General features: G+C 49.0%; 5 protein-coding genes and 1 long non-coding RNA gene across 19 annotated transcripts in view; 5 read left to right on the plus strand and 1 right to left on the minus strand.

Moving 5' to 3' along the window:
* Positions 1-11,254, plus strand: part of LOC144274588 (uncharacterized) — an 11,984-nt gene extending 730 nt beyond the window's left edge. Inside the window, exons 2-5 of one of the 4 annotated variants that reach the window (XM_077833504.1) lie at positions 2,187-2,275; positions 2,953-3,079; positions 8,766-8,867; positions 9,229-11,254. In XM_077833504.1, coding sequence (XP_077689630.1) covers positions 2,204-2,275; positions 2,953-3,079; positions 8,766-8,867; positions 9,229-10,799 — 1,872 coding nt within the window. In that variant the 5' untranslated portion in view covers positions 2,187-2,203 and the 3' untranslated portion in view covers positions 10,800-11,254. The remainder of the gene's footprint in view (positions 1-2,186; positions 2,276-2,952; positions 3,080-8,765; positions 8,868-9,228) is intronic. The other 3 variants (XM_077833506.1, XM_077833505.1, XM_077833507.1) reach the window with 3 other exon arrangements.
* A 7,632-nt stretch (positions 11,255-18,886) lies between these two features.
* On the plus strand, positions 18,887-56,312 carry LOC144274625 (uncharacterized). Its single transcript, XM_077833612.1, is given in 7 exon segments — positions 18,887-19,054; positions 23,604-23,692; positions 24,371-24,497; positions 27,994-28,092; positions 28,454-30,152; positions 30,956-31,141; positions 54,097-56,312. Coding segments are annotated over 6 exon segments (3,978 nt in total). The 5' UTR covers positions 18,887-19,054; positions 23,604-23,614; the 3' UTR covers positions 55,886-56,312.
* LOC144274623 (zinc finger protein 764-like) lies at positions 38,592-53,418 on the plus strand. 4 transcript variants are annotated; one of them, XM_077833610.1, is made up of 5 exons: positions 38,592-38,727; positions 41,238-41,326; positions 42,006-42,132; positions 43,713-43,807; positions 53,351-53,418. In XM_077833610.1, exons 2-4 carry the CDS (start codon positions 41,249-41,251, stop codon positions 43,769-43,771), a joined length of 264 nt encoding a protein of 87 aa, XP_077689736.1. In that variant the 5' UTR covers positions 38,592-38,727; positions 41,238-41,248; the 3' UTR covers positions 43,772-43,807; positions 53,351-53,418. The 4 variants fall into 4 exon arrangements, with proteins under 4 accessions (XP_077689736.1, XP_077689734.1, XP_077689735.1 ...); XM_077833608.1 differs by lacking the exon at positions 53,351-53,418 and adding an exon at positions 49,044-49,121; XM_077833609.1 differs by lacking the exon at positions 53,351-53,418 and adding an exon at positions 44,562-45,716.
* Positions 56,313-61,900: 5,588 nt separating the features above from the next.
* Positions 61,901-93,691, plus strand: LOC144274627 (uncharacterized). Its single transcript, XM_077833614.1, is given in 12 exon segments — positions 61,901-62,069; positions 63,668-63,981; positions 65,075-65,131; positions 65,255-65,351; positions 68,753-68,841; positions 69,507-69,633; positions 72,402-72,500; positions 72,862-74,056; positions 74,944-75,047; positions 88,548-88,557; positions 91,272-92,826; positions 92,828-93,691. Coding segments are annotated over 8 exon segments (3,300 nt in total). The 5' UTR covers positions 61,901-62,069; positions 63,668-63,981; positions 65,075-65,131; positions 65,255-65,351; positions 68,753-68,769; the 3' UTR covers positions 92,966-93,691.
* Positions 93,692-97,641: 3,950 nt separating this feature from the next.
* On the minus strand, positions 97,642-131,600 carry LOC144274583 (uncharacterized). 8 transcript variants are annotated; one of them, XM_077833490.1, is made up of 8 exons: positions 131,475-131,600; positions 128,665-128,753; positions 127,859-127,985; positions 123,829-123,927; positions 122,163-123,467; positions 121,224-121,327; positions 112,637-112,647; positions 97,642-101,792 (listed from the first exon to the last, which is right to left on the minus strand). In XM_077833490.1, the coding sequence occupies exons 2-8, from the start codon at positions 128,704-128,706 to the stop codon at positions 100,235-100,237; spliced, it is 3,246 nt and encodes a 1,081-aa protein (XP_077689616.1). In that variant the 5' UTR covers positions 128,707-128,753; positions 131,475-131,600; the 3' UTR covers positions 97,642-100,234. The 8 variants fall into 8 exon arrangements, with proteins under 8 accessions (XP_077689616.1, XP_077689611.1, XP_077689609.1 ...); XM_077833485.1 differs by lacking the exons at positions 112,637-112,647; positions 121,224-121,327; positions 122,163-123,467; ... (2 more) ...; positions 128,665-128,753; positions 131,475-131,600 and adding exons at positions 102,419-102,520; positions 106,282-106,408; positions 107,074-107,154; positions 110,857-110,893 and having other exon boundaries at positions 97,642-102,057; XM_077833483.1 differs by lacking the exons at positions 112,637-112,647; positions 121,224-121,327; positions 122,163-123,467; ... (2 more) ...; positions 128,665-128,753; positions 131,475-131,600 and adding exons at positions 102,419-102,520; positions 106,282-106,408; positions 107,074-107,175; positions 110,857-110,887 and having other exon boundaries at positions 97,642-102,057.
* Positions 111,094-125,964, plus strand: LOC144274633 (uncharacterized). The gene is made up of 2 exons (XR_013347906.1): positions 111,094-111,298; positions 123,211-125,964. It is a non-coding gene; the product is annotated as an uncharacterized LOC144274633 (long non-coding RNA).
* Positions 131,601-141,046: the final 9,446 nt, after the last annotated feature.

The raw sequence follows: 141,046 nt of genomic DNA on the forward strand, positions 1-141,046 counted from the left end.
ATCTCACACGTGGCTATAAAATCCGGGGTGATTCCCCCCCCCGCCCCACTTTCCCCTCAAATGATCAGCTCTCTCCCGATTTCCCCCTGTTCTCGCCATAATTCTCAAATGTCAATTTCAAATCTCTGGTGTGGGGGATTTTCTCACCCATTTTACCTGCAGCGCTTTGTCCTTGTTTAGGTAAGACATTCTTCCCTGAGTCGGTGCCCAAAACATGGCTGCCCCTGGAATGGGGATGGGATGAGACGCCTCTTCTCCGCCAGGGTTGGGGAAGCAAGGAGCAAGTGTCCCCCGTGGAGACTGCCCAGACCCGGGTTTCCCAATCCCACTTGCTGGCCCCAAACTGCCAACACAGTTCTCCCCAGCTGTCCATTGACCCTCACCCAGGAAGCCTTCCAGCTCCTCCTCCTCCTTTGCCCTCTTAAATCGCCTCCTCAAAGGGCTCCTTGCTGCCCGTGTGAATGGAGGCAGACGGGGAACCATCACTTTCTGTTTATGTATTGCACAGTATATAAAATCCAGTCAAACAGGTCCCCTTTTCCAACTAGTTATTTCATAGCAATATAAAATTCCCTCTGATCTTGGTGTTTTTCTCTCATGTTATCAATTACTTAGTTTGTGACATGTATTCTTTGCAAATCTCAAAGATTGTTATGAAATAACCTAAACATTTGCCCCGCTTTTTCTCTAGTTGTCTATTTCTAATTGAATATGCCCTGAGATTTTCCCTGTCTCTCTAATTATAAAATACTAAGAAAATCTCAGATTTACACTTTTTCCTCAGATTCTTCAACGTGGAAATAAAATGTTTGGAAATGTTCCCCATTTCCTCTGTATTCATTTTTCAAATATTGATGTGAAATACACTCAGATTTTACCTCCTATCAACAACTGACATAAAATCCCTCTGCTTTTCCACTTTCCTCTCTCTAATTTGCAAAATGGCAAAATGGGAGGAGGGGAGTCCTAGGCAAAGGGCATGGCAGAGGCTCTGGAGGCTGCTATTAAATTTGTGCCCCGAGTCCTTCTCCTAGATGTGGGGGTGAGGGAGGTGGGAAGGGGGTTAGCACTGCTACACAATGACCTCTTCTACATCACTCTGGACTCATCCTTTCTGAAATCTGGTTTCATTGAGACCATTGTTAATCCAGAGTCACTGTATGGAAAGACAAGGAGTGACTCCAGATGAACAGTGGGGCAAATGAGATTAGCAATTCTCCCTGTGAGAAGGTGCTCTCATTAGCTGCTCTCCCCAGAGAGCTGAAGGAGGGAAGGCTGCTCAAAGGCTCTGTTCCTCTTGCCTAAGGATATTGGGGTTCAGCTTCCTGGGTCAGATGCTGCAGCCTCCATGGTGATCCGGGAGATCAGCTTGCTGCTACCCTTGCGGGGCTTCTGTGCTGGGAAGTGACCTTAATTAAAGCTTTTTCTCTGCCAGGCCCAGGTGCTGACTTTCTCTAGCTGGTACTAGCCCCTTGGGGCAGATCTGGGCTCTGTTAATACAAATTCTGAGCCACAAACTTCAGGTAACTGAAAGACCTCAGGGAAAGTGCTGGGGACTGGCAAGAAAGTGACTCTGAACAAACAGCCCCTCCTCATTTCTCCTCCCATTAGCAATTGTCAGGAGAAAATCCAGTGGTGGGATTGCAAAGAACCCAGGAATGGGACTTTCCCAGCCAGAGAGGCAGGGAGAGAGGACAGGGGAAGGAGAGACTGAAAGGGGCAGTGGTAGAAATGAGTGGGAAGAGAGATTTCCAGCTCTAGTTCACCCGGACACATGTGTTGCAGCATCCCTGGGCAGAATCACTTTTCAGTGAACAAGAAAAGGATCAGACAGAGGAAAAGTCAGTTCCTGACTCCATATTCCCCCTGCTCGGTTGTGGCTGCCGTGGGGTCCATGTCCGAGGAATCCCCTGGAGTGACTCCTTTGGTTCTGCTCTTTTCTAGCATTGTGTTGAGGGACTTTGTTACGGGGTGGAGGGAGGGAGAAGGGAGGTTAAAAATGTCTCTGTGGGCTTAGCCTGGCAGGAGGGGCCAGGTCTACACTGAAATAAAGAGATCAAGCATTTTTCCAGCACAGCAGAATCTAGGATATCTGTCTGCAGGGAAAGGCCCCTGGGGGAATTCTGATGTGAAATTAACTAAAGCCTGTTCTGAAACCCCCACAATTACGCTTCTCGCCCTCCCAGGCTACAGAACGAAGTCCATGTTTCACTCCAGCTCCTCCCATCCTCCCATGGGACCGGGAAGAGAAATGGCTGCAGTGGAGCCAGCTCAGGTAGGGATTATTGGGGAGTTTTGGGTGTGTTCCTTCTGGAGGGAGGGGGACAGCAAATACACCAGAGACGGGAAGGTTTGCGCAGTCTGGTTTGGAGGTTGGTCCGGGGCAGGAAATCCACAAGGTGGAGAAAGGGAGGAGGACGGGGGGTGGCAAACCTGCTGGGAGTTATTGAATAAGTGGCCTAGATTCTGGGAACAGACCCATGAGGTTGGGAGGTGGAAATGCTCTAATTTGTTGATCAGAAAATAACCCACCTACATGGGGCTAGGAAAACTAACCACTCATAGTGCGGGAGCCTGACTTGACTAAGCAGTGGGTGCCATGAGATATGAGTAGGGCACCCACCAGTCAGGCTTAGGGGAGATTCCCCTCCCTTCATATCCAGCTCCTCGCACTGAGGAGCGTGATGGACTTCCTACCAGGGAGCTCTCCCTGGAGCCTGCTGGGGGCTCCATCTCCTGTATCAGTCTGTGGCTAGTAGGTGTGTGATGGATCTGGTGGGAGAGAGGTGGGGCTCTGTCTTCGTCCCCTCACCCTGGTGGTTCCAGGATGCTCTGAGCGAGGTGGGGGTGGGAGTCTGACCGTGATCCACCCAGAGCTTCCATTTGATTGGCTCCTCTCCCACACAAAGAGAGGGGCAGCAGCTACTGAGTGTTGGACTTTTGCTCTCTCAGGGGCCGGTGACCTTCGCGGAGGTGGCTGTGTATTTCACCAGGGAAGAGTGGGCTCTGCTGCACCCTGCTCAGAGAGCTCTCTACAGAGATGTCATGCAGGAGAACTATAAGAATGTGACCTTGCAGGGTAAGGATTCCCGTCCCCTCAGTTCTTGGAAGGGGAAATGAAGAGATACGGTTGACGCCACCCCCCAATGGCATCTCTGCTCTGTCCTGTTTCAGCATCACCCCAATATGCCAGTAACACACACGACCAGAGACCTTCCCCTGCTGAAGAACATTTTGGGAACAGAGCACAGGAGCAGTATCGCACAGTGTCAGATATCTCTTTTTGCTCAAGTAAAACTGGGGCTTAGGTCCAGCATAACCAACAGAAGCTTCCTACCCCCGGGCTTCTTGGAAACCCTGAGCCTACTCCACACGGACCAGAATGTGCTTGGGGTGTAACAAGCAGGCTGCTGGAGTCAGAGCTGCTGGTCCAGGGCTACTTATCACACAGACACTCAGTGCGTCCTTGAATGCTGGCTGGGGGTATCCAGACAGGGGAGCTCCAACAGCAGAACATTGAATCTCACCCAGGATTACAGATGACACAAGTCTTCATTGGTCTGGATTGCACTGCAGCGTGTGTAAATGGCTTATATTGGTAGTGAAACTTCCTAAGACATGGAGAGTCTTGCTTCTCCATCCGCACGTGTAATAGCCACCACCTCTCTTCTCTGCAGGCTCCTTGGATTTTTGATTACCTCATTGTCACATGACCCCGATTCTTATTTTTCACATTCTGCTTTTCTAGACTAATTAGCATCTGTTGCTCCTGAATTATAGCTTCTAATTTCCCAGTGTTCTCCACACCCAGGGATTTTCCTATTCCCTCCTGTTACACTGTGCTCACTAGATTCCCTAGTACATAAGAGCGGCCACGCTGGGTCAGACCAAAGGTCCATGTAGCCCAGTGTCCTGTCCTTCGAGAGTGGCCATGATTTTATAGACCTCTCTCATATCCCCCTTTCGTCTCTTTTCTAAACTGAAAAGGCCCAGTCTTTTTCATCTCTCCTGTCATAAATATAAAGGGAAGGGTAAACCCCTTTGAAATCCTTCCTGGCCAGGGGAAAGCTCCTCTCACCTGTAAAGGGTTAAGAAGCTAAAGGTAACCTCGCTGGCACCTGACCAAAATGACCAATGAGGAGACAAGATACTTTCAAAAGCTGGGAGGAGGGAGAGAAACAAAGGGTCTGTGCGTCTGTCTATATGCTGGTCTTTACCGGGGATAGACCAGGAATGGAGTCTTAGAACTTTTAGTAAGTAATCTAGCTAGGTATGTGTTAGATTATGATTTCTTTAAATGGCTGAGAAAAGAATTGTGCTGAATAGAATAACTATTTCTGTCTGTGTATCTTTTTTGTAACTTAAGGTTTTGCCTAGAGGGGTTCTCTATGTTTTTGAATCTAAATTACAAGCTGGTAAATATAAGCTTAGGAGGTTTTTCATGGGTACAGATGTGGGGACCTGCATGAAAAACCTCCTAAGCTTATCTTTACCAGCTTAGGTCAAAACTTCCCCAAGGTACAAAATATTCCACCCGTTGTCCTTGGACTGGCCGCTACCACCACCAAACTAATACTGGTTACTGGGGAAGAGCTGTTTGGACGCGTCCTTCCCCCCAAAATACTTCCCAAAACCTTGCACCCCACTTCCTGGACAAGGTTTGGTAAAAAGCCTCACCAATTTGCCTAGGTGACTACAGACCCAGACCCTTGGATCTTAAGAACAATGAACAATCCTCCCAACACTTGCACCCCCGCTTTCCTGGGAAATGTTGGATAAAAAGCCTCACCAATTTGCATAGGTGACCACAGACCCAAATCCTTGGATCTGAGAACAATGAAAAAGCATTCAGTTTTCTTACAAGAAGACTTTTAATAAAAATAGAAGTAAATAGAAATAAAGAAATCCCCCCTGTAAAATCAGGATGGTTGATATCTTGCAGGGTAATTTAGATTCAAAAACATAGAGAACCCCTCTAGGCAAAACCTTAAGTTACAAAAAAGATACACAGACAGAAATAGTTATTCTATTCAGCACAATTCTTTTCTCAGCCATTTAAAGAAATCATAATCTTATACATACCTAGCTAGATTACTTACTAAAAGTTCTAAGACTCCATTCCTGGTCTATCCCCGGTAAAGACCAGCATACAGACAGACACACAGACCCTTTGTTTCTCTCCCTCCTCCCAGCTTTTGAAAGTATCTTGTCTCCTCATTGGTCATTTTGGTCAGGTGCCAGCGAGGTTACCTTTAGCTTCTTAACCCTTTACAGGTGAGAGGAGCTTTCCCCTGGCCAGGAAGGATTTCAAAGGGGTTTACCCTTCCCTTTATATTTATGACATCTCCTCATATGGAAGCTGTTCCATACCCCTAATCATATTTTTTTCCCTTTTCTGAACCTCTTCCAGTTCCAGTATATCTTTTTTGAGATGTGGCAGCCACATCTGCATGCGGTATTCAAGATGTGGGCGTACCATGGATTTATAGAGAAGCAATATGATATTTTCTGTCGTCTTCCCTATCCCTTTCTGTTTGCTTTTTGACTGCCTTTGCACCTTGAGTGAATGTTTTCAGAGAACTCTCCACAAGGACTCCAAGATCCCGCTCTTGAGTGGAAACAGCTAATTTACACCCTATCATTTTATATGTATAGTTGGGATTATGTTTTCCAATGGGCTTCAATACGTGCTATCCTGACATCTAGTACTGCTGAGCTCCTGCATTCAGTAATATCCCTGCCCTTCCTGTTTCCTTTCTCCACTGAACCCCACCAGCCCATGCTTACTGTTCCTGGCTTCCCCAGGACTGACTCATTGTCTCTGGACTTCTCTGTCAGCAAGAAGCAATGCCAGGGAGACTTGCCCTCTGTCTGGAATCTTCGATTTTTGGGACAAGGATTTACTTTCTCTGTGTTTTTAGGAGACTCTTTGAAACTGAGCGTCTGTGACATTAACCACAGTACAATCTGAACTATTGAACAGCTGTTTCCGCTCATTTCCCCAAGCTGCAGTGCCTTTTACATGGCTTTACTGTGAGAAGAGCCACTCCTGGGCGGTTAACACACAGTCTCCAGCATGTAACTCGCTCCCAGCTTCACAGTATTGACTGCTGTTAGTCAGTGATTCTCAAATTCCAGTACACCACAGGAGAACCTCAGAAAATTCTCTGGTCCCAGACTTTCCCCCAGAAATGTGCATCTTGCATTGTCCAGCACACTACTGAACAATGTAAACTGATACGAAGTCTGTCATTTCATCAGTGGAAAATGACATACACCAGCCTCGTTATTCCAAATGGAGTTTCCAACACACTTTAATCCAAACACGCTGGTTACATAAAACAATAAAACAAAATTAACTACCTAAAAAAAAGGTTTCAGAGTAACAGCCATGTTAGTCTGTATTCGCAAAAAGAAAAGGAGTACTTGTGGCACCTTAGAGACTAACCAATTTATTTGAGCATGAGCTTTCGTGAGCTACAGCTCACTTCATCATGCACATTGTGTAAAGAGTTGTCACTTTGGATGGGCTATCACCAGCAGGAGAGTGAATTTGTGTGGGGGGGTGGAGGGTGAGAAAACCTGGATTTGTGCTGGAAATGGCCTAACCTGATGATTACTTTAGATAAGCTATTACCAGCAGGACAGTGGGGTGGGAGGAGGTATTGTTTCATATTCTCTGTGTATATATAAAGTCTGCTGCAGTTTCCACGGTATGCATCTGATGAAGTGAGCTGTAGCTCACGAAAGCTCATGCTCAAATAAATTGGTTAGTCTCTAAGGTGCCACAAGTACTCCTTTTCTTTTTACCTAAAAAAAAGGATTTTAAGTGACTACAGGTAATGAGGCCTAAAAGTCAGAATTGTTTACAAAAAAAATACAAGATAAAACAGAAACTAACATCTAACTTAACAAGCTAAAACGGATTCAAAGCAAATGTTTCTCTCTCCATATGCCAAAACAGGCTGGTGGCTGTCCTTTCAGCCAGGACTCCCCTAACCCGCCCCTGCGCCCTAGTTGAGTTCTTCAGGAGTTGTCATGAACAGAGGAAAACCGGGGAGAGAGAGAGAGTCTCAAGCATTTTCCTCACCTCTTTTTATAGTTCAGTCCTTTGTACTAGAAAGAAATTACGTTCTCAGCTGAGTGATGGTGATAGGCTGTCTGTTGTCGATAGTGAGTTTCAAGTGGTCCCTTTGAAGGAATGTAAATATCTCCTTTACACCTTCCCACTTCCGGAGAATGGCTATTTGACCAGCTGTTTGCCTTGCAGCCTCTGAGGGAACTGGTCTGTGGGTGTTCCCCAAAATTATAACTTTTCAGTAATATCATACAGTAAAATCTCATAACTTTACTTACAGTGTTGCTCCACATTTTAACAGGAGGATAATATCCAGTAGATTATGTGATTTCAAATGATATCTCACAAGCCATACTATGTCCCAAATTGATCATAATTTTCTGGAAGAGTGAACATAGGGGTACAGAATGACACAATGTCTCTCTGTGTGTGTTCCCAGCAGATATGTGAGTATTTGGCATCTTAAAGGACCGGGGGAGCTGGTCCTGGGGAATTCACTGGTTTACTAAGTGTGACACTATGTGGAATTGTGAGACTCTTTATATTATTATTTTATTATTAATACCAATATGATAAAATTGCAATGAATCATGCTAGATGTGCCATGTAAGCCGTCAGTGAAAATATTATGATTTTCCAAGTATGATCGTTTTCTTTCTGTTTGTATCACCTTTCTTTTGTGAGATATAGAGATGTAGGGTATATTTGTAGTTCCAGACTTGTGTAGTGTTTCTGGGTGACACCCCCAGACATATTGGCGTCAGCACTGCCTAGCCTGTTCGATGGCCCATCCAGGGTCATCAGCTGTACAATGAGCCCATGGAAAGGACCAAGGGGATACACCTATTGAGTCAGCGAGACATGCAGGGGTGCGCCTGTGTACTGAGAACTCCAAGGCTTTTCCATGCCATGTGCTGTGAAATTTGTGTTTGGGACACACGAAGTACGAACCACATGGCAAAAGGAATATACAGAGGGTAGCTGCATCGTCTGCATTTTGTCTTCAATCCCTCTTCCTACCTCTGGAGCAACTTCTCTACAAACTGAAGCCTTGAACAAAGGACTGAATGACCCATCCAAGCTGTGGATGTGTTCCAGATGGATTTTCAAACCACTAACTCACCAGTACTGCTAAGAACCTGATGTACAGATTTCGGAATGTACCTGACTGCTTTCCCATTTCACTTCTTTCTGTCTTTCTTTTGTTTAAACCTTTAGTTTAGATACTAAAGGATTGGCTGGCAGCATGGTATTTTGGGTAAGATCCAAACCTATCGTAATCTGTACTGATCCTAACGCCTTAGGATCAGAAGAACATTTTGTTTTTGAGCAAAGTTTTTAAATCACCTCTCACTGTAGTGGACCTAGGTGCTGACTGGGACTCAGAGAACTGGAATGCAATAAAGGGGGCTGTGTGATTTCTTTTTTCAGCTTCTCGGTAACCGGTGTGGGTGATGAGAAGCAGTTTGTGACTGGTCGGTGAGTTTAACTTCAGTGTTAACCACCAGTTTGGGGAGGATATGCTATCCCTTTTTCAGCCTGCCCTGACCTTGGCCTTTTCAGTGAGGGACTGCTCCAGGTACACCAGCTCACACTAAGCACTGAAGTTAAATTAATAGAATGTTTGTTTTTTTCATGACAGAGTCTTATGAAATCAACTAAAGTCCTTTGTTTTGTTTCATCTGAGCAGGGTTTCCAGTTTCCAAACCTGATGTGATCTCCCAGCTGGAACAAGGGGAAGAGCCATGGGTCCCAGAGGAAAGAGAGATCCTGAGAGCTCCCTGTATAGGTGAGGAAACATTAAACCAACTCAGAATCTATAAGGGCCTGAAAGAAACATCTGGGATGCCCTACAAAGTGTTGGGAGGTCTCTCAGTTCATTATTGTCTCCAGCAGGGGACGTATCCTCAGGGTAAATATAGCTCATGCCTTCCTATAGATCCTAGCAGACACCAGGCAGAAGTTTCCTCCCTTCCCCCTGTGAATTTGGATGGGATGTGAAGGCTGAATTGATCCCCCTCCTCTCTCCTATTTGGTGGAAGAGTCTGGGGATGTTCAGTACCTGATTTTTATTTGACCCCTCTCCAGCACTTGTTTTCGTTTGGTTTTGCCCTTTCCATCCCTGTTTGTAGTTTCTATCTCTATCACAGCAGGTGATGCAACGCTCTGTGAGAAGGAGGAGCAGAATTCTCAGCAGGAAAATGTTGAGCAAGTGGATAAACACAGAGAATTATCGCAAAGATGGAAAAGGAATGTGTCCAGGAGTCATGAGCAGGGAAAATCCTTTGCGATTCATCACAGACCAGAAAGAGAACAGGGAAACCACCCATTGGAGAAAATGGGTAAATATATTTCCTGTTGGGGAACTCAGCAGGGCCTCAAGGGAACCAGAACCCAACAGGAAATCCTCAGGAGAAAGATGAAAAATACATGCAGTGAGTGTGGGAAAAGCTTCAGTCAAAGATCAGGCCTTTCTGCTCATGAGAGAATCCACACAGGGGAAAGGCCCTACAAATGCAGTGAGTGTGGGAAAAGCTTCATTGAAAGATCAGCCCTTTTTCAGCATCAGAGAATCCACACAGGGGAGAGGCCCTATGAATGCAGTGAGTGTGGGAAAAGCTTCATTGAAAAATCAGGCCTTTTTCGGCATTATAGAATCCACAGAGGGGAGAGGCCCTACGAATGCAGTGAGTGTGGGAAAAGCTTCATTCAAAGATCAGCCCTCTTTCAGCATCAGAGAATCCACACAGGGGAGAGGCCCTATCAATGCAGTGAGTGTGGGAAAACCTTCATTGAAAAATCATCCCTTTTTCAGCATCAGAGAATCCACACAGGGGAGAGGCCCTATGAATGCAGTGAGTGTGGGAAAAGCTTCATTCAAAGATCACACCTTTTTGACCATCAGAGAATCCACACCGGGGAGCGGCCCTATCAATGCAGTGAGTGTGGGAAAAGATTTATTCGAAGATCAAGACTTTTTAAGCATCAGAAAATCCACACAAGGGAGAGGCCCTACAAATGGATTGAGTCTGGGAAAAGCTTCACGAACAGCTCAGCCCTTTCTGCTCATCAGAGAATCCACAAAGGGGAGAGGCCCTACAAATGCAGTGAGTGTGGGAAAAGCTTCAATAGCAGCTCAGCGCTTTCTAATCATCAGAGAATCCACACAGGGGAGAGGCCCTATGAATGCAGTGAGTGTGGGAAAAGCTTCTTTCAAAGATCACACCTTTTTCACCATAAGAGAATCCACACAGGGGAGACGCCGTATGAAAGCAGTGAGTCTGGGAAAAGCTTCACTAGCAGCTCAGCCCTTTCTAATCATCAGAGAATCCACACAGGGGAGAGGCCCTACGAATGCAGTGAGTGTGGGAAAAGCTTCACTAGCAGCTCAGCCCTTTCTACTCATCAGAGAATCCACACAGGGGAGAAGCCCTACGAATGCTGTGTGTGTGGAAAATGCTTCACTAGGAGCTCAGACCGTTCTAAACATCAGAGAATCCACACAGGGGAGAGGCCGTATGAATGCAGTGAGTGTGGGAAAAGCTTCACTCAAAGATCAGACCTTTTTTATCATCAGAGAAGCCACACAGGTGAGAGGCCCTACGAATGCAGTGAGTGTGGGAAAACCTTCACTAGGAGCTCATCCCTTTATAAACATCAGAGAATCAACACAGGGGAGAGGCTCTGTCATAAATATAAAGGGAAGGGTAAACACCTTTAAAATCCCTCCTGGCCAGAGGAAAAACCCTTTCACCTGTAAAGGGTTAAGAAGCTAGGATAACCTTGCTGGCACGTGATCAAAATGACCAGTGAGGAAACTGTCTATGTGATGCTTTTGCCGGGAAGAGAAAAGGAATGAAGTTTTAGAACTTAGTAAGTAATCTAGCTAGATATGCGTTAGATTCTGTTTTGTTGAAATGGCTGATAAAAGAAGTTGTGCTGAATGGAATGTAGATTCCTGTTTTTGTGTCTTTTTGTAACTTAAGGTTTTGCCTACAGGGATTCTCTGTGTTTTGAATCTGATTACCCTGTAAGGTATTTACCATCCTGATTTTACAGATGTGATTCTTCTACTTTTTTTCTTCAATTAAAATTCTTCTTTTAAGAACCTGCTTGCTTTTTCATTGTTCTTAAGTTCCAAGGGTTTGGGTCTGTGTTCACCTATGCAAATTGGTGAGGATTTTTATCAAGCCTGCCCCAGGAAAGGGGGTGTAGGGTTTGGGGAGGATTTTTTGGGGAAAGACGTTTCCAAGCGGGCTCCTTCCCTGTTATATATTTGTTAGATGCTTGGTGGTGGCAGCAATAAAGTCCAAGGGCAAAAGGTAAACTAGTTTGTACCTTGGGGAAGTTTTAACCTAAGCTGGTAAAAACATCTGTACCCTAAAGCTCAAAGTGGGGAAGGAACCTTGACAGGCCCTATGAATGCTGTGAGTGTGGGAAAAGCTTGACTCAAAGATCAGAACTTTCTAATCATCAGAGAATCCACACAGGGGAAAGGCCCTACAAATGCAGTGAGTGTGGGAAAACCTTTTCTAGCAGCTCAGTCCTTTCTAGTCATCAGAAAATCCACACAAAGGAGAGGCCCTACGAATGCAGTGAGTGTGGGAATACCTTCTCTTGGCACTCAGCCCATGTTAGCTATCAGAGAATCTGCAAGGGAGATCAACACCATAAAAACCTCTAGGGCTATCAGTACTTCTTTTCTTTAATACTTTTCCTGATTCCTACATAGTAACTTGGAATGCTGTTTGAACTGTTTGCTGCATTGTTATCCCTCAGCTTATCCAGATGAGTGCCCCATTTTTGCCTTTTGCAGTTTGCCCTCTTGAGGTGGACCTATTTGTCCTTTTTATTGTCCCATGAGTAATTTGAGTGTGCGCTTCCTATCAGGAACCAGGGAGCATCACATTTATACCATTCCTCCTATTGCAAAGTTATTGTTAGTCACCAATGATACAGATTGTATCATTGCCAGTTGTTCTCATGTTGCTCTGGGTTTTGCTGAAGAGCAGTTATATTGGGAACTTTTCAAATTATATGTAAATGAAGAGAAACGGGGGCCAGAAAAAAAAAGTATAATTTCAGCCTCTGTGACACTGGAAGGAGATGGGGTGACTCAGAGATTTCCTCCTTCCCCATCATTGCAGAACTGTTAGCTTTTGCCTGAGCCATGTCGAGTTTACCTCTAAAAAGAAAAGGAGTACTTGTGGCACCTTAGAGACTAACCAATTTATTTGAGCATGAGCTTTTGTGAGCTACAGCTCACTTCATCGAATGCATACTGTGGAAACTGCAGCAGACATTATATACACACAGAGATCATGAAACAATACCTCCTCCCACCCCACTGTCCTGCTGGTAATAGCTTATCTAAAGTGATCATCAAGTTGGGCCATTTCCAGCACAAATCCATGTTTTCTCACCCTCCACCCCCCCCACACACAAACTCACTCTCCTGCTGGTAATAGCCCATCCAAAGTGACAACTCTCTTCACAATGTGCATGATAATCAAGGTGGGCCATTTCCTGCACAAATCCAGGTTCTCTCACCCCCCTCCAAAAACCACACACGCAAACTCACTCTCCTGCTAGTAATAGCTTATCCAAAGTGACCGCTCTCCCTACAATGTGCATGATAATCAAGGTGGGCCATTTCCAGCACCAATCCAGGTTTTCTCACCCCCCGACCCCCATACACACACAAACTCACTCTCCTGCTGGTAATAGCTCATCCAAGGTGTGGGCCTTTTCTCTCTGGGCCAGGAAGGAAAGGAGTGTGTAAATGAATTTACCTCTCCCCCCTGCATCCCAGCCAAGGAGCATTCTAGCGTGTCTTTGCTTTACACTGGGTGTCTGTGAAGCTCCTCGAAGTATTTAGGGCTGAATTCTGCGCTCCCCCCAGTTTACAGATTCCCTTGGCTTCTATGGAGTCACTCCTGACTCTCACCAATGCAAGAGGAGATTCATACCGGTAGCATAGAGCAGGGGTTCTCAAACTTTTCTTTCCGCGGATCACTTGAAAATTGCTGAGGGTCTCAGCCGACCACTTAATGATCTTTCCAAAAGTCATTTGTACCATTAGCTAACTATTGTAAAGCTAACCATCTTGCATACATATTATCTGCACACATCGTGCAGTCTTAAGATGCTAAACAGATTTGTGAGTCAACGAGAAATAGTCCTGCTCTCCTTGTAAATATTAATACTGTCCTTTCCAGTATCTGCAAAGATTGTAAGAGGCATTCACTCAGGCTTATACAATTTCTCTGCCATGTCCACTCTAAATTTGATTTATATTTTACACACATAGAAGAGTAACAATAAGTAATAAAGCGACACAATCAGCAAAACAAACCCAAAAACAAGTGACAACACTGAGAATACGAAGGGAAGCGAAACATCCAGTGGTTGGTTTTGGGGATTTTAAATGAGTGTTGAGGACCCACGTAGTGGAAGTGCAAGAGAGCCCTGGAGAAACAGGCAAAGTTCGAGGTCTCCTGGTTTCACATTGTGCGCGTGTGTCACCAACTCAAAAACCATTTTTACAAGCCCTGGGGCACATTAACACATGGCTTGGAGTTTGCAGACAGATCCCTGCTTCAAAGAGCTTGCAAATAAGGTCTTTATCCTACAAAACACCTGGCAGGACCCCATCCAAATCGAGTGCTGATGGCTACTCAAGAGTCAGTGGAACTACTTTGAGGCTTAAAGCAGGGGTGGGCAAACTTTTTGGGCCAAGGGCCACATCTGGGTGGGGAAATCGTATGCATGGCTGGGGCAGGGGGTTGGGGTGCGGGAGGAAGTGTGGGGTGTGGGAGAGGATTAGGGATGCAGGAACAGACTCGGGGCAAGAGACTGGGGCAGAGGAGGTGTGTGGGGTGTATGAGGGTGCTCAGGGAAGGGGGTTGGGGTGCAGGAGGGATGTGGGTACAGAAGGGGGCTCATAGCAGGGGACTGAGGTGCAGGAGAGAGCTGCAGAATTGCAGGTTGCGGAATGCAGGAGGAGGTTCAGGGCAGGGGTGCAGGAGGTGTGCGGACTGCGGGAGGCAACTCAGGGTAGGGAGTTGGGGTGCAGGAGGGGTGCAGCAGGGGGCTCATGGCAGGGAGTTGGGGTGCAGGGTGCAGGAGGGGTTTGGGCTTCAGCACGGCGCCACTTACATAAAGCGGCTCCGGGGTGGCAGCGGCGCGCACCGGGGCCAGGGCAGGCTCCCTGGCCCCACGCCGCTCTGGGAAGCGGCCGGAACCGCGTCGCTGAGTGGCCCCTTCTGGGGGGTTGGAGGGGAGGGCACAGGGCTCCACATGCTGCCCTTGCCATAACCCCAGATACCTCACCTGAAGCTCCCATTGGCCACGGTTCCCCGTTCCCGACCAATGGGAGCTGTGGGGGGGCGGTGCCTGGAGGCAAGAGCAACCCAAGGAGCTCCCTCCCCCCCCGCCCCGCCTATCAGCTATTCCCCTGCAGCTGCTGAAGCTCCCAGCAGGCTCCCACCTCGCACTGCAGGCAGGTGTGAGGCCTTTTAATTTTCAGGGGAGAGGAAGCTGGGCCAGGGGGGACACGCAGCCTGGTCAAATCAGCTTCTGGGCTGGCTGCGGAGGGGTGGGGCAGATGGGGTGGGCTGCGTTTCGGCAGGGAACTGGGGGGAGATGGGCATGCAGCTTCTGGGCTGGCCCCAGGGGGCTGCTGGGGGGAGTATGGGCCGGGGAGTTTCTCAAGGACCGAGCCAGCCATCCTCAGCCCACCCTGGTGTCTCCCCCAGGACCTGTGCTCCCCCTCCAGCCAGGAGAAACCAGCTGCAGACCCCTTTAGTGCTGGGCAGAGGGACAAACAAAAGGACGTGGCTCCTTTAAGAAAAGTTTGCCCTTGTGTCTGATGAGTGAACTTAGGCTGGGGCCAGCAGCTCGCCCCCTTCCCGGGCTCTGTCCAGCCAGTCGGGTGCGCCAGGTGTAGCGCAGTAAATTGCTCTGCATAGAAATGTGCTACTTTCCGGGTACTGAGCCGTACATCTGCTGAAGCCGCTGCCCTTCACCCTGCCCTTCTTAGCCGTAAGATTCTGCGGACGGCTTTTGACAGGGGTTAAAAAGTTGCCAAGGGGGTGAATCGGAACAGGGGGGTGGCCAGGGTCTGAGCAGGGGGCGGAAATAGACTGGTCAGGGGGGTCAAGCAGCTGGAGGCAGCATTAGGAGAGGGGCTAAAGGGAAAATCAGGGATGGTGGGAGGAGCCCGAGTTAAGCCCAGGAGCGAGGCGCTGGCAGAGGGTGTCAGAGGGCAAAACCCGGCACAGGCAGGGGCACAGGGGGCAGCAGTTACCCCAGTGGGACTGAGACACCAGGGCTTGCAAAATAGTTTCTTGGGGGGGCGAGAGGCTTTTTTATTTCCCCTCTCCCAGGCAGAACCTCTCAGCATTGGCTTCCCCGGACTGGGTTCTCAAAGGCACAGGCATCCCCATGCCTAGTCAATATATCTCCTCTTTGTCTGATCTAACCTACTGAGGCTCTGTCTACACTGCAAATTTCAAAGCCCTGTCACAGGTGCCAGTGCTCCTGGAATCCACCTCGACGAGGGGATTAGGTCCGAGCACTGGGAGCCGAGCCTGTCCACACTAGCGCTTTAAAGCACTCAAACATGCTGCGCTCGGCAAGGGGGAGGGGGTGATTTTTCACGCCCCTGAGCCAGCAACTTAGAGCTCTTTAACTTGCCAGTGTAGATAATCCCTGAGACTGAATTCAGGGAAACATGGTACAGATATCCCCTCAGAAACAAAGAATCCCTTATCACTGTGTCTGAATGCATCGAGTCTCATAGCAGTGTCCCAAGTTGTCTTATCTGCTGCTGGGATTCCCTGAATTTTTCATTCTAATTTTTTCTTCTCATTTTTAGAGCAGATGTTTATTCTGTTCAATCATCTGACTTCCACTCTGACTGAATTTCTGGCCTAGTGTGAAAACTTTGTTTTGAGTCAATCCACCAGTGCTGTAAATATTGGTGGTCAGACGAATAGTCCACCTAATCTAGTATCTTGCCTTGTGACAGTGGCCAATGCCAGGTGCTTCTAAGGGAATGCTCACATCAGTCAAGAACTCATTGAGCCATCCCATTGTCCACTCCCAGCATCTGGCAGTCAAAGGACGGTTTAGGGACATGCAGAGAACGGGCCTGCATCCCTGATTATCTTGGCTAATAGCCAATCGACTTATCCTGAGGGACTGATCGAACTCTTTGTTCAACCCATTCATAGCTTTTCCTTTCAAAATACAATGAACACACATCTACAACCCAAACATACCTTTACAATCATAAGAATTCTAAAATCATGAGTTAGTCACCCTCGCGTCAAGAAATTTTAAGGAATAAATGATCTTTTTTTGTGCCTCTTTGTTCCTGAGCCTATAGGGTGCAGTAAGGGAGTTCCAATGCCTTGAGCCTGAACACCTGAATGAATCTTAGTCTACCCTCATGCTGCCAAACATTTCATACACCTAAGGCCATATCTACAGTTTCAGTGTGGGTTAACTCAAGTTATGTCACCATAGAGTCACTACGGTTACTATGTCACTTGTGTGCCGGCCTCCTGGACTCCCTGCCTCAGCAGTCAGGGTACTCACCAGAAGCACTTGTGTAGCTTCAGAGTGAGGTGCACCATGAATAGATATCCCACTGTCCACCCATTGTATTTTGGGAAGCTTTGGTTTGGCAGCGTATGCTGGGTACCAAAGAGGTCAGACAGGGGTGGTTGTGGCCATGGGTTCAAACTTCTTATAATGCATTGTTAACCATCCACTAATTTTATATTTATCCCATACATAAATGTATACATAATGTTTACACCTTTTTTTCTAAACCCACTAACCTGCCTGGCCCTCCTCACTGTCTGCCATCTCACACAGAATCATGGAACTTGCATGGCTCTGCACTATCGTCATGAGCGTTTTCACCCAAAGGTGTGTGCTCCTTTAGTATTTGCAGATCAGCCAACATACATGTGGGGTATGACATTATACTCTACATTCTTCATGAAAATAAGCTTATGATATTGATATAACAGAGCTAATATATACCTTATGCAAGATTGATGTGGGGTATTATCGCAAAACTTAAGACCTATTGACTGTGTTTAGCCAACCTGTATGCATGTAATGTATCTGAGGCTAGAAATATTGAGCATGTCTCTGTATTTAAAATGTACTCTGTTGGATGAGGCCAGACAACGTTAGCAACTTATTGAAGGAATGCACAAACACATAAAGATTATCCCAGGAACTGTGCCTCTGAACAATGGGGAGTACTTGACCAAGATCAGATACCTCCATACAGTGGGTGCTGTTTGATCCAGGTCACAGTAAAAGAGCCTTCCAGAAAGTGGGGGGAAGAAAGAAAAGGTGGACAATGAGAGCCTACAAGAAGAACCGGAAACACCTCAGGTACAAAGACTGAACAGTGAGAAATGATTGACCCAGCAATCTGGATGATGGGAAGACAGACACCTCAGCTCAGCTCAGCATACTGAGAATGGAAGGATCTGACATTATCAACCAATGAAGAATAATCCAGGTGTGTCTAATATATCTTGTATCCCCATTATGCAGACATAGGCCTTTTTCTCACTGCTAATAAAACTAATCAAAACAACACAAGTCCTGAAAATATAGGAAATATAGGAATGTTGGCTTGGTTCTTTCTACTCCAAAAAATGTGTTCGGTATCAAGTGTTTGTCTCATGGGTATTTTGAGAATGGCGACTAAGCATCTTGTCATGCAGAGAAAGTGTCAATTCAGATTTTGTGGGTAATAAACGTGTAAATAAGGCTGCAATACTGGCCATAAACCATAGTGGATTTGATTTCAGTCAAATTGATTTAAATCACTAGTCATGAACACTCGATGTAATCATGGTTTTCTGGATAAAAGTGCATTCCTGTTGGTTGTTGTAGCCTTCGTACATATTCTTCACAACTCAGAGTTCGATCCAGTGGTGTGCTATAATTTGTTCTGCTTGTGCCGATACTCTTTCTATTTCAGATCCCTGATGTAAACTAGCCAAACTGCCTGTCTGAACCTGGGCCTGGGTGATTTCAGTCAGTTGGCGAATTGGGGTATTTTTCTTCATGAGTTTGTACAGATGTGTCCGACTGACCCATAAAGAAAAGTGAAAGTTTAGAATATTACCGGTATCCAGTGTGTTAGTTCTTTTACCCTCACGGCCTGGGAAGCAATAGGGAAAGGTGGGGGGGTTCACATAGTTATATTACACATACATTGCTCTCCTGCTGCTTCTGGCCACAAAATCTCCTCCAAGCCAGTGGCCCTGGAGCGAGGGGGAGACTCACCGGCGCAGCGGCTCCCAGGGAAGGAGCCCGCCAGGGCACAGAGCACCTCCTCCTGGCCAGACCGGGCTCCCCGCCGGCAGCGGCCGCCCCGGGGAGCGATCTCACAGAGCCCGCCCGGCTCGACACCTGCCCCCGGGGCACGTTCCGACGCGGGGCAGAATCCGCCCCTCGGCCTGCGGCGCCCCCGGGAGCCCCAGCAACGGGCCGCGGGGGGGCGGGGGCGGGTGTGAGAGGCGCCGGCTGGGGGAGGGGCCGGAGGGAATCAGGCTGATCCCGGCACCTGCCTGGACCGAAGCTGGAGAAGACGGAAGCGCCCCCGGGGCACGCTGGGAGATGTAGTTCCTGACTCACACACTAGCGGAAGTGACGTTCGATCGGGGAGGACGAGCCGGGCTCGCGCGGCTCGGTTGGCGCTTCTCCTAAGGTGGGGAAGCGGTTTGTGCCCCTCGAGTTCTGGGCATGCGCAGAAGCAGGTGGGCGGAAGTCGCGCGTGCGCAGAGGCAGAGCTCACCGGCTGCTGCGGGAGCGGGCTGAGCGGCAGGGTCTGTGCCGGGGCGACCTTCATTAACCCCCCCGTGCCCGGCCCGCGCCCTGCTCCCGCTGGGGCCGCCCCGGGCCCTGCCCGCCCCGCTGCCGAGCTGCCGCCTCCAGGTACCGGAGCGAGCCCCGGGGGCGGGGCGGTGACGCTGCCTCAGTGTCCGCGGGGACCCGGCATCGGGCGGCGCCGGGACCTGCTCCCGGGGGGGGCCGCGCCCGGGGGGGCTCGGAGCTGCTGTCCCAGCTGGAGCCCAGCGCCCCCCGGCGGGGTCTGGACGGGCAGCGGGTGAAGGGGCGAGGCTGGGAGACCCCGACCCCGCGGGGCCGGGCTGGGGGGCCGCTCTCTGCCGGCAGCAGGGCCCGGGCAGGCCCGGGAGGGGACGGGGGCAGCGAGCGGCCCCCCCCGGAGGCGGCCCGGCCCCAGGCTCGGCCAGGAGCTCGTTCCTCCGCGGGGCCGCGTCCTGCCGCACCTGGGAGACGCCTCGGGGCTGCCCAGCCCCAGGGGAGCCGCAGCCAGGCCCTGCCCCGCGCCGCCGGGACCCGGGGGGGCTCCTGTGGGGGGGGGAACCGGGGGGGGCTTGAACGGTCCCTGTGCAGCCTCAGGAAACCCCCGGGGGAGAAGGGGGGGGCGGGAGGTGAGTGAATTGGATCCTTTCCCTGCTCGTGTCGCTCACACCCTGATACAAATTCTCTCCAGTTCTTCCCCGTTTCTCAAATGTCAATTTAACATCTCTGGTGTGGGGGATTTTCCCACCCATTTTATCTGCCGCGATTTGTCCGTGTTTAGGTGACAAATTGTTCCCTGAGTCGGTGCCTAAAACATGTCTGCCCCTGGAGTGGGGATGGGATGAGACGCCTCTTCTCTGCCAGGGTGGGGGAAGCGAGGAGCAAGTGTCCCCCGTGGAGACTGCCCAGACCCCGGTTTCCCAATCCCACTTGCTGGCCCCAAACTGCCAACACAGTTGCCCCCAGCTGTCCATTGACCCTCACCTGCCCATCCCCCACTGCTGCCCCCTTCCCTCACCCAGGAAGCCTTCCAGCTCCTCCACCTCCTTTGCCCTCTTAAATCGCCTCCTCAAAGGTCTCCCTGCTGCCCCTGTAAATGAAGGCAGACGGGGAACCATCATTTTCTGTTTATGTATTACACAGTCATATAAAATCCAGTCAAATAGTCCCCGTTTTCCAACGAGTTATTTCATAGCAATATAAAATTCCGTGTGATCTTGGTGGGTTTTTTTTCATGTTATCAATTACTTAGTTTGTGACACATATTCTCTGCATATCTCAAAGATTGTTATGAAATACCCTAAAGATTTGCCCCACTTTTTATTTAGTTGTCCATTTCTAATTGAATATGCCCTGAGATTTTCCCTGTCTCCCTTAATTATAAAATACTAAGAAAATCTCAGATTTACACCTTTTCTCAGATTCTTCAACATGGAAATAAAATGTTTGAAACTGTTGCCCATTTCCTCTCTCTTCATTTTTCAAATATTGATGTGAAATACACTCAGATTTTACCTCTTATCAACAACTGATATAAAATCCCTCTGATTTTTCACTTTCCTCTCTCTAATTTGCAAAATGGGAGGAGGGGGGTCCCAGGCAAAGGGCATGGCAGAGGCTCTGGGGACTGCTACTAAATTTGTGCCCCGAGTCCTTCTCCTAGATCTGGGGGGTGAGGGAGGTGGGAAGGGGGTTAGCACTGCTACACAGTGACCTCTTCCACAGCATTCTGGACTCATCCAGAGTCACTGTATGGAAAGACAAGGAGTGACTCCAGATGAACAGTGGGGCAAATGAGATTAGCAAGTCTCCCTATGAGGAGGTGCTCTCATTAGTTGCTCTCCCCAGAGAGCTAAAGGAGGGAAGACTGCTCAAAGGCTCTGTCCCTCTCTCCTAAGGATATTGGGGTTCAGCTTCCTGGGTCAGACACTGCAGCCTCCATTGTGATCCGGGAGACCAGGTGTCATAAATATAAAGGGAAGGGTAAACCCCTTTGAAATCCCTCCTGGCCAGGGGAAAGCTCCTCTCACCTGTAAAGGGTTAAGAAGCTAATGGTAACCTCGCTGGCACCTGACAAAAATGACCAATGAAGAGACAAGATACTTTCAAAAGCTGGGAGGAGGGAGAGAAACAAAGGGTCTGTGTCTGTCTGTATGCTGGTCTTTGCCAGGGATAGACCAGGAATGGAGTCTTAGAACTTTTAGTAAGTAATCTAGCGAGGTATGTGTTAGATTATGATTTCTTTAAATGGCTGAGAAAAGAATTGTGCTGAATAGAATAACTATTTCTGTCTGTGTATCTTTTTTGTAACTTAAGGTTTTGCCTAGAGGGGTTCTCTATGTTTTTTAATCTAATTACCCTGTAAGATATCTCCCATCCTGATTTTACAGGGGGGATTTCTTTATTTCTATTTACTTCTATTTTTATTAAAAGTCTTCTTGTAAGAAAACTGAATGCTTTTTCATTGTTCTCAGATCCAAGGGTTTGGGTCTGTGATCACCTATGCAAATTGGTGAGGCTTTTTATCCAACATTTCCCAGGAAAGGGGGGGTGCAAGGGTTGGGAGGATTATTCATTGTTCTTAAGATCCAAGGGTCTGGGTCTGTAGTCACCTAGGCAAATTGGTGAGGCTGTTTACCAAACCTTGTCCAGGAAGTGGGGTGCAAGGTTTTGGGAAGTATTTTGGGGGGAAGGACGCGTCCAAACAGCTCTTCCCCAGTAACCAGTAGTAGTTTGGTGGTGGTAGCGGCCAGTCCAAGGACAACGGGTGGAATATTTTGTACCTTGGGGAAGTTTTGACCTAAGCTGGTAAAGATAAGTTTAGGAGGTTTTTCATGCAGGTCCCCACATCTGTACCCTAGAGTTCAGAGTGGGGGAGGAACCTTGACATGGTGGTAGCGGTGGGATCCATGTCAAGGTTCCTCCCCCACTCTGAACTCTAGGGTACAGATGTGGGGACCTGCATGAAAAACCTCCTAAACTTATCTTTATCAGCTTAGGTCAAAACTTCCCCAAGGTACAAAATATTCCACCCGTTGTCCTTGGACTGGCCGCTACCACCACCAAACTACTACTGGTTACTGGGGAAGAGCTGTTTGGACGCGTCCTTCCCCCCAAAATACTTCCCAAAACCTTGCACCCCACTTCCTGGACAAGGTTTGGTAAACAGCCTCACCAATTTGCCTAGGTGACTACAGACCCAGACCCTTGGATCTTAAGAACAATGAATAATCCTCCCAACCCTTGCACCCCCCCTTTCCTGGGAAATGTTGGATAAAAAGCCTCACCAATTTGCATAGGTGATCACAGACCCAAACCCTTGGATCTGAGAACAATGAAAAAGCATTCAGTTTTCTTACAAGAAGACTTTTAATAAAAATAGAAGTAAATAAAAATAAAGAAATCCCCCCTGTAAAATCAGGATGGGAGATATCTTACAGGGTAATTAGATTAAAAAACATAGAGAACCCCTCTAGGCAAAACCTTAAGTTACAAAAAAGATACACAGACAGAAATAGTTATTCTATTCAGCACAATTCTTTTCTCAGCTATTTAAAGAAATCATAATCTAACCCATACCTAGCTAGATTACTTACTAAAAGTTCTAAGACTCCATTCCTGGTCTATCCCTGGCAAAGACCAGTATACAGACAGACACAGACCCTTTGTTTCTCTCCCTCCTCCCAGCTTTTGAAAGTATCTTGTCTCCTCATTGGTCATTTTGGTCAGGTGCCAGCGAGGTTACCTTTAGCTTCTTAACCCTTTACAGGTGAGAGGAGCTTTCCCCTGGCCAGGAGGGATTTCAAAGGGGTTTACCCTTCCCTTTATATTTATGACACCAGGTTTAGCAGCTGCTCCTACCCTAGCGGGGCTTCTGTGCTGGGAAGTGACCTTAATTAAAGCTTCTTCTCTGCCCGGCCCAGGTGCTGACTTTCTCCAGCTGGTACTAGCCCCTTGGGGCAGACCTGGGCTCTGTTAATACAAATTCTGAGCCACAAACTTCAGGTAACTGAAAGATCTCAGGGAAAGTGCTGGGGACTGGCAAGAAAGTGACTCTGCACAAACAGCCCCTCCTCATTTCTCCTCCCATTAGCACTTGCCAGGAGAAAATGCATCCGTGGGATTGAGAAGAATCCAGGAATGGGACTTTCCTAGCCAGAGAGGACAGGGGAGGGAGAGACTGAAAGAGGCAGTGGTAGAAATGAGTGGGAAGAGAGATTTCCAGCTCTACTCCACCCAGACACATGTGTTGCAGCATCCCTGGGCAGAATCACTTTCCAGTGAACAAGAAAAGGATCAGACAGAGGAAAAGCCAGTTCCTGACTCCATATTCCCCCTGCTCGGTTGTGGCTGCCGTGAGGTCCATGTCCGAGGGAATCCCCCAGAGTGACTCCTTTGGTCTTGCTCTTTTTTAGCATTGTGTTGAGAGACTTTGTTACGGGGTGGGGGGAGGGAGAAGGGAGGTTAAAAATGTCTCTGTGGGCTTAGCCTGGCAGGAGGGGCCAGGTCTACACTGAAATAAAGAGATCAAACATTTTTCCAGAACGGCAGAATCTAGGATATCTGTCTGCAGGGAAAGGCCCCTGGGGGAATTCTGATGTGAAATTAACTAAAGCCTGTTCTGAAACCCCCACAATTACGCTTCTCGCCCTCCCAGGCTGCAGAACGATGTCCATCCTCCACCTCAGCTCCTCCCATCCTCCCATGGGACAGGGAAGAGTAATGGCTGCAGTGGACTCAGCTCAGGTAGGGATTATTGGGGAGTTTTGGGTGGGTTCCTTCTGGAGGGAGGGGGACAGCAAATACACCAGAGATGGGAAGATTTGCGTAGTCTGGTTTGGAGGTTGGACCGGGGCAGGAAATTCACAAAGTGGAGAAAGGGAGGAGGACAGGGGGTGGCAAACCTGCTGGGAGTTATTTAATAAGTGGCCTCGATTCTGGGACCAGACCCATGAGGTTGGGAGGTGGAAATGCTCTAATTTGTTGAACAGAAAATAACCCACCTACATGGTGCTAGGAAACCTAACCAGACTCATAGTGCGGGAGCCTGACCCGACTAAGCAGCGGGTGCCATGAGATATGAGTAGGGCACCCACCAGTCAGGCTTAGGGGAGATTCCCTTCCCTTCATATCCAGCTCCTCGCACTGAGGAGCATGTTGGACTTCCTACCAGAGAGCTCTCCCTGGAGCCTGCTGGGGGCTCCATCTCCTGTATCAGTCTGTGGCTAGTACGTGTGTGATGGATCTGGTGGGAGAGAGGTGGGGCTCTGTCTTCGTCCCCTCACCCTGGTGGTTCCTGGATGCTCTGAGCGACGTGGGTGTAGGACTCTGACCGTGATCCACCCAGAGCTTCCATTTGATTGGTCCTCTCCCACACAAATAGTGGGGCAGCAGCTACTGAGTGTTGGACTTTTGCTCTCTCAGGGGCTGGTGACCTTCGCGGAGGTGGCTGTGTATTTCACCAGGGAAGAGTGGGCTCTGCTGCACCCTGCTCAGAGAGCTCTCTACAGAGATGTCATGCAGGAGAACTATAAGAATGTGACCTCACTGGGTAAGGATTCCCGTCCCCTCAGTTCTTGGAAGGGGAAATGAAGAGATACGGTTCACGCCACCCCCCAATGGCATCTCTGCTCTGTCCTGTTTCAGCATCACCCCAATATGCCAGTAACACACACGACCAGAGACCTTCCCCTGCTGAAGAACACTTTGGGAACAGAGCACAGGAGTAGTATCGCACAGTTTCAGATATCTCTTTTTGCTCAAGTAAAACTGGGGCTTAGGTCCAGCATAACCAACAGAAGCTTCCTACCCCCGGCCTTCTCGGAAACCCTGAGCCTACTCCACCCAGACCAGAATGTGCTTGGGGTGTAACAAGCAGGCTGCTGGAGTCAGAGCTGCTGGTCCAGGGCTACTTATCACACACACACTCAGTGTGTCCTTGAATGCTGGCTGGGGGTATCCAGACAGGGGAGCTCCATCAGCAGAACATTGAATCTCACCCAGGATTACAGATGACACAAGTCCTCACTCGTCTGGATTGCACTGCAGCGTGTGTAAATGGCTTATGTTGGTAGTGAAACTTCCTGAGACATGGAGAGTCTTGCTTCTCCATCCGCACGTGTGATATCCACCACCTCTCTTTTCTGCAGGCTCCTTGGATTTTTGATTACCTCATTGTCACATGACCCCGATTCTTATTTTTCACATTCTGCTTTTCTAGACTAATTAGCATCTTTTGCTCCTGAATTATAGCTTCTAATTTCCCAGTGTTCTCCACACCCAGGGATTTTCCTACTCCCTCCTGTTACACTGGGCTCACTAGATTCCCTAGTATATAAGAGCGACCACGCTGGGTCAAACCAAAGGTCCATGTAGCCCAGTGTCCTGTCTTTTGAGAGTGGCCATGATTTTATAGACCTCTCTCATATCCCCCTTTCGTCTCTTTTCTAAACTGAAAAGGCCTAGTCTTTTTCATCTCTCCTCATACGAAATCTCTTCCATACCCCTAATCATATTTTTGCCCTTTTCTGAACCTCTTCGAATTCCAGTCTATCTTTTTTGAGATGTGGCAACCACAGTTGCATGCTGTATTCAAGATGTGGGCGTACCATGGATTTATAGAGAAGCAATATAATATTTTCTGTCTTCTTATCGATCCCTTTCTTAATGATTCCCAACATTCTATTTGCTTTTTGACTGCCTCCTTACCTAGAGGGAACGTTTTCAGAGAACTCTCCACAGGGACTCCAAGATCCCGCTCTTGAGTGGAAACAGCTAATTTAGACCCTATCATTTTCTATGTATTGTTGGGATTGTGTTTTCCAATGGGCTGCAATAGGTGCTATCCTGACATCTAGTACTGCTGAGCTCCTGCATTCAGTAATATCCCTGCCCTTTCCCCCAGAAATGTATATCTTGCATTGTCCAGCACACTGCTGAACAATGCAAACTCATACGAAGTCTGTCATTTCATCAGTGGAAAATGACATGCACCAGCCTTGTTATTCCAAATGGAGTTTCCAACATACTTTAATCCAAACACACTGGTTAGATAAAACAATAAAACCAACTTCTTAACTACCGAAAAAAAAAGATTTTAAGTGACTACAGGTAATGAGGCCTAAAAGTCAGAAATGTTTACAAAAGAAATGCAAGATAAAACACAAACTAACATCTAACTTAAAAAGCTAAAACGGATTCAAAGCAAATGTTTCTCTCACCATATGTTGAGACATGCTGGTGGCTGTCCTTTCAGCCAGGACTCCCCTAACCTGCCCCTGCCGCCCAGCTTCACTTCTTCAGGAGTTGTCATGAACAGAGGGAAAGGGGGGAAAGAGAGAGAGAGTCTCAAGTATTTTGCTCACCTCTTTTTATAGTTCAGTCCTTTGTACTAGAAACAACTTCAGTTCTCAGCTGAGTGTTGCTGACATGCTGTCTGTTGTCGATATGAGCTTCAAGTAGTCTCTTTGAAGGAATGTAAATGTCTTCTTCACACCTTCCCACTGCCAGAGAATGGCTATTTGACCAGCTGTTTGCCTTGCGGCCTCTGAGGGAACAGGTCTGTGGGTGTTCCCCAAAATTATAACTTTTCAGTAATATCATACAGTAAAATCTCATAACTTTACTTACAGTGTTGCTCCACATTTTAACAGGAGGATAATATCAAGTAGATTATGTGATTTCAAATGATATCTCACAAGCCATACTATGTCCCAAATTGATCATAATTTTCCAGAAGAGTGAACATAGGGGTACAGACTGACACAGTGTCTGTCTGTGTTTGTTCCCAGCCGATATGTGGGTATTTGGCATCTTAAAGGACCTGGGGAGCTGGTGCTGGGAATTCACTGGTTTACTCAGTGTGACACTATGTGGAATTGTGAGACTCTTTTTTTTATTATTAATTATTATTATTATATTATTAATACCAATATGATAAAATTGCAATGAATCCTGCTAGATGTGCCATGTAAGCTGTCAGTGAAAATATTATGATTTTCCAGGTATGATCATTTTGTTTCTCTTTGTATCACCTTTGTATTGTGAGATATAGAGATGTAGGGTATATTTGTATTTCCAGACTTGTGTAGTGTTTCTGGGTGACACCCCCAGACATATTGGCGTCAGCACTGCCAAGTCTGTTCGATGGCCCATCCAGGGTCATCAGCTGTACAATGAGCCCATGGAAAGGACCAAGGGGATACACCTATTGAGTCAGCAAGACATGCAGGGGTGCGCCTGTGTACTGAGAACTCCAAGACTTTTCCATGCCATGTGCTGTGAAACTCTTGTTTGGGGCACAGGAAGTACAAGCCACAAGGCAAAAGGCATATAAAGGGTAGCTGCATCATCTCCCTTTTGTCTTCAATCCCTCTTCCTACCTCTGGAGCAACTTCTCTACAAACTGAAGCCTTGAACAAAGGACTGAATGACCCATCCAAGCTGTGGATGTGTTCCAGATGGACTTTCAAGCCACTAACTCACCAGTACTGCTAAGAACCTGATATACAGATTTCAGAATGAACTTGACTGCTTTCCCATTTCACTTCTTTCTGTCTTTCTTTTATTTAAACCTTTAGTTTAGATGCTAAAGGATTGGCTGGCAGCATGGTATTTTGGGTAAGGTCCAAACCTATCGTGACCTGGTACTGGTGCTAACCCTTTGGGATCAGAAGAACATTTTGTTTGTGAGCAGAGTTTTTAAATAACCTCTCACTGCAGTGGACCTAGGTGCTGAGTAGGACTCAGAGAACTGGAATGCAATAAAGGGGGCTGTGTGATTTCTTTTTTCAGCGTCTCGGTAACTACTGTGGGTGATGAGAAGCAGTTTGTGACTGGTCGGTGAGTTTAACTTCAGTGTTAACCACAAGTTTGGGAAGCATATGTTATCCCTTTTTCAGCCTGCCCTGACCTTGGCCTTTTCAGTGAGGGACTGCCCCAGGCACACCAGGTCACACTAAGCACTGAAGTTAAATTAATAGAATATTTATTTATGACAAAGTCTTGTGACATCAACTGAAGTCCTTTGTTTTCTTTCATCTGAGCAGGGTTTCCAGTTTCCAAACCTGATGTGATCTCCCAGCTGGAACAAGGGGAAGAGCTATGGGTCCCAGAGGAAAGAGAGATCCTGAGAGCTCCCTGCACAGGTGAGGAAACATTAAACCAACTCAGAATCTATAAGGGCCTGAAAGAAACATCTGGGATGCCCTACAAAGTCTTGGGAGGTCTCTCAGTTCATTATTGTCTCTAGCAGGGCTCGTATCCTCAGGGTAAATATAGCTCATGGCTTCCTATAGATCCTAGCAGACACCAGGCAGAAGTTTCCTCCCTTCCCCCTGTGAATTTGGATGGGATGTGAAGGCTGAATTGATCCCCCTCCTCTCTCCTATTTGGTGGAAGAGTTTGGGGGAGTTCAGGACCTGATTTTTATTTGACCCCTCTCCAGCACTTGTTTTCGTTTGGTCTTCCCCTTTCCATCCCTATTTGAGGTTTCTCTCTCTATCACAGCAGGTGATGCAATTCTTTGTGAGAAGGAGGAGCAGAATTCTCAGCAGGAAAATGTTGAACAAGTGGATAAACAAAGAGAATTATCGCAAAGATGGAAAAGGAATGTGTCCAGGAGTCATGAGCAGGGAAAATCCTTTGCGATTCATCACAGACCAGAAAGAGAGCAGGGAAACCAGCCATTGGAGAAAATGGGTAAATTTATTTCGTGTCGGGGAACTCAGCAGGGCCTGAAGGAAACCACAACCCAGCAGGAAATCCTCAGGAGAAGGAGGAAAAATACATGCAGTGAGTGTGGGAAAAGCTTCACTCAAAGATCAAGCCTTTCTGACCATCAGAGAATCCACACAGGGGAGAGGCCCTATGAATGCAGTGAGTGTGGGAAAAGCTTCACTCAAAGATCAGGCCTTTCAGAGCATCAGAGAATCCACAAAGGGGAGAGGCGCTATGAATGCAGTGAGTGTGGGAAAAGCTTCATTCAAAGATCAGCACTTTTTCAGCATCAGAGAATCCACACGGGGGAGAAACCCTATGAATGCAGTGAGTGTGGGAAAAGCTTCACTCAAAGATCAGGCCTTTCTGAGCATCAGAGAATCCACAAAGGGGAGAGGCCCTATGAATGCAGTGAGTGTGGGAAAAGCTTCATTCAAAGATCAGCACTTTTTCAGCATCAGAGAATCCACAAAGGGGAGAGACCCTTTGAATGCAGTGAGTGTGGGAAAAGCTTCATTCAAAGATCACACCTTTTTGAGCATCAGAGAATCCACACAGGGGAGAGGCCCTATGAATGTAGTGAGTGTGGGAAAAGCTTCATTCAAAGATCACACCTTTTTGACCATCAGAGTATCCACACAGGGGAGAGGCCCTATGAATGCAGTGAGTGTGGGAAAAGCTTCACTAGCAGCTTGGCCCTTTCTAAGCATCAGAGAATCCACACAGGGGAAACGCCCTACAAATGCAGTGAGTGTGGGAAAATCTTTAGTAAAAGATCAGTATTTTTTCAGCATCAGAGAATCCACACAGGGGAGAGACCCTATGAATGCAGTGAGTGTGGGAAAAGCTTCATTCAAAGATCACACCTTTTTTGCCATCAGAGAATCCACACAGGGGAGAGGCCCTATGAATGTAGTGAGTGTGGGAAAAGCTTCATTCAAAGATCACACCTTTTTGAGCATCAGAGAATCCACACAGGGGAGAGGCCCTATGAATGCAGTGAGTGTGGGAAAAGCTTCACTAGCAGCTTAGCCCTTTCTAAGCATCAGAGAATCCACACAGGGGAAAGGCCCTATAAATGCAGTGAGTGTGGGAAAAGCTTCATTCAAAGATCAGACCTTTCTAGCCATCAGAGAATCCACACAGGGAAGAGACCCTATGAATGCAGTGGGTGTGGGAAAACCTTCACTAGCAGTTCAGGCCTTTCTAATCATCAGAGAATCCATACAGGGGAGAGGCCTTATGAATGCCGTGAGTGTGGGAAAACCTTCATTTGGAGCTCATCCTTTTCTAGGCATCAGAGAATCCACACAGGGGAGAGGCCCTATGAATGCAGTGAGTGTGGGAAAAGCTTCACTAGCAGCTTAGCCCTTTCTAAGCATCAGAGAATCCACAGAGGGGACAGGCCCTAGAAATGCAGTGAGTGTGAGAAAACTTTCAGTAAAAGCTCAGGCCTTTCTAACCATCAGAGAATCCACACAGGGGAGAGGCTCTGTCATAAATATAAAGGGAAGGGTAAACACCTTTAAAATGTCTCCCTGCCAGAGGAAAAACCCTTTCACCTGTAAAGGGTTAAGAAGCTAGGATAACCTCGCTGGCACCTGACCAGAATGACCAATGAGGAGACAAGATACTTTCAAAGCTGCAGGGGGGGACAAACAAAGGCTCTGTCTGTGTCATGCTTTTGCCGGGAACAGAAAGGAATGGAGTCTTAGAACTTAGTAAGTAAGCTAACTAGATATACCGTAGATTCTGTTTTGTTGAAATGGCTGATAAAATAAGCTGTGCTGAATGGAATGTAGATTCCTGTTTTTGTGTCTTTTTGTAACTTAAGGTTTTGCCTAGAGGGATTCTCTATGTTTTGAATCTGATTACCCTGTAAGGTATTTACCATCCTGATTTTACAGAGGTGATTCTTTTACTTTTTTCATTCAATTAAAATTCTTCTTCTAAGAACCTGCTTGCTTTTTCATTGTTCTTAAGTTCCAAGGGTTTGGGTCTGTGTTCACCTTTTCAAATTGGTTAGGATTTTTATCAAGCCTTCCCCAGGGAAGGGGGTGTAGGGTTTGGGGAGGACTTTTGGGGGAAAGACGTTTCCAAGCGGGCTCTTTCCCTGTGACATATTTGTTAAATACTTGGTGGTGGCAGCAATAAAGTCCTAGGGCAAAAGGTAAACTAATTGGTACCTTGGGGAAGTTTTAACGTAAGCTGGTAAAAATAAGCTTCGGGGGTTTTCATGCAGGTCCCCACATCTGTACCCTAAAGCTCAGAGTGGGGAAGGAACCTTGACAGGCCCTAGGAATGCCGTGAGTGTGGGAAAAGCTTGACTCAAACATCAGAACTTTCTAATCATCAGAGAATCCACACAGGGGAAAGGCCCTACAAATGCAGTGAGTGTGGGAAAACCTTTTCTAGCAGCTCAGCCCTTTCTAATCATCGGAAAATCCACACAAAGGAGAGGCCCTACGAATGCAGTGAGTGTGGGAATACCTTCTCTTGGCACTCAGCCCATGTTAGCCATCAATCTGCAAGGGAGATCAACACCATAAAAACCTCTAGGGCTATGTAGCCAGACAGCCAGCCCCCCCCCCATCTCAGACCAGCATTGCTGGAAACACAGGAGGAAGCCGGAACAGGGCACTTAACATATATTCCAGCACAGCCTTTGAAGCTGTGAGAAGCACAGGTGTGCTGCTACAATGTGCCTCTGGGAACAGATACAACGATTAAGCTCACAGCAGGCAGAGGCCCTGTGACAGACATGGCTCTTAGCCCCTACTAAATAGCGTGATGAACACACACCAACATCCTAGGTGGGAAAATATTTACCCTGATAAAAGAAATGTCCAGTAGTCGAAACTTATTGTTTCTCTCCCTTGCAAGTGTAAACTACTCTTGCGAAAGCTGGCATCACCCCGACAGACCAGCCTCAATTTGGCATAAGAAAGGAGAAAGAGAATAAAGGAGTACAGAGGTATAAGTAGGGGACCTACAGCACCATGATTTTTGAGTGCTTTTCACTATCTATCTGCTGGTCAGATAAGTGACAGCCTCCCAAGGCTTCTGCAGCTAAGAGGGTCCCTACGCCTTGTCCCTTATTCGTCTTTCCGCGGAATTGAGTGACCGATCCTGGCTTGGCACCGCTGGAATCGAGAGATGCAAGGAGGGTAAGAAGCACCCACACCTGATCTCCTATCTTTAGTGTACACATATTTTGAAATAGAGCTCTATACTTTGTTTTCTTCCTTTGGGATTGTGGCTTCAGTTTTGTAACTTGTTTGTGTGTGTAACATCTCTACATTTAAATAAGTAGGCACTAGCAATTTTGTAACCACATGATTAGAATCTAGCTTAATAAATTTTGGTAACCATTTATGCATAAGCCTGACTTGTTTTCTCTGGTTTACTGTAAAGCAGCCGACACAATTAAAGAACCTCAGCCGTTTTGGCTCTAAAGCCTGGCCATTAGGTGAGAGTACTAAGAGCCTAGCGTTGAGTTGTGCCGCCTCCACGGGGCAAACTCTTGGGGCACCTGTCAGTCAATCCTGGCTGCCCGCTGCAAAGGAGCTCTGAGCTCTAGCAGTTAAAGTCACGGGTGTGGAGAGGCTCTTAGTGCTGCCATTGGGGCACCTGTCAGTCAGTATTGACTGCCCGCTGCGAAGGAGCTCTGAGCTCTAGCAGTTAAAGTCACGGGTGGTTAGGACCTTGGGGCATCCGTCAGCCTAGACCGTAGATTGTATCATTGCCAGTTGTTCTCATGTTGCTCTGGGTTTTGCTGAAGAGCAGTTGTATTGGGAACTTTTCAAATGATAGGTAAATGAAGAGAAGCAGGGGCCGGAACAAAAAGTGTCATTTCGCGCGCCCCCCCCCCCCTTATTTAGATCCTAGTGTACTGAAAATGTTGAAAATAACATAACTGACTCTTGAGACAGCGCTGAGTGAAGTGTGTTTGAATGGATGAGAGGAGAATGTGCTGGGAGAATCTCTTGTCCTGATTCTGAATAATCAGATGTCACCTGCTCTGGAATTTCACTTGACAGGCTGGCCCAGAGGGGCGGGGAATGGATATGGGGTCTTTCCATAGAGAGCGTGCCAGCTCTGATCCGACCCCAGGGAAGGGGCCTGGCTGGCTGGCTCAGGGGTTCAGGAATGGGATAAGGGGCTTTACCCTACTGGGGCACTGGCTCCAATCTAGGACCAGGGTTGTGGGCTAGCTGGCTCATGAAGGTGGGGAACAAGGTATGGGGCCTTTTCTCCCTGGGCCAGGAAGGAAAGGAGAGTGTGAATGAATTTACCTCTTCCCCCTCCATCCCAGCCAAGGAGCATCCTAGTGTGTCTTTGCTTTACACTGGGTGTCTGTGAAGCTCCTCCAAGTATTTAGGGCTGAATTCCGCTCTCCCCCCAGTTTACAGATTCCCTTGACTTCTATGGAGTCACTCCTGACTCTCACCCAGTGCAAGAGGAGATTCATACCTTTAGCGTAGAGCAGGGGTTCTCAAACTTTTCTTTCCGCGGACCACTTGAAAACTGCTGAGGGACTCAGTCGACCGCTTAATGATCTTTCCAAAAGTCATTTGTACCATTAGCTAACTATTGTAAAGCTAACCCTCTTGCATACATATTATCTGCACACATCGCGCAGTCTTAAGATGCTAAACAGATCTGTGAGTCAACTAGAAATAGTCCTGCTCTCCTTGTAAATATTAATACTGTCCTTTCCGGTATCTGAAAAGATTGTAAGAGGCATTCACTCAGGCTTATAAAATTTCTCTGTAAGAAAGCGACACAAACGGCAAAACAAACCCACAAACAAACAAGTGACCACAGTGAGAATACGAAGGGAAGCGAAACATCCAGTGGTTGGTTTGGCGGATTTTAAATGTGTGTTTAGGACCCACGCAGTGCAAGTACAACAGAGCCCTGGAGAAACAGGCAAAGTTCAAGTTCTCCTGGATTCACATTGTGCGCGTGTCACCAACTCAAAAACCATTTTTACAAGCCCTGGGGCACATAAACACATGGCTTGGAGTTTGCAGACAGATCCCTGCTTCAAAGAGCTTGCAAATAAGGTCTTTATCCTACAAAACACCTGGCAGGACCCCAACCAAATCGAGTGCTGATGGGGACTCAAGAGTCAATGGAAGTACTCTGAGGCTCAAAGCAGGGGTGGGCAAACTTTTTGGGCTGAGGGCCATATCTGGGTGGGGAAATTCTGTGCGGGGCAGGGGGCTGGGGTGCGGGAGGAAGTGTGGTGTGTGGGAGAGGATTAGGGATGCAGGAACAGACTCGGGGCAAGGGATTGAGGCAGAGGAGGTGTGTGGGGTGTATGAGGGTGCTCAGGGAAGGGGCTTGGGGTGCAGGAGGGGGGCGGCAGCGGGCTTAGGGGAGGGAGTTGGGGTGCAGGGTGCAGGAGGGGTTTGGGCTTTGGCCCGGCACCACTTACCTAAAGCGGCTCCGGGGTGGCAGCGGCGCGCACCGGGGCCAGGGCAGGTACGGTTCACGCCACCCCCCAATGGCATCTCTGCTCTGTCCTGTTTCAGCATCACCCCAATATGCCAGTAACACACACGACCAGAGACCTTCCCCAGATGAAGAACACTTTGGGAACAGAGCACAGGAGCAGTATCGCACAGTGTCAGATATCTCTTTTTGCTCAAGTAAAACTGGGGCTTAGGTCCAGCATATCCAACAGAAGCTTCCAACCCTCGCACCGCGCCGCTCCGGGCGAGGAGGGGTGGGGAGATGGGGTGGGCAGCCTCTCGGCAGAGGGCTGGGGGGAGATGGGCAGGCAGCTTCTGGGCTGGCCCCAGGGAGCTGCTGGGGGGAGTACGGGCCGGGGGGTTTCTCAAGGACCGAGCCAGCCATCCTCAGCCCACCCTGGTGTCTCCCCCAGGAGCTGTGCTCCCCCTCCAGCCAGGAGAAACCAGCTCCAGACCCCTTTAGTGCTGGGCAGGGGGACAAACAAAAGGATGTGGCTCCTTTAAGAAAAGTTTGCCCTTGTGTCTGATGAGTGAACTTGGGCTGGGGCCAGCAGCTCGCCCCCTCCCCGGGCTCTGTCCAGCCAGTCGGGTGCGCCAGGTGTAGTGTAGTAAATTGCTCTGCATAGAAATGTGCTACTTACCGGGTACTGAGCCGTACCTCTGCTGAAGCCACTGCCCTTCACCCTGCCCTTCTTAGCCGTAAGATTCGGCGGACGGCTTTTGACAGGGGATAAAAAGTTGCTAAGGGGACGAATCAGAGCAGGAGGGTGGCCAGGGTCTGAGCAGGGGGCAGAAATTGACAGGTCAGGGGGGTCAAGCAGCTGGAGGCAGCATGAGGAGAGGGGCTAAAGGGAAAATCAGGGATGGGGGGGAGGAGGCAGAGATAAGCCCAGGAGCGAGGCGCTGGCAGAGGGTATCAGAGGGAAAAACCCGGCACAGGCAGGGGCACAGGGGGCAGCAGTTACCCCAGTGGGACTGAGACACCAGGGCTTGCAAAATAGTTTCTTGGGGGGGCGAGAGGCTTTTTTATTTCTCCTCTCCCAGGCAGAACCTCTCAGCATTGGCTTCCCAGGACTGGGTTCTCAAAGGCACAGGCATCCCCATGCCTAGTCAATACATCTCCTCTTTGTATGATCTAACCTAGTGAGGCTCTGTCTACACTGCAAATTTCAAAGGGCTGTCGCAGGTGCCAGTGCTCCTGGAATCCACCTCGACGAGGGGATTAGGTCTGAGCACTGGGAGCCGAGCCTGTCCACACTAGCGCTTTAAAGCACTCAAACGTGTGGTGCTCCGCGAGGGGGAGGGGGTGATTTTTCACGCCCCTGAGCCAGCAACTTAGAGCTCTTTAACTTGCCAGTGTAGATAATCCCTGAGACTGAATTCAGTGAAACATGGTACAGATATCCCCTCAGAAACAAAGAATCCCTTATCACTGTATCTGAATGCATCAAATCACATAACAGTGTCCCAAGTTGTCTTATCTACTGCTGGGATTCGATGAATTTTTCATTCTAATTTTTTCTTCTCATTTTTAGAGCAGATGTTTATTCTGTTCAATCATCTGACTTCCACTCTGACTGAATTTCTGGCCTAGTGTCAAAACTTTGTTTTGAGTCAATCCACCAGTGCTGTAAATATTGGTGGTCAGACCAATAGTCCACCTAATCTAGTATCCTGTCTTGTGACAGTGGCCAATGCCAGGTGCTTCTAAGGGAATGCTCAGACCAGTCAAGCACTCATTGAACCATCCCATTGTCCACTCCCAGCATCTGGCAGTCAAAGGACGGTTTAGGGACATGCAGAGAACGGGCCTGCATCCCTGATTATCTTGGCTAATAGCCAATCGACTTATCCTGAGGGACTGATCGAACTCTTTGTTCAACCCATTCATAGCTTTTCCTTTCAAAATATAATAAACACACATCTACAACCCCAACATACCTTTACAACAACAAGAATTCTAAAATCATGAGTTAGTCACCCTCGCGTCAAGAAATTTTAAGGAATAAATGATCTTTTTTTGTGCCTCTTTGTTCCTGAGCCTGTAGGGTGCAGTAAGGCAGTTCCAATGCCTTGAGCCTGAACACCTGAATCTTAGTCTACCCTCATACTGCCAAACATTTCATACACCTAAGGCCATATCTACAGTTTCAGTGTGGGTTAACTCAAGTTATTTCACCATAGAGTCACTACGGTTACTATGTTACTTGTGTGCCGGCCTCCTGGACTCCCTGCGTCAGCAGTCAGGGTACTCACCAGAAGCACTTGTGTAGCTTCAGAGTGAGGTGCACCATGAATAGATATCCCACTGTCCACCCACTGTAATTTGGGAAGCTTTGGTTTGGCAGCGTATGGTGGGTACCAAACAGGTCAGACAGGGGTGGTTGTGGCCATGGGTTCAAACTTCTTATAATGCATTGTTAACCATCCACTAATTTTATATGTATCCCATACATAAACATATACATAATGTTTACACCTTTTTTCCTAAACCCACTAACCTGCCTGGCCCTCCTCACTGTCTGCCATCTCACACAGAATCATGGAACTTGCATGGCCCTGCACTATCGTCATGAGCGTTTTCACCCAAAGGTGTGTGCTCCTTTAGTATTTGCAGATCAGCCAACATACATGTGGGGTATGACATTATACTCTACATTCTTTATGAAAATATGCTTATGATATGGATATAACAGAGCTAATATATACCTTATGCAAGATTGATGTGGGGTATTATCGCAAAACTTAAGACCTATTGACTGTGTTTAGCCAACCTGTATGCATGTAATGTTTGTATCTGAGGCTAGAAATATTGAGCATGTCTCTGAATTTAAATTGTGCTCTGTTGGATGAGGCCAGACAATGTTAGCGCCTTACTGAAGGAATGCACAAACACATAAAGATTATCCCAGGAACTGTGCCTCTGAACAATGGGGACTACTTGACCAAGATCTCTATACAGTGGGTGCCGTTTGATCCAGGTCACAGCAAAAGAGCCTTCCAGAAAGTGGGGGGAAGAAAGAAAAGGTGGACAATGAGAGCCTACAAGAAGAACCAGAAACACCTCAGGTACAAAGACTGAACAGTGAGAAATGATTGACCCAGCAATCTGGATGATGGGAAGACAGACACCTCAGCTCAGCTCAGCATACTGAGAATGGAAGGATCTGACATTATCAACCAATGAAGAATAATCCAGGTGTGTCTAATATATCTTGTATCCCCATTATGCAGACATAGGCCTTTTTCTCACTGCTAATAAAACTAATGAAAACAACACAAGTCCTGAAAATATAGGAAATATAGGAATGTTGGCTTGGTTCTCTCTACTCCAAAAAATGCGTTCGGTATCAAGTGTTTGTCTCATGGGTATTTTGAGAATGGCGACTAAGCATCTTATCATGCAGAGAAAGTGTCAATTCAGATTTTGTGGGTAATAAACATGTAAATAAGGCTGCAATACTGGCCATAAACCATAGTGGATTTGATTTCAGTCAAATTCATTTAAATCACTAGTCATGAAGACTCGATGTAATCATGGTTTTCTGGATAAAAGTGCATTCCTGTTGGTTGTTGTAGCCTTCGTACATATTCTTCACAACTCAGAGTTCGATCCAGTGGTGTGCTATAATTTGTTCTGCTTGTGCAGATACTCTTTCTATTTCAGATCCCTGATGTAAACTAGCCAAACTGCCTGTCTGAACCTGGGCCTGGGTGATTTCAGTCAGTTGGCGAATTGGGGTATTTTTCTTCATGAGTTTGTACAGATGTGTCCGACTGACCCATAAAGAAAAGTAAAAGTTTAGAATATTACCGGTATCCAGTGTGTTAGTTCTTTTACCCTCACGGCCTGGGAAGCAATAGGGAAAGGTGGGGGGGTTCACATAGTTATATTACACATACATTGCTCTCCTGCTGCTTCTGGCCACAAAATCTCCTCCAAGCCAGTGGCCCTGGAGCGAGGGGGAGACTCACCGGCGCAGCGGCTCCCAGGGAAGGAGCCCGCCAGGGCACAGAGCACCTCCTCCTGGCCAGACCGGGCTCCCCGCCGGCAGCGGCCGCCCCGGGGAGCGATCTCACAGAGCCCGCCCGGCTCGACACCTGCCCCCGGGGCACGTTCCGACGCGGGGCAGAATCCGCCCCTCGGCCTGCGGCGCCCCCGGGAGCCCCAGCAACGGGCCGCGGGGGGGCGGGGGCGGGTGTGAGAGGCGCCGGGTGGGGGAGGGGCCGGAGGGAATCAGGCTGATCCCGGCACCTGCCTGGACCGAAGCTGGAGAAGGCGGAAGCGCCCCCGGGGCACGCTGGGAGATGGAGTTCCTGACTCTCTCGCGAGAGGAAGTGACGCCATATCGGGGAGAACGAGCCGGGCCCGCGCGGGGCCGTTGGCACCTCCCCTAGGGCGGGGAAGCGTTTTCTGGCGCTCGAGCTCTGGGCGTGCGCAGAGGCAGAGCTCACCGGCTGCTGCGGGACCGGGCTGAGCGGGAGGGTCTGTGCCGGGGCGACCTTCATTAACCCCCCCGTGCCCTGCTCCCGCTGGGGCCGCCCCGGGCCCCGCCCGCCCCGCTGCCGAGCTGCCGCCTCCAGGTACCGGAGCGAGCCCCGGGGGCGGTGACGCTGCCCCAGTGTCCGCGGGGACCCGGCGTTAATGGGCGAGGCTGGGAGACCCCGACATCGCGGGGCCGGGCTGGGGGGCCGCTCTATGGCGGCAACGGGGCCCGGGAGGGGACGGGGGCAGCGAGCGCCCCCCCCGGAGGCGGCCCGGCCCCAGAGGAGCCGCAGCCAGGCCCTGCCCCGCGCCGCCGGGACCCGGGGGGGCTCCTGTGGGGGGGCCCCGGGGGGGGCTTGAACGGTCCCTGTGCAGCCTCAGGAAACCCCCGGGGGAGAAGGGGGGGGCGGGAGGTGAGTGAATTGGATCCTTTCCCTGCTCGTGTCGCTCACACCCTGATACAAATTCTCTCCAGTTCTTCCCCTTTTCTCAAATATCAATTTAACATCTCCGGTGTGGGGCATTTTCCCACCCATTTTATCTGCAGCGATTTGTCCCTGTCTAGGTGAGAAATTGTTCCCTGAGTCGGTGCCCAAAACATGTCTGCCCCTGGAGTGGGGATGGGATGAGACGCCTCTTCTCTGCCAGGGTGGGGGAAGCGAGGAGCAAGTGTCCCCCGTGGAGACTGCCCAGACCCCGGTTTCCCAATCCCACTTGCTGGCCCCAAACTGCCAACACAGTTGCCCCCAGCTATCCGTTGACCCTCACCTGCCCATCCCCCACTGCTGCCCCCTTCCCTCACCCAGGAAGCTTTCCAGCTCCTCCTCTGCCCTCTTAAATCGCCTCCTCAAAGGCCTCCCTGCTGCCCCTGTGAATGGTGCCAGACGGGGAACCATCACTTTCTGTTTATGTATTACACAGTCATATAAAATCCAGTCACAGTCCCCCTTTTCCAACTAGTTATTTCATAGCAATATAAAATTCCCTCTGATCTTGGTGTTTTTTTCCCATGTTATCAATTACTTACTTTGTAACACGTATTCTTTGCAGATCTCAAAGATGGTTATGAAATTCCCTAAACATTTGCCCCGCTTTTTCTCTAGTTGTCCATTTCTAATTGAATATGCCCTGAGATTTTCCCTGTCTCCCTTAATTATAAAATACTTAGAAAATCTCAGATTTGCAACTTTTCTCAGATTCTTCAACATGGAAAGAAAATGTTTGCAACTGTTGCCCATTTCCTCTCAATTCATTTTTCAAATATTGATGTGAAATACACTCAGATTTTACCTCCTATCAACAACTGATATAAAATCCCTCTGATTTTCCACTTTCCTCTCTCTAATTTGCAAAATGGCAAAATGGGAGGAGGGGGGTCCCAGGCAAAGGGCATGGCAGAGGCTCTGGGGACTGCTACTAAATTTGTGCCCCGAGTCCTTCTCCTAAATCTGGGGGGTGAGGGAGGTGGGAAGAGGGTTAGCACTGCTACACAGTGACCTCTTCCACAGCACTCTGGACTCATCCTTTCTGAAATCTGGTTTAATTGAGACCATTGTTAATCCAGAGTCACTGTATGGAAAGACAAGGAGTGACTCCAGATGAACAGTGGGGCAAATGAGATTAGCAAGTCTCCCTGTGAGGAGGTGCTCTCATTAGCTGCTTTCTCTAGAGAGCTAAAGGAGGGAAGGCTGCTCAAAGGCTCTGTCCCTCTCTCCTAAGGATATTGGGGTTCAGCTTCCTGGGTCAGACGCTGCAGCCTCCATTGTGATCCGGGAGACCAGGTTTAGCAGCTGCTCCTACCCTAGCGGGGCTTCTGTGCTGGGAGGTGACCTTAATTAAAGCTTCTTCTCTACCCGGCCCAGGTGCTGACTTTCTCCAGCTGGTACTAGCCCCTTGGGGCAGACCTGGGCTCTGTTAATACAAATTCTGAGCCACAAACTTCAGGTAACTGAAAGATCTCAGGGAAAGTGCTGGGGACTGGCAAGAAAGTGACTCTGCACAAACAGACCCTCCTCATTTCTCCTCCCATTAGCAATTACCAGGAGAAAATGCAGCCGTGGGATTGCGAGGAATCCAGGAATGGGACTTTCCTAGCCAGAGAGGCAGGGAGAGAGGACAGGGGAAGGAGAGACTGAAAGGGGCAGTGGTAGAAATGAGTGGAAAGAGAGATTTCCAGCTCTACTCCACCCAGACACATGTGTTGCAGCATCCCTGGGCAGAATCACTTTCCAGTGAACAAGAAAAGGATCAGACAGAGGAAAAGCCAGTTCCTGACTCCGTATTCCCCCTGCTCGGTTGTGGCTGCCGTGAGGTCCATGTCCGAGGGAATCCCCGAGAGTGACTCCTTTGGTTTTGCTCTTTTCTAGCATTGTGTTGAGAGACTTTGTTACGGGGTGGGGGGAGGGAGAAGGGAGGTTAAAAATGTCTCTGTGGGCTTAGCCTGGCAGGAGGGGCCAGGTCTACACTGTAATAAAGAGATCAAGCATTTTGCCAGCACGGCAGAATCTAGGCTATCTGTCTGCAAGGAAAGGGCCCTGGGGGAATTCTGATGTGAAATTAACTAAAGCCTGTTCTGAAACCCCCACAATTACGCTTCTCACCCTCCCAGGCTGCAGAACGATGTCCATGTTTCACTCCAGCTCCTCCCCTCCTCCCATGGGACGGGGAAGAGAAATGGCTGCAGTGGAGCCAGCTCAGGTAGGGATTATTGGGGAGTTTTGGGTGGGTTCCTTCTGGAGGGAGGGGGACAGCAAATACACCAGAGACGGGAAGGTTTGCGCAGTCTGGTTTGGAGGTTGGTCCGGGGCAGGAAATCCACAAGGTGGAGAAAGGGAGGAGGACAAGGGGTGGTAAACCTGCTGGGAGTTATTTAATAAGTGGCCTCGATTCTGGGACCAGACCCATGAGGTTGGGAGGTGAAAATGCTCTAATTTGTTGAACAGAAAATAACCCACCTACATGAGACTAGGAAACCTAACCAGACTCATAGTGCGGGAGCCTGACCCGACTAAGCAGCGGGTGCCGTGAGATATGAAGGGGGCACCCACCAGTCAGGCTTAGGGGAGATTCCCCTCCCTTCATATCCAGCTCCTCGCACTGAGGAGCGTGTTGGACTTCCTACCAGAGAGCTCTCCCTGGAGCCTGCTGGGGACTCCATTTCCTGTATCAGTCTGTGGCTAGTACGTGTGTGATGGATCTGGTGGGAGAGAGGAGGGGCTCTCTCTTCGTTCCCTCACCCTGGTGGTTCCAGGATGCTCTGAGCAAGGTGGGGGTGGGACTCTGACCGTGATCCACCCAGAGCTTCCATTTGATTGGCTCCTCTCCCACACAAATAGTGGGGCATCTGCTACTGAGTGTTGGACTTTTGCTCTCTCAGGGGCTGGTGACCTTCGCGGAGGTGGCTGTGTATTTCACCAGGGAAGAGTGGGCTCTGCTGCACCCTGCTCAGAGAGCTCTCTACAGAGATGTCATGCAGGAGAACTATAAGAATATGACCTCACTGGGTAAGGATTCCCTTCCCCTCAGTTCTTGGAAGGGGAAATGAAGAGGTACGGTTCACGCCACCCCCCAATGGCATCTCTGCTCTGTCCTGTTTCAGCATCACCCCAATATGCCAGTAACACACACACACACACGACCAGAGACCTTCCCCTGCTGAAGAACACTTTGGGAACAGAGCACAGGAGCAGTATCACACAGTGTCAGATATCTCTTTTTGCTCAAGTAAAACTGGGGCTTAGGTCCAGCATATCCAACAGAAGCTTCCTACCCTCGCACTGCGCCGCTCCGGGCGAGGAGGGGTGGGGAGATGGGGTGGGCAGCCTCTCGGCAGGGGGCTGGGGGGAGATGGGCAGGCAGCTTCTGGGCTGGCCCCAGGGGGCTGCTGGGGTGAGTATGGTCCGGGGGGTTTCTCAAGGACCGAGCCAGCCATCCTCAGCCCACCCTGGTGTCTCCCCCAGGACCTGTGCTCCCCCTCCAGCCAGGAGAAACCAGCTGCAGACCCCTTTAGTGCTGGGCAGGGGGACAAACAAAAGGATGTGGCTCCTTTAAGAAAAGTTTGCCCCTGTGTCTGATGAGTGAACTTCAGCTGGGGCCAGCAGCTCGCCCCCTCCCCGGGCTCTGTCCAGCCAGTCGGGTGCGCCAGGTGTAGTGTAGTAAATTGCTCTGCATAGAAATGTGCTACTTACCGGGTACTGAGCCGTACCTCTGCTGAAGCCACTGCCCTTCACCCTGCCCTTCTTAGCCGTAAGATTCGGCGGACGGCTTTTGACAGGGGTTAAAAAGTTGCTAAGGGGACGAATCTGAGCAGGGGGGTGGCCAGGGTCTGAGCAGGGGGCAGAAATTGACTGGTCAGGGGGGTCAAGCAGCTGGAGGCAGCATGAGGAGAGGGGCTAAAGGGAAAATCAGGGATGGGGGGGAGGAGGCAGAGATAAGCCCAGGAGCGAGGCGCTGGCAGAGGGTGTCAGAGGGAAAAACCCGGCACAGGCAGGGGCACAGGGGGCAGCAGTTACCCCAGTGGGACTGAGACACCAGGGCTTGCAAAATAGTTTCTTGGGGGGGCGAGAGGCTTTTTTATTTCCCCTCTCCCAGGCAGAACCTCTCAGCATTGGCTTCCCAGGACTGGGCTCTCAAAGGCACAGGCATCCCCCCATACCTAGTCAATACATCTCCTCTTTGTCTGATGTAACCTACTGAGGCTCTGTCTACATTGCAAATTTCAAAGGGCTGTCGCAGGTGCCAGTGCTCCTGGAATCCACCTCGACGAGGGGATTAGGTCCGAGCACTGGGAGCCGAGCCTGTCCACATTAGCGCTTTAAAGCACTCAAACATGCTGTGCTCCGTGAGGGGGAGGGAGTGATTTTTCACGCCCCTGAGTCAGCAACTTAGAGCTCTTTAACTTGCCAGTGTAGATAATCCCTGAGACTGAATTCAGGGAAACATGGTACAGATATCCCCTCAGAAACAAAGAATCCCTTATCACTGTATCTGAATGCATCGAATCACATAACAGTGTCCCAAGTTGTCTTATCTACTGCTGGGATTCGATGAATTTTTCATTCTAATTTTTTCTTCTCATTTTTAGAGCAGATGTTTATTCTGTTCAATCATCTGACTTCCACTCTGACTGAATTTCTGGCCTAGTGTCAAAACTTTGTTTTGAGTCAATCCACCAGTGCTGTAAGTATTGGCGGTCAGACCAATAGTCCACCTAATTTAGTATCCTGTCTTGTGACAGTGGCCAATGCCAGGTGCTTCTAAGGGAATGCTCAGACCAGTCAAGCACTCATTGAACCATCCCATTGTCCACTCCCAGCATCTGGCAGTCAAAGGACGGTTTAGGGACATGCAGAGAATGGGCCTGCATCCCTGATTATCTTGGATAATAGCCTATCTACTTATCCTGAGAGACTAATTAAATTCTTTGTTAATATATACCTTATGCCGGATGGTTGATGTGTGGTATCATTGCAAAACTTAAGATGACTTAAGACCTATTGACTGTGTTTAGCCAACCTGTATGACTATCGTCATGAGCATTTTCACCGAAAGGTGTGTGCTCCTTTAGTATTTGCAGATCAGCAAACATACATGTGGGGTATGACATTATACTCTACATTCTTTATGAAAATATCGATATGACAAAGCTAATATATACCTTATGCAAGATGGTTGATGTGGGGTATCATTGCAAAACTTAAGACCTACTGACTGTGTTTAGCCAACCTGTATGCGTGTAACGTTTGTATCTGAGGCTAGAAATATTGAGCATGTCTCTGTATTTAAAATGTGCTCTGTTGGATGAGGCCAGACAATGTTAGCGCCTTACTGAAGGAATGCACAAACACGTAAAGATTATCCCAGGCACTGTGCCTCTGAAAGATAGTGCTATACAATGGGGACTACTTGACCAAGATCAGATATCTCTGTACAGTGGGTGCTGTTTGACCCAGGTCACAGCAAAAGAGCCTTCCAGAAAGTGGGGGGAAGAAAGAAAAGGTGGACAATGAGAGCCTACTAGAACAACCAGAAACACCTGAGGTACAAAGACTGAACAGTGAGAAATGATTGACCCAGCAATCTGGGTGATGGGAAGACAGACACCTCAGTTCAGCATACTGCGAATGAGAAGGATCTGACATTATCAAGCAATGAAGAATAATCCAGGTGTGTCTAAAATATGTTGTGTCCCCATTATGCAGACATAAGCCTTTTTCTCACTGCTAATAAAACTAATGAAAACAACACAATACAAGTTAAGTTTTAACAGTGTGACAAAGGCTGAAGAAAATGTCTCAAAAATTAAGTGAGAGAGCAATGAGGTGACAGGTGAGTACCACAGTTCTGAGTGTAATTTTGGTGGTGATAACTCTTAGCTCCTTGTGCGTGTATAACAGTGACAAGAGTGGAAGTCTCTATAAAGCACAATGGTAATAACAGCTAATAACTGTTGTTCAGAACACCACAAGGCCAACAGCTAGGGCCCTTCGCAGCTCTCAGGAACTGCTCAGGGTAAGAATTCGCTGCCCGCCGCAGCAAGAGGTCCAACCTTGCTTCTAAGAAGGCCGTCGGATGAGGCTGATTCCTACAGCTCGCAGTCTCACAAACCCACGGTGCAGCAGCGACAGGCCCAACGCTGCTAAAAACGGTATTTCCAGCAGCCTCCTCACATGTCAAACCGACCTGATCGCTTTCTGGAACAGCGGAGCAAGCCCACAAGCGGCGGATGGGGTCTGTCTTGCCCCGCGTACGGCTTTGGACTCAGTCTCCCTCGACCTTCTCACAAACAAGCGAGGGAAAGGACAGCTCGGCGGGCAGGGCGAGCAGTGAGACGGGCCCAGCGAGCGGGGCTCCCCGGGGCCGGCGGGAGAGAGGGCTCTACTCGGAATCGCAGCGGCTGTGAGCGCGGCCCGGAGGCCAGGGGCAGAGGGGGAGCCCGGAAGGCCCGGACAGCAGGAGCGACGGGGGCAGAGGGGCAGAGGGCAACAGCGCCCGAGCAGCGACGAATCCGGCAGCATCGTGGGACAAAAGCGGCTCCGGACACTCTCCCTGGTCCGTTGCGCCGGGCGCGAGCCCGTTTCTGCGCCGAGCCCTGCCGCAGGCGCCGCGGGCCGAGACCGGGCTCCCCGCCGGCAGCGGCCATCCCGGGGAGCGATCTCACAGAGTCCGCCCGGCTTGACACCTACCCCTGGGGGCACGTTCCGACGTGGGGCAGAATCCGCCCCTCGGCCTGCGGCACCCCCGGGAGCCCCAGCAACGAGCCGCGGGGCGGGGGGCGGGTGTGAGAGGCGCTGGCTCGGGGAGGGCCCAAGGGAATCAGGCTGATCCCGGCACCTGCCCTGACCGAAGCTGGAGAAGGCGGAAGCGCCCCCGGGGCCGGCTGGGAAATGTAGTTCCTGACTCTCCCGCGAGCGGAAGTGACGTTTTATCGGGGAGGGCGCATCTCCCAAGGCGGGGAAGCGCTTTGTGCCGTTCGAGCTCTGGGCATGCGTAGATGGAGGGGGGCCAGAGTTGCGCGTGCGCAGAGGCAGAGCTCACCGACTGCTGCGGGACCGGGCTGAGTGGGAGGGTCCGTGCCGGGGCGACCTTCATTAACCCCCCCGTGCCCGGCCCGCGCCCTGCTCCTGCTGGGGCCGCCCCAGGCCCTGCCCGCCCCGCTGCCGAGCTGCCTCCTCCAGGTACCGGAGCGAGCCCCGGGGGCGGGGCGGTGACGCTGACCCAGTGTCCGCGGGGACCCGGCATCAGGCAGCGCTGGGACCTGCTCCCGGGGGGGGGGGCCGTGCCCTGGGGGGGCTTGGAGCTGCTGTCCCAGCTGGAGCCCAGTGCCTGCCGGGGCGGTGTCTGGACGGGGCAGGGGGTTAATGGGCAAGGCTGGGAGACCCCGACACCGCGGGGCGGGCTGGGGGGCCGCTCTCTGCCGGCAACAGGGCCCGGGCAGGCCTGGGAGGGAACGGGGCAGCGAGCGGCCCTTTCCCCCCCCCCGACCCCGGAGGCGGCCCAGCCCCAGGCTGCGGCCAGGAGCTCATTCCTCCGTGGGGCCGCTTCACGCGCTGCACCTGGGAGATGCCTCGGGGCTGCCCAGCCCCAGGGGAGCCACAGCCAGGCCCTGCCCCGCGCCGCCGGGACCCGGGGGGGCTCCTGGTGGGGGAGTAGTTGGGGGGGCTTGAACGGTCCCTGTGCAGCCTCAGGAAATCCCCGGGGGAGAAGGGGAGGGCGGGAGGTGAGTGAATTAGATCCTTTCCCTGCTCGTGCCACTCACACCCTGATACAAATTCTCTCCAGTTCTTCCCCTTTTCTCAAATGTCAATTTAACATCTCCGGTGTGGGGGATTTTCCCACCCATTTTATCTGCCGCGATTTGTCCGTGTTAAGGTGAGAAATTGTTCCCTGAGTCGGTCCCCAAAACATGGCTGCCCCTGGAGTGGGGATAGATGAGACGCCTCTTCTCTGCCAGGGTGGGGGAAGGGCGGAGCAAGTGCCCCCCATGGAGACTGCCCAGACCCCGGTTTCCCAATCCCACTTACTGGCCCCAAACTGCCAACACAGTTGCCCCCAGCTATCCGTTGACCCTCACCTGCCCATCCCCCACTGCTGCCCCCTTCCCTCACCCAGGAAGCCTTCCAGCTCCTCCTCTGCCCTCTTAAATCGCCTCCTCAAAGGGCTCCCTGCTGCCCCTGTGAATGGTGGCAGACGGGGAACCATCACTTTCGGTTTATGTATTGCATAGTCATATAAAATCCAGTCAAACAGTCCCCCTTTTCCAACTAGTTATTTCATAGCAATATAAAATTCCCTCTGATCTTGGTGTTTTTTTCTCATGTTATCAATTACTTACTTTGTGACACGTATTCTTTGCAGATCTCAAAGACTGTTATGAAATACCTTAAACATTTGCCCCACTTTTTCACTAGTTGTCCATTTCTAATTGATTATGCCTTGAGATTTTCCCTGTCTGCCTTAATTATAAAATACTAAGAAAATCTCAGATTTACACCTTTTCTCAGATTCTTCAACATGGAAATAAAATGTTTGCAACTGTTGCCCATTTCCTCTCAATTCATTTTTCAAATATTGATGTGAAATACATTCAAATTTCACCTCCTGTCAACAACTAATATAAAATCCCTCTGATTTTCCACTTTCCTCTCTCTAATTTGCAAAATGGCAAAATGGGAGGAGGGGGGTCCCAGGCAAAGGGCATGGCAGAGGCTCTGGGGACTGCTACTAAATTTGTGCCCCGAGCCCTTCTCCTAGATCTGGGGGCTGAGGGAGGTGGGAAGGGGGTTAGCACTGCTATACAGTGACCTCTTCCACAGCACTCTGGACTCATCCTTTCTGAAATCTGGTTTAATTGAGACCATTGTTAATCCAGAGTCACTGTATGGAAGGACAAGGAGCGACTCCAGATGAACAGTGGGGCAAATGAGATTAGCAAGTCTCCCTGTGAGGAGGTGCTCTCATTAGCTGCTTTCTCTAGAGAGATAAAGGAGGGAAGGCTGCTCAAAGACTCTGTCCCTCTCTCCTAAGGATATTGGGGTTCAGCTTCCTGGGTCAGACACTACAGCCTCCATTGTGATCCGGGAGACCAGGTTTAGCAGCTGCCTCTACCCTAGCGGGGCTTCTGTGCTGGGAAGTGACCTTAATGAAAGCTTCTTCTCTGCCCGGCTCAGGTGCTGACTTTCTCCAGCTGGTACTAGCCCCTTGGGGCAGACCTGGGCTCTGTTAATACAAATTCTGAGCCACAAACTTCAGGTAACTGAAAGATCTCAGGGAAAGTGCTGGGGACTGGCAAGAAAGTGACTCTGCACAAACAGACCCTCCTCATTTCTCCTCCCACTAGCAATTGCCAGGAGAAAATGCAGCCTTCGGATTGCAAAGAATCCAGGAATGGGACTTTCCTAGCCAGAGAGGCAGGGAGAGAGGACAGGGGAAGGAGAGACAGAAAGGGGCAGTGGTAGAAATGAGTGGGAAGAGAGATTTCCAGCTCTAGTCCACCCAGACACATATGTTGCAGCATCCCTGGGCAGAATCACTTTCCAGTGAACAAGAAAAGGATCAGACAGAGGAAAAGCCAGTTCCTGGCTCCATATTCCCCCTGCTCGGTTGTGGCTGCCGTGGGGTCCACGTCCGAGGGAATCCCCCACAGTGACTCCTTTGGTTCTGCTCTTTTCTAGCATTGTGTTCAGAGACTTTCTTACGGAGTGGAGGGAGGGAGAGGGGAGGTTAAAAATGTCTCTGTGGGCTTAGCCTGGCAGGAGGGGCCAGGTCTACACTGAAATAAAGAGATCAAATATTTTTCCAGCACGGCAAAATCTAGGATATCTGTCTGCAGGGAAAGGGCCCTGGGGGAATTCTGATGTGAAATTAACTAAAGCCTGTTCTGAAACCCCCACAAGTACGCTTCTCACCCTCCCAGGCTGCAGAACGACGTCCATCCTCCACCTCAGCTCCTCCCATCCTCCCATGGGACGGGGAAGAGAAATGGCTGCAGTGGAGCCAGCTCAGGTAGGGATTATTGGGGAGTTTTGGGTGGGTTCCTTCTGGAGGGAGGGGGACAGCAAATACACCAGAGACGGGAAGGTTTGCGCAGTCTGGTTTGGAGGTTGGACCGGAGCACGAAATCCACAAGGTGGAGAAAGGGAGGAGGACACGGGGTGGCGAACCTGCTGGGAGTTATTGAATAAGTGGCCTAGATTCTGGGACCAGACCCATGAGGTTGGGAGGTGAAAATGCTCTAATTTGTTGAACAGAAAATAACCCACCTACATGGTGCTAGGAAACCTAACCAGACTCATAGTGCGGGAGCCTGACCCGACTAAGCAGCGGGTGCCGTGAGATATGAAGGGGGCACCCACCAGTCAGGCTTAGGGGAGATTCCCCTCCCTTCATATCCAGCTCCTCGCATTGAGGAGCGTGTTGGACTTCCTACCAGGGACCTCTCCCTGGACCCTGCTGTTGGCGCTGCATCTCCTGTATCAGTGTGTGGCTAGTAGGTGTGTGATGGATCTGGTGGGAGAGAGGAGAGGTTCCCTCTTCGTTCTCTCACCCTGGTGGTTCCAGGATGCTCTGAGCTAGGTGGGGGTGGGACTCTGACCGTGATCCACCCAGAGCTTCCATTTGATTGGCTCCTCTCCCACACAGATAGTGGGGCAGCAGGTACTGAATGTTGGACTTTTGCTCTCTCAGGGGCCGGTGACCTTCGCGGAGGTGGCTGTGTATTTCACCAGGGAAGAGTGGGCTCTGCTGCACCCTGCTCAGAGAGCTCTCTACAGAGATGTCATGCAGGAGAACTATAAGAATGTGACCTTGCTGGGTAAGGATTCCTGTCCCCTCAGTTCTTGGAAGGGGAAATGAAGAGATACGGTTCACGCCACCCCCCAATGGCGTCTCTGCTCTGTCCTGTTTCAGCATCACCCCAATATGCCAGTAACACACACGACCAGAGACCTTCCCCTGCTGAAGACCACTTTGGGAACAGAGCACAGGAGCAGTATCGCACAGTGTCAGATATCTCTTTCTGCTCAAGTAAAACTGGGGCTTAGGTCCAGCATAACCAACAGAAGCTTCCTACCCCCGGCCTTCTCGGAAACCCTGAGCCTACTCCACCCAGACCAGAATGTGCTTGGGGTGTAACAAGCAGGCTGCTGGAATCAGAGCTGCTGGTCCAGGGCTACTTATCACACACACACTCAGTGCGTCCTTGAATGCTGGCTGGGGGTATCCAGACAGGGGAGCTCCAACAGCAGAACACTGAATCTCACCCAGGATTACAGATGACACAAGTCCTCACTGGTCTGGATTGCACTGCAGCGTGTGAAAATGGCTTATGGTGGTAGTGAAACTTCCTGAGACATGGAGAGTCTTGCTTCTCCATCCGCACGTGTGATATCCACCACCTCTCTTCTCTGCAGGCTTCTTGGATTTTTGATTACCTCATTGTCACATGACACCGATTCTTATTTTTCACATTCTGCTTTTCTAGACTAATTAGCATCTGTTGCTCCTGAATTATAGCTTCTAATTTCCCAGTGTTCTCCACATCCAGGGAATTTCCTACTCCCTGCCGTTACACTGGGCTCACTAGATTCCCTAGTATATAAGAGCGGCCACGCTGGGTCAGACCAAAGGTCCATGTAGCCCAGTGTCCTGTCTTTCGAGAGTGGCCATGATTTTATAGACCTCTCTCATATCCCCCTTTCGTCTCTTTTCTAAATTGAAAAGGCCCAGTCTTTTTCATCTCTCCTCATACAAAAGCTCTTCCATACCCCTAATCATATTTTTGCCCTTTTCTGAACCTCTTCCAAATCCAGTCTATCTTTTCTGAGATGTGGCAACTACATTTGCATGCTGTATTCAAGATGTGGAGGTACCATGGATTTATAGAGAAGCAATATAATATTTTCTGTCTTCTTATCGATCCCTTTCTTAATGATTCCCAACATTCTGTTTGCTTTTTGACTGTCTCCTTACCTTGAGTGAACGTTTTCAGAGAACTCTCCACAGGGAACTCCAAGATCTCGCTCTTGAGTGGAAACAGCTAATTTAGACCCTATCATTTTCTATGTATTGTTGGGATTGTGTTTTCCAATGGGCTGCAATACGTGCTATCCTGACATCTAGTACTGCTGAGCTCCTGCATTCAGTAATATTCCTGCCCTTTCCCCCAGAAATATGCATCTTGCATTGTCCAGCACACTGCTGAACAATGCAAACTCATACGAAATCTGTCATTTCGTCAGTGGAAAATGACACGCACCAGCCTCATTATTCCAAATGGAGTTTCCAACACACTTTAATCCAAACACACTGGTTAGATAAAACAATAAAACCAACTTCTTAACTACTGAAAATAAAACATTTTAAGTGATTACAGGTAATGAGACCTAAAAGTCATAATTGTTTAGAAAAGAAATGCAAGATAAAACACAAACTAACATCTAACTTAACAAGCTAAAACGGATTCAAAGCAAATGTTTCTCTCACCATATGTTGAGACAGGCTGGTGGCTGTCCTTTCAGCCAGGACTCCCCTAACCTGCCCCTGCCGCCCAACTTCACTTCAGGAGTTGTCATGAACAGAGGGAAAGGGGGGAGAGAGAGAGAGAGTCTCAAGTATTTTGCTCACCTCTTTTTATAGTTCAGTCCTTTGTACTAGAAACAACTTCAGTTCTCAGCTGAGTGTTGCCGACAGGCTGTCTGTTGTCGATATGAGCTTCAAGTTGTCCCTTTGAAGGAATGTAAATGTCTTCTTCACACCTTCCCACTTCCGGAGAATAGCTATTTGACCAGCTGTTTGCCTTGCAGCCTCTGAGGGAACTGGTCTGTGGGTGTTCCCCAAAATTATAACTTTTCAGTAATATCATACAGTAAAATCTCATATCTCTACTTACAGTGTTGCTCCACATTTTAACAAGAGGATAATATTCAGTAGATTATGTGATTTCAAATGATATCTCACAAGCCATACTATGTCCCAAATTGATCATAATTTTCCAGAAGAGTGAAAAAAGGGGTACAGACTGACACAATGTCTGTCTGTATGAGTTCCCAGCCGATATGTGGGTATTTGGCATCTTAAAGGACCTGGGGAGCTGGTCCTGGGAATTCACTGGTTTACTCAGTGTGACACTATGTGGAATTGTGAGACTCTTTATATTATTATTATTATTTTATTTTTAATACCAATATGAATTTTGGTATTAATAATAAAATAATTAAAATTGCAATGTATCCTGCTAGATGTGCCATGTAAGCTGTCAGTGAAAATATTATGATTTTCCAGGTATGATCATTTTGTTTCTCTTTGTATCACCTTTGTATTGTGAGATATAGAGATGTAGGGTATATTTGTATTTCCAGACTTGTGTTGTGTTTCTGGGTGACACCCCCAGACATATTGGCGTCAGCACTGCCTAGCCTGTTCGATGGCCCATCCAGGGTCATCAGCTGTACAATGAGCCCATGGAAAGGACCAAGGGGATACACCTATTGAGTCAGCAAGACATGCAGGGGTGCGCCTGTGTACTGAGAACTCCAAGGCTTTTCCATGCCATGTGCTGTGACACTTGTGTTTGGGGCACAGGAAGTCTAAGCCACATGGCAAAAGGCATATAAAGGGTAGCTGCATCATCTGACTTTTGTGTTCAATCCCTATTCCTACCTCTGGAGCAACTTCTCTACAAACTGAAGCCTTGAACAAAGGACTGAATGACCCATCCAAGCTGTGGCTGTGTTCCAGATGGACTTTCAAGCCACTAACTCACCAGTACTGCTAAGAACCTGATATACAGATTTCGGAATGCACCTGATTGCTTTCCCATTTCACTTCTTTCTGTGTTTCTTTTGTTTAAACCTTTAGCTTAAACAGGGATCAGAAGAACATTTTGTTTGTGAGCAGAGCTTTTAAATAACCTCTGACTGCAGTGGACCTAGGTGCTGACTGGGACTCAGAGAACTGGAATGCAATAAAGGGGGCTGTGTGATTTCTTTTTTCAGTTTCTTGGTAACCACTGTGGGTGATGAGAAGCAGTTTGCGACTGGTCTGTCAGTTTAACTTCAGTGTTCACCACCAGTTTGGGAAGCATGTGCTATCCCCTTTTCAGTGAGGGACTGACCCCGGCACACCAGCTAACACTAAGCACTGAAGTTAAATTAATAGAATATTTATTTATGACAAAGTCTTGTGACATCAACTGAAGTCCTTTGATTTTTTTCATCTGAGCAGGGTTTCCAGTTTCCAAACCTGATGTGATCTCCCAGCTGGAACAAGGGGAAGAGCCATGGGTCCCAGAGGAAAGAGAGATCCTGAGAGCTCCATGCACAGGTGAGGAAACGTTAAACCAACTCAGAATCTATAACTGCCTGAAAGAAACCTCTGGGATGCCCTACAAAGTCTTGGGAGGTCTCTCAGTTCATTATTGTCTCTAGCAGGGGTCGTATCCTCAGAGTATATATAGCTCATGGCTTCCTATAGATCCTAGCAGACACCAGGCAGGAGTTTCCTCCCTTCCCCCTGTGAATTTGGATGGGATGTGAAGGCTGAATTGATCCCCCTCCTCTCTCCTATTTGGTGGAAGAGTTTGGGGGAGTTCAGTACCTGATTTTTATTTGACCCCTCTCCAGCACATGTTTTCGTTTGGTCTTCCCCTTTCCATCCCTGTTTGAGGTTTCTCTCTCTATCACAGCAGGTGATGCAATTCTTTGTGAGAAGGAGGAGCAGAATTCTCAGCAGGAAAATGTTGAACAAATGGATAAACAAAGAGAATTATCGCAAAGATGGAAAAGGAATGTGTCCAGGAGTCATGAGCAGGGAAAATCCTTTGCGATTCATCACAGACCAGAAAGAGAGCAGGGAAACAAGCCATTGGAGAAAATGGGTAAATTTATTTCGTGTCGGGGAACTCAGCAGGGCCTGAAGGAAACCACAATCCAGCAGGAAATCCTCAGGAGAAAGATGAAAAATACATGCAGTGAGTGTGGGAAAAGCTTCACTAGCAGCTCAGCCCTTTCTACTCATCAGAGAATCCACACAGCGGAAAGACCCTACGAATGCAGTGAGTGTGGGAAAAGCTTCATTCAAAGATCAGGCCTTTTTCAGCATCAGAGAATACACACAGGGGAGAGGCCCTATGAATGCAGTGAGTGTGGGAAAAGCTTCATTCAAAGATCAGGCCTTTTTCAGCATCAGAGAATACACACAGGGGAGAGGCCCTATGAATGCAGTGAGTGTGGGAAAAGATTCATTCAAAGATCAGGCCTTTTTCAGCATCAGAGAATCCACACAGGGGAGAGACCCTATGAATGCAGTGAGTGTGGGAAAAGCTTCACTCAAAGATCACACCTTTTACAACATCAGAGAATCCACAGAGGGGAGAGGCCCTACGAATGGAATGAGTGTGGGAAAAGCTTCACTAGCAGCTTAGCCCTTTCTAAGCATCAGAGAATCCACACAGGGGAGAGGCCCTATGAATGCCGTCAGTGTGGGAAAAGCTTCACTAAAAGATCACACCTTTCTGACCATCAGAGAATCCACACAGGGGAGAGACCCTATGAATGCAGTGAGTGTCGGAAAAGCTTCATTCAAAGATCACACCTTTTTCACCATCAGAGAATCCACACAGGGGAGAGACCCTATGAATGCAGTGAGTGTGGGAAAAGCTTCATTCAAAGATCACACCTTTTTCAACATCAGAGAATCCACAGTGGGGAGAGGCCCTATGAATGGAATGAGTGTGGGAAAAGCTTCACTAGCAGCTTAACCCTTTCTAAGCATCAGAGAATCCACACAGGGGAAAGGCCCTACAAATGCAGTGAGTGTGGGAAATGCTTCACTCAAAGATCACACCTTTCTGACCATCAGAGAATCCACACAGGAGAGAGGCCTTATGAATGCAGTGAGTGTGGGAAAAGCTTCACTCAAAGATCACACCTTTCTGACCATCAGAGAACCCACACAGGGGAGAGGCCTTTTGAATGCCGTGAGTGTGGGAAAACCTTCATTAGGAGCTCAGCTCTTTCTAGTCATCAGACAGTCCACACAGGAGAGAGGCCCTACGAATGCAGTGAGTGTGGGAAAAGCTTCACTCAAAGATCAGGCCTTTCTGAGCATCGGAGAATCCACAAAGGGGAGAGGCCCTATGAATGCAGTGAGTGTGGGAAAAGCTTCACTAGCAGCATAGCCCTTTCTAAGCATCAGAGAATCCACAGAGGGGAGAGGCCCTACGAATGCAGTGAGTGTGGGAAAAGCTTCATTCAAAGATCACACCTTTTTCACCATCAGAGAATCCACACAGGGGAGAGGCCATATGAAAGCAGTGAATCTGGGAAAAGCTTCACTAGCAGCTCAGCCCTTTCTGATCGTCAGAGAATCCACACAGGGGAGAGGCCCTATGAATGCAGTGAGTGTGGGAAAAGCTTCACTAGCAGCTCAACCCTTTCTAATCATCAGGGAATCCACACAGGGGAGAGGCCCTACGAATGCTGTGTGTGTGGAAAATGCTTCACTAGGAGCTCAGACCGTTCTAAACATCGGAGAATCCACACAGGGGAGAGGCCCTATGAATGCAGTGAGTGTGGGAAAAGCTTCACTCAAAGATCAGACCTTTGTAATCATCAGAGAATCCACACAGGTGAGAGGCCCTACGAATGCAGTGAGTGTGGGAAAACCTTCACTAGGAGCTCATCCCTTTATAAACATCAGAGAATCCACACAGGGGAGAGGCTCTGTCATAAATATAAAGGAAAGGGTAAATACCTTTAAAATCCCTCCTGGCTAGAGGAAAAACCCTTTCACCTGTAAAGGGTTAAGAAGCTAGGATAACCTTGCTGACACCTGACCAGAATGACCAATGAGAAGACAAGATACTTTCAAAGCTGCAGGGGTGGAGAAACAAAGGCTCTGTCTGTGTCATGCTTCTGCCGGGAACAGAAAGGAATGGAGTCTTAGAACTTAGTAAGTAAGCTAACTAGATATGCCGTAGATTCTGTTTTGTTGAAACGGCTGATAAAATAAGCTGTGCTGAATGGAATGTAGATTCCAGTTTTTGTGTCTTTTTGTAACTTAAGGTTTTGCCTAGAGGGATTCTCTGTGTTTTGAATCTGATTACCCTGTAAGGTATTTACCATCCTGATTTTACAGAGGTGATTCTTTTACTTTTTTCCTTTAATTAAAATTCTTCTTTTAAGAACCTGCTTGCTTTTTCATTGTTCTTAAGATCCAAGGGTTTGGGTCTGTGTTCACCTTTGCAAATTGGTTAGGATTTTTATCAAGCCTTCCCCAGGGAAGGGGGTGTAGGGTTTGGGGAGGACTTTTGCGGGAAAGACGTTTCCAAGCGGGCTCTTTCCCTGTGACATATTTGTTAAATGCTTGGTGGTGGGAGCAATGAAGTCCTAGGGCAAAAGGTAAACTAATTTGTACCTTGGGGAAGTTTTAACCTAAGCTGGTAAAAATAAGCTTCGGGGGTTTTCATGCAGGTCCCCACATCTGTACCCTAAAGTTCAGAGTGGGGAAGGAACCTTGACAGGCCCTAGGAATGCCGTGAGTGTGGGAAAAGCTTGACTCAAAGATCAGAACTTTCTAATCATCAGAGAATCCACACAGGGTAAAGGCCCTACAAATGCGGTGAGTGTGGGAAAACCTTCGCTAGCAGCTCAGACCTTTCTAGTCATCAGAGAATTCACACAAACGAGAGGCCCTACGAATGCAGTGAATGTGGGAATACCTTCTCTTGGCACTCAGCCCATGTTAGCCATCAGAGAATCTGCAAGGGAGATCAACACCATAAAAACCTCTAGGGCTATCAGTACTTTTTTTCTTTAATACTTTTCCTGATTCCTGCATAGTAATTTGGAATGCTGTTTGAACTGTTTGCTGCATTGTTATCCCTCAGCTTATCCAGATGAGTGCCCCATTTTTGACTTTTGCAGTTCGCCTTCTTGAGGTGGACCTATTTGTCCTTTTTATTGTCCCATGAGTAATTTGAGTGTGCGCTTCCTATCAGGAACCAGGGAGCATCACATTTATACCATTCCTCCTATTGCAAAGTTATTGTTAGTCACCAATGATACAGATTGTATCATTGCCAGTTGTTCTCATGTTGCTCTGGGTTTTGCTGAAGAGCAGTTGTATTGGGAACTTTTCAAATGATATGTAAATGAAGAGAAGCAGGGGCCGGAACAAAAAGTGTCATTTCGCGCCCCCCCTCTCTTATTTAGATCCTAGTATACTGAAAATGTTGAAAATAACATAACTGACTCTTTAGACAGCGGTGAGTGAAGTGTGTTTGAATGGATCAGAGGAGAATGTGCTGGGAGAATCTCTTGTCCTGATTCTGAATAATCAGATGTCACCTGCTCTGGAATTTCACTTGACACTTGACTGGCTGGCCCAGAGGGGCGGGGAATGGATTTGAGGCCTTTCCATAGAGAGTGTGCCGGCTCTGATCCGACCCCAGGGAAGGGGGCTAGCTGGCTGGCTCAGGGGTTCAGAAATGGCATAAGGGGTTTTACCGTACTGGGGCACTGGCTCCAATGTAGCACCAGGGTTGCAGGCTAGCTGGCTCATGAAGGTGGGGAACAAGGTATGGGGCCTTTTCTCACTGGGCCAGGAAGGAAAGGAGAGTGTGAATGAATTTACCTCTTCCCCCTGCATCCCAGCCAAGGAGGATCCTAGCGTGTCTTTGCTTTACACTGGGTGTCTGTGAAGCTCCTCCAAGTATTTAGGGCTGAATTCTGCGCTCCCCCCAGTTTACAGATTCCCTTGGCTTCTATGGAGTCACTCCTGACTCTCACCCAGTGCAAGAGGAGATTCATACCTTTAGCGTAGAGCAGGGGTTCTCAAACTTTTCTTTCCGCGGACCACTTGAAAACTGCTGAGGGACTCAGTCGACCACTTAATGATCTTTCCAAAAGTCATTTGTACCATTAGCTAACTATTGTAAAGCTAACCTCTTGCATACATATTATCTGCACACATCGCGCAGTCTTAAGATGCTAAACAGATCTGTGAGGCAACTAGAAATAGTCCTGCTCTCCTTGTAAATATTAATACTGTCCTTTCCGGTATCTGAAAAGATTGTAAGAGGCATTCACTCAGGCTTATACAATTTCTCTGCCATGTCCACTCTAAATTTGACTAATGTTTTACACACATAGAAGAGTAACGATAAGTAATAAAGCGACACAAACGGCAAAACAAACCCACAAACAAGCAAGTGACCACAGTGAGAATACGAAGGGAAGCGAAACATCCAGTGGTTGGTTTGGGGGATTTTAAATATGTGTTTAGGACCCACGCGGTGCAAGTACAACAGAGCCCTGGAGAAACAGGCAAAGTTCAAGTTCTCCTGGTTTCACATTGTGCACGTGTGTCACCAACTCAAAAACCACTTTTACAAGCCCTGGGGCACATTAACACATGGCTTGGAATTTGCAGACGGATCCCTGCTTCAAAGAGCTTGCAAATAAGGTCTTTATCCTACAAAACACCTGGCAGGACTCCAACCAAATCGAGTGCTGACGGGGACTCAAAAGTCAATGGAAGTACTCCGAGGCTCAAAGCAGGGGTGGGCAAACATTTTGGGCTGAGGGCCACATCTGGGTGGGGAAATTCTGTGCGGGGCAGGGGGCTGGGGTGCAGGAGGAAGTGTGGGGTGTGGGAGAGGATTAGGGATGCAGGAACAGACTCGGGGCAAGGGATTGAGGCAGAGGAGGTGTGTGGGGTGTATGAGGGTGCTCAGGGAAGGGGCTTGGGGTGCAGGAGGGGTGCGGCAGCGGGCTTAGGACAGGGAGTTGGGGTCCAGGAGGGGTTTGGGCTTCGGCCCGGCACCACTTACCTAAAGCGGCTCCGGGGTGGCAGCAGCGCGCACTGGGGCCAGGGCTGGCTCCCTGCTAGCCGGCCCTGGCCTCGCACCGCACCGCTCCGGGCGAGGAGGGGTGGGGAGATGGGGTGGGCAGCCTCTCGTCAGAGGGCTGGGGGGAGATAGTCAGGCAGCTTCTGGGCTGGCCCCAGGAGGCTGCTGGGGGGAGTATGGGCCGGGGGGTTTCTCAAGGACCGAGCCAGCCATCCTCAGCCCACCCTGGTGTCTCCCCCAGGACCTGTGCTCCCCCTCCAGCCAGGAGACACCAGCTGCAGACCCCTTTAGTGCTGGGGAGGGGGACAAACAAAAGGATGTGGCTCCTTTAAGAAAAGTTTGCCCTTGTGTCTGATGAGTGAACTTGGGCTGGGGCCAGCAGCTCGCCCCCTCCCCGGGCTCTGTCCAGCCAGTCGGGTGCGCCAGGTGTAGTGTAGTAAATTGCTCTGCATAGAAATGTGCTACTTACCGGGTACTGAGCCGTACCTCTGCTGAAGCCCCTGCCCTTCACCCTGCCCTTCTTAGCCGTAAGATTCTGCGGACAGCTTTTGACAGGGGTTAAAAAGTTGCCAAGGGGGTGAATCGGAGCAGGGGGGTGGCCGGGGTCTGAGCAGGGGGCAGAAATTGACTGGTCAGGGGGGTCAAGCAGCTGGAGGCAGCATGAGGAGAGGGGCTAAAGGGAAAATCAGGGATGGAGGGGAGGAGGCAGAGATAAGCCCAGGAGCGAGGCGCTGGCAGAGGGTGTCAGAGGGCAAAACCCGGCACAGGCAGGGACACAGGGGGCAGCAGTTACCCCAGTGGGACTGAGACACCAGGGCTTGCAAAATAGTTTCTTGGGGGGGCGAGAGGCTTTTTTATTTCCCCTCTCCCAGGCAGAACCTCTCAGCATCAGGCTTTCCCGGACTGGGTTCTCAAAGGCATAGGGCTGGGTTCGTAAAGGCACAGGCATCCCCATGCCTAGTCAATACATCTCCTCTTTGTCTGATGTAACCTACTGAGGCTCTGTCTACACTCCAAATTTCAAAGGGCTGTCGCGGGTGCCAGTGCTCCTGGGAATCCACCTCGACGAGGGGATTAGGTCCGAGTACTGGGAGCCGAGCCTGTCCACACTAGCGCTTTAAAGCACTCAAAATGCTGCGCTCCGCGAGGGGGAGGGGGTGATTTTTCACGCCCCTGAGCCAGCAACGTAGAGCTCTTTAACTTGCCAGTGTAGATAATCCCTGAGACTGAATTCAGGGAAACATGGTACAGATATCCCCTCAGAAACAAAGAATCCCTTATCACTGTATCTGAATGCATCGACTCTCATAACAGTGTCCCAAGTTGTCTTATCTACTGCTGGGATTCGATGAATTTTTCATTCTAATTTTTTCTTCTCATTTTTAGAGCAGATGTTTATTCTGTTCAATCATCTGACTTCCACTCTGACTGAATTTCTGGCCTAGCGTGAAAACTTTGTTTTGCGTCAATCCACCAGTGCTGTAAATATTGGTGGTCAGACCAATAGTCCAACTAATTTAGTATCCTGTCTTGTGACAGCGGCCAATGCCAGGTGCTTCTAAGGGAATGCTCAGACCAGTCAAGCACTCATTGAACCATCCCATTGTCCACTCCCAGCATCTGGCAGTCAAAGGACATGCAAAGAATGGGCCTGCATCCCTGATTATCTTGGCTAATAGCCTATCTACTTATCCTGAGAGACTAATCAAATTCTTTGCTAATATATACCTTATGCCAGATGGTTGATGTGCGGTATCATTGCAAAACTTAAGACGACTTAAGACCTATTGACTGTGTTTAGCCAACCTGTATGACTAGCACAATGGTAATAACAGCTAATAACTGGTGTTCAGAACACCACAAGGCCAACAGCTAGGGCCCTTCGCAGCTCTCAGGAACTGCTCAGGGTAAGAATTCGCTGCCCGCCGCAGCAAGAGGTCCAACCTTGCTTCTAAGAAGGCCGTCGGATGAGGCTGATTCCTACAGCTCGCAGTCTCACAAACCCACGGTGCAGCAGCGACAGGCCCAACGCTGCTAAAAACGGTATTTCCAGCAGCCTCCTCACATGTCAAACCGACCTGATCGCTTTCTGGAACAGCGGAGCAAGCCCACAAGCGGCGGATGGGGTCTGTCTTGCCCCGCGTACGGCTTTGGACTCGGTCTCCCTCGACCTTCTCACAAACAAGCGAGGGAAAGGACAGCTCGGCGGGCAGGGCGAGCAGTGAGACGGGCCCAGCGAGCGGGGCTCCCCGGGGCCGGCGGGGGAGAGGGCTCTGCTCGGAATCGCGGCGGCTGCGAGCGCGGCCCGGAGGCCAGGGGCAGAGGGGGAGCCCGGAAGGCCCGGACAGCAGGAGCGACGGGGGCAGAGGGGCAGAGGGCAACAGCGCCCGAGCAGCGACGAATCCGGCAGCATCGTGGGACAAAAGCGGCTCCGGACACTCCGCCCGGGTCCGTCGCGCCGGCCGCGAGCCCGTTTCTGCGCCGAGCCCTGCCGCAGGCGCCGCGGGCCGAGACCGGGCTCCCCGCCGGCAGCGGCCGCCCCGGGGAGCGATCTCACAGAGCCCGCCCGGCTCGACACCTGCCCCCGGGGCACGTTCCGACGCGGGGCAGAATCCGCCCCTCGGCGTCCCCGGGAGCCCCAGCAACGGGCCGCGGGGGGGCGGGGGCGGGTGTGAGAGGCGCCGGCTGGGGGAGGGGCCGGAGAGAATCAGGCTGATCCCGGCACCTGCCCTGACCGAAGCGAGAGAAGGCGGAAGCGACCCGGGGCCTGCTGGGAGATGTAGTTCCTGACTCTCCCGCGAGCGGAAGTGACGTTTTATCGGGGAGGACGAGCCGGGCCGTGCGCGGCCGTTGGCGTCTCTCCCAAGGTGGGGAAACGCTTTGTGCTGCTCGAGCTCTGCGCATGCGCAGAAGCAGGTGGGCGGAAGTCGCGCGTGCGCAGGGGCAGAGCTCACCGGCTGCTGCGGGACCGGGCTGAGCGGCAGGGTCTGTGCCGGGGCGACCTTCATTAACCCCCCCGTGCCCGGCCCGCGCCCTGCTCCCTTGGGGCCGCCCCGGGCCCTGCCCGCCCCGCTGCCGAGCTGCCGCCTCCAGGTACCGGAGCGAGCCCCGGGGGCGGGGCGGTGACGCTGCCCCAGTGTCCGCGGGGACCCGGCATCGGGCGGCGCCGGGACCTGCTCCCGGGGGGGGCCGCGCCCGGGGGGGCTCGGAGCTGCTGTCCCAGCTGGAGCCCAGCGCCCCCCGGCGGGGTCTGGACGGGGCAGCGGGTTAAGGGGCGAGGCTGGGAGACCCCGACCCCGCGGGGCCGGGCTGGGGGGCCGCTCTCTGCCGGCAGCAGGGCCCGGGCAGGCCCGGGAGGGGACGGGGGCAGCGAGCGGCCCCCCCCGGAGGCGGCCCGGCCCCAGGCTCGGCCAGGAGCTCGTTCCTCCGCGGGGCCGCGTCCTGCCGCACCTGGGAGACGCCTCGGGGCTGCCCAGCCCCAGGGGAGCCGCAGCCAGGCCCTGCCCCGCGCCGCCGGACCCGGGGGGGCTCCTGTGGGGGGGGACCCGGGGGGGGCTTGAACGGTCCCTGTGCAGCCTCAGGAAACCCCCGGGGGAGAAGGGGGGGCGGGAGTTGAGTGAATTGGATCCTTTCCCTGCTGGTGCCTCTCACACCCTGATACAAATTCTCTCCAGTTCTTCCCCTTTTCTCAAATGTCAATTTAACATCTCTGGTGTGGGGGATTTTCCCACCCATTTTATCTGCCGCGATTTGTCTGTGTCTAGGTGAGAAATTGTTCCCTGAGTCGGTGCCCAAAACATGTCTGCCCCTGGAGTGCGGATGGGATGAGACGCCTCTTCTCTGCCAGGGTGGGGGAAGGGAGGAGCACGTGTTCCCCATGGAGACTGCCCAGACTCCGGTTTCCCAATCCCTCTTGCTGGCCGCAAACTTCCAACACAGTTGCCCCCAGTTATCAGTTGACCGTCACCTGCTCATTCCCCATTGCTGCCCCTTTCCCTCACCCAGGAAGCCTTCCAGCTCCTCCTCCTCCTCTTCTGCCCTCTTAAATCGCCTCCTCAAAGGGCTCCCTGTTGCCAGTGTGAATGGTGGCAGACTGGGAACCATCACCTCTGTTTATGTATTGCACAGTCATATAAAATTCAGTCAAACAGTCCCCCTTTTCCAACTAGTTATTTCATAGCAATGTAACCCTTCTGTCCGTCAGAGTTGGCAGCAACAAGGGCCGGGTTCAATATCTAGGGGTTCCATTCCAATAACACTGCAAACCGGCTCGAGCCCCCACCCAGTGACCTGGGACAAATATATACCACCCCCGCTGGGCACCTCCAAGAGGCAATACTTCCCCTCTCGCAAGCACATAGTCTGAGTGTAGCAAAAAGCCTTTTAATAACAGAGAGAAACTATGTGGCATTATGTTGGGGAAATACCACCAACAGGATTCATAACACAACCCATGAGCAAAAAACCTACCCCAAGCAAATTGGGGCATGCCCTTTCCCTTTGGTTCTTGAGTCCAGCAACCCCAAATCACCCAAAGTCCCAAAAGTCCAATGCCCCAAAAGTCTCTGTCTCTGGTCAGGGCAGCCCCAGAGTTCAAAAGTTTATCTACAGAGCTTTACCTCCCAACCTGGGTGGAGATGGGGGCGGAGGTAAGAGGCACCTTACATGATCTGAAGCTGACCGCCCCACAGCTCCATAGGCCTTCGCTCCGCTCCACTAGCCGCCCCACGAACTGCTTCGCTCAGCTCCACTCTGCGGCCCACATGCAGCTCCGCCGTCCCCCGAACTACTCCACCAGCCGATCCACGAACTGCTCCGCGGCCCACCAGCCGCTCCCGCCGTCCCACAAACTGCTCCACCAGCCAATCCACGAACTGCTCCATGTCCCACCAGCCGCTCCCGCCGTCCTATGAACTGCTCCACCAGCCTGTCCACAAGGCACTCCAGCCGTCCTGCAAACTGCTCCACAATATATCTTCAGACTCCCCCACTACTTAACACAACGGTCAGTGATTTCAGCTCTTAGTCAGTTCAGCTCTTTGGTGAATTCAGCTTGTAGTAGGGGAGCCTCAGTGCTGGTGCACTATTAGCCCCAAGTGAGCTCAGCAGCCTGTAACTAGATTTCTAATGAAATCAAAATTAGCTCTGATATTCCACAGTGGAGAGAGGAGGAAGTGCAATTAGCATGTAAGGCCCTCACCAAGGGGCCCATGCCACCAAGTTATTAATACTTATCCCCAGCCTCTCTCCAGTCACAGAGTTTTGGAACCCATGACCCTTGCCTAGTGAGTGCTCCTTAGTTGATGGTGAGTCCCTCCATCATAACAAAACGCCAAGTACGGTTCCAAGCACAGTTCCCATAATCAGGGTAATAACAATTTATTCTTCCTGCCCCAATAACAGAGACACTGGAGATTCCCACAGCAGCCAAAGTGACCATTTGGGCAGCTATGGCCTCATTCTAGACGGGGTGGATGTGCCTATGCAAATGAGATCGGCCCCTGAAGTTCTTTTCCACAACTTGCCACCCCTCACCACCAGATGTCAGGATGGAGCTCATCCTGACACTGCTTACATCCTCCCCCCAGCCGAGAATTTGTCGTCCCGACAAATCACACTCCCTTTATACCAACTCATTGGTTTCCTCCAAAGGGCCTCAGGAAGCCTACTTTAGCTTCCACAAGCCTGTGTGCTAAATGTATTGGCTCCTCACTAGTCACCTCAGGTGCATCATAAGTTAACCGTTTTACTGGTCTTATCACCCTGTCTCGTCTATTAAGAATCTTTGTTGCCGAGGTAGGGGGAACATCCTCTTGAGTGACGGATGGAGAGGCTTCCTTTGAGGGTCCCTTGGCTACTGGCGTAGGCCCCTGCACTCCTAGTTCTAACGCTGGAGGGTCCAAGGTGCCCAGGACATCCTCTACCTGTCTGTCCCCATTGTCCAATAACCTGTGTGTGTCATCACAGGGGGGGCCTCATCAGCGGCACAGGGGTGTCAGAAATGGGCCTAAATAATTCCGCCATGGGGTTTAGGGCGGAAGAGGGAAAACTCTCGTTTGGTTCAGCTGATCGAGACAGAAATCTTGTCTCCATCCCAGGATACACCAGGGTTGTGTCTTCCTCCTCAGACTCACTCTCAGATGTGCAGAATAGGGGTAAGTTAGCTGCACGGGGCCCGCTGTCTGTGTTGGATGGCGGCTTTGGTCTAGCACCTCTGTTCTGCCCAGCTGCCCTGTCGTGGCCCATCTCATAAGGTGTGCTTACCAATTCCCCCACAGGGAGCAAAAGGTTTCTATGCACCGTCTTTATTTGCCCTGGACCGTCTTCAGGTTTGATCTTGTAGACCGGCAGATATCCCAGCTTTTCCATCACCAGGTAAGGTATTGCCTTCCGTCTGTCAGCTATCTTGTGTTTACCAGCAATACCCAAATTTCGCAGCAGGACTCTGTCCCCCGGCTGGAGCTCCTGTGAACGCACTCTAGCATCATATCGATGTTTGTTGCAGTCTGCGTTCTTCTGAGCCACAGCGGTAGCTAAGTGATAAGCATCCCGCAGCTTTTCTCTTAGTCGGGATACATATTGCTGATGAGTTTCATAGCTATCTCCATCCTCTGATACACCAAAGCAGAAGTCTATGGGTAATCTTGGTTCTCACCCAAACATCAAGAGATATGGGGTGACTCCCGTAGCATCGTCCTTTGTGGCATTGTTGGCATGCACCAGAAATGCGACATGCTGGCTCCACGTTGCCTTCTGCTCTGGTTGCAAAGTTCCCAACATATCTAATAGGGTTCGGTTGAACCTCTCTGGCTGAGGATCACCTTGGGGGTGATAAGGTGTTGTCCTAGACTTTTTAATTCCTGCTGTCTTCAGCACCTCCTTCAGAAGGTGACTCTCAAAATCCCGCCCCTCATCAGAGTGTATCCGAGCCGGAAATCCATAGACTGAGAAATATTTGTCCCACAATACTCGAGCGACGGTGGTGGCCCTCTGATCATGTGTGGGATATGCCTGTGCATACTGTGTAAAATGGTCAGTCAGTACTAGAATGTTCCCAACATTCCTCTTGTCTACCTCTACAGACAAGAAATCAATGCATACCAATTCCAAAGGTTTGTTGCTGGTGATGTTCTTGAGATATGCAGCCCTCGCGGGCAGAGTTTTCCTTTGAACACATAAAGCGCAAGTCTCACATTTCCTGCGAACATCTTCAGCCATTCGGGGCCAATAGAACCTACTATGAATAAGTTCCAGGGTCCTCTCCATCCCTAAATGCCCAAAGTCATCATGCAGGGCCCTCGTGGCCAGGGCTCTGTACTTTTTGGCAGTACTAATTGTGCTCGTTGTTTTTGTAAAGGGTCGGTGGTCATTCGGTGTAGCACTCCCTGAATCAGTTTTAGTTTGGTCCATTCTCTCAATAGTAGTTTACCCTCCGGGTTAGGTGGGACAACCGCAGCTGGGCTTCGCCCCTCCCTTTTGGCAAGTAGTGTATCACGAATGTCAATATCTTGCTGCTGGGCTTCTTGCCAGTTAGCCGCATTGAGCATGGGCAAAGGAGATTGGTCCAATGCAATATAGTTCACTGTAGCAGAAGGCATGCATTCAGGGCGCAGGCCCAAAGCTTCTGCAACACATCCCTGAAGGCTCTCACGGGCCTCTGGCTCTCGGCGACTCACACTGCAAATAGCTCTCACTCCATCTGTGGGTATCACAGCAACTTCTGGAGCCTGCAGACGCCTGGAAAATGCATCTGCATCTACATTGCTTCTCCCTGATCGGTACTGAATGCTGAACTCATAGCTAGCCAAGGCGGCCACCCATCTCTGCCCTGTAGCATCCAGCTTAGCACTTGTTAGCACATAAATCAGTGGATTGTTGTCTGTCCACACCTGGAACTGAGCACCATACAAGTAGTCTCGAAATTTCTCAGTGATGGCCCATTTAAAGGCCAAGAATTCCAGCTTGTGGGGGGATAACGAGTTTCACTATCAGACAATCCTCGGCTGGCAAAGGCTACAGGTTTACGTTTGCCTTCCGCTTCCTGGTACAGGACTGCTCCCAGACCCTCCAAACTGGCATCAGTATGCAGGATAAATGGTTTGCTTCGGCCAGCAAAAACTAGGACTGGAGCATGAGTTAGGCAAGTAATGATTTCTCGAAAAGCCCTTTCACATCTCTCATCCCACCGTGCCCCAAATGGTTCAAAGGGGCCATAGTGTCTCTGCACAGGAGGCTTTGGGGACCTCGCCTTATTCTTGGTCTCAGATTTCTTCTTGCTGGACTAATAACAGAGACACTGGGGATCCCACAGCAGCCAAAGTGACCATTTGGGCAGCTATGGCCTCATTCTAGACGGGGTGGATGTGCCTATGCAAATGAGATAGGCCCCTGAAGTTCTTTTCCACAACTTGCCACACCTCACCACCAGATGTCAGGGTGGAGCTCATCCTGACACTGCTTACAGCAATATAAAATTCCCTCTGATCTTGGTGTTTTTCTCTCATGTTATCAATTACTTAGTTTATGACACGTATTCTCTGCAGATCTCAAAGATTGTTATGAAATACCCTAAACATTTGCCCCACTTTTTCTCTAGTTGCCCATTTCTAATTGAATATGCCCTGAGATTTTCTTAGTATTTTATAATTAAGGGAGACAGGGAAAATCTCAGATTTACACCTTTTTTCAGATTCTTCAACATGGAAATAAAATGTTTGCAACTGTTGCCCATTTCCTCTGTATTCATTTTTCAAATATTGATGTGAAATACACTCAGATTTTACCTCCTATCAACAACTGATATAAAATCCCTCTGATTTTCCACTTTCCTCTCTCTAATTTGCAAAATGGCAAAACGGGAGGAGGGGGGTCCCAGGCAAAGGGCATGGCAGAGGCTCTGGGGGCTGCTCCTAAATTTGTGCCCCGATTCCTTCTCCTAGATCTGGGGTGTGAGGGAGGTGGGAAGGGGGTTAGCACTGCTACACAATGACCTCTTCCACAGCACTCTGGACTCGTCCTTTCTGAAATCTGGTTTCATTGAGACCATTGTTAATCCAGAGTCACTGTATGGAAAGACAAGGAGTGACTCCAGATGAACAGTGGGGCAAATGAGATTAGCAATTCTCCCTGTGAGGAGGTGCTCTCATTAGCTGCTCTCCCCAGAGAGTTAAAGGATGGAAGGCTGCTCAAAGGCTCTGTCCCTCTCGCCTAAGGATATTGGGGTTCAGCTTCCTGGGTCAGATGCTGCAGCCTCCATGGTGATCCGGGAGACCAGCTTGCTGCTACCCTAGCGGGGCTTCTGTGCTGGGAAGTTACCTTAATTAAAGCTTCTTCTCTGCCCGGCCCAGGTGCTGACTTTCTCCAGCTGGTACTAGCCCCTTGGGGCAGATCTGGGCTCTGTTAATACAAATTTTGAGCCACAAACTTCAGTAACTGAAAGACCTCAGGGAAAGTGCTGGGGACTGGCAAGAAAGTGACTCTGCACAAACAGCCCCTCCTCATTACTCCTCCCACTAGCAATTGCCAGGAGAAAATCCAGCAGTGGGATTGCAAAGTTATGGGGTGGGGTGAGGGAGAAGGGAGGTTAAAAATGTCTCTGTGGGCTTAGCCTGGCAGGAAGGGCCAGGTCTACACTGCAATAAAGAGATCAAGCATTTTTCCAGCATGGCAGAATCTAGGATATCTGTCTGCAGGGAAAGGGCCCTGGGGGAATTCTGATGTGAAATTAACTAAAGCCTGTTCTGAAACCCCCACAATTACGCTTCTCACCCTCCCAGGCTGCAGAACGACGTCCATGTTTCACGCCAGCTCCTCCCATCCTCCCATGGGACGGGGAAGAGAAATGGCTGCAGTGGAGCCAGCTCAGGTAGGGATTATTGGGGAGTTTTGGGTGGGTTCCTTCTGGAGGGAGGGGGACAGCAAATACACCAGAGACGGGAAGGTTTGCACAGTCTGGTTTGGAGGTTGGACCGGGGCAGGAAATCCACAAGGTGGAGAAAGGGAGGAGGACAGGGGGTGGCAAACCTGCTGGGAGTTATTGAATAAGTGGCCTAGATTCTGGGACCAGACCCATGAGGTTGGGAGGTGGAAATGCTCTAATTTGTTGAACAGAAAATAACCCACCTACATGGGGCTAGGAAACCTAGCCAGACTCATAGTGCGGGAGCCTGACCCGACTAAGCGGTGGGTGCCGTGAGATATGAAGGGGGCACCCACCAGTCAGGCTTAGGGGAGATTCCCCTCCCTTCATATCCAGCTCCTCACATTGAGGAGCGTGTTGGACTTCCTACCAGGGAGCTGTCCCTGGACCCTGCTAGGGGCTCCATCTCCTGTATCAGTCTGTGGCTAGTAGGTGTGTGATGGATCTGGTGGGAGAGAAGAGAGGCTCTCTCTTCGTTCCCTCACCCTGGTGGTTCCAGGATGCTCTGAGCGAGGTGGGGGTGATCCACCCAGAGCTTCCATTTGATTGGCTCCTCTCCCACACAAATAGTGGGGCAGCAGGTACTGAGTGTTGGACTTTTGCTCTCTCAGGGTCTGGTGACCTTCGAAGAGGTGGCTGTGTATTTCACCAGGGAAGAGTGGGCTCTGTTGCACCCTGATCAGAGAGTTCTCTACAGAGATGTCATGCAGGAGAACTATAAGAATGTGACCTCACTGGGTAAGGATTCCCGTCCCCTCAGTTCTTGGAAGGGGAAATGAAGAGATACGGTTCACGCCACCCCCCAGTGGCATCTCTACTCTGTCCTGTTTCAGCATCACCCCAGTATGCCAGTCACACACACACGACCAGAGACCTTCCCCTGCTGAAGAACACTTTGGGAACAGAGCAGAGGAGCAGTATCGCACAGTGTCAGATATCTCTTTTTGCTCAAGTAAAGTTAGGTCCAGCATAACCAACAAAAGCTTCCTACCCCCGGCCTTCTCGGAAACCCTGAGCCTACTCCACCCGAACCAGAATGTGCTTGGGGCGCAACAAGCAGGCTGCTGGAGTCAGAACTGCTGGTCCAGGGCTACTTATCACACAGACACTCAGTGCGTCCTTGAATGCTGGCTGGGGGTATCCAGACAGGGGAGCTCCAACAGCAGAACATTGAATCTCACCCAGGATTACAGATGACACAAGTCCTCACTGGTCTGGATTGCACTGCAGCGTGTGAAAATGGCTTATGTTTGCATTGAAACTTCCTGAGACATGGAGAGTCTTGCTTCTCCATCCGCACATGTAATAGCCACCACCTCTCTTCTCTGCAGGCTCCTTGGATTTTTGAGTACCTCATTGTCACATGACACCGATTCTTATTTTTCACATTCTGCTTTTCTAGACTAATTAGCATCTCTTGCTCCTGAATTATAGCTTCTAATTTCCCAGTGTTCTCCACACCCAGGTATTTTCCTACTCCCTCCCGTTACACTGTGCTCATTAGATTCCCTAGTACATAAGAGCAGCCACGCTGGGTCAGACTAAAGGTCCATGTGGCCCAGTGTCCTGTCTTTCGAGAGTGGCCATGATTTTATAGACCTCTCTCATATCCCCCTTTCGTCTCTTTTCTAAACTGAAAAGGCCCAGTCTTCTTCATCTCTCCTCATACGGAAGCTCTTCCATACCCCTAATCATATTCAAGATGTGGGCGTACCATGGATTTATAGAGAAGCAATATGATATTTTATGTCTTCTTATCGATCCCTTTCTTAATGATACCCAACATTGTGTTTGCTTTTTGACTGCCTCTGCACCTTGAGTGAACGTTTTCAGAGAACTCTCCACAAGGACTCCAAGATCCCGCTCTTGAGTGGAAACAGCTAATTTAGACCCTATCATTTTCTATGTATTGTTGGGATTGTGTTTTCCAATGGGCTGCAATACATGCTATCCTGACATTTAGTACTGCTGAGCTCCTGCATTCAGTAATATCCCTGACCTTTCCCCCAGAAATGTGCATTTTGCATTGTCCAGCACAATGCTGAACAATGCAAACTCATACGAAGTCTGTCATTTCTTCAGCGGAAAATGACATGCACCAGCCTCATTATTCCAAATGGTGTTTCCAACCCACTTTAATCCAAACACACTGGTTAGATAATACAATAAAACCAAATTGTTAACTACCGAAAAAAAAAGATTTTAAGTGACTAAAGGTAATGAGGCCTAAAAATCAGAATTGTTTACAAAAGAAATGCAAGATAAAACACAAACTAACATCTAACTTAACAAGCTAAAACGGATTCAAAGCAAATGTTTCTCTCTCCATATGCTGAGACAGACTGGTGGCTGTCCTTTCAGCCAGGACGCCCCTAACCCGCCCCTGCCGCCCAAGTACACTTCTTCAGGAGTTGTCATGAACAGAGGGAAAGGGGGGAGAGAGAGAGAGAGTCTCAAGTATTTTGCTCACCTCTTTTTATAGTTCAGTCCTGTGTACTAGAAACAAATTCCGTTCTCAGCTGAGTGTTGCTGACAGGCTGTCTGTTGTCGATATGAGCTTCAAGTGGTCCCTTTGAAGGAATGTAAATGTCTTCTTCACACCTTCCCACTTCCGGAGAATAGCTATTTGACCAGCTGTTTGCCTTGCAGCCTCTGAGGGAACTGGTCTGTGGGTGTTCCCCAAAATTATAACTTTTCAGTAATATCATACATTAAATCTCATATCTTTACTCACAGTAAACTTGTGTTTGGGGCACAAGAAGTATAAGCCACATGGCAAAAGGCATATAAAGGGTAGCTGCATCATCTCCATTTTGTCTTCAATCCCTCTTCCTACCTCTGGAGCAACTTCTCTACAAACTGAAGCCTTGAACAAAGGACTGAATGACCCATCCAAGCTGTGGATGTGTTCCAGATGGACTTTCAAGCCACTAACTCACCAGTACTGCTAAGAACCTGATATATAGATTTCAGAATGAACCTGACTGCTTTCCCATTTCACTTCTTTCTGTCTTTCTTTTGTTTAAATCTTTAGTTTAGATGCTAAAGGATTGGCTGGCAGCATGGTATTTTGGGTAAGATCCAAACGTATCGTGACCTGGTACTGGTGGTAACCCCTCGGGATCAGAAGAACATTTTGTTTGTGAGCAGAGTTTTTAAATAACCTCTGACTGCAGTGGACCTAGGTGCTGACTGGGAGTCAGAGAACTGGAATGCAATAAAGGGGGCTGTGTGATTTCTTTTTTCAGCTTCTTGGTAACCACTGTGGGCGATGAGAAGCAGTTTGTGACTGGTCGGTGAGTTTAACTTCAGTGTTAACCACCAGTTTGGGGAGGATATGCTATCCCTTTTTCAGCCTGCCCTGACCTTGGCCTTTTCAGTGAGGGACTGCCCCAGGCACACCAGCTCACACTAAGCACTGAAGTTAAATTAATAGAATGTTTGTTTTTTTATGACAAAGTCTTGTGACATCAACTGAAGTCCTTTGTTTTCTTTCATCTGAGCAGGGTTTCCAATTTCCAAACCCGATGTGATCTCCCAGCTGGAACAAGGGGAAGAGCCATGGGTCCCAGAGAAAAGAGAGATCCTGAGAGCTCCCTGCACAGGTGAGGAAACATTAAGCCAACTCAGAATCTATAAGTGCCTGAAGGAACGATCTGTGATGCCCTACAAAGTCTTGGGAGGTGTCTCAGTTCATTATTGTCTCTAGCAGGGGTCGTATCTTCAGGGTAAATATAGCTCATGGCTTCCTATCGATCCTAGCAGACACCAGGCAGAAGTTTCCTCCCTTCCCCCTGTGAATTTGGATGGGATGTGAAGGCAGAATTGATCCCCCTCCTCTCTCCTATTTGGTGGAAGAGTTTGGGGGAGTTGAGTACCTGATTTTTATTTGACCCCTCTTCAGCACTTGTTTTCGTTTGGTCTTCCTCTTTCCATCCCTGTTTGCGATTTCTCTCTCTATCACAGCAGGTGATGCCATTCTTTGTGAGAAGGAGGTGCAGAATTCTCAGCAGGAAAATGTTGAACAAGTGGATAAACACAGAGAATTATCGCAAAGATGGAAAAGGAATGTGTCCAGGAGTCATGAGCAGGGAAAATCCTTTGCGATTCATCACAGACCAGAAAGAGAGCAGGGAAACCAGCCATTGGAGAAAATGGGTAAATTTATTTCCTGTCGGGTAACTCAGCAGGGCCTCAAGGAAACCAGAACCCAGCAGGAAATCCTCAGGAGAAGGAGGAAAAATACATGCAGTGAGTGTGGGAAAAGCTTCACTCAAAGAGCACGCCTTTCTGAGCATCAGAGAATCCACACAGGGGAGAGGCCCTATGAATGCAGTGAGTGTGGGAAAAGCTTCATTCAAAGATCAGGCCTTTTTCAGCATCAGAGAATCCACACAGGGGAGAGGCCCTATGAATGCAGTGAGTGTGGGAAAAGCTTCATTCAAAGAGCACACCTTTTTCACCATCAGAGAATCCACACAGGGGAGAGGCCCTATGAATGCAGTGAGTGTGGGAAAAGCTTCATTCAAAGATCACACCTTTTTCAACATCAGAGAACCCACACAGGGGAGAGGCCCTATGAATGCAGTGAATGTGGGAAAAGGTTCACTGGAAGCTCAGCCCTTTCTAAGCATCAGAGAATCCACACAGGGGAGAGGCCCTATGAATGCTGTGAGTGTGGGAAAACCTTCAGTAGGAGCTCAGCCCTTTCTAGTCATCAGAGAATCCACACAGGGGAAAGGCCCTACAGATGCAGTGAGTGTGGGAAAAGCTTCATTGAAAGATCAGCCCTTTTTCTCCATCAGAGAAACCACACCGGGGAGAGGCCCTATGAATGCAGTGAGTGTGGGAAAAGCTTCATTCAAAGATCAGGCCTTGTTGATCATCACAGAATCCACACAGGGGAGAGGCCCTACGAATGCAGTGAGTGTGGGAAAAGCTTCATTAGGAGCTCAGCCCTTTCTAATCATCACAGAATCCACACAGGGGAAAGACCCTACGAATGCAGTGAGTGTGGGAAAAGCTTCACTCAAAAATCAGGCCTTTTTTACCATCAGAGAATGCACACAGGGGAAAGGCACTACGAATGCAGTGAGTGTGGGAAAAGCTTCTCTCAAAGATCAGGCCTTTTCCAGCATCAGAGAATGCACACAGGGGAGAAGCCCTGTCATAAATATAAAGAGAAGTGTAAACACTTTTAAAATGCCTCCCTGCCAGAGGAAAAACCCTTTCACCTGTAAAGGGTTAGGAAGCTAGGATAACCTCGCTGGCACCTGACTAGAATGAGAAATGAGGAGGCAAGATATTTTCAAAGCTGCAGCGGGGGAGAAACAAAGGCTCTGTCCTGGTCATGCTTTTGCTGGGAACAGAGAGGAATGGAGTCTTAGAACTTAGTAAGTAAGCTAACTAGATATGCCAAAGATTCTGTTTTGTTGAAATGGCTGATAAAATAAGCTGTGCTGAATGGAATGTAGATTCCTGTTTTTGTGTCTTTTTGTAACTTAAGGTTTTGCCTAGAGGGATTCTCTATGTTTTGAATCTGATTACCCTGTAAGGTATTTACCATCCTGATTTTACAGAGGTGATTCTTTTACTTTTTTCCTTCAATTAAAATTCTTCTTTTAAGAACCTGCTTGCTTTTTCATTGTTCTTAAGATCCAAGGGTTTGGGTCTGTGTTCACCTTTGCAAATTGGTTAGGATTTTTATCAAGCCTTCCCCAGGGAAGGGGGTGTAGGGTTTGGGGAGGACTTTTGGGGGAAAGACGTTTCCAAGCGGGCTCTTTCCCTGTTATATATTTGTTAAATGCTTGGTGGTGGCAGCAGTAAAGTCCGAGGGCAAAAGGTAAACTAGTTTGTACCTTGGGAAAGTTTTAACCTAAGCTGGTAAAAATAAGCTTCGGGGGTTTTCATGCAGGTCCCCACATCTGTACCCTAAAGTTCAGAGTGGGGAAGGAACCTTGACAGGCCCTAGGAATGCCGTGAGTGTGGGAAAATCTAGACTCAAAGATCAAAACTTTCTAATCATCAGAGAATCCACACAGGGGAAAGGCCCTACAAATGCAGTGCTTGTGGGAAAACCTTTTCTAGCGGCTCAGCCCTTTCTAGTCATCGGAAAATCCACTCAAAGAAGAGGCCCTACGAATGCAGTGAGTGTGGGAATACCTTCTCTTGGCACTCAGCCCATGTTAGCCATCAAAGAATCTGCAAGGGAGATCAACACCATAAAAACCTCTAGGGCTATCCGTACTTTTTTTCTTTAATACTTTTCCTGATTCCTGCATAGTAACTTGGAATGCTGTTTGAACTGTTTGCTGCACTGTTATCCCTCAGCTTATCCAGATGAGTGCCCCATTTTGACTTTTGCAGTTCGCCTTCTTGAGGTGGACCTATTTGTCCTTTTTATTGTCCCATGAGTAATTTGAGTGTGCTCTTCCTATCACGAAGCGTGGAGCATCACATTTATACCATTCCTCCTATTGCAAAGTTATTGTTAGTCATCAATGATACAGATTGTATCATTGCCAGTTATTCTCATGGGTTTTGCTGAAGAGCAGTTATGTTGGGAACTTTTCAAATGATATGTAAATGAAGAGAAGCAGGGGACGGAACAAAAAGTGTCATTTTGCGCCCCCCCCCCTTATTTAGATCCTAGGATACTGAAAATGTTGAAAATAACATAACTGACTCTTGAGACAGCGCTGAGTGAAGTATGTTTGAGTGGATCAGAGGAGAATGTGCTGGGAGAATCTCTTGTCCTGATTCTGAATAATCAGATGTCACCTGCTCTGGTATTTCACTTGACACTTTCACTGTCATGTATTCTCTCTCTGTGCTGTGGGTTTCTATCTGTCCTGAGGGCTGTTTGCTCACCCAGTTGGATATTAGTTCAGTTTGATATGATGGAGCTCAGATCTATTGAAGAATTTCAGACAAATGACCATTTGCTGAAGTCGTCATTCCTCACTTCCGCTTTGCTTTTTCCCCATCCCTCCATGATGACATGGAGAAAGTTCAAATGCAGTTCTGTCAACATGAGAGAACTCTCCAATTTACTGGACATGCTAACTAAGAAACAGCAGTGATTTTAAAATCTCCACTTTTTCAACAGCAGAACCCGATCTAACTAAAGGAAGTACATATGATCACAGTGTAGTTCAATTGTTGAAGTCAATATTGTCTCAGATGATCTGGGGAGAGAATTCCACCATAAGTGATTTTGAACTAGGCAAAATGGCCATGTATTTGGTTCCCAAATCATGTGTAACCCAGGCCCTACAAAAGATCTCTCCTAGTTAACCCTATGTGATGAGGAATCCTGCCCTTCATGACACAGATGTTGAGGAAATAGAAGTGTGTTTTTTGTGAATTTATCCTTTGTGTGTGCTAAAATGTGTATAAAATCAGTGTTGGCAATCTAATAGCTGCAGAAAAATGGCTATTTTTGAATAGAATCTCCAGCTCTGGTAACTAACAGAGATTCTGATCCAGCCCTGTATCCAGGCCCTTGCCTGAAACTGTGCCACCAAATTAAAGAAAAGCTGGGCATGTTTTGGGGAGCCATTCCTCACTAACACTGTTGATATTTTGAGTGGTTTTGTAAAGGATTCTACTTCAGAGAAGTGTAAATTTACCCTAACCAAGGCCAAGGATTTGGAAAGAACTGGGGTGAAAAGAGTACACACTCAGTTCTTGGTTTCTACTCCAGAAAAGGAATGACCATTGTCATTTTAGTATCTTCTTGTTCCTTTCTCTATTTTTTGTGCTCGCCTTTCTGTTCTATCACAGTGGGACTGTAGAGCTCAGTGCGTGCGTGACAAAAGCTCATTGGTGCCAACTGGCAAAGGAGTCACTGTTATTTACAAGCACCTCCTGTCTCAGACCTTACAAACTCACCACACCAAATACACTGATTTTATGACATTTATCCAGGAAGCATAGCAGTGAGATCTCTACTGAAAGCTTGTAAATCATTGTCAGGGGATCTTCTGCTGTGGGTCTCTCTCCATCTCTCCTCTTGAAGCTGCTCCAGTTTTGTTAAATCATTGGAACTGGGAATTTGAACCCTGATCTCCCAGGAGGGTGCCCTGACCACCAGCCTGCAGCAGCATGCTCCCGGGTGCAATTAATGTTTAATGATTTATGCAAAGTGGATCAGCGCCAGCAGGGGCATTTGAGACTGCTCCACCCAGGGCACCCAACTTGGGTGCCCCTCACTGCTCCTATCAGATAGAGATGGAATTTGAAGTCAGGTCTTCCACTTGCTGACTCAGTGCTCAAACCACTGAACTCGGGCATAGAACAAGGGTTCCACCTCTGGTGGAGTTAGGTGAGCAGGGCTGACCAGGCTTAGGCGCCCAACTGACGACAACCAACAGGAGGCACCTAAGTCCCTTTGTGGCAGAAGGCTTGGGACACCCCTGTCCTTAGCTGTTCCGACTGGCTGGCTCCGGCAGCTCTCCATCCAGCACAGTGGCTTCTGTGGATCCAGCCCCTCATAAGAACCGCACCCAGGGCTCCCCCAGAAAGCCGTAAGGGGTTGCACTGACTGACCATTTCTCTGCATTTAACCCCCCTCCCTGAATGAGCAGGTCCCTTGACTCACCTGCGAAAGACAAGAGAAGTAGCAATTTTATCATTTCTAGACACCGTGCGAGTCTCAGCTGCAAGCCCTGCTTCTCCTGGTAATGTCAAACACCAATTCCTCTCCGGCATCCTCTTCCCGTGAAGAGTGAGGTTTTATGTGAAGATTGGCTTGGTTTTGTTAGGGTGACTGTCTCTGAGCTCTCTTCGCCCACTCCTGCACCCCAGTTCCTCACTGAGACACTAACCAGCACAAAGCAATGGTCAGTAGCAGCCTTGGTGCCCAGGGATGTGGTCTCAGAGCTGGGATGGCCAAAGCCCAGTACAGGGTATGACCAGTGTGAAATGAGTTATTTCAGGACACAGAGAAAACTCGCCCCTGTAGCAGTCAGGGAATCATGTTGTAGGTCCCAGAAGCCAAACAAGAGGTTGGTGGGGGGGCGGGGAAATCGGATATGGGGCATTTCCATAGAGAGCGTGCTGGCTGTGATCCGACCCCAGAGAAGGGGGCTGGCTGGCTGAGGAGTTCAGGAAGGGGATAAGGAGCTTTACCTTACTGGGACACTGGCTCCAATCTAGCACCAGGGTTGTGGGCGAGCTGGCTCATGAAGGTGGGGAACAAGGTATGGGGCCTTTTCTCTCTGGGCCAGGAAGGAAAGGAGATGTGAATGAAATTTACCTCTTCCCCCTCCATCCCAGCCAAGGAGCATCCTAGTGTGTCTTTGCTTTACACGGGGTGTCTGTGAAGCTCCTCCAAGTATTTAGGGCTGAATTCTGCTCTCCCCCCAGTTTATAGATTCCCTTGGCTTCTATGGTTCACTCCTGACTCTCACCAGTGTGAGAGGAGATTCATACCTTTAGCGTAGAGCAGAGGTTCTCAAACTTTTCTTTCCGCGGACCACTTGAAAATTGCTGAGGGTCTCAGCCGACCATTTAATGATCTTTCCAAAAGTCATTTGTACCATTAGCTAACTATTGTAAAGCTAACCCTCTTGTATACATATTATCTGCACACATCGCGTAGTCTTAAGATGCTAAACAGATCTGTGAGTCAACTAGAAATAGTCCTGCTTTCCTTGTAAATATTAATACTGTCCTTTCCAGTATCTGAAAAGATTGTAAGAGGCATTCGCTCAGGCTTATACAATTTCTCTGCCATGTCCACTCTAAATTTGATGAATATCTTACACACATAGGAGAGTAACAATAAGTAATAAAGTGACACAAACAGCAAAACAAACCCACAAACAAACAAGTGACAACACTGAGAATACGAAGGGAAGCGAAACATCCAGTGGTTGGTTTGGGGGATTTTAAATGAGTGTTGAGGACCCACGCGGTGCAAGTGCAACTGAGCCCTGGAGAAACAGGCAAAGTTCAAGTTCACCTGGTTTCACATTGTGCGCATGTGTCACCAACTCAAAAACCATTTTTATAAGCCCTGGGGCACATAAACACATGGCTTGGAGTTTGCAGACAGGTCCCTGCTTCAAAGAGCTTGCAAATAAGGTCTTTATCCTACAAAACACCTGGCAGGACCCCAACCAAATCGAGTGCTGATGGCGACTCAAGAGTCAGTGGAAGTACTCTGAGGCTTAAAGCAGGGGTGGGCAAACTTTTTGGGCCAAGGGCCATATCTGGGTTGTGAAATTGTATGCGGGGCAGGAGGCTGGGGCGCGGGAGGGAGTGTGGGGTGTGGGAGAGGATTAGGGGTGCAGGAACAGGCTCGGGGCAAGGGATTGGGGCAGAGGAGGTGTGTGGGGTGTATGAGGGTGCTCAGGGAAGGGGGTTGGGGTGCAGGAGGGGTGCGGCAGCGGGCTTAGGGTAGGGGGCTGGGGTGCAGGGTGCAGGAGGGGTTTAGGCTTCGGCCCGGCACCACTTACCTAAAGTGGCTCCGGGGTGGCAGCGGCGCACTCCAGGGCCAGGGCAGGATCCCTGTCAGCCTGCCCTGGCCTCGCACCACACTGCATCGCTCTGGGCAAGGAGAGGTGGGAAGATGGGGTGGACAGCCTCTTGGCAGGGAGCAGGGGGGAGATGGGCAGACAGCTTCTGGGCTGGCTCCAGGGGGCTGCTGGGGGGAGTACGGGCTGGAGGGTTTCTCAAGGACCGAGCCAGCCATCCTCAGCCCACCCTGGTGTCTCCCCCAGGACCTGTGCTCCCCCTCCAGCCAGGAGAAACCAGCTGCAGACCCCTTTAGTGCTGGGCAGAGGGACAAACAAAAGGACGTGGCTCCTTTAAGAAAAGTTTGCCCTTGTGTCTGATGAGTGAACTTAGGCTGGGGCCAGCAGCTCGCCCCCTCCCCGGGCTCTGTCCAGCCAGTCGGGTGCGCCAGGTGTAGTGTAGTAAATTGCTCTGCACAGAAATATGCTACTTACCGGGTACCGAGCCGTACATCTGCTGAAGCCGCTGCCCTTCACCCTGCCCTTCTTAGCCGTAAGATTCTGCGGATGGCTTTTGACAGGGGTTAAAAAGTTGCTAAGGGGACGAATCTGAGCAGGGGGGTGGCCAGGGTCTGAGCAGGGGGTGGAAACTGACTGGTCAGGGGGGTCAAGCAGCTGGAGGCAGCATGAGGAGAGGGGCTAAAGGGAAAACCAGGGATGGGGGGAGGAGGCAGAGTTAAGCCCAGGAGCGAGGCGCTGGCAGAGGGTGTCAGAGGGCAAAACCCGGCACAGGCAGGGGCACAGGGGGCAGCAGTTACCCCAGTGGGACTGAGACACCAGGGCTTGCAAAATAGTTTGTTGTGAGGGCGAGAGGCTTTTTTATTTCCCCTCTCCCAGGAAGAACCTCTCAGCATCGGCTTCCCGGGACTGGGTTCTCAAAGGCACAGGGCTGGGTTCGTAAAGGCACAGGCATCCCCATGCCTAGTCAATACATCTCCTCTTTGTCTGATGTAACCTACTGAGGCTCTGTCTACACTGCAAGTTTCAAAGGGCTGTCGCGGGTGCCAGTGCTCCTGGGAATCCACCTCGACGAGGGGATTAGGTCTGAGCACTGGGAGCCGAGCCTGTCCACACTAGCGCTTTAAAGCACTCAAACATGCTGCGCTTGGTGAGGGGGTGATTTTTCACACCCCTGAGCCAGCAACTTAGAGCTCTTTAACTTGCCAGTGTAGATAATGCCTGAGACTGAATTCAGGGAAACATGGTACAGATATCCCCTCAGAAACAAAGAATCCCTTATCACTGTACCTGAATGCATCGAGTCTCATAGCAGTGTCCCAAATTGTCTTATCTGCTGCTGGGATTCCCTGAATTTTTCATTCTAATTTTTTCTTCTCATTTTTAGAGCAGATGTTTATTCTGTTGAATCATCTGACTTCCACTCTGACTGAATTTCTGGCCTAGTGTCAAAACTTTGTTTTGAGTCAATCCACCAGTGCTGTAAATATTGGTGGTCAGACCAATAGTCCACCTAATCTAGTATCCTGTCTTGTGTCAGTGGCCAATGCCAGGTGCTTCTAAAGGAATGATCAGACCAGTCAAGGACTCACTGAACCATCCCATTGTCCACTCCCAGCATCTGGCAGTCAAAGGACGGTTTAGGGTCATGCAGAGCATGGGCCTGCATCCCTGATTATCTTGGCTAATAGCCTATCTACTTATCCTGAGAGACTAATCAAATTCTTTGCTAATATATACCTTATGCCAGATGGTTGATGTGCGGTATCATTGCAAAACTTAAGACGACTTAAGACCTATTGACTGTGTTTAGCCAACCTGTATGACTATCGTCATGAGCATTTTCACCGAAAGGTGCGTGCTCCTTTAGTCTTTGCAGATCAGCCAACATACATGTGGGGTATGACATTATACTCTACATTCTTTATGAAAATATGGATATGACATAGCTAATATATACCTTATGCAAGATTGATATGGGCTATTATTGCAAAACTTAAGACCTACTGACTGTGTTTAGCCAACCTGTATGCATGTAACGTTTGTATTTGAGGCTAGAAATATTGAGCATGTCTCTGTATTTAAAATGTGCTCTGTTGGATGAGGCCAGACAATGTTAGCGCCTTACTGAAGGAATGCACAAACACGTAAAGATTATCCCAGGAACTGTGCCTCTGAACAATGGGGACTACTTGACCAAGATCAGATATCTCTGTACAGTGGGTGCTGTTTGACCCAGGTCACAGCAAAAGAGCCTTCCAGAAAGTGGGGAGAAGAAAGAAAAGGTGGACAATGAGAGCCTACAAGAACAACCAGAAATACCTGAGGTACAAAGACTGAACAGTGAGAAATGATTGACCCAGCAATCTGGATGATGGGAAGACAGACACCTCAGCTCAGCATACTGCGAATGAGAAGGATCTGACATTATCAAGCAATGAAGAATAATCCAGGTGTGTCTAAAATATCTTGCGTCCCCATTATGCAGACATAGGCCTTTTTCTCACCGCTAATAAAACTAATGAAAACAACACAAGACAAGTTCAGTTTTAACAGGGATGACAAAGGCTGAAGAAAATGTCTCAAAAATTAAGTGAGAGAGCAATGAGGTGACAGGGGAGGACCACAGCTCTGAGTGTAATTTTGGTGGTGATAACTCTTCGCTCCTTGTGCGTGTATAACAGTGACAAGAGTGGAAGTCTCTATAAAGCACAATGGTATTAACAGCTAATACCTGGTGTTCAGAACACCACAAGGCCAGCAGCTAGGGCCCCTCGCAGCTCTCGGGAACTGCTCAGGGTAAGAATTCGCTGCCCGCCGCAGCCAGAGGTCCAACCTTGCTTCTACGAAGGCCGTAAAAAGACAAAAGCGGCTCCGGACACTCCGCCCGGGTCCGTCGCGCCGGCCGCGAGCCCGTTTCTGCGCCGAGCCCTGCCGCAGGCGCCGCGGGCCGAGACCGGGCTCCCCGCCGGCAGCGGCCGCCCCGGGGAGCGATCTCACGGAGCCCGCCCGGCTCGGCACCTGCCCCCGGGGCACGTTCCGACGCGGGGCAGAATCCGCCCCTCGGCCTGCGGCGCCCCCGGGAGCCCCAGCAACGGGCCGCGGGGGGGCGGGGGCGGGTGTGAGAGGCGCCGGCTGGGGGAGGGGCCGGAGAAAATCAGGCTGATCCCGGCACCTGCCCTGACCGAAGCTGCAGAAGGCGGAAGCGCCCCCGGGGCACGCTGGGAGATGTAGTTCCTGTCCCCCCGCGAGCGGAAGTGACGTTGTCTAGTAGGACGAGCCGGGCTCGTGCGCGGCCGTTGGCCTCTCTCCCAAGGTGGGGAAACGCTTTGTGCCCCTCGAGCTCTGCGCATGCGCAGATGCAGGTAGGCGGAAGTCGCGCGTGCGCAGAGGCAGAGCTCACCGGCTGCTGCGGGACCGGGCTGAGCGGGAGGGTCTGTGCCGGGGCGACCTTCATTAACCCCCCCGTGCCCGGCCCGCGCCCTGCTCCCGCTGGGGCCGCCCCGGGCCCTGCCCGCCCCGCTGCCGAGCTGCCGCCTCCAGGTACCGGAGCGAGCCCCGGGGGCGGGGCGGCGACGCTGCCCCAGTGTCCGCGGGGACCCGGCATCGGGCGGCGCCGGGACCTGCTCCCGGGGGGGGCCGCGCCCGGGGGGGCTCGGAGCTGCTGTCCCAGCTGGAGCCCAGCGCCCCCCGGCGGGGTCTGGACGGGGCAGCGGGTGAAGGGGCGAGGCTGGGAGACCCCGACCCCGCGGGGCCGGGCTGGGGGGCCGCTCTCTGCCGGCAGCAGGGCCCGGGCAGGCCCGGGAGGGGACGGGGGCAGCGAGCGGCCCCCCCCGGAGGCGGCCCGGCCCCAGGCTCGTCCAGGAGCTCGTTCCTCCGCGGGGCCGCGTCCTGCCGCACCTGGGAGACGCCTCGGGGCTGCCCAGCCCCAGGGGAGCCGCAGCCAGGCCCTGCCCCGCGCCGCCGGGACCTGGGGGGGCTCCTGTGGGGGGGGGAACCGGGGGGGGCTTGAACGGTCCCTGTGCAGCCTCAGGAAACCCCCGGGGGAGAAGGGGGGGGCGGGAGGTGAGTGAATTGGATCCTTTCCCTGCTCGTGTCGCTCACACCCTGATACAAATTCTCTCCAGTTCTTCCCCGTTTCTCAAATGTCAATTTAACATCTCCGGTGTGGGGGATTTTCCCACCCATTTTATCTGCCGCGATTTGTCCTCCTTTAGGTGAGAAATTGTTCCCTGAGTCGATTCCCAAAACATGGCTGCCTCTGGAGTGGGGGGTGGGATGAGACGCCTCTTCTCTGCCAGGGTGGGGGAAGCGAGGAGCAAGTGTCCCCCGTGGAGACTGCCCAGACCCGGGTTTCCCAATCCCACTTGCTGGCCCCAAACTGCCAACACAGTTGCCCCCAGCTATCCATTGATCCTCACCTGCCCATCCCCCACTGCTGCCCCCTTCCCTCACCCAGAAAGCCTTCCAGCTCCTCCTCCGCCCCCACCCTCTTAAATTGCCTCCTGAAATGGCTCCCGCCTGCCCCTGTGAATGGTGGCAGACTGGGAACCGTCACTTTCTGTTTACGTATTGCACAGTCATATAAAATCCAGTCAAACAGTCGCCCTTTTCCAACTAGTTATTTCATAGCAATATAAAATTTCCTCTGATCTTGGTGTTTTTCTCTCATGTTATCCATTACTTAGTTTCTGACACGTATTCTCTGCATATCTCAAAGATTGTTATGAAATACCCTAAAGATTTGCCCCACTTTTTCTCTAGTTGTCCATTTCTAATTGAATATGCCCTGAGATTTTCCCTGTCTCTCTAATTATAAAATACTAACAAAAACTCAGATTTACACCTTTTCTCAGATAATTCAACATGGAAATAAAATGTTTGCAACTGTTGCCCATTTCCTCTCAATTCATTTTTCAAATATTGATGTGAAATACACTCAGATTTTATCTCCTATCAACAAATGATATAAAATCCCTCTGATTTTCCACTTTTCTCTCTCTCATTTGCAAAATGGGAGGAGGGGGGTCCCAGGCAAAGGGCATGGCAGAGGCTCTGGGGGCTGCTACTAAATTTGTGCCCCGAGTCCTTCTCCTCGATGTGGGGGGTGAGGGAGGTGGGAAGGGGGTTAGCACTGCCACACAATGACCTCTTCCACATCACTCTGGACTCATCCTTTCTGAAATCTGGTTTGATTGAGACCATTGTTAATCCAGAGTCACTGTATGGAAAGACAAGGAGTGACTCCAGATGAACAGTGGGGCAAATGAGATTAGCAATTCTCCCTGTGATGAGGTGCTCTCATTAGCTGCTCTCCCCAGAGAGCTAAAGGAGGGAAGGCTGCTCAAAGGCTCTGTCCCTCTCGCCTAAGGATATTGGGGTTCAGCTTCTTGGGTCAGACGCTGCAGCCTCCATTGTGATTTGGGAGACCAGGTTTAGCAGCTGCTGCTACCCTAGCAGGGCTTCTGTGCTGGGAAGCTTAATTAAAGCTTCTTCTCTGCCCGGCCCAGGTGCTGACTTTCTCCAGCTGATACTAGCCCCTTGGGGCAGACCTGGGCTCTATTAATACAGATTCTGAGCCACAAACTTCAGGTAACTGAAGGATCTCAGGGAAAGTGCTGGGGACTGGCAAGAAAGTGACTCTGCACAAACAGCCCCTCCTCATTTCTCCTCCCATTAGCAATTGCCAGGAGAAAATCCAGTGGTGGTGTTGCAAAGAACCCAGGAATGGAACTTTCCCAGCCAGAGAGGCAGGGAGAGAGGACAGGGGAAGGAGAGACTGAAAGGGGCAGTGGTAGAAATGAGTGGGAAGAGAGATTTCCAGCTCTAGTCCACCCAGACACATGTGTTGCAGCATCCCTGGGCAGAATCACTTTCCAGTGAACAAGAAAAGATTCAGACAGAGGAAAAGCCAGTTCCTGACTCCATATTCCCCCTGCTCGGTTGTGGCTGCCGTTGGGTCCATGTCCGAGGGAATCCCCTGGAGTGACTCCTTTGGTTCTGCTCTTTTCTAGCATTGTGTTCAGAGACTTTGTTACGGGGTGGGGGGAGGGAGAAGGGAGGTTAAAAATGTCTCTGTGGGCTTAGCCTGGCAGGAGGGGCCAGGTCTACACTGTAATAAAGAGATCAAGCATTTTGCCAGCACGGCAGAATCTAGGCTATCTGTCTGCAAGGAAAGGGCCCTGGGGGAATTCTGATGTGAAATTAACTAAAGCCTGTTCTGAAACCCCCACAAGTACGCTTCTCACCCTCCCAGGCTGCAGAACGACGTCCATCCTCCACCTCAGCTCCTCCCATCCTCCCAAGGGACGGGGAAGAGAAATGGCTGCAGTGGAGCCAGCTCAGGTAGGGATTATTGGGGAGTTTTGGGTGGGTTCCTTCTGGAGGGAGGGGGACAGCAAATACACCAGAGACGGGAAGGTTTGCGCCGTCTGGTTTGGAGGTTGGTCCAGGGCAGAAAATCCACAAGGTGGAGAACGGGAGGAGGACAGGGGGTGGCAAACCTGCTGGGAGTTATTGAATAAGTGGCCTAGATTCTGGGACCAGAACCATGAGGTTGGGAGGTGGAAATGCTCTAATTTGTTGAACAGAAAATAATCCACCTACATGGGGCTAGGAAAATTAACCAGACTCATAGTGCGGGAGCCTGACCCAACTAACCAGCGGGTGCCGTGCCAGTCAGGCTTAGGGGAGATTCCCCTCCCTTCATATCCAGCTACTCGCACTGAGGAGCGTGTTGGACTTCCTACCAGGGAGCTGTCCCTGGACCCTGCTAGCGACTCCATTTCCTGTATCAGTCTGTGGCTAGTAGGTGTGTGATGGATCTGGTGGGAGAGAGGAGGGACTCTTTCTTCTTTCCCTCACCCTGGTGGTTCCAGGATGCTCTGAGCAAGGTGGGGGTGGGACTCTGACCATGATCCACCCAGAGCTTCCATTTGATTGGCTCCTCTCCCACACAGATAGTGGGGCAGCAGGTACTGAGTTTTGGACTTTTGCTCTCTCAGGGGCCGGTGACCTTCGCGGAGGTGGCTGTGTATTTCACCAGGGAAGAGTGGGCTCTGCTGCACCCTGCTCAGAGAGCTCTCTACAGAGATGTCATGCAGGAGAACTATAAGAATGTGACCTTGCTGGGTAAGGATTCCCGTCCCCTCAGTTCTTGGAAGGGGAAATGAAGAGATACGGTTCACTCCACCCCCCAATGGTATCTCTGCTCTGTCCTGTTTCAGCATCACCCCAATATGCCAGTAACACACACACACACGACCAGAGACCTCTTCCCCTGCTGAAGAACACTTTGGGAACAGAGCACAGGAGCAGTATCGCACAGTGTCAGATATCTCTTTTTGCTCAAGTAAAACTGTGGCTTAGGTCCAGCATAACCAACAGAAGCTTCCTACCCCCGGTCTTTTCTGAAACCCTGAGCCACCTCTACCTGAACCAGAATGTGCTTGAGGTGTAACAAGCAGGCTGCTGGAGTCAGAGCTGCTGGTCCAGGACTACTTATCACACAGACACCCAATGCGTCCTTGAATGCTGGCTGGGGGTATCCAGACTGGGGAGCTCCAACAGCAGCACATTGTATCTCACCCAGGATTACAGATGACACAAGTCCTCACTGGTCTGGATTGCACTGCAGCGTGTGAAAATGGCTTATGTTGGTAGTGAAACTTCCTGAGACATGGAGAGTCTTGCTTCTCCATCCGCACGTGTGATAGCCACCACCTCTCTTCTCTGCAGGCTCCTTGGATTTTTGATTACCTCATTGTCACATGACCCCGATTCTTATCTTTCACATTCTGCTTTTCTAGACTAATTAGCATCTCTTGTTCCTGAATTATAGCTTCTAACTTCCCAGTGTTCTCCACACCCAGGGATTTTCCTACTCGCTCCCGTTACACTGGGCTCACTAGATTCCCTAGTACATAAGAGTGGCCACACTGGGTCAGACCAAAGGTCCATGTAGCCCAGTGTCCTGTCTTTCGAGAGTGGCCATGATTTTATAGACCTCTCTCATATCCCTCTTTCGTCTCTTTTCTAAGCTGAAAAGGCCCAGCCTTTTTCATCTCTCCTCATACGGAAGTTCTTCCATACTCCTAATCATATTTTTTCCCTTTTCTGAACCTCTTCCAATTCCAGTCTATCTTTTTTGAGATGTGGCAACCACATTTGCATGCTGTATTCAAGATGTGGGCGTACCATGGATTTATAGAGAAGCAATATGATATTTTCTGTCTTCTTATCGATCCCTTTCTTAATGATTCCCAACATTCTGTTTGCTTTTTGACTGCCTCTGCACCTTGAGTGAACGTTTTCAGAGAACTCTCCACAAGGACTCCAAGATCCCACTCTTGAATGGAAACAGCTAATTTAGACCCTATAATTTTGTATGTATAGTTGGGATTATGTTTTCCAATGGGCTGCAATACATGCTATCCTGACATCTAGTACTGCTGAGCTCCTGCATTCAGTAATATCCCTACCCTTCCTGTTCCCTTTCTCCAGTGAACCCCACCAGCCCATGTTTACTGTTCCCAGCTTCCCCAGGACTGACTCATTGTCTCTGGACTTTTCTGTCAGCAAGAAGCAATGCCAGGGAGACTTGCCCTCTGTCTGGAGTCTTCTATTTCTGGAACATGGATTTACTTTCTCTGTTTTCGGAGACTCTTTGATATTGAGTGTCTGTGTCTGTTTTCGGAGACTCTTTGAAATTGAGTGTCTGTGTCTGTGACGTTAACCACAGTACAATCTGGACTGTTGAACAGCTGTTTCCCCTCAGTTCCCCAACCTGCGGTGCCTTTTACACTGCTTTACTGTGAGAACAGCCACTCCTGGGCAGTTAACACGCAGTCTCCAGCATGTAACTCGCTCCCAGCTTCACAGTATTGACTGCTGCTAGTCAGCGACGCTCAAATTACAGTACACCACGGGAGAACCTCAGAAACTTCTCTGCTCCCAGACTTTCCCCCAGAAATGTGCATCTTGCATTTTACAGCACACGGCTGAACAATGCAAACTCATACGAAGTCTGTCATTTCATCAGTGGAAAATGACATGCACCAGCCTCGTTATTCCAGATGGAATTTCCAACACACTTTAATACAAACACACTGGGTAGATAAAACAATAAAACCAAATTGTTAACTACCGAGAAAAAAAGATTTTAAGTGACTACAGGTAATGAGGCGTAAAAGTCAGAATTGTTTAGAAAAGAAATGCAAGATAAAACACAAACATCTAACTTAACAAGCTGAAACGGATTCAAAACAAATGTGTCTCTCACCATACGTTGAGACAGGCTGGTGGCTGTCCTTTCAGCCAGGACTCCCCTAACCCGCCCCGACGCCCAAGTTCACTTCTTAGGGAGTTGTCATGAACAGAGGGAAGGGGGGGGGGAGAGAGAGAGAGTTTCAAGCATTTTTCTCACCTCTTTTTATAGTTCAGTTCTTTGTACTAGAAACAACTTCAGTTCTCAGCTGAGTGATGGTGACAGGCTGTCTGTTGTAGATATGAGCTTCGAGTGGTCCCTTTGAAGGAATGTAAATGTCTTCTTCACACCTTCCCACTTCCGGAGAATGGCTATTTGACCAGCTGTTTGCCTTGCTGCCTCTGAGGGAACTGGTCTGTGGGTGTTCCCCAAAATTATAACTTTTCAGTAATATCACACAGTAAAATCTCATAACTTTACTTACAGTGTTGCTCCACATTTTAACAGGAGGATAATATCAAGTAGATTATGTAATTTCAAATGATATCTCACAAGCCATACTATGTCCCAAATTGATCATAATTTTCCAGAAGAGTGAACAAACAGGTACAGACTGACACAATGTCTGTCTGGATGTGTTCCCAGCCGATATGTGGGTATTTGGCATCTTAAAGGACCTGGGGAACTGGTCCTGGGAATTCATTGGTTTACTCAGTGTGACACTAAGTGGAATTGTGAGATTCTTTATATTATTATTATTTTATTATTAATACCAATATGAATTTTGGTATTAATAATAAAATAATTAAAATTGCAATGTATCCTGCTAGATGTGCCATGTAAGCTGTCAGTGAAAATATTATGATTTTCCAGGTATGATCATTTTGTTTCTCTTTGTATCACCTTTGTATTGTGAGATACAGAGATGTAGGGTATATTTGTATTTCCAGACTTGTGTAGTGTTTCTGGGTGACACCCCCAGACATATTGGCATCAGCACTGCCTAGCCTGTTCGATGGCCCATCCAGGGTCATCAGCTGTACAATGAGCCCATGGAAAGGACCAAGGGGATACACCTATTGAGTCAGCAAGACATGCAGGGGTGCGCCTGTGTACTGAGAACTCCAAGGCTTTTCCATGGCATGTGCTGTGACACTTGTGTTTGGGGCACAGGAAGTACAAGCCACATGGCAAAAGGCATATAAAGGGTAGCTGCATCATCTCCCTTTTGTCTTCAATCCCTCTTCCTACCTCTGGAGCAACTTCTCTACAAACTGAAGCCTTGAACAAAGGACTGAATGACCCATCCAAGCTGTGGATGTGTTCCAGATGGACTCTCAAGCCACTAACTCACCAGTACTGCTAAGAACCTGATATATAGATTTCAGAATGAACCTGACTACTTTCCCATTTCACTTCTTTCTGTCTTTCTTTTGTTTAAATCTTTAGTTTAGATGCTAAAGGATTGGCTGGCAGCATGGTATTTTGGGAAAGATCCAAATCTATCGTGACCTGGTACTGGTGCTGACCCTTTGGGATCAGAAGGACATTTTGTTTGTGAGCAGAGTTTTTAAATAACCTCTCACTGTAGTGGACCTAAGTGCTGATTCGGAGTCAGAGAACTGGAATGCAATAAAGAGGGCTGTGTGATTTCTTTTTTCAGCTTCTCGGTAACCAGTGTGGGTGATGAGAAGCAGTTTGTGACAGGTCGGTGAGTTTAACTTCAGTGTTAACCACCAGTTTGGGGAGCATATGCTATCCCTTTTTCAGCCTGCCCTGACCTTGGCCTTTTCAGTGAGGGACTGCCCCAGGCACACCAGCTCACACTAAGCACTGAAGTTAATAGAATGTTTTTTAATAGAATGTTTATTTTTTTTATGACAAAGTCTTGTGACATCAACTGAAGTCCTTTGTTTTTTTTCATCTGAGCAGGGTTTCCAGTTTCCAAACCTGATGTGATCTCCCAGCTGGAACAAGGGGAAGAGCCATGGGTCCCAGAGGAAAGAGAGATCCTGAGAGCTCCCTGCACAGGTGAGGAAACATTAAACCAACTCAGAATCTATAAGTGCCTGAAGGAAACCTCTGGGATGCCTTACTAAGTCTTGGGAGGTCTCTCAGTTCATTATTGTCTCTAGCAGGGGACGTATCCTCAGGGTAAATATAGCTCATGGCTTCCTATAGATCCTAGCAGACACCAGGCAGAAGTTTCCTCCCTTCCCCCTGTGAATTTGGATGGGATGTGAAGGCTGAATTGATCCCCCTCCTCTCTCCTATTTGGTGGAAGAGTTTGGGGGAGTTCAGGACCTGATTTTTATTTGGCCCCTCTCCACCACTTGTTTTTGTTTGGTCTTCCCCTTTCCATCCCTGTTTGAGGTTTCTATCTCTATCACAGCAGGTGATGCAAAGGTTTGTGAGAAAGAGGAGCAGAATTCTCAGCAGGAAAATGTTGAGCAAGTGGATAAACACAGAGAATTATCGCAAAGATGGAAAAGGAATGTGTCCAGGAGTCATGAGCAGGAAAAACCCTGTGCTATGCATCACAGACCAGAAAGAGAGCAGGGAAACCAGCCATTGGAGAAAATGGGTGAATTTATTTCCTGTCGGGGAACTCAGCAGGGCCTCAAAGAAACCACAACCCATCAGGAAATCCTGAGGAGAAAGAGGAAAAATACATGCAGTGAGTGTGGGAAAAGCTTCACTGAAAGATCAGTCCTTTCTAATCATCAGAGAATCCACACAGGGGAGAGGCCCTTCGAATGCAGTGAGTGTGGAAAATGCTTCATCAGGAGCTCAGACCGTTCTGTACATCAGAGAATCCACACAGGGGAGAGGCCCTATGAATGCCATGAGTGTGGGAAAAGATTCACTAGGAGCTCAGCCCTTTCTACTCATCAGAGAATCCACACAGGGGAAAGGCCCTACAAATGCAGTGAGTGTGGGAAAACCTTCATAAGGAGCTCAGCCCTTTCTAATCATCAGAGAATCCACACACGGGAGAGGCCCTACAAATGCAGTGAGTGTGGGAAAAGCTTCATTCAAAGACCAGGCCTTTCTAAACATCAGAGAATCCACACAGGGGAGAGGCCCTATGAATGCAGTGAGTGTGGGAAAAGATTCATTCAAAGATCAGGCCTTTTTCAGCATCAGAGAATCCACACAGGGGAGAGGCCCTACGAATGCAGTGAGTGTGGGAAAAGCTTCACTCAAAGATCAGCCCTTTTTCAGCATCAGAAAATCCACACCGGGGAGAGGCCCTACGAATGCAGTGAGTGTGGGAAAAGCTTCATTCAAAGATCAGCCCTTTTTCAGCATCAGAAAATCCACACCGGGGATAGGCCCTATGAATGCAGTGAGTGTGGGAAAAGCTTCACTCAAAGATCAGCCCTTTTTCAGCATCAGAGAATCCACACAGGGGAGAGGCCCTATGAATGCAGTGAATGTGGAAAAACCTTCATTCAAATATCAGGCCTTTTTTACCATCAGAGAATCCACACCGGGGAGAGGCCCTATGAATGCAGTGAGTGTGGGAAAAGCTTCATTCAAAGATCAAGCCTTTTTCAGCATCAGAGAATCCACAGAGGGGAGAGTCCCTACGAATGCAGTTTATGTGGGAAAAGCCTCACTAGCAGCTCAGCCCTTTCTAAACATCAGAGAATCCACACAGGGGAGAGGCCCTACGAATGCAGTGAGTGTGGGAAAAGCCTCACTAGCAGCTCAGCCCTTTCTAATCATCAGAGAATACACACAGGGGAGAGGCCCTATGAATGTAGTGAGTGTGGGAAAAGATTTAGTTCAAGATCAGGCCTTCTTCAGCATCAGAGAATCCACACAGGGGAGAGGCCCTACGAATGCAGTGAGTGTGGGAGAAGCTTCACTCAAAGATCAGGCCTTTTTTACCATCAGAGAATACACACAGGGGAGAGGCCCTACGAATGCAGTGAGTGTGGGAAAAGCTTCATTCAAAGATCAGGACTTTTTCAGCATCAGAGAATCCACACAGGAGAGAGGCCCTACGAATGCAGTGAGTGTGGGAAAAGCTTCACTAGCAGCTCAGGCCTTTCTAAACATCAGAGAATCCACACAGGGGAGAGGCCTTATGAATTCAGTGAGTCTGGGAATAGCTTCACGAGCAGCTTAGCCTTTTCTAAACATCAGAAAATCCACATAGGGGACAGGCCCTACAAATGCAGTGAATGTGGGAATACCTTCTCTAGCAGCTCAGCCCTTTCTAGTCATCAGAGAATTCACACAAAGGAGAGGCCCTATGAATGCAGTGAGTGTGAGAATACTTTCTCTTGGCACTCAGCCTATGTTAGCCATCAGAGAATCTGCAACGGAGATCAACACCATAAAAACCTCTAGGGCTATCAATACTTTTTTTCTTTAATACTTTTCCTGATTCCCACATAGTAGCTTTTAAAGCTGTTTGAACTGTTTGCAGCACCATTATCCCTCAGCTTGTCCAGATGAGTGCCCCATTTTTGCCTTTTGCAGTTCGCCCTCTTGAGGTGGACCTATTTGTCCTTTCTCTTGTCCCATGAGTAATTCGAGTGTGCGCTTCCTATCAGGAACCAGGGAGTATCCCATTTATACCATTCCTCTTATTGCAAAGTTATTGTTAGTCACCAATGATACAGATTGTATCTGTCATAAATATAAGGGGAAGGGTAAACATCTTTAAAATCCCTCCTGGCCAGAGGAAAAACCCTTTCACCTGTAAAGGGTTAAGAAGGTAGGATAACCTCGCTGGCACCTGACCAAAATGACCAATGAGGAGACAAGATACTTTCAAAGCTGGAGTGGGGGGAGAAACAAAGGTTCTCTCTGTCTGTGTGATGCTTTTGCCGGGACCAGAAAGGAATGGAGTCTTTGAACTTAGTAAGTAATCTAGCTAGATATGTGTTCGATTCTGTTTTATTGAAATGGTTGATAAAATAAGCTGTGCTGAATGGAATGTAGATTCCTGTTTTTGTGTCTTTTTGTAACTTAAGGTTTTGCCTACAGGGATTCTCTGTGTTTTGAATCTGATTACCCTGTCAGGTATTTACCATCCTGATTTTACAGAGGTAATTCTTTTACTTTTTTTCTTCAATTAAAATTCTTCTTTTAAGAATCTGCTTGCTTTTTCATTGTTCTTAAGATCCAAGCATTTTGGATCTGTGTTCACTTATGCAAATTGGTGAGGATTTTTATCAAGTCTTCCCCAGGAAAGGGGGTGTAGGGTTTGGGGAGCATTTTTTGGGGAAAGACGTTTCCAAGCGAGCTCTTTCCCTGTTATATATTTGTTAGATGCTTGGTGGTGGCAGCAATAAAGTCCAAGGGCAGAAGGTAAACTAGTTTGTACCTTGGGGAAGTTTTAACCTAAGCTGGTAAAAATAAGTTTCGGGGGTTTTCATGCAGGTCCCCACATCTGTACCCTAGCGTTCAGAGTGGGGAAGGAACCTTGACAGGCCCTAGCAATGCCGTGAGTGTGGGAAAAGCTTGACTCAAAGATCAGAACTTTCTAATCATCAGAGAATCCACACAGGGGAAAGGCCCTACAAATGCAGTGAGTATGGGAAAACCTTCTCTAGCAGCTCAGCCCTTTCTAGTCATAAGAAAATCCACACAAAGGAGAGGCCCTACGAATGCAGTGAGTGTGGGAATACCTTCTCTTGGCACTCAGCCCATGTTAGCCATCAGAGAATCTGCAAGGGAGATCAACACCATGAAAACCTCTAGGGCTGTCAATACTTTTTTTCTTTAATACTTTTCCTGATTCCTATGTAGTAACTTGGAATGCTGTTTGAACTGTTTGCTACACCGTTATCCCTCAGCTTATCCAGATGAGTGCCCCATTTTTTCCTTTTGCAGTTCGCCCTCTTGAGATGGACCTATTTGTCCTTTTTATTGTCCCATGAGGAACCAGGGAGCACCACATTTATACCATTCCTCCTATTGCAAAGTTATTGTTAGTCACCAATGATACAGATTGTATCATTGCCAGTTGTTCTCATGTTGCTATGGGTTTTGCTGAAGAGCAGTTATATTGGGAACTTTTCAAATTATATGTAAATGAAGAGAAGCAGGGGCCGGAAAAGCGGTGCATAGGATTTTTCCATCGTAAGTGCAGGACTCTGCACTTGTGCATGTTTAACCTCATTAGATTTCTTTCGGCCCAATATTCCAATTTCTCTAGGTCACTTACCCTCCAGGGCTTGGAGTCTTTACATGCTTTCACAGAGTGAAGAGCACATGTTCCATGATTTCATAGAAGAGTTTTAGGGCTATTTTGAGTCAGGGAACTATGCTATAGTGTGCTTTCCCTGTTTGAATTTGACAGGTGGAGCAACACAGATGCACATTGTGACCCTTCTGTGACAAAGTGGGACTGTTCTTAATGTTTCCTCTGAATCGTGTGGGGGTGCCTCAGTTTCCCCTGTGCAGTTCTTAAGTATCTAGGTGGTGGGATAAGGGTGTATGATCACTGCAGAGCCCTAGAGGGCAGGTGTGTGCAGGGGTCTGGACACAGAGAATAGCTGACACCCTGTTTCCTGGGAACTGATGGCCTAGGCCCTTCCCCCCTGCTAGGTGAAAGCTAAAGGGTTGGAGAACAAAGGAATCAGGTGACCTCCTGGCCCAGGAAAGGAAGAAAGCCGAGAGGAGGAGGGGCTGGAAGGAGTTTCAGTTTTGGGGCTGGCTGGGACTTGGAGTGAAGTGCAGACGTGGTTGTCTGGCTCACTGCCCCCCAAAATGGACCCAGCTGAAGAGTCCTGTTCTCTGCACCTGCAAGCTCTTTTTTATACCATGTTCCTGTTGTCTAATAAACCTTCTGTTTTACTGGCTGGCTGAGAGTCACATCTGACTGCGAAGTTGGGGTGCAGGACCCTCTGGCTTCCCCAGGAGCCCCGCCTGGGCGGACTCACTGGGGGAAGCGCACAGAGGGGCAGAGGATGCTGAATGCTCCGAGGTCAGACCCAGGAAGGTGGAAGCTGTGTGACCTGTGTGTCCTGAAGACAGGCTGCTCACAGAAAGGCGACTGCCCCAGAGTCCTGACTGGCTTCATGGGGAGCAGTTCCAGAGCATCGCGCAGGGACTCCGTGACACCTTCTCAGGGAGCTGAGGGCTGTGAGTCTCCTTGTTGCCACCTGCCACTAGGAAGAGGGACTTTTGCATTTGGCAGCTTGGATGTTCATGACTGAACTCACCCAGCCTATCAGCCACTCAAGCACCCTCCTCGGAGCTACAGCAGCCCTGCCAGTTGACAATAGAGGCACCCTAATCCGCGTTCCTTCAATATGTCCCCCTCTGGGGTCCAGCCCCGATCACCAGATGATCTGGGATTTCTCTGAATCTCTCCTCCAGAAGCAATGGTATACCCCAGGTTATCAGTTTTACTGTTGACCACTGATCCTGTATCACACACAGCACTTGAGTAAATTTATCGAGCAAATGGAAATGTATTTAACAAGGGAGAGAGATTTAAACAAAACAAATGTGAGTGATGGAAAAACAGTTACAAACACAACAAAATCACCAAATGCAACTTACACTTTTTAATAGTTACCTTTCCTATCTAAGTAGATTCTCACCTCACACTTCAGTCTACTGCAGTGATTGCTAGAACCTAGGAGCCAGGGCCCTGCCTTTCATGAAGCACCACTGGTCGTTAGGGATCTCCTTGGTGAATGGACCCAGAATGTTTTTCTCCACCCTGTCATAAATAGAATCCGTCTTTTGTCTTTAATCACAGAAAGGACTATCTCCCCATTTTCATATTGTCCTTTTCACTTCCACAAGGTTTTGATGTCTATAGTTCATCTTTGATAGTTTTCCATTAGCTTTTCTGGGTTGATGCAATAGTTGACAATGTAGCAATACATCACATAACTGGTTAGCATGGGGTGGGTGACAATTCCCTCCCACTGGAAAGGGCCATCCCCACCAAGACCTATGATTGGGGTGATTCACTTTCATGAAAATACCATATGGGCATAATTGTCCATGAGCTTACATTACTCCTTAAATATGACTTATACACACCTCTCGCAGTGATTAGGAGTAACAATGATTTACAAAAAGAAAAGGAGTACTTGTGGCACCTTAGAGACTAACCAATTTATTTGAGCAAAGCTTTCGTGAGCTACAGCTCACTTCATCGGATGCAGCTGATGAAGTGAGCTGTAGCTCACGAAAGCTTATGCTCAAATAAATTGGTTAGTCTCTAAGGTGCCACAAGTACTCCTTTTCTTTTTGCGAATACAGACTAACATGGCTGTTACGCTGAAACCAATGATTTACAAGCTTTCAATAGAGATCTCACTGCTATGTTTCCTGGATAAATATCATAAAATCAGTGTATTCGGTGTGGTGAGTTTGTCAGGTCTGAGACAGGAGTTGCTTGTAAATAACAGTGACTCCTTTGCCAATTGGCACCAATGAGCTTTTGTCACGCATGCACTGAGCTATACCGTCCCACTCTGATAGAACAGAAAGGCCAGCACAAAAAATAGAGAAAGGAACAATAAGATACTAAAATGACAATAGTTGGAACTCTCCATTTCTCTCAGTCTTTGGATTGATGGGTACTAGGAGCTGTCGCTACAGTTGAGGGACCAGGCGATCAGACAGCTGGCTCAGTCCTCCATACAAGCAGCTTTCTCACATACAGGGAGATGGGTCAAAATTGGAATTGATGTCCTGACTTGCTTCCCATAGGGGATCAATCTGTCTAACGCTATCTCTATACTTTAAACACTGGAAGTATTCTTCTGACAACCTAACACTGTCTACACTGGGTCTCAGGTCACATTAACTACTTCTCTCAGTGGAGTGGATTTTTCACACCCCTGAGAGATGGGGCTATGGCAACACAGCTTTTCAGCGTAGACCAGCTTTAGATGGCTTTTTGATATGAAAGGCAATGGAGTTCAGCCTTTTCCTTCGTATTGATGGTTGACGATGGCGGTTTTCCTACCTGCTGGACATGTGTGCTATGACAGATGTGATGCCTCTCTGTTGCAAATTAGAGAAGTGGGGAAGTCAGTGACCCTTACAGTGTAAGTGGGCAAAAAGTTACACAACTTGTCTCAAGTAGTTTTCCTTTTAATAGAAATTGATTCTGAGGCTAAGCAAAATGAGTTCTATTTGAAATACAAAAAATTAAAATCTATACTGGGCCAATATTCTCTTATACACTCTCTCTCACACACATTCTCCCACCCCAACCTTTGGAACAAGGTTTTCTACCAGAAATTCTTACACTAAGGGGGGTAAATTAAATCAAATTAACTTTTCAAGATTAGCCATCACTTCCTGTACAACTAAAAAAAACAAAAAACAAGACGACTTTCAGTATTCCAAAATCATTCAGATTATCACACTATTAGTCTCTCACTCTTTAACCAATAACGTCACCTATAATTTCATTTTCATCGGTAACAATAACATATTCAAAGATCACCAATTCTTGTCATATGTTGGGATTAAAAGAAAACTCATTGCCAACAATTGAACCTTGGCTCAAGTTGTGGTTTCTCCCAGTGTAGGTCCCAACCACTTCTGGGAGTTCATATATCTCAGGATCTTCTGCATTTGTGTTCGTGGAAGAGGTCTCCTTTATGGGAAGGTTTGCATCATGAGGAAAAATACCTCTTTTCTCACCTTTTAATCTTTCAAAGTAGGAGGAGGTAGAGGAGAAGTGATGTAAATGCATAAAACACAAAAGAAAACTGTCTGGTCTACACTAAAGACATTTATCGGTATAACTTGCTGGAGGATTCTCCGTACCTTGAAGTCTTTAAACCACGATTTGAGGACTTCAGTAGCTCAGAAATAGGATCCTGACGTCTGAAACTGGAGCCCGACACATTCATTGCCTCACTGCTTGTCATCATTTCCACCGTCTCAAAGTCCTTGGTACCCAATCAGGTAGCCAGGGTGGGATCCACGGAGAAGCGACGTCCTATGAAGCACTCTCTCTTTGGATCAAAATGGTGAAGGATGATTGTTCTCAATCTAACCCTGGTATCCTTTGGAATGGTAATCAGTGACACTAAACGAGTAAGTGGGCTTGTACAAACAATTTTCCTGGCTACCATAGCTTCCTTTACTGGAGTAGAAACCAAGAACTGAGTGTGTACTTTTCACCCCAGTTCTTTCCAAATCCTTGGCCTTGGTTAGGGTAAATTTACACTTCTCTGAAGCAGAATCCTTTACAAAACCACTCAAAATATCAACAGTGTTAGTGAGGAATGGCTCCCCAAGACATGCCCAGCTTTTCTTTAATTTGGTGGCACAGTTTCAGGCAAGGCCTGGATACAGGGCAGGATCAGAATCTCCGTAAGTTACCAGAGCTGGAGATTCTATTCAAAAATAGCCATTTTTCTGCAGCTATTAGATTGCCAACACTGATTTTATACACATTTTAGCACATACAAAGGATAAATTCAACAAAAACCCCACTTCTATTTCCTCAACATCTGTGTCATGAAGGGCAGGATTCCTCATCACATAGGGTTAACTAGGAGAGAGCTTTTGTAGGGCCTGGCTTACACATGATTTGGGAACCAAATACATGGCCATTTTGCCTAGTTCAAAATCACTTACGGTGGAATTCTCTCCCCAGATCATCTGAGACAATATTGACTTCAATAATTGAACTACACTGTGATCATATGTACTTCCTTCAGTTAGATGGGGTTCTGCTGTTGAAAAAGTGGAGATTTTAAAATCACTGCTGTTTCTTAGTTAGCATGTCCAGTAAATTGGAGAGTTCTCTCACGTTGACAGAACTGCATTTGAACTTTCTCCATGTCATCATGGAGGGATGGGGAAAAAGCAAAGCTGAAGTGAGGAATTACAACTTTAGCAAACGGTCACTTGTCGGAAATTCTCCAATAGATCTGAGCTCCATCATATCAAACTGAACTACTATCCAATTGGGTGAGCAAACAGCCCTCAGGACAGATAGAAACCCACATCACAGACAGAGAATACACGACAGTAAAAGTGTCAAGTGAAATTCCAGAGCAGTTGACATCTGATTATTCAGAATCAGGACAAGAGATTCTCCCATCACATTCTCCTCTGATCCATTCAAACATACTTCACTGAGTGCTGTCTCAAGAGTCAGTTATGTTATTTTCAACATTTTCAGTATACTAGGATGTAAATAATGGGGGGGGAGTGGGGGGGGAAACGACACATAGCCACTTTGCCAGAAGTGGATTTGCCAATAGATGGAACCTGGGATTTAAACTCCAAACGATCACACTGTGTTTGGGATCCATTTGAATTCCCCTCCCAGGTCTTTGACACTTTCATCTCCAGTCATGGCGACTCTGATATAGGATTAAAAAAGTCAAACCATGATCTCCAAGCACAGACAACAAAAAATGCTTCATCACATGACACTTTGACATCACATGACATTCAGCACAGCTTATTTTATCAGCCATTTCAACAAAACAGAATCTAACGCATATCTAGCTAGATTACTTACTAAGTTCTAAGACTCCATTCCTTTCTGTTCCAGGCAAAAGCATCACACAGACACAGAGAGCCTTTGAAAGTATCTTGTCTCCTCATTGGTCATTTTGGTCAGGTGCCAGCGAGGTTATCCTAGCTTCTTAACCCTTTACAGGTGAAAGGGTTTTTCCTTTGGCCAGGAAGGATTTTAAAGGTGTTTACCCTTCCCTTCATATTTATGAAACGGCCTCTCCCCTGTGTGGATTCTCTGATGTTTATAAACGGATGAACTCCTAGTGAAGGTTTTCCCACACTCACTGCATTCGTAGGGCCTCTCACCTGTGTGGATTCTCTGATGATTACAAAGGTCTGATCTTTGAATGAAGCTTTTCCCACACTCACTGCATACATAGGGCCTCTCCCCTGTGTGGATTCTATGATGTTTAGAACGGTCTGAGCTCCTAGTGAAGCATTTTCCACATTCATTGCATTCGTAGGGCCTCTCCCCTGTGTGGATTCTCTGATGATTAGAAAGCGCTGAGCTGCTAGTGAAGCTTTTCCCACACTCACTGCATTCACAGGACCTCTCCCCTGTGTGGATTTTCTGATGATTAGAAAGGGCTGAACTGTTCGTGAAGCTTTTCCCAGACTCACTGCATTCATAGGGCCTCTCCCCTCTGTGGATTCTCTGATGGTGAAAAAGGTGTGATCTTTGAAAGAAGCTTTTCCCACACTCACTGCATTCGTAGGGTCTCTCCCCTGTGTGGATTCTCTGATGATTAGAAAGGGCTGAGCTACTAGTGAACCTTTTCCCACACTCACTGCATTCGTAGGGCCTCTCCCCTGTGTGGATTCTCTGATGTTTAGAAAGGGCTGAGCTGCTAGTGACGCATTTTCCACACTCACTGCATTCGTAGGGCCTCTCCCCTGTGTGGATTCTCTGATGGTGAAAAAGGCCTGATCTTTGAATGAAACTTTTCCCACACTCACTGCATTCATAGGGCCTTTCTCCTGTGTGGATTCTCTGATGCTCAAAAAGGCCTGATCTTTTACTGAAGCTTTTCCCACACTGACGGCATTCATAGGGCCTCTCCCCAGTGTGGATTCTCTGATGCTGAAAAAGCGTTGATCTTTGAATGAATCTTTTCCCACACTCACTGCATTCATAGGGCCTCTCCCCGGTGTGGCTTCTCTGATGGAGAAAAAGGGCTGATCTTTGAATGAAGCTTTTCCCACACTCACTGCATTCATAGGGCCTCTCCCCTGTATGGATTCTCTGATGGAGAAAAAGGCCTGATCTTTGAGTGAATCTTTTCCCACACTCACTGCATTCATAGGGCCTATCCCCTGTGTGGATTCTCTGATGTTTAGAAAGGCCTGGTCTTTGAATGAAGCTTTTCCCACACTCACTGCATTTGTAGGGCCTCTCCCCTGTGTGGATTCTCTGATGATTAGAAAGGGCTGAGCTCCTAATGAAGGTTTTCCCACACTCACTGCATTTGTAGGGCCTTTCCCCTGTGTGGATTCTCTGATGAGTAGAAAGGGCTGAGCTCCTAGTGAATCTTTTCCCACACTCATGGCATTCATGGGGCCTCTCCACTGTGTGGATTCTCTGATGTACAGAACGGTCTGAGCTCCTGGTGAAGCATTTTCCACACTCACTGCATTCGAAGGGCCTCTCCCCTGTGTGGATTCTCTGATGATTAGAAAGGGCTGATCTTTGAGTGAAGTTTTTCCCACACTCACTGCATGTATTTTTCCTCTTTCTCCTCAGGATTTCCTGCTGGGTTGTGGTTTCTTTGAGGCCCTGCTGAGTTCCCCGACAGGAAATAAATTCACCCATTTTCTCCAATGGCTGGTTTCCCTGCTCTCTTTCTGGTCTGTGATGCATAGCACAGGGTTTTTCCTGCTCATGACTCCTGGACACATTCCTTTTCCATCTTTGCGATAATTCTCTGTGTTTATCCACTTGCTCAACATTTTCCTGCTGAGAATTCTGCTCCTCTTTCTCACAAACCTTTGCATCACCTGCTGTGATAGAGATAGAAACCTCAAACAGGGATGGAAAGGGGAAGACCAAACGAAAACAAGTGGTGGAGAGGGGCCAAATAAAAATCAGGTCCTGAACTCCCCCAAACTCTTCCACCAAATAGGAGAGAGGAGGGGGATCAATTCAGCCTTCACATCCCATCCAAATTCACAGGGGGAAGGGAGGAAACTTCTGCCTGGTGTCTGCTAGGATCTATAGGACGCCATGAGCTATATTTACCCTGAGGATACGACCTCTGCTAGAGACAATAATGAACTGAGAGACCTCCCAAGACTTTGTAGGGCATCCCAGATGGTTCCTTCAGGCACTTATAGATTCTGAGTTGGTTTAATGTTTCCTCACCTGTGCAGGGAGCTCTCAGGATCTTTCTTTCCTCTGGGACCCATAGCTCTTCCCCTTGTTCCAGCTGGGAGATCACATCAGGTTTGGAAACTGGAAACCCTGCTCGGATGAAAGAAAACAAATGTCTTCAGTTGATGTCACAAGACTTTGTTTTTTTTATGACAAACATTCTATTAAAAAACATTCTATTAACTTCAGTGCTTAGTGTGAGCTGGTGTGCCTGGGGCAGTCCCTCACTGAAAACACCAAGGTCAGGGCAGGCTGAAAAAGGGATAGCATATGCTCCCCAAACTGGTGGTTAACACTGAAGTTAAACTCACCGACCAGTCACAAACTGTTTCTCATCACCCACACTGGTTACCGAGAAGCTGAAAAAAGAAATTACACAGCCCCCTTTATTGCATTCCAGTTCTCTGAGTCCCAGTCCGCACCTAGGTCCACTGCAGTCAGAGGTTATTTAAAAACTCTGCTCACAAACAAAATGTTCTTCTGATCCCAAAGGGTTAGCACCAGTATCAGGTCACGATAGATTCGGGTCTTACCCAAAATACCATGCTGCCAGCCAATCCTTTGGCATCTAAACTAAAGGTTTAAACAAAAGAAAGACAGAAAGAAGTGAAATGGGAAAGCAGTCAGGTACATTCTGAAATCTATATATCAGGTTCTTAGCGGTACTGGTGAGTTAGTGGCTTGAAAGTCCATCTGGAACACATCCACAGCTTAGATGGGTCATTCAGTCCTTTGTTCAAGGCTTCAGTTTGTAGAGAAGTTACTCCAGAGGTAGGAAGAGGGATTGAAGACAAAAGGGAGATGATGCAGCCACCCTCTTTATATGCCTTTTGCCATGTGGCTTAGACTTCCTGTGCCCCAAACACAAGTTTCACAGCACATGGCACGGAAAAGCCTTGGAGTTCTCAGTACACAGGCGCACCCCTGCATGTCTTGCTGACTCAATAGGTGTATCCCCTTGGTCCTTTCCATGGGCTCATTGTACAGCTGATGACCCTGGATGGGCCATCGAACAGGCTAGGCAGTGCTGATGCCAATATGTTTGGGGGTGTCACCGAGAAACACTACACAAGACTGGAAATACAAATATACCCTACATCTCTATATCTCACAATACAAAGGTGATACAAAGAGAAACAAAATGATCATACTTGGAAAATCATAATATTTTCAATGACAGCTTACATGGCACATCAAGCAGGATTCATTACAATTTTATCATATTGGTATTAATAATAAAATAATAATAATATAAAGAGTCTCACAATTCCACATAGTGTCACACTTAGTAAACAAGTGAATTCCCAGGACCAGCTCCCCCGGTCCTTTAAGATGCCGAGTACCCACATATCTGCTGGGAACACACACAGACAGACATTGTGTCAGTCTGTACCCCTATGTTCACTCTTGTTCACTGAGGCCGCAAGGCAAACAGCTGGTCAAACAGCCATTCTCCGGCAGTGGGAAGGTGTGAAGACATTTACATTCCTTCAAAGGGACCACTTGAAGCTCATATCGACAACAGACAGCCTGTCAGCAACACTCAGCTGAGAACGGAATTTGTTTCTAGTACAAAGGACTGAACTATAAAAAGAGGTGAGGAAAATGCTTGAGACTCTCTCTCTCTCCCCCCTTTTCCTCTGTTCATGACAACTCCTGAAGAAGTGTACTTGGGCATCAGGGGCGGGTTAGGGGAGTCCTGGCTGAAAGGACAGCCACCAGCCTGTCTTGGCATATGGTGAGAGAAACATTTGCTTTGAATCCGTTTTAGCTTGTTAAGTTAGATGTTAGTTTGTGTTTTATCTTGCATTTCTTTTGTAAACAATTCTGACTTTTAGGCCTCATTACCTGTAGTCACTTAAAATCCTTTTTTTCAGTAGTTAACAATTTGGTTTTATTGTTTTATTTAACCAGTGTGTTTGGATTAAAGTGTGTTGGAAACTCCATCTGGAATAACGAGCTTGGTGCATGTCATTTTCCACTGATGAAATGACAGACTTCGTATGAGTTTGCATTGTTCAGCAGTGTGCTGGACAATGCAAGATGCACATTTCTGGGGGAAAGTCTGGGAGCAGAGAATTTTCTGATGTTCTCCTGTGGTGTACTGTAACTGGAGCATCGCTGCCTAGCAGCAGTCAATACTGTGAAGTTGGGAGCGAGTTACATGCTGGAGACTGTGTGTTAACCGCCCAGGAGTGGCTCTTCTCACAGTAAAGCAGTGTAAAAAGCACCGCAGGTTGGGGAACTGAGGGGAAACAGCTGTTCAACAGTCCAGATTGTACTGTGGTTAATGTCGCAGACGCTGAATTTCAAAGGGTCTCCTAAAAACACAGAGAAAGTAAATCCTTCTCCCAGAAATCGAAGACTCCAGACAGAGGGCAAGTCTCCCTGCCATTGCTTCTTGCCGACAGAGAAGTCCAGAGACTATGAGTCAGTCCTGGAGAAGTCAGGAACAGTAAGCATGGGCTGGTGGGGTTCAGTGGAGAAAGGAAACAGGAAGGGTAGGGATATTACTGAATGCAGGAGCTCAGCAGTACTAGATGTCAGGATAGCACGTATTGCAGCCCATTGCAAAACATAATCCCATCTATACATATAAAATGATAGGGTCTAAATTAGCTGTTTCCACTCAAGAGTGGGATCTTGGAGTCCTTGTGGAGAGTTCTCTGAAAACGTTCACTCAAGGTGCAGAGGCAGTCAAAAAGCAAACAGAAAGGGATAGATAAGACGACAGAAAATAACATATTGCTTCTCTATAAATCCATGGTAAGCCCATAAAAATAAATAAATCCATGATACGCCCACATCTTGAATACCGCATGCAAATGTGGTTGCCACATCTCAAAAATGATAGACTGGAATTGGAAGAGGTTCAGAAAAGGGAAAAAAATATGATTAGGGGTATGGAAGAGCTTCCGTATGAGGAGAGATGAAAAAGACTGGGCCTTTTCAGCTTAGAAAAGAGACGAAAGCGGGTATGAGAGAGGTCTATAAAATCATGGCCACTCTCGAAAGACAGGACACTGGGCTACATGGACCTTTGGTCTGACCCACCGTGGCCGCTCTTATGTACTAGGGAATCTAGTGAGCCCAGTGTAACGGGAGGGAGAAGGAAAATCCCTGGGTGTGGAGAACACTGGGAAATTAGAAGCTATAATTCAGGAGCAACGACGCTAATTAGTCTAGAAAAGCAGAATGTGAAAGATAAGAATCGGGGTCATGTGACAAAGAGGTAATCAAAAATCCAAGGAGCCTGCAGAGAAGAGAGGTGGTGGCTATTACATGTGCGGATGGAGAAGCAAGACTCTCCATGTCTCAGGAAGTTTCACTACCAACATAAGCCATTTTCATACACTGCAGTGCAATCCAGACCAGTGAGGACTTGTGTCATCTGTAATCCTGGGTGAGATTCAATGTTCTGCTGTTGGAGCTCCCCTGTCTGGATACCCCCAGCCAGCATACAAGGACGCACTGGGTGTCTGTGTGATAAGTAGCCCTGGACCAGCAGCTCTGATTCCAGCAGCCTGTTTGTTACACCCAAGCACATTCTGGTTCGGGTGGAGTAGGCTCAGGGTTTCCGAGAAGGCCGGGGGTAGGAAGCTTCTGTTGGTTATGCTGGACCTAAGCCCCAGTTTTACTTGAGCAGAAAGAGGTATCTGACACTGTGCGATACTGCTCCTGTGCTCTGTTCCCAAAGTGTTCTTCAGCAGGGGAAGGTCTCTGGTCGTGTGTGTGTGTAACTGGCATATTGGGGTGATGCTGAAACAGGACAGAGCAGAGATGCCATTGGGGGGTGGCGTCAACCGTATCTCTTCATTTCCCCTTCCAAGAACTGAGGGGACGGGAATCCTTACCCTGCAAGGTCACATTCTTATAGTTCTCCTGCATGACATCTCTGTAGAGAGCTCTCTGAGCAGGGTGCAGCAGAGCCCACTCTTCCCTGGTGAAATACACAGCCACCTCCGCGAAGGTCACCGGTCCCTGAGAGAGCAAAAGTCCAACACTCAGTAGCTGCTGCCCCACTATTTGTGTGGGAGAGGAGCCAATCAAATGGAAGCTCTGGGTGGATCACCCCCACCTCGCTCAGAGCATCCTGGAACCACCAGGGTGAGGGAACGAAGAGAGAGCCTCTCCTCTCTCCCACCAGATCCATCACACACCTACTAGCCACAGACTGATACAGGAGATGGAGCCCACAGCAGGGTCCAGGGACAGGTCCCTGGTAGGAAGTCCAACACGCTCCTGAATGCGAGGAGCTGGATATGAAGGGAGGGGTATCTCCCCTAAGCCTGACTGGTGGGTGCCCCCTTCATATCTCACGGCACCCACTGCTTAGTCGGGTCAGGCTCCCGCACTATGAGTCTGGCTAGGTTTCCTAGCCCCATGTAGGTGGGTTATTTTCTGTTCAACAAATTAGAGCATTTCCACCTCCCAACCTCATGGATCTGGTCCCAGAATCGAGGCCACTTATTAAATAACTCCCAGCAGGTTTGCCACCCCCTGTCCTCCTCCCTTTCTCCACCTTGTGGATTTCCTGCCCCGGTCCAACCTCCAAACCAGACTGTGCAAACCTTCCCGTCTCTGGTGTATTTGCTGTCCCCCTCCCTCCAGAAGGAACCCACCCAAAACTCCCCAATAATCCCTACCTGAGCTGGCTCCACTGCAGCCATTTCTCTTCCCCGTCCCATGGGAGGAGCTGAGGTGGAGGATGGATGTTGTTCTGCAGCCTGGGAGGGTGAGAAGCGTAACTGTGGGGGTTTCAGAACTGGCTTTAGTTAATTTCACATCAGAATTCCCCCAGGGGCCTTTCCCTGCAGACAGATATCCTAGATTCTGTCGGGCTGGAAAAATGCTTGATCTCTTTATTTCAGTGTAGACCTGGCCCCTCCTGCCAGGCTAAGCACACAGAGACATTTTTAACCTCCCTTCTCCCTCCCCCCACCCCGTAACAAAGTCTCTGAACACAATGCTAGAAAAGAGCAGAACCAAAGGAGTCACTCCAGGGGATTCCCTCGGACATGGACCCCATGGCAACCATAACGGAGCAGGGGGAATATGGAGTCAGGAACTGGCTTTTCCTCTGTCTGATCCTTTTCTTGTTCACTGGAAAGTGATTCTGCCCAGGGATGCTGCAACACGTGTGTCTGGGTGGACTAGAGCTGGAAATCTTTCTTCCCACTGCCCCTTTCAGTCTCTCCTTCCCCGTCCTCTCTCCCTGTGTCTCTGGCTGGGAAAGTCCCATTCCTGGGTTCTTTGCAACCCCACCGCTGGATTTTCTCCTGGCAATTGCTAATGGGAGGAGAAATGAGGAGGGGCTGTTTGTGCAGAGTCACTTTCTTGCCAGTCCCCAGCACTTTCCCTGAGGTCTTTTAGTTACATGAAGTTTGTGGCTCAGATTTTATATTAACAGAGCCCAGATCTGCTCCAAGGGGCTAGTACCAGCTGGAGAAAGTCAGTACTTGTGCTGGGCAGAGAAGAAGCTTTAATTAAGGTCACCTCCCAGCACAGAAGCCCCGCTAGGGTAGGAGCAGCTGCTAAACCTGGTCTCCCGGATCACAATGGAGGCTGCAGCGTCTGACCCAGGAAGCTGAACCCCAATATCCTTAGGAGAGGGGGACAGAGCTTTTGAGCAGCCTTCCCTCCTTTAGCTCTCTGGGGAGAGCAGCTAATGAGAGCACCTCCTCACAGGGAGACTTGCTAATCTCATTTGCCCCACTGTTCATCTGGAGTCACTCCTTGTCTTTCCATACAGTGAGTATGGATTAACAATGGTCTCCATGAAACCAGATTACAGAAAGGATGAGTCCAGAATGCTGTGGAAGAGGTCATTGTATGGCAGTGCTAACCCGCTTCCCACCTCCCTCACCCCGCAGATCTAGGAGAAGGATTCGGGGCACAAATTTTCCTCGACAGAACCGGATGGTCCTGCAGTTTTCAAGAGGGGAGAAAAGCAAAATCTGTGATTTCACCTCACAGTGTTTGATGAGTGGACAAAAAGTTATCACAGTGACTGGGCATGTGGCTCGGGAATGCTGGGCAGTGCTTGGAGCCAGGATTCTGGCACAAACTGATCAGAGAGAAGGAGCATGCTTAGTAGCAGCCCCCAGAGCCTCTGCCATGCCCTTTGCCTGGGACCCCTCTCCTCCCATTTTGCAGATTAGAGAGAGGAAAGTGGAAAATCAGAGGGATTTTATATCAGTTGTTGATAGGAGGTAAAATCTGAGTGTATTTCACATCAATATTTGAAAAATGAATCAAGAGGAAATGGGCAACATTTGCAAACATTTTATTTTCATGTTTCAGAGTAACAGCCGTGTTAGTTTGTATTCGGAAAAAGAAAAGGAGTACTTGTGGCACCTTAGAGACTAACCAATTTATTTGAGCATGAGCTTTCGTGAGCTACAGCTCGCTTCATCGGATGCATACTGTGGAAACTGCAGAAGACATGATATACACAGAGACCATGAAACAATATCTCCTCCCACCCCACTCTCCTGCTGGTAATAGCTTATCTAAAGTGATCATCAAGTTGGGCCATTTCCAGCACAAATCTAGGTTTTCTCACCCTCCGCCCCCCACCCCCACAAACTCACTCTCCTGCTGGTAATAGCCCATCCAAAGTGACCACTCTCTTTAAAATGTGTATGATAATCAAGGTGGATTTGTGCTGGAAATGGCCCAACTTGATGATCACTTTAGATAAGCTATTACCAGCAGGAGAGTGGGGTGGGAGGAGGTATTGTTTCATGGTCTCTGTGTATATAATGTCCTCTGCAGTTTCCACAGTATGCATCCGATGAAGCGAGCTGTAGCTCACGAAAGCTCATGCTCAAATAAATTGGTTAGTCTCTAAGGTGCCACAATTACTCCTTTTCTTTTATTTTCATGTTCAAGAATCTGAGAAAAGGTGTAAATCTGAGATTTTCCCTATCTCTCTTAATTATAAAATACTAAGAAAATCTCAGGGTATATTCAACTAGAAATAGACAACTAGAGAAAAAGTGGGGCAAATGTTTAGGGTATTTCATAACAATCTTTGAGATCTGCAGAGAATACGTGTCACAAAGTAAGTAATTGATAACATGAGAAAAAAACACCAAGGTCAGAGGGAATTTTATATTGCTATGAAATAACTAGTTGGAAAAGAGGGACTGTTTGACTAGATTTTATATGACTGTGCAATACATAAACAGAAAGTGATGGTTCCCCGTCTGGCACCATTCACAGGGGCAGCAGGGAGGCCTTTGAGGAGGCGATTTAAGAGGGCAGAGGAGGAGCTGGAAGGCTTCCTGGGTGAGGGAAGGGGGCAGCAGTGGGGGATGGGCAGGTGAGGATCAACGGATAGCTGGGGGCAACTGTGTTGGCAGTTTGGGGCGAGCAAGTGGGATTGGGAAACCGGGGTCTGGGCAGTCTCCACGGGGGGCACTTGCTCCTCGCTTCCCCCACCCTGGCAGAGAAGAGGCGTCTCATCCCATCCCCACTCCAGGGGCAGCCATGTTTTGGGGACCGACTCAGGGAACAATTTCTCACCTAAAGGAGGACAAATCGCTGCAGGTAAAATGGGTGGGAAAATGCCCCACACCGGAGATGTTAAATTGACATTTGAGAAACGGGGAAGAACTGGAGAGAATTTGTATCAGGGTGTGAGCGACACGAGCAGGGAAAGGATCCAATTCACTCACCTCCCGCCCCCCCCTTCTCCCCCGGGGGTTTCCTGAGGCTGCACAGGGACCGTTCAAGCCCCCCCCGGTCCCCCCCCACAGGAGCCCCCCCGGGTCCCGGCGGCGCGGGGCAGGGCCTGGCTGCGGCTCCCCTGGGGCTGGGCAGCCCCGAGGCGTCTCCCAGGTGCGGCAGGACGCGGCCCCGCGGAGGAACGAGCTCCTGGCCGAGCCTGGGGCCGGGCCGCCTCCGGGGGGGGCCGCTCGCTGCCCCCGTCCCCTCCCGGGCCTGCCCGGGCCCTGCTGCCGGCAGAGAGCGGCCCCCCAGCCCAGCCCCGCGGGGTCGGGGTCTCCCAGCCTCGCCCCTTAACCCGCTGCCCCGTCCAGACCCCGCCGGGGGGGCGCTGGGCTCCAGCTGGGACAGCAGCTCCGAGCCCCCCCGGGCGCGGCCCCCCCCGGGAGCAGGTCCCGGCGCCGCCCGATGCCGGGTCCCCGCGGACACTGGGGCAGCGTCACCGCCCCGCCCCCGGGGCTCGCTCCGGTACCTGGAGGCGGCAGCTCGGCAGCGGGGCGGGCAGGGCCCGGGGCGGCCCCAAGGGAGCAGGGCGCGGGCCGGGCACGGGGGGGTTAATGAAGGTCGCCCCGGCACAGACCCTGCCGCTCAGCCCGGTCCCGCAGCAGCCGGTGAGCTCTGCCTCTGCGCAAGCGCAACTCTGCCCCCCCTCCATCTACGCATGCCCAGAGCTCGAGCGTCAGAAAACGCTTCCTCACCTTAGGAGAGGCGCCAACGGCTTTGCACGAGCCCGGCTCGTCCTCCCCGATCGAACGTCACTTCCGCTAGTGAGAGAGTCAGGAACTACATCTCCCAACGTGCCCCGGGGGCGCTTCCGCCTTCTCCAGCCTCGGTCCGGGCAGGTGCCGGGATCAGCCTGATTCTCTCCGCCCTTCCCGCCGTAGATACCCTCCGGCCCCTCCCCCACCCGGCGCCTCTCACACCCGCCCCCCGCGGCCCGTTGCTGGGGCTCCCGGGGGCGCCGCAGGCCGAGGGGCGGATTCTGCCCCGCGTCGGAACGTGCCCCGGGGGCAGGTGTCGAGCCGGGCGGGCTCCGTGAGATCGCTCCCCGGGGCGGCCGCTGCCGGCGGGGAGCCCGGTCTGGCCAGGAGGAGGTGCTCTGTGCCCTGGCGGGCTCCTTCCCCGGGAGCCGCTGCGCCGGTGAGTCTCCCCCTCGCTCCAGGGCCACTGGCTTGGAGGAGATTTTGTGGCCAGAAGCAGCAGGAGAGCAATGTATGTGTAATATAACTATGTGAACCCCCCCACCTTTCCCTATTGCTTCCCAGGCCGTGAGGGTAAAAGAACTAACACACTGGATACCGGTAATATTCTAAACTTTCACGTTTCTTTATGGGTCAGTCGGACACATCTGTACAAACTCATGAAGAAAAATAACCCAATTCGCCAACTGACTGAAATCACCCAGGCCCAGGTTCAGACAGGCAGTTTGGCTAGTTTACATCAGGGATCTGAAATAGAAAGAGTATCTGCACAAGCAGAACAAATTATAGCACACCACTGGATCGAACTCTGAGTTGTGAAGAATATGTACGAAGGCTACAACAACCAACAGGAATGCACTTTTATCCAGAAAACCATGATTACATCGAGTCTTCATGACTAGTGATTTAAATCAATTTGACTGAAATCAAATCCACCATGGTTTATGGCCAGTATCGCAGCCTTATTTACACGTTTATTACCCACAAAATCTGAATTGACACTTTCTCTGCATGGCAAGATGCTTAGTCGCCATTCTCAAAATACCCATGAGACAAACACTTGATACCGAACACGTTTTTTGGAGTAGAGAGAACCAAGCCAACATTCCTATATTTCCTATATTTTCAGGACTTGTGTTGTTTTCATTAGTTTTATTAGCAGTGAGAAAAAGGCCTATGTCTGCATTATGGGGACACAAGATATATTAGACACACCTGGATTATTCTTCATTGGTTGATAATGTCAGATCCTTCTCTTTCTCAGTATGCTGAGCTGAGCTGAAGCGTCTGTCTTCCCATCATCCAGATTGCTGGGTCAATCATTTCTCACTGTTCAGTCTTTGTACCTGAGGTGTTTCTGGTTCTTCTTGTAGGCTCTCATTGTCCACCTTTTCTTTCTTCCCCCCACTTTCTGGAAGGCTCTTTTGCTGTGACCTGGATCAAACGGCACCCACTGTATAGAGGTCTTGGTCAAGTAGTCCCCATTGTTCAGAGGCACAGTTCCTGGGATAATCTTTATGTGTTTGTGCATTCCTTCAGTAAGGCGCTAACATTGTCTGGCCTCATCCAACAGAGCACAATTTAAATTCAGAGACATGCTCAATATTTCTAGCCTCAGATACAAACATTACATGCATACAGGTTGGCTAAACACAGTCAATAGGTCTTAAGTTTAGCGATAATACCCCACATCAATCTTGCATAAGGTATATATTAGCTCTGTTATATCCATATCATAAGCATATTTTCATAAAGAATGTAGAGTATAATGTCATACCCCACATGTATGTTGGCTGATCTGCAAATACTAAAGGAGCACACACCTTTGGGTGAAAACGCTCATGACGATAGTGCAGGGCCATGCAAGTTCCATGATTCTGTGTGAGATGGCAGACAGTGAGGAGGGCCAGGCAGGTTAGTGGGTTTAGAAAAAAAGGTGTAAACATTATGTATATGTTTATGTATGGGATACATATAAAATTAGTGGATGGTTAACAATGCATTATAAGAAGTTTGAACCCATGGCCACAACCACCCCTGTCTGACCTGTTTGGTACCCACCATACGCTGCCAAACCAAAGCTTCCCAAATTACAGTGGGTGGACAGTGGGATATCTATTCATGGTGCACCTCACTCTGAAGCTACACAAGTGCTTCTGGTGAGTACCCTGACTGCTGAGGCAGGGAGTCCAGGAGGCCGGCACACAAGTAACATAGTAACCGTAGTGACTCTATGGTGAAATAACTTGAGTTAACCCACACTGAAACTGTAGATATGGCCTTAGGTGTATGAAATGTTTGGCAGTATGAGGGTAGACTAAGATTCAGGTGTTCAGGCTCAAGGCATTGGAACTGCCTTACTGCACCCTACAGGCTCAGGAACAAAGAGGCACAAAAAAAGATAATTTATTCCTTAAAATTTCTTGACGCGAGCGTGACTAACTCATGATTTTAGAATTCTTGTGGTTGTAAAGGTATGTTGGGGTTGTAGATGTGTGTTCATTATATTTTGAAAGGCAAAGCTATGAATGGGTTGAACAAAGAGTTCGATCAGTCCCTCAGGATAAGTCGATTGGCTATTAGCCAAGATAATCAGGGATGCAGGCCCGTTCTCTGCATGTCCCTAAACCGTCCTTTGACTGCCAGATGCTGGGAGTGGACAATGGGATGGTTCAATGAGTGCTTGACTGGTCTGAGCATTCCCTTAGAAGCACCTGGCATTGGCCACTGTCACAAGGCAGGATACTAGATTAGGTGGACTATTGGTCTGACCACCAATACTTACAGCACTGGTGGATTGACTCAAAACAAAGTTTTGAGACTAGGTCAGAAATTCAGTCAGAGTGGAAGTCAGATGATTGAACAGAATAAACATCTGCTCTAAAAATGAGAAGAAAAAATTAGAATGAAAAATTCAGGGAATCCCAGCAGTAGATAAGACAACTTGGGACACTGTTATGTGATTCGATGCATTCAAATACAGTGAGAAGTGATTCTTTGTTTCTGAGGGGATATCTGTACCATGTTTCCCTGAATTCGGTCTCAGGGATTATCTACACTGGCAAGTTAAAGAGCTCTACGTTGCTGGCTCAGGGGTGTGAAAAATCACCCCCTCCCCCTCGCGGAGTGCAGCATGTTTGAGTGCTTTAAAGCGCTAGTGTGGACAGGCTCGGCGCCCAGTGCTCAGACCTAATCCCCTCGTCGAGGTGGATTACCAGGAGCACTGGCACCCGCGACAGGGCTTTGAAATTTGGAGTGTAGACGGAGCCTCAGTAGGTTACATCAGACAAAGAGGAGATGTATTGTCTAGGCATGGGGATGCCTGTGTCTTTACGAACCCAGCCCTGTGCCTTTGAGAACCCAGTCCTGGGAAGCCGATGCTGAGAGGTTCTGCCTGGGAGAGGGGAAATAAAAAAGCCTCTTGCCCCCCCACAAGAAACTATTTTGCAAGCCCTGGTGTCTCAGTCCCACTGGGGTAACTGCTGCCCCCTGTGCCCCTGCCTATGCCGGGTTTTGCCCTCTGACACCCTCTGCCAGTGCCTCGCTCCTGGGCTTAACTCTGCCTCCTCCCCCCATCCCTGATTTTCCCATTAGCTCCTCTCCTAATGCTGCCTCCAGCTGCTTGACCCCCCTGACCAGTCAGTTTCCGCCCCCTGCTCAGGATGTCTCAGGAGGATGGTTGGCTCAGTCCTTGAGTAACCCCCCTGGCCCGTACTCCCCCCCAGCAGCCCCCTGGGGCCAGCCCAGAAGCTGCCTGCCCATCTTCCCCCAGCGCCCTGCGGAGAGGCTGCCCACCCCATCTGCCCCACCCCTGCGCAGCCAACCCAGAAGCTGCCATGACCAGGCTGCGTGTCCCCCTGGCCCAGCTTCCTCTGCCCTGAAAATTAAAAAGCCTCACACCTGCCTGCAGTGGGAGCCTGCTGGGAGCTTCAGCAGCTGCAGGGGAACAGCTAATAGGCAGGGCGGCAGGGGGACAGAGGGCTCCGTGGGTTGCTCTTGCCTCCAGGCACCGCCCTCTGCAGCTCCCATTTGTCCCGAACGGGGAACCGTGGCCAATGGGAGCTTCAGGCGAGGTATCTGGAGTTGTGGCAAGGGCAGCATGTGGAGTCCTGTGCCCTCCCCTCCAACCCCCCAGAAGGGGCCACTCAGGGACGCGGTTCCGGCCGCTTCCCAGAGCAGTGTGGGGCCAGGGCAGGCTGGCAGGGAGCCTGCCCTGGCCCCGGTGTGCACCGCTGCCACCCTTGAGCCTCTTTACGTAAGTGGCACCGGGCCGAAGCCCAAACCCCTCCTGCACCCCAACTCCCTGCCATGAGTTCCCTCCCACAGTCTGCACCCCTCCGCACTCCGCACCCCAACCCCCTGCCCTGAGCCTCCTGCTGCACCCCTCCTGCACCCCAACTCCCTGCCCTGAGTTCCCTCCTGCAGTCCGCACCCCTCCTGCACCCCTGCCCTGAGCCTCCTCCTGCATTCCTCACCCCTGCACCCCAATCCCCTGGTATGAGCCCCCTGCTGCACCCACACCCCTCCTGCATCCTAACCCCCTGCCCTGAGCACCCTCATACACCCCACACACCTCCTCTGCCCCAATCCCTTGCCCCGAGCCTGTTCCTGCACCCCTAATCCTCTCCCACACCCCACACTCCCTTCCGCACCCCAGCCTCCTGCCCCGCATAGAATTTCCCCAGGCAGATGTGGCCTTTGGCCCAGAAAGTTTGCCCACCCCTGCTTTAAGCCTCAGAGTACTTCCATTGACTCTTGAGTCGCCATCAGCACTGGATTTGGTTGGTGTCCTGCTAGGTGTTGTGTAGGATAAAGACCTTATTTGTAAGCTCTCTGAAGCAGGGATCTGTCTGCAAACTCCAAGCCATGTGTTTATGTGCCCCAGGGCTTGTAAAAATGGTTATTGAGTTGGTGACACACGCGCACAATGTGAAAACAGGAGAACTTGAACTTTGCCTGTTTCTCCAGGGTTCTGTTGCACTTGCACTGCGTGGGTCCTCAACACTCATTTAAAATCCCCCAAACCAACCACTGGATGTTTTGCTTCCCTTCATATTCTCAGTGTTGTCACTTGTTTGTATGTGGGTTTGTTTTGCTGTTTGTGTCGCTTTATTACTTATTGTTACTCTTCTATGTGTGTAAAATATAAATCAACTTTAGAGTGGACATGGCAGAGAAATTGTATAAGCCTGAGTGAATGCCTCTTACAATCTTTGCAGATACTGGAAAGGACAGTATTAATATTTACAAGGAGAGCATGACTATTTCTAGTTGACGCACAGATCTGTTTAGCATCTTAAGACTGCGCGATGTGTGCAAATAATATGTATGCAAGAGGGTTAGCTTTACAATAGTTAGCAAATGGTACAAACGACTTTTGGAAAGATCATTAAGTGGTCGGCTGAGTCCCTCAGCAATTTTCAAGTGGTCCGCGGAAAGAAAAGTTTTAAAACCCCTGCTCTACGGTAAAGGTATGAATCTCCTCTCGCACTGGTGAGAGTCAGGAGTGACTCCATAGAAGCCAAGGGAATCTGTAAACTGGGGGGAGAGCAGAATTCAGCCCTAAATACTTTGAGGAGCTTCACAGACACCCAGTGTAAAGCAAAGACACACTAGGATGCTCCTTGGCTGGGTGCAGGGGGGAGAGGTAAATTCATTTACACACTCCTTTCCTTCCTGGCCCAGAGAGAAAAGGCCTCATACCTTGTTCCCCACCTTCATGAGCCAGCTAGCCCGCAACCCTGGTGCTGGATTGGAGCCAGTGCCCCAGTAGGGTAAAGCCCCTTATCCCATTTCTGAACCCCTGAGCCAGCCAGCCCCCTTCTCTGGGGTCGGATCAGAGCCAGCACGCTCTCTATGGAAAGGCCCCAAATCCATTCCCCGCCCCTCTGGGCCAGCCAGTCCCCCAACCCTGAGGGTGAACTGGAGTCAACACTCCCGAGACGGGAAAGGCCCCATATCCGATTAACCCAACAACACCCCCCCCCCAACACACACACACACCAACCTCTTGTTTGGCTTCTGGGACCTACAACATGATTCCCTGACTGCCACAGGGGCGTGTTTTCTCTGTGTCCTGAAATAGTTCATTTCACACTGGTCACACCCTGTGCTGGGCTTTGGCCATCCCAGCTCTGAGACCGCATCGCTGGGCACCAAGGCTGGTACTGACCATTGCTTTGTGCCGGTTAGTGTCTCAGTGAGGAACTGGGGTGCAGAAGTGGGTGAAGAGCGCTCAGAGACCGTCACCCTTAGGGCTTTTCTGGGGGAGCCCTGGGTGCCTTTCTTATGAGGGGCTGGATCCACAAAAGCCAGTGTGCTGGATGGAGAGCTGCCGGAGTCAGCCAGTCGGAACAGCTCAGGACGGGTGGCCCAAGCCTTCTGCCACAAAGGGACTTAGGTGCTTCCTCTTGGTTGTCGTCAGTTGGGCGCCTAAGCCTGGTCAGCCTTGCTCACCTTACTCCACCAGAGGTGGAACCCTTGTTCTATGCCCGAGCTCAGTGGTTTGAGCACTGAGTCAGCAAGTGGGAGACCCTACTTCAAATCCCATTTCTATCTGATAGGAGTAGTGAGGGGCACCCAGGTCTCCTACATCCCAGTTGGGTGCCCTGGGTGGGGCAGTCTCAATTGCCCCTGCTGGCACTGTTCCACTTTGCATAAATCATTAAACATTAATTGCACCCGGGAGTGATGCTGCAGGCTGGTGGTCAGGGCACCCACCTGGGAGATCAGGGTGCAAATTCCCAGTTCCAATGATTTAACCAAACTGGAGCAGCTTCAACAGGAGAGAGGGAGAGCGACCCACAGCAGAAGATCCCCTGACAATGATTTACAAGCTTTCAGTAGAGATCTCACTGCTATGCTTCCTGGATAAATGTCATAAAATCAGTGTATTCGATGTGGTGAGTTTGTCAGGTCTGAGACAGGACTTGCTTGTAAATAACAGTGACTCCTTTGCCAATTGGCACCAATGAGCTTTTGTCACGCATGCACTGCGCTATACTGTCCCACTCTGATAGAACAGAAAGGCCAGCACAAAAAATAGAGAAAGGAACAATAAGATACTAAAATGACAATGGTTGGAACTCTCCATTTCTCTCAGTCTTTGGATTGATGGGTACTAGGAGCTGTCGCTACAGTTGAGGGACCAGGTGATCAGACAGCTGGCTCAGCCCTCCATACTAGTAGCTTACTCACATACAGGGAGATAGGTCAAAATTGGAATTGATGTCCTGACTTGCTTCCCATAGGGGATCAATCTCTACACTTCAAACACTGGAAGTATTCTTCTGACAACCTAACACTTTTTCACACCCCTGAGAGATGGGGCTATGTCAACATAGCTTTTCAGCGTAGACCAGCTTTAGATGGCTTTTTCATATGAAAGGCAATGGAGTTCAGCCTTTTCCTTCGTATTGATGGTTGATGATGGCGGTTTTCCTACCTGCTGGACACGTCCTATGACAGATGTGATGCCTCTCTGTTGCACATTAGAGAAGTGGGGAAGTCAGTGACCCTTACAGTGTAAGTGGGCAAAAACTTACACAACTTGTCTCAAGTAGTTTTCCTTTTAATAGAAATTGATTTTGAGGCTAAGCAAAATAAGTTCTATTTGAAATACAAAAAATTAAAAAATATACTAGTCCAATATTCTCTTATACACTCTCTCTCACACACATTCTCCCACCCCAACCTTTGGAGCAAGCTTTTCTACCAGAAATTCTTACCCTAGAGGGTGTAAATTAAATCAAATTAACTTTTCAGGACTACCCATCACTTCCTGTACAACTAAACAAAAAACAAGACGACTTTCAGTATTCCAAAATCATTCAGATTATCACACAATTAGTCTCTTACTCTTTTACCAATTACGTCACCTATAATTTCATTTTCATTGGTAACAATAACATATTCAAAGATCACCAATTCTTGTCGTATGTTGGGATTAAAAGAAAACTCATTCCCAACAACTGAACCTTGGCTCAAGTTGTCGTTTCTCCCAACGTAGGTCCCAACCACTTCTGGGAGTTCATATATCTCAGGATCTTCTGCCATGTGCGTTGGTGGAAGAGGTCTCCTTTGTGGGAAGGTTTGCATCATGAGGAAAAATACCTCTTTTCTCACCTTTTAATCTTTCAAAGTAGGAGGAGGTAGAGGAGAAGTGATGTAAATGCATAAAACACAACAGAAAACTGTCTGGTCTACACTAAAGACATTTATCGGTATAACTTGCTGGAGGATTCTCCGTACCTTGAAGTCTTTAAACCACGATTTGAGGACTTCAACAGCTCAGAAATAGATAAGAGGTTTATTACAGGAATGGGTGGGTGAGATTCTGTGGCCTGCGTTGTGCAGGAGGTCAGACTACATGATCATAATGGTCCCTGCTGACCTTAAAGTCTATGAGTCAAACTATATTGCTCAGGGGTGTGAAAAGTCCACACCACTGAGCAACGTACTTACAGAGCCCCAGCCCCCCGTGCAGATAGCGTGACATCAAGAGGAGAGTTTCTCCTGCCAAGACAGTCGCCGCCGCTTGCGGGGCTGGACTAATACAGTCCAGAGCAGAGATCTCTCCCCTTGGCTAAGAGCATCTGTAAAGGCAGTCCTACAGCAGTGCAGCTACACTGGGCAGCTGCGCCAGCATCAGCTCTAGGTGCAGTCACAGTGTCAGGCACAAAACCACCGACTCAGGACTCAACACGGGTGGATCCTGACGTCTGAAACTGGAGCCCGACACATTCATTGCCTCGCTGCTTGTCATCATTTCCACCGCCTCAAAGTCCTTGGTACCCAATCAGGTAGCCAGGGTGGGATCCACAGAGAAGGGACGTCCTATGAAGCATTGGATCAAAATGGTGAAGGATGATCGTTCTCAATCTAACCCTGGTATCCTTTGGAATGGTAATCAGTGACACTAAACGAGTAAGTGGGCTTGTATAAACAATTATCCTGGCCACCATAGCTTCCTTTACTGGAGTAGAAATCAAGAACTGAGTGTGTACTCTTTTCAACCCAGTTCTTTCCAAATCCTTTACAAAACCACTCAAAATATCAACAGTGTTAGTGAGGAATGGCTCCCCAAGACATGCCCAGCTTTTCTTTAACTTGGTGGCACAGTTTCAGGCAAGGCCTGGATACAGGGCAGGATCAGAATCTCCGTAAGTTACCAGAGCTGGAGATTCTATTCAAAAATAGCCATTTTTCTGCAGCTATTAGATTGTCAACACTGATTTTATACACATTTTAGCACATACAAAGGATAAATTCAACAAAAAAACCCACTTCTATTTCCTCGACATCTGCGTCAGGAAGGGCAGGATTCCTCATCACATAAAATGAACTAGGAGAGATCTTTTGTAGGGCCTGGGTTACACATGATTTGGGAACCAAATACATGGCCATTCTGCCTAGTTCAAAATCACTTATGGTGGAATTCTCTCCCCAGATCATCTGAGACAATATTGACTTCAACAATTGAACTACACAGTGATCATATGTACTTCCTTCAGTTAGATGAGGTTCTGCTGTTGTTTACTATTTCCGAGTGGAAATTTTAAGATCACTGCTGTTTTTTGGTTATGACCAAAGTGGAATGACCACTTTAGCAAATGGCCATTTGTCTGAAATTCTCTAATAGATCTGAGCGCCATCATATCAAACTAAACTAATATCCAATTGGGTGAGCAAACAGCCCTCAGGACAGATAGAAACCCACAGCACAGAGAGAGAATACATGACAGTGAAAGTGTCAAGTAAAATTCCAGAGCAGGTGACATCTGATTATTCAGAATCAGGACAAGAGATTCTCCCAGCACATTCTCCTCTGATCCATTCAAACATACTTCACTCAGCGCTGTCTCAAGAGTCAGTTATGTTATTTTCAACATTTTCAGTATATTAGGATCTAAATAATGGGGAGGAGGGTCCGAAATGACACTTTTTTTTTCCAGCCCCTGCTTCTCTTCATTTACATATCATTTGAAAAGTTCCCAATAGAACTGCTCTTCAGCAAAACCCAGAGCAACATGAGAACAACTGGCAATGATACAATCTGTATCATTGGTGACTAAAAATAACTTTGCAATAGGAGGAATGCTATAAATGTGATGCTCCCCGCTTCCTGATAGGAAGCGCACACTCAAATTACTCATGGGACAATAAAAAGGACAAATAGGTCCACCTCAAGAGGGCGAACTGCAAAAGGCAAAAATGGGCACTCATCTGGATAAGCTGAGGGATAACGGTGCAGCAAACAGTTCAAACAGCATTCCAAGTTACTATGTAGGAATCAGGAAAAGTATTAAAGAAAAAAAGTACTGATAGCCCTAGAGGTTTTTATGGTGTTGATCTCCCTTGCAGATTCTCTGATGGCTAACATGGGCTGAGTGCCAAGAAAAGGAATTCCCACACTCACTGCATTCGTAGGGCCTCTCCTTTGTGTGAATTCTCTGATGACTAGAAAGGGCTGAGCTGCTAGAGATGATTAGAAAGTTCTGATCTTTGAGTCAAGCTTTTCCCACACTCACGGCATTGCTAGGGCCTGTCAAGGTTCCTTCTCTGCTGTGAACTCTAGGGTACATATGTGGGGACCTGCATGAAAACCCCCAAAGCTTATTTTTACCAGCTTAGGTTAAAACTTCCCCAGCGTACAAACTAGTTTACCTTTTGCCTTTGGACTTTATTGCTGCCACCACCCAGTGTCTAATAAATATATAACAGGGAAAGAGCCCGCTTGGAAACATCTTTCCCCCAAAAATGCTCCCCAAACCCTACACCCCCTTTCCTGGGGAAGGCTTGATAAAAATCCTCACCAATTTGCATAGGTGAACACAGACCCAAACCTTGGATCTTAAGAACAATGAAAAAGCAAGCAGGTTCTTAAAAGAAGAATTTTAATTGAAGGAAAAAAGTAAAAGAATCACCTCTGTAAAATTACAGGGTAATCAGATTCAAAACATAGAGAATCCCTCTAGGCAAAACCTTAAGTTACAAAAAGACACAAAAACAGGAATCTACATTCCATTCAGCACAGCTTATTTTATCAGCCATTTCAACAAAACAGAATCTAACGCATATCTAGCTAGATTACTTACTAAGTTCTAAGACTCCATTCCTTTTCTGTTCCCGGCAAAAGCATCACACAGAGAGAGCCTTTGTTTCTCCCCCCATGCAGCTTTGAAAGTATCTTTTCTCCTCATTGCTCATTTTGGTCAGGTGCCAGCGAGGTAATCCTAGCTTCTTAATCCTTTACAGCTGAAAGGTCTTTTCCTCCAGCAGGGAGGCATTTTAAAGGTGTTTACCCTTCCCTTTATATTTATGGCAGAGCCTCTCCCGTGTGTGGATTCTCTGATGCTGGAAAAGGTGTGCTCTTTGAGTGAAGCTTTTCCCACACTCACTGCATTCGTAGGGCCTATCCCCTGTGTGGATTCTCTGATGGCGAAAAAGGGCTGATCTCTGAATGAAGCTTTTCCCACACTCACTGCATTCGTAGAGCCTCTCCCCGGTGTGGATTTTCTGATGCTGAAAAAGGGCTGATCTTTGAGTGAAGCATTTCCCACACTCACTGCATTCGTAGGGCCTCTCCCCTGTGTGGATTCTCTGATGCTGAAAAAGGCCTGATCTTTCAATGAATCTTTTCCCACACTCACTGCATTCATAGGGCCTCTCCCCTGTGTGGATTCTCTGATGTTTAGAAAGGCCTGGTCTTCGAATGAAGCTTTTCCCACACTCACTGCATTTGTAGGGCCTCTCCCCTGTGTGGCTTCTCTGATGATTAGAAAGTGCTGAGCTCCAAATGAAGGTTTTCTCACACTTACTGCATTTGTAGGGCCTTTCCTCTGTGTGGATTCTCTGATGAGTAGAAAGGGCTGAGCTCCTAGTGAAGCTTTTCCCACACTCATGGCATTCATAGGGCCTCTCCCCTGTGTGGATTCTCTGATGTACAGAACGGTCTGAGCTCCTGGTGAAGCATTCTCCACACTCACTGCATTCGTAGGGCCTCTCACCTATGTGGATTTTCTGATGATTTGAAAGGACTGATTTTTGAGTGAAGCTTTTTCCACACTCATGGCATTCATAGGGCCTCTCCCCTGTGTGTATTCTCTGATGAGTAGAAAGGGCTGAGCTGCTACTAAAGCTTTTCCTACACTCACTGCATTCATTAGACCTCTCCCCGGTGTGGATTCTCTGATGATTAGAAAGGGCTGAGCTGCAAGTGAAGCTTTTCCCAGACTCACTGCATTCGTCGGGCCTCTCCCCTGTGTGGATTCTCTGATGATTAGAAAGGGCTGAGCTGCAAGTGAAGCTTTTCCCACACTCACTGCATGTATTTTTCCTCCTTCTCCTCAGGATTTCCTGCTGAGTTGTGGTTTCCTTGAGGCCCTGCTGAGTTCCCCGACAGGAAATAAATTTACCCATTTTCTCCAATGGCTGGTTTCCCTGCTCTCCTTCCGGTCTGTGATGAATCGCAAAGGGTTTTCCCTGCTCATGACTCCTGGACACGCTCCTTTTCCATCTTTGCGATAATTCTCTGTGTTTATCCACTTGTTCAACATTTTCCTGCTGAGAATTCTGCTCCTCTTTCTCACAAAGCATTGCATCACCTGCTGTGATAGAGATAGAAACCTCAAACAGGGATGGAAAGGGGAAGACCAAACGAAAACAAGTGCTGGAGAGAGGTCAAATAAAAATCAGGTCCTGAACTCCCCCAAACTCTTCCACCAAATAGGAGAGAGGAGGGGGATCAATTCAGCCTTCACATCCCATCCAAATTCACAGGGGGAAGGGAGGAAACTTCTGCCTGGTGTCTGCTAGGATCTATAGGAAGCCATGAGCTATATTTACCCTGAGGATATGACCCCTGCTAGAGATAATAATGAATTGAGAGACCTCCCAAGACTTTGTAGGGCATCCCAGATGGTTCCTTCAGGCACTTATAGATTCTGAGTTGGCTTAATGTTTCCTCACCTGTGCAGGGAGCTCTCAGGATCTCTCTTTCCTCTGGGACCCATGGCTCTTCCCCTTGTTCCAGCTGGGAGATCACATCAGGTTTGGAAATTGGAAACCCTGCTCAGATGAAAGAAAACAAATGTCTTCAGTTCATGTCACAAGACTTTGTTTTTTTTATGACAAACATTCTATTAAAAAACATTCTATTAACTTCAGTGCTTAGTGTGAGCTGGTGTGCCTGGGGCAGTCCCTCACTGAAAAGGCCAAGGTCAGGGCAGGCTGAAAAAGGGATAGCATATCCTCCCCAAACTGGTGGTTAACACTGAAGTTAAACTCACCAACCAGTCACAAACTGCTTCTCATCACCCACACTGGTTACCGAGAAGCTGAAAAAAGAAATCACACAGCCCTCTTTATTGTATTGCAGTTCTCTGACTCCCAGTCCGCATCTAGGTCCACTGCAGTCAGAGGTTATTTAAAAACTCTGCTCACAAACAAAATGTTCTTCTGATCCCAAGGGGTTAGCATCAGTACCAGGTCACGATAGATTTTGATCTTACCTAAAATACCATGCTGCCAGCCAATCCTTTGGCATCTAAACTAAAGGTTTCAACAAAAGAAAGACAGAAAGAAGCGAAATGGGAAAGCAGTCAGGTACATTCTGAAATCTGTATATCAGGTTCTTAGCAGTACTGGTGAGTTAGTGGCTTGAAAGTCCATCTGGAACACATCCACAGCTTGGATGGGTCATTCAGTCCTTTGTTCAAGGCTTCAGTTTGTAGAGAAGTTGCTCCAGAGGTAGGAAGAGGGATTGAAGACTAAAGGGAGATGATGCAGCTACCCTTTATATGCCTTTTGCCATGTGGCTTGTACTTCCTGTGCTCCAAACAAGAGTTTCACAGCATATGGCATGGAAAAGCCTTGGAGTTCTCAGTACACAGGCGCACCCCTGCATGTCTTGCTGACTCAATAGGTGTATCCCCTTGGTCCTTTTCATGGGCTCATTGTACAGCTGATGACCCTGGATGGGCCATCGAACAGGCTTGGCAGTGCTGACGCCAATATGTCTGGGGGTGTCACCCAGAAACACTACACAAGTCTGGAAATACAAATATACCCTACATCTCTATATCTCACAATACAAAGGTGATACAAAGAGAAACAAAATCATCATACTTGGAAAATCATAATATTTTCACTGACAGCTTACATGGCACATCTAGCATGATTCATTGCAATTTTATCATATTGGTATTAATAAAATACTAATAATATAAAGAGTCTCACAATTCCACATAGTGTCACACTAAGTAAACCAGTGAATTCCCAGGACCAGCTCCCTAGGTCCTTTAAGATGCCAAATGCCCACATATCGGCTGGGAACATATCCAGACGGACATTGTGTCAGTCTGTACCCCTATGTTCACTCTTCTGGAAAATTATGATCAATTTGGAACATAGTATGGCTTGTGAGATATCATTTGAAATCACATAATCTACTGGATATTATCCTCCTGTTAAAATGTGGAGGAACACTGTGAGTAAAGATATGAGATTTAATGTATGATATTACTGAAAAGTTATAATTTTGGGGAACACCCACAGACCAGTTCCCTGAGAGGCAGCAAGGCAAACAGCTGGTCAAATAGCTATTCTCCCGAAGTGGGAAAGTGTGAAGAAGACATTTACATTCCTTCAAAGGGACCACTTGAAGCTCATATCGACAACAGACAGCCTGTCAGCAACACTCAGCTGAGAACGGAATTTGTTTCTAGTACAAAGGACTGAACTATAAAAAGAAGTGAGAAAAATGCTTGAGACTCTCTCCCTTTCCCTCCATTCATGACAACTCCTGAAGAAGTGTACTTGGGCGGCAGGGGCGGGTTAGGGGAGTCCTGGCTGAAAGGACAGCCACCAGTCTGTCTCAACATATGGTGAGAGAAACATTTGCTTTGAATCCGTTTTAGCTTGTTAAGTTAGATGTTAGTTTGTGTTTTATCTTATATTTCTTTTCTAAACAATTCTGACTTTTAGGTCTCATTACCTGTAGTCACTTAGAATCTTTTTTTTTCAGTAGTTAAGAATTTGGTTTTATTGTTTTATCTAACCAGTGTGTTTGGATTAAAGGGGGTTGGAAACTCCATCTGGAATAACGAGGCTGGTGCATGTCATTTTCCACTGATGAAATGACAGACTTTGTATGAGTTCGCATTGTTCAGCAGTGTGCTGGACAATGCAAGATGCACATTTCTGGGGGAAAGTCTGGGAGCAGAGAATTTTCTGAGGTTCTCCTGTGCTGTACTGTAATTTGAGCGTCGCTGCCTAGCAGCAGTCAATACTGTGAAGCTGGGAGCGAGTTACATGCTGGAGACTGCGTGTTAACTGCCCAGGAGTGGCTGTTCTCACAGTAAAGCAGTGTAAAAGACACCGCAGGTTGGGGAACTGAGGGGAAACAGCTGTTCAACAGTCCAGATTGTACTGTGGTTAACGTCACAGACACAGACACTCAATTTCAAAGAGTCTCCGAAAACAGAGAAAGTAAATCCATGTTCCAGAAATAGAAGACTCCAGACAGAGGGCAAGTCTCCCTGGCATTGCTTCTTGCTGAGAGAAAAGTCCAGAGACAATGAGTCAGTCCTGGGGAAGCCGGGAACAGTAAACATGGGCTGGTGGGGTTCAGTGGAGAAAGGGAACAGGAAGGGTAGGGATATTACTGAATGCAGGAGCTCAGCAGTACTAGATGTCAGGATAGCACGTATTGCAGCCCATTGGAAAACATAATCCCAACTATACATATAAAATGATAGGGTATAAATTAGCTGTTTCCACTCAAGAGTGGGATCTTGGAGTCCTTGTGGAGAGTTCTCTGAAAACGTTCACTCAAGGTGCAGAGGCAGTCAAAAAGCAAACAGAATGTTGGGAATCATTAAGAAAGGGATGGATAAGAAGACAGAAAATATCATATTGCTTCTCTATAAATCCATGGTACGCCCACATCTTGAATATTGCATGCAAATGTGGTTGCCACATCTCAAAAAAGATAGACTGGAACTGGAAGAGGTTCAGAAAAGGGAAAAAATATGATTAGGAGTATGGAAGAACTTCCGTATGAGGAGAGATGAAAAAGACTGGGCCTTTTCAGCTTACAAAAGAGACGAAAGGGGGATATGAGAGAAGTCTATAAAATCATGGCCTCTCTCGAAAGACAGGACACTGGGCTACATGGACCTTTGGTCTGACCCAGTGTGGCCGCTCTTATGTACTAGGGAATCTAGTGAGCCCAGTGTAACGGGAGGGAGTAGGAAAATCCCTGGGTGTGGAGAACACTGGGAAATTAGAAGCTATAATTCAGGAGCAACAGATGCTAATTAGTCTAGAAAAGCAGAATGTGAAAGATAAGAATCGGGGTCATGTGACAATGAGATAATAAAAAATCCAAGGAGCCTGCAGAGAAGAGAGGTTGTGGCTATCACACGTGCGGATGGAGAAGCAAGACTCTCCATGTCTCAGGAAGTTTCACTACCACCATAAGCCATTTTCACACACTGCAGTGCAATCCAGACGAGTGAGGATTTGTGTCATCTGTAATCCTGGGTGAGATTCAATGTTCTGCTGTTGGAACTCCCCTGTGTGGATACCCCCAGCCAGCATTCAAGGACGCACTGAGTGTGTGTGTGATAAGTAGTCCTGGACCAGCAGTTCTGACTCCAGCAGCCTGCTTGTTACACACCAAGCACATTCTGGTCCGGGTGGAGTAGGCTCAGGGTTTCCGAGAAGGCTGGGGGTAGGAAGCTTCTGTTGGTTATGCTGGACCTAAGCCCCAGTTTTACTTGAGCAAAAAGAGATATCTGACACTGTGCGATACTGCTCCTGTGCTCTGTTCCCAAAGTGTTCTTCAGCAGGGGAAGGTCTCTGGTCGTGTGTGTGTGTGTGACTGGCATATTGGGGTGATGCTGAAACCGGACAGAGCAGAGATGCCATTGGGGGGTGGCATGAACCGTATCTCTTCATTTCCCCTTCCAAGAACTGAGGGAACGGGAATCCTTACCCAGTGAGGTCACATTCTTATAGTTCTCCTGCATGACATCTCTGTAGAGAGCTGTCTGAGCAGGGTGCAGCAGAGCCCACTCTTCCCTGGTGAAATACACAGCCACCTCCGCGAAGGTCACCGGCCCCTGAGAGAGCAAAAGTCCAACACTCAGTACCTGCTGCCCCACTATTTGTGTGGGAGAAGAGCCAATCAAATGGAAGCTCTGGGTGGATCACGGCCAGAGTCCCACCCCCACCTCGCTCAGAGCATCCTGGAACCACCAGGGTGAAGGGATGAAGAGAGAGCCCCTCCTCTCTCCCAGCAGATCCATCACACACCTACTAGCCACAGACTGATAAAGGAAATGGAGCCCCTAACAGGGTCCAGGGACAGCTCCCTGGTAGGAAGTCCAACACGCTCCTCAGTGCGAGGAGCGGGATATGAAGGGAGGGGTATCTCCCCTAATCCTGACTGGTGGGTGCCCCCTTCATATCTCATGGCACCCGCTGCTTAGTCGGGTCAGGCTCCCGCACTATGAGTCTGGTTAGGTTTCGTAGTCTCATGTAGGTGGGTTATTTTCTGTTCAACAAATTAGAGCATTTCCACCTCCCAACCTCATGGGTCTGGTCCCAGAATCTAGGCCACTTATTAAATAATTCCCAGCAGGTTTGCCACCCCGTGTCCTCCTCCCTTTCTCCACCTTATGGATTTCCTGCCCCGGACCAACCTCCAAACCAGATTGCGCAAACCTTCCCGTCTCTGGTGTATTTGCTGTCCCCCTCCCTCCAGAAGGAACCCACCCAAAACTCCCCAATAATCCCTACCTGAGCTGGCTCCACTGCAGCCATTTCTCTTCCCCGTCCCATGGGAGGATGGGAGGAGCTGAGGTGGAGGATGGACGTCGTTCTGCAGCCTGGGAGGGTGAGAAGCGTAATTGTGGGGGCTTCAGAACAGGCTTTAGTTAATTTCACATCAGAATTCCCCCAGGGCCCTTTCCTTGCAGACAGATAGCCTAGATTCTGCCATGCTGGAAAAATGGTTGATCTCTTTATTACAGTGTAGACCTGGCCCCTCCTGCCAGGCTAAGCCCACAGAGACATTTTTAACCTCCCTTCTCCCTCCCCTCACCCCATAACAAAGTCTCTGAACACAATGCTAGAAAAGAGCAGAACCAAAGGAGTCACTCTGGGGGATTCCCTCGGACATGGACCTCATGGCAGCCACAACTGAGCAGGGTGAATATGGAGTCAGGAACTGGCTTTTCCTCTGTCTGATCGTTTTCTTGTTCACTGGAACAAATGATTCTGCCCAGGGATGCTGCAACACATGTGTCTGGGTTGACTAGAGCTGGAAATCTCTCTTCCCACTCATTTCTACCACTGCCCCTTTCAGTCTCTCCTTCCCCTGTCCTCTCTCCCTGCCTCTCTGGCTAGGAAAGTCCCATTCCTGGATTCTTTGCAATCCCACGGCTGCATTTTCTCCTGGCAATTGCTAATGGGAGGAGAAATGAGGAGGGGCTGTTTGTGCAGAGTCACTTTCTAGCCAGTCCGCAGCACTTTCCCTGAGATCTTTCAGTTACCTGAAGTTTGTGGCTCAGAATTTGTATTAACAGAGCCCAGGTCTGCCCCAAGGGGCTAGTACCAGCTGGAGAAAGTCAGCACCTGGGTCGGGCAGAGAAGATGCTTTAATTAAAGTCACTTCCCAGCACAGAAGCCCCGCTAGGGTAGGAGCAGGTGCTAAACCTGGTCTCCCGGTTCACAATGGAGGCTGTAGCGTCTGACCCGGGAAGCTGCACCCCAATATCCTTAGGAGTGAGGGACAGAGACTTTGAGCAGTCTTCCCTCCTTTAGCTCTCTAGCGAAAGCAGCTAATGAGAGCACCTCCTTACAGGGAGACTTGCTAATCTCATTTGCCCCACTGTTTATCTGGAGTCACTCCTTGTCTTTCCATACAGTGACTCTGGATTAACAATGGTCTCAATGAAACCAGATTTCAGAAAGGATGAGTCCAGAGTGCTGTGGAAGAGGTCATTGTGTAGCAGTGCTAACCCCCTTCCCACCTCCCTCACCCCCACATCTAGGAGAAGGACTCGGGGCACAAATTTAGTAGCAGTCCCCAGAGCCTCTGCCATGCCCTTTGCCTGGGACCCCCCTCCTCCCGTTTTGCCATTTTGCAAATTAGAGAGAGGAAAGTGGAAAATCAGAGGGATTTTATATCAGTTGTTGAAAGGAGGTAAAATCTGAGTGTATTTCACATCAATATTTGAAAAATGAATCGAGAGGAAATGGGTAACAGTTGCAAACATTTTATTTCCATGTTGAAGAATCTGAGAAAAGGTGTAAATCTGAGATTTTCCCTGTCTCCCTTAATTATAAAATACTTAGAAAATCTCAGGGCATATTCAATTAGAAATGGACAACTAGAGAAAAAGTGGGGCAAATGTTTAGGGTATTTCATAACAATCTTTGAGATCTGCAAAGAATACGTGTCACAAACTAAGTAATTGATAACATGAGAAAAAAACCCAAGGTCAGAGGGAATTTTATATTATATGAAATAACTAGTTGGAAAAGGGGGACTGTTTGACTGGATTTTATATGACTGTGCAATACATAAACAGAAAGTGATGGTTCCCCGTCTGCCACCATTCACAGGGGCAGCAGGGACGCCTTTGAGGAGGCGATTTAAGAGAGCAGAGGAGGAGCTGGAAGGCTTCCTGGGTGAGGGAAGGGGGCAGCAGTGGGGGATGGGCAGGTGAGGGTCAACAGATGGCTGGGGGCAACTGTGTTGACAGTTTGGGGCCAGCAAGTGGGATTGGGAAACCGGGGCCTGGGCAGTCTCCACGGGGGACACTTGCTCCTCGCTTCCCCCACCCTGGCAGAGAAGAGGCGTCTCATCCCATCCCCACTCCAGGGGCGGCCATATTTTGGGGACCGACTCAGGGAACAATTTCTCACCTAAAGGAGGACAAATCGCTGCAGATAAAATGGGTGGGAAAATCCCCCACACCGGAGATGTTAAATTGACATTTGAGAGAAGGGGAAGAACTGGAGAGAATTTGTATCAGGGTGTGAGAGGCACCAGCAGGGAAAGGACCCAATTCACTCACCTCCCGCCCCCCCTCTTCTCCCCCGGGGGTTTCCTGAGGCTGCACAGGGACCGTTCAAGCCCCCCCCGGTCCCCCCCCCACAGGAGCCCCCCCGGGTCCCGGCGGCGCGGGGCAGGGCCTGGCTGCGGCTCCCCTGGGGCTGGGCAGCCCCGAGGCGTCTCCCAGGTGCGGCAGGACGCGGCCCCGCGGAGGAACGAGCTCCTGGCCGAGCCTGGGGCCGGGCCCCCTCCGGGGGGGGGGCCGCTCGCTGCCCCCGTCCCCTCCCGGGCCTGCCCGGGCCCTGCTGCCGGCAGAGAGCGGCCCCCCAGCCCGGCCCCGCGGGGTCGGGGTCTCCCAGCCTCGCCCCTTAACCCGCTGCCCCGTCCAGACCCCGCCGGGGGGCGCTGGGCTCCAGCTGGGACAGCAGCTCCGAGCCCCCTCGGGCGCGGCCCCCCCCCGGGAGCAGGTCCCGGCGCCGCCCGATGCCGGGTCCCCGCGGACACTGGGGCAGCGTCACCGCCCCGCCCCCGGGGCTCGCTCCGGTACCTGGAGGCGGCAGCTCGGCAGCGGGGCGGGCAGGGCCCGGGGCGGCCCCAGCGGGAGCAGGGCGCGGGCCGGGCACGGGGGGGTTAATGAAGATCGCCCCGGCACAGACCCTGCCGCTCAGCCCGGTCCCGCAGCAGCGGGTGAGCTCTGCCTCTGCGCACGCACGACTTCCGCCCATATGCGCATGCGCAGAGCTCGAGGGGCAGAAAGTGCTTCCCCGCCTTGGGAGAGGCGCCAATGGCCGCGCACGAGCCCGGCTCGTCCTCCCCGATCGAACGTCACTTCCGCTAGTGTGTGAGTCAGGAACTCCATCTCCCAGCGTGCCCCGGGGGCGCTTCCGCCTTCTCCAGCTTCGGTCCGGGCAGGTGCCGGGATCAGCCTGATTCCCTCCGGCCCCTCCCCCAGCCGGCGCCTCTCACACCCGCCCCCGCCCCCCCGCGGCCCGTTGCTGGGGCTCCCGGGGGCGCCGCAGGCCGAGGGGCGGATTCTGCCCCGCGTCGGAACGTGCCCCGGGGGCAGGTGTCGAGCCGGGCGGGCTCTGTGAGATCGCTCCCCGGGGCGGCCGCTGCCGGCGGGGAGCCCGGTCTGGCCAGGAGGAGGTGCTCTGTGCCCTGGCGGGCTCCTTCCCTGGGAGCCGCTGCGCCGGTGAGTCTCCCCCTCGCTCCAGGGCCACTGGCTTGGAGGAGATTTTGTGGCCAGAAGCAGCAGGAGAGCAATGTATGTGTAATATAACTATGTGAAACCCCCCCACCTTTCCCTATTGCTTCCCAGGCCGTGAGGGTAAAAGAACTAACACACTGGATACCGGTAATATTCTAAACTTTCACGTTTCTTTATGGGTCAGTCGGACACATCTGTACAAACTCATGAAGAAAAATAACCCAATTCGCCAACTGACTGAAATCACCCAGGCCCAGGTTCAGACAGGCAGTTTGGCTAGTTTACATCAGGGATCTGAAATAGAAAGAGTATCTGCACAAGCAGAACAAATTATAGCACACCACTGGATCGAACTCTGAGTTGTGAAGAATATGTACGAAGGCTACAACAACCAACAGGAATGCACTTTTATCCAGAAAACCATGATTACATCGAGTCTTCATGACTAGTGATTTAAATGAATTTGACTGAAATCAAATCCACTATGGTTTATGGCCAGTATTGCAGCCTTATTTACATGTTTATTACCCACAAAATCTGAATTGACACTTTCTCTGCATGATAAGATGCTTAGTCGCCATTCTCAAAATACCCATGAGACAAACACTTGATACCGAACGCATTTTTTGGAGTAGAGAGAACCAAGCCAACATTCCTATATTTCCTATATTTTCAGGACTTGTGTTGTTTTCATTAGTTTTATTAGCAGTGAGAAAAAGGCCTATGTCTGCATAATGGGGATACAAGATATATTAGACACACCTGGATTATTCTTCATTGGTTGATAATGTCAGATCCTTCTCATTCTCAGTATGCTGAGCTGAGCTGAAGCGTCTGTCTTCCCATCATCCAGATTGCTAGGTCAATCATTTCTCACTGTTCCGTCTTTGTACCTGAGGTGTTTCTGGTTGTTCTTGTAGGCTCTCATTGTCCACCTTTTCTTTCTTCCCCCCACTTTCTGGGAGGCTCTTTTGCTGTGACCTGGGTCAAACAGCACCCACTGTATAGAGGTATCTGATCTTGGTCAAGTAGTCCCCATTATTCAGAGGCACAGTTCCTGGGATAATCTTTATGTGTTTGTGCATTCCTTCAGTAAGGCGCTAACATTGTCTGGCCTCATCCAACAGAGCACATTTTAAATACAGAGACATGCTCAATATTTCTAGCCTCAGATACAAACGTTACATGCATACAGGTTGGCTAAACACAGTCAATAGGTCTTAAGTTTTGCGATAATACCCCACATCAATCTTGCATAAGGTATATATTAGCTCTGTTATATCCATATCATAAGCATATTTTCATAAAGAATGTAGAGTATAATGTCATACCCCACATGTATGTTGGCTGATCTGCAAATACTAAAGGAGCACACACCTTTGGGTGAAAACGCTCATGACGATAGTGCAGAGCCATGCAAGTTCCATGATTCTGTGTGAGATGGCAGACAGTGAGGAGGGCGAGGCAGGTTAGTGGGTTTAGAAAAAAAGGTGTAAACATTATGTATACATTTATGTATGGCATAAATATAAAATTAGTGGATGGTTAACAATGCATTATAAAAAGTTTGAACCCATGGCCACAACCACCCCTTTCTGACCTGTTTGGTACCCACCATACGCTGCCAAACCAAAGCTTCCCAAAATACAATGGGTGGACAGTGGGATATCTATTCATGGTGCACCTCACTCTGAAGCTACACAAGTGCTTCTGGTGAGTACCCTGACTGCTGAGGCAGGGAGTCCAGGAGGCCGGCACACAAGTGACATAGTAACTGTAGTGACTCTATGGTGAAATAACTTGAGTTAACCCACACTGAAACTGTAGATATGGCCTTAGGTGAATGAAATGTTTGGCAGTATGAGGGTAGAATAAGATTCATTCAGGTGTTCAGGCTCAAGGCATTGGAACTGCCTTACTGCACCCTACAGGCTCAGGAACAAAGAGGCACAAAAAAAGATAATTTATTCCTTAAAATTTCTTGACGCGAGCGTGACTAACTCATGATTTTAGAATTCTTGTGGTTGTAAAGGTATGTTGGGGTTGTAGATGTGTGTTCATTATATTTTGAAAGGAAAAGCTATGAATGGGTTGAACAAAGAGTTCGATCAGTCCCTCAGGATAAGTCGATTAGCTATTAGCCAAGATAATCAGGGATGCAGGCCCGGTCTCTGCATGTCCCTAAACCGTCCCTTGACTGCCAGATGCTGGGAGTGGACAATGGGATGGTTCAATGAGTTCTTGACTGATCTGAGCATTCCCTTAGAAGCACCTGGCATTGGCCACTGTCACAAGGCAGGATACTAGATTAGGTGGACTATTGGTCTGACCACCAATACTTACAGCACTGGTGGATTGACTCAAAACAAAGTTTTCACACTAGGCCAGAAATTCAGTCAGAGTGGAAGTCAGATGATTGAACAGAATAAACATCTGCTCTAAAAATGAGAAGAAAAAATTAGAATGAAAAATTCATCGAATCCCAGCAGCAGATAAGACAACTTGGGACACTGCTATGAGACTCGATGCATTCAGATACAGTGATAAGGGATTCTTTGTTTCTGAGGGGATATCTGTACCATGTTTCCCTGAATTCAGTCTCAGGGATTATCTACACTGGCAAGTTAAAGAGCTCTACGTTGCTGGCTCAGGGGCGTGAAAAATCACCCCCTCCCCCTCGCGGAGCGCAGCATGTTTGAGTGCTTTAAAGCGCTAGTGTGGACAGGCTCGGCTCCCAGTGCTCGGACCTAATCCCCTCGTCGAGGTGGATTCCCAGGAGCACTGGCACCCGGGACAGCCCTTTGAAATTTGCAGTGTAGACAGAGCCTCAGTAGGTTACATCAGACAAAGAGGAGATGTATTGACTAGGCATGGGGATGCCTGTGCCTTTACGAACCCAGCCCTGTGCCTTTGAGAACCCAGTCCTGGGAAGCCGATGCTGAGAGGTTCTGCCTGGGAGAGGGGAAATAAAAAAACCTCTCGCCCCCCCCAAGAAACTATTTTGCAAGCCCTGGTGTCTCAGTCCCACTGGGATAACTGCTGCCCCCTGTGCCCCTGCCTGTGCCGGGTTTTGCCCTCTGACACCCTCTGCCAGCACCTCGCTCCTGGGCTTAACTCGGGCTCCTCCCCCCATCCCTGATTTTCCCTTTAGCCCCTCTCCTCATGCTGCCTCCAGCTGCTTGACCCCTCTGACCAGTCAGTTTCCGCCCCTGCTCAGACCCTGGCCACCCCCCTGTTCCAATTCGTCCCCTTGGCAACTTTTTAACCCCTGTCAAAAGCCGTCCGCAGAATCTTACGGCTAAGAAGGGCAGGGTGAAGGGCAGTGGCTTCAGCAGAGGTACGGCTCAGTACCCGGTAAGTAGCACATTTCTGTGCAGAGCAATTTACTACACTACACCTGGCGCACCCGACTGGCTGGACAGAGCCCGGGGAGGGGGCGAGCTGCTGGCCCCAGCCCAAGTTCACTCATCAGACACAGGGGCAAACTTTTCTTAAAGGAGCCACGTCCTTTTGTTTGTCCCCCTGCCCAGCACTAAAGGGGTCTGCAGCTGGTTTCTCCTGGCTGGAGGGGGAGCACAGGTCCTGGGGGAGACACCATGGTGGGCTGAGTATGGCTGGCTCGGTCCTTGAGTAACCCCCCCGGCCCGCACTCCCCCCCAGCAACCCCCTGGGGCCAGCCCAGGGGGTGCCTGCCCATCTCCCCCCAGCCCCCTGCGGAGAGGCTGCCCACCACTCCGCAGCCAACCCAGAAGCTGCTGTGACCAGGCTGCGTGTCCCCCCGGCCCAGCTTCCTCTGCCCTGAAAATTAAAAAGCCTCACACCTGCCTGCAGTGGGAGCCTGCTGGGAGCTTCAGCAGCTGCAGGGGAACAGCTAATAGGCAGGGCGGCAGGGGGACAGAGGGCTCCGTGGGTTGGTCTTGCCTCCAGGCACCGCCCCCTGCAGCTCCCATTTGTCCCGAACGGGGAACCGTGGCCAATGGGAGCTTCAGGCGAGGTATCTGGAGTTGTGGCAAGGGCAGCATGTGGAGGCCTGCGCCCAGCCCTCCACCCCCACACCGGGGGCCACTCAGCGACACGGTTCCGGCCGCTTCCCAGAGCCTGCCCTGGCCCCGGTGCGTGCCACTGCCACCCCGGAGCCGCTTTATGTAAGTGGCGCCGGGCTGAAGCCCAAACCCCTCCTGCACCCTGCACCCCAACTCCCTGCCATGAGTTCCCTCCCACAGTCTGCACCCCTCCTGCACCCCTGCCCTGAACTCCCTCCTGCACTCTGCACCCCTCCTGCACCCCAATCCCGTGCTATGAGCCCCCTGCTGCACCCACACCCCTCCTGCACCCTAACCCCCTGCCCTGAGCTCCCTGCCGCACCCTTCCTGCACCCCAACCCCCTTCCCTGAGCACCCTCATACACCCCACACACCTCCTCTGCCCCAATCCCTTGCCCCGAGCCTGTTCCTGCACCCCTAATCCTCTCCCACACCCCACACTCCCTCCCGCACCCCAGCCTCCTGCCCCGCATAGAATTTCCCCACCCAGATGTGGCTCTTGGCCGAAAAAGTTTGCCCACCCGTGCTTTAAGCCTCAGAGTGCGTCCATTGACTCTTGAGGCCCCATCAGTACTCGATTTGGTTGGGGTCCTGCCAGGTGTTTTGTAGGATAAAGACCTTATTTGCAAGCTCTTTGAAGCAGGGATCTGTCTGCAAACTCCAAGCCATGTGTTTATGTGCCCCAGGGCTTGTAAAAATGGTTTTTGAGTTGGTGACACACGCGCACAATGTTAAACCAGGAAAACTTGAACTTTGCCTGTTTCTCCAGGGCTCAGTTGCACTTGAACCGCATGGGTCCTAAACACTCATTTAAAATCCCCCAAACCAACCACTGGATGTTTCGCTTCCCTTCGTATTCTCAGTGTTGTCACTTGCTTGTTTGCGGGTTAGTTTTGCTGTTTGTGTCGCTTTATTACTTATTGTTACTCTTCTATGTGTGTAAAATATAAATCAAATTTAGAATGGACATGGCAGAGAAATTGTATAAGCCTGAGTGAATGCCTCTTACAATCTTTGCAGATATTGGAAAGGACAGTATTAATATTTACAAGGAGAGCATGACTATTTCTAGTTGACTCACAGATTTGTTTAGCATCTTAAGACTGCACGATGTGTGCAGATAATATGTATGCAAGAGGGTTAGCTTTACAATAGTTAGCTAATGGTAAAAATGACTTTTGGAAAAATCATTAAGTGGTCGGCTGAGTCCCTCAGCAATTTTCAAGTGGTCCGAGAAAAGAAAAGTTTGAGAACCCCTGCTCTACGCTACCGGTATGAATCTCCTCTCGCACTGGTGAGAGTCAGGAGTGACTCCATAGAAGCCAAGGGAATCTGTAAACTGGGGGGAGAGCAGAATCAGCCCTAAATACTTCGAGGAGCTTCACAGACACCCAGTGTAAAGCAAAGACACACTCGGATGCTCCTTGGCTAGGATGCAGGGGGGAGAGGTAAATTCATTTACACACTCCTTTCCTTCCTGGCCCAGAGAGAAAAGGCCCCATACCTTGTTCCCCACCTTCATGAGCCAGCTAGCCCGCAACCCTGGTGCTAGATTGGAGCCAGTGCCCCAGTAGGGTAAAGCCCCTTATCCCATTCCTGTACCCCTGAGCCAGCCAGCCAGCCCCCTTCCCTGGGGTCGGATCAGAGCCAGCACGTTCTCTATGGAAAGGCCCCAAATCCATTCTCCGCCTCTCTGGGCCAGCCAATCCCACAACCCTGAGTGTGAACTGGAATCAACAGTCCTGAGACGGGAAAGGCGCCATATCCGATTAACCCAACAACCCCTCCCCCCCCACACACACACACCAACCTCTTGTTTGGCTTCTGGGACCTACGACATGATTCCCTGACTGCTACAGGGGCGTGTTTTCTCTGTGTCCTGAAATAACTCATTTCACACTGGTCACACCCTGTGCTGGGCTTCGGCCATCCCAGCTCTGAGACCACATCCCTGGGCACCAAGGCTGCTACTGACCATTGCTTTGTGCTGGTTAGTTTCTCAGTGAGGAACTGGGGTGTAAGAGTGGGTGAAGACAGCTCAGAGACTGTCACTCTTACGGCTTTTCTGGGGGAACTCTGGGTGCCTTTCCTATGTGGGGCTGGATCCACAAAAGCCAGTGTGCTGGATGGAGAGCTGCCGGAGCCAGCCAGTTGGAACAGCTAAGGACAGGGGTGGCCCAAGCCTTCTGCCACAAAGGGACTTAGGTGCTTCCTGTTGGTTGTCGTCAGTTGGGCGCCTAAGCCTGGTCAGCCCTGCTCACCTAACTCCACCAGAGGTGGAACCCTTGTTCTATGCCCAAGCTCAGTGGTTTGAGCACTGAGTCAGCAAGTGGGAGCCCCTACTTCAAATCCCATCTCTATCTGATAGGAGCAGCGAGGGGCACCCAGGTCTCCTACATCCCAGTTGGGTGCCCTGGGTGGGGCAGTCTCAATTGCCCCTGCTGATGCTGTTCCACTTTGCATAAATCATTAAACATTAATTGCACCCGGGAGAGTGATGCTGCAGGCTGGTGGTCAGGGCACCCTCCTGGGAGATCAGGGTGTAAATTCTCAGTTCCAATGATTTAACCAAACTGGAGCAGCTTCAACAGGAGAGAGGGAGAGCGACCCACAGCAGAAGATCCCCTGACAACGATTTACAAGCTTTCAGTAGAGATCTCACTGCTATGCTTCCTGGATAAATGTCATAAAATCAGTGTATTTGGTGTGGTGAGTTTGTAAGGTCTGAGACAGGAGATGCTTGTAAATAACAGTGACTCCTTTGCCAGTTGGCACCAATGAGCTTTTGTCACGCACGCACTGAGCTCTACAGTCCCACTGTGATAGAACAGAAAGGCGAGCACAAAAAATAGAGAAAGGAACAAGAAGATACTAAAATGACAATGGTCATTCCTTTTCTGGAGTAGAAACCAAGAACTGAGTGTGTACTCTTTTCACCCCAGTTCTTTCCAAATCCTTGGCCGTGGTTAGGGTAAATTTACACTTCTCTGAAGTAGAATCCTTTACAAAACCACTCAAAATATCAACAGTGTTAGTGAGGAATGGCTCCCCAAAACATGCCCAGTTTCTCTTTAATTTGGTGGCACAGTTTCAGGCAAGGCCTGGATACAGGGCAGGATCAGAATCTCCGTTAGTTACCAGAGCTGGAGATTCTATTCAAAAATAGCCATTTTTCTGCAGCTATTAGATTGTCAACACTGATTTTATACACATTTTAGCACATACAAAGGATAAATTCAACAAAAAACCCACTTCTATTTCCTCGACATCTGCGTCAGGAAGGGCAGGATTCCTCATCACATAGAATGAACTAGGAGAGATCTTTTGTAGGGCCTGGGTTACACATGATTTGGGAACCAAATACATGACCATTTTGCCTCGTTCAAGATCACTTATGGTGGAATTCTCTCCCGAGATCATCTGAGACAATACTGATTTCAACAATTGAACTACACTGTGATCATATGTACTTCCTTCAGTTAGATGAGGTTCTGCTGTTGTTTACTATTTCTGAGTGGAGATTTTAAAATCACTGCTGTTTCTTTGTTAGCATGTCCAGTAAAATGGAGCGTTCTCTCATGTTGACAGAACTGCACTTGAACTTTCTCCATGTCATCATGGAGGGATGGGGAAAAAGCAAAGCAGAAGTGAGGAATGACCACTTTAGCAAACGGTCATTTATCTGAAATTCTCCAATAGATCTGAGTTCCATCGTATCAAACTGAACTAATATCCAATTGGGTGAGCAAACAGCCCTCAGGATAGATAGAAACCCACAAACAGAGAGAGAATACATGACAGTGAAAGTGTCAAGTGAAACTCCAGAGCAGGTGACATCTGATTATTCAGAATCAGGACAAGAGATTCTCCCATCACATTCTCCTCTGATCCATTCAAACATACTTCACTCAGCGCTGTCTCAAGAGTCAGTTATGTTATTTTCAACATTTTCAGTATACTAGGATCTAAATAATGGGGAGGAGGGTCCGAAATGACCTTTTTTTCCAGCCCCTGCTTCTCTTCATTTACATATCATTTGAAAAGTTCCCAACATAACTGCTCTTCAGCAAAACCCAGAGCAACATGAGAACAACTGGCAATGATACAATCTGTATCATTGCTGATTAACAATAACTTTGCAATAGGAGGAATAGTATAAATGTGTTGCTCCCCGCTTCCTGATAGGAAGCGCACACTCAAATTACTCATGGGACAATAAAAAGGAGAAATAGGTCCACCTCAAGAGGGCGAACTGCAAAAGGCAAAAATGGGGCACTCATCTGGATAAGCTGAGGGATAACGGTGCAGCAAACAGTTCAAACACCATTCCAAGTTACTATGCAGGAATCAGGAAAAGTATTAAAGAAAAAAGTACGGATAGCCCTAGAGGTTTTTATGGTGTTGATCTCCCTTGCAGATTCTTTGATGGCTAGCATGGGCTGAGTGCCAAGAAAAGATATTCCCACATTCAATGCATTCGTAGGGCCTCTCCTTTGTGTGAATTCTCTGATGACTAGAAAGGGCTGAACTGCTAGAGAAGGTTTTCCCACACTCACTACATTTGTAGGACCTTTTCCCTGTGTGGATTCTCTGATGATTAGAAAATTCTGATCTTTGAGTCAAGCTTTTCCCACACTCACGGCATTGCTAGGGCCTGTCAAGGTTCCTTCCCCACTCTGAACTCTAGGGTACAGATGTGGGTACCTGCATGAAAACCCCCAAAGCTTATTTTTACCAGCTTAGGTTAAAACTTCCCCAAGGTACAAACTAGTTTACCTTTTGCCCTTGGACTTTATTGCTGCCACCACCTAGCGTCTAACAAATATATAACAGGGAAAGAGCTCGCCTGGAAACGTCTTTCCCTCAAAA

The sequence above is a fragment of the Eretmochelys imbricata genome, chromosome 14 (assembly GCF_965152235.1).
Source record: "Eretmochelys imbricata isolate rEreImb1 chromosome 14, rEreImb1.hap1, whole genome shotgun sequence".
Classification (NCBI taxonomy): domain Eukaryota; kingdom Metazoa; phylum Chordata; order Testudines; family Cheloniidae; genus Eretmochelys; species Eretmochelys imbricata.

Coding starts and splice junctions, on each gene's coding strand:
- LOC144274623 (XM_077833610.1), top strand. CDS start 41,249: ATGTCCATGTTTCACTCCAGCTCCTCCCCTCCTCCCATGGGACGGGGA. Junction 41,327..42,005: donor CTGCAGTGGAGCCAGCTCAG/GTAGGGATTATT, acceptor TTGCTCTCTCAG/GGGCTGGTGACCTTCGCGGA. Junction 42,133..43,712: donor TAAGAATATGACCTCACTGG/GTAAGGATTCCC, acceptor TCTCATTTTTAG/AGCAGATGTTTATTCTGTTC.
- LOC144274583 (XM_077833490.1), bottom strand. CDS start 128,706: ATGGGACGGGGAAGAGAAATGGCTGCAGTGGAGCCAGCTCAG. Junction 123,928..127,858: donor TAAGAATGTGACCTCACTGG/GTAAGGATTCCC, acceptor TCATCTGAGCAG/GGTTTCCAATTTCCAAACCT. Junction 123,468..123,828: donor CCTGAGAGCTCCCTGCACAG/GTGAGGAAACAT, acceptor TCTCTATCACAG/CAGGTGATGCAATGCTTTGT.